Source organism: Stenella coeruleoalba, assembly GCF_951394435.1.
Source record: "Stenella coeruleoalba genome assembly, chromosome: 1".
Classification (NCBI taxonomy): domain Eukaryota; kingdom Metazoa; phylum Chordata; class Mammalia; order Artiodactyla; family Delphinidae; genus Stenella; species Stenella coeruleoalba.
In genome coordinates, this window is record NC_137169.1 from 115,877,065 (window position 1) to 115,990,188 (window position 113,124).

Here is a 113,124-nt window from a genome sequence, read left to right on the forward strand (position 1 = left end):
TTAAACATTAAAAAAAAAACAACAGAGAGGAAACAGTGAAAGTAAGGTCACAATGCACAGTAGTGACTTTAGGGTTTTGCATCAAGTCATTTAGAAAGCCCTGGGTCAGCTCGCTCCTGCCCCCTCCTGGTGCCAGCTGGCAAATTCAGCCAATTTACTAGTCAGTTGGGTTTTTTTATTGTTTTGTTTGTTTGTTTGTTACAAATTTATTTATTTATTTTTGGCTGCATTGGGTCTTCGTTGCTCTGCACAGCCTTTCTCTAGTTGCAGTGATTGGGAGCTACTTTTCATTGCAGTGCACAGGCTTCTCATTATGGTGGCTTCTCTTGTTGTGGAGCACAGGCTATATAGGTGCACGGGCTCAGTAGTTGTGGCACACGGGCTCAGTAGCTATGGCTCACAGGCTCTAGAGCACAGGCTCAGTAGTTGTGCACACGGGCTTAGTTGCTCCGCAGCATGTGGGATCTTCCCAGACCAGGGCTTCCCAGACCCGTGTCCCCCTGCATTGGCAGGTGGATTCTTAACCACTGCACCACCAGGGAAACCCCTTCTCTCTGAAAGTTTTGAGAATATTTTTTCTATTCCTTTTCTTTTTCTATGCACGATCTTGTGGCTGGAAGTGGGTGTTTTTTCATTTATATTTCTGGGAATCAGATGGGCCCTTTGTGAAAGAGAAAACCACAGGCCCCAAATGGTGTCACTTGTGCTAAAGCCCATGACCACAAACCTAGATTTAATATCTGACCTAATTGTAGTTATGACCTTCCCCAGGGACATAATCTTAATTAGCCAGTCTGGAATTTTCTGGTCAGTATCAGTGAGGTATTCTGTCACATGTGTTCTCTCCATCCCCCTGTCAAAGGAAGAAGAGGTAGTCTGCATGATAGACCCTCAACTTCTTCTCAAAAGAAAGTGACCCAGCCTGAAAACATTCTTTCTTTTCTTTTACTGACAAATTCTTTGCCCAACACTCCTATAAAAACCCTCCATTTTGTACAGCTCCTCAGAGCACCCTTCTGTTTACTAGATGGTATGCCGATCTATTCATGAATCATTGAATAAAGACAATTAGATCTTCAAATTTACTCAGTTGGATTTTGGTTTTTTTAACACAATTGAAAAACATATGTTCTTTAGCTCTAAGGGGAAAAAATTGTATTATTTCTTTCTTAAATTTCTTCTATCTGTTTTCTTGACTCTCTCTTTCTGGAACTTGTATTATTCAGATGTTGGGGTTGCTGGGCTGATTCTTTAACTGTCTTATCTTTTCTCTTTTATTTTTATCTCTTTGTCTTTTGCTCTGCTTTCTGAGTTCCTCAACATAATTTTCCAAAAATTCCATTGTTTTTTATTTATTTCTGTTATCATATATTTTTATTTTCTAGAGCGTTTCCTTATTTTCTGATTTTTTCAGTTTTTCTTATTTGGCATTCTATTCCTTTTTTTTTTTTTTAGGTTTTATTTTATTTTTTTCTTCCAGTTTTGAGATATAATTGACATAAGCACTGTATAAGTTTAAGGTATACACCATAATGATTTGACTTACACACATCATGAGATGATTACCACAATAATTTAGGGAACATCCATCATCTCATATAGATATAAAATTCTATTTTATAGAATTTTATTTTATAGAAAAATATAAATTTTTCTATTTCTAAAGAATTAGAAAAAAACTGTTTTCCTAGGGATGAAAACTCTTAGGATTTACTGTCTTAACAACTTTTACATACAACATACAGCAGTGTTAATTATATTTATCATGCTATATATTACATCCCTAGTACTTATTTATCTTATAACTGGAAGTTTTTACTTTTTGACCACCAATTCATCCAATTCTCCCTCCCCCCACCTCACTGTCTCGGGTAACCACAAATATGCTCTCTTTTTCTATAAGTTTGTTTGTTTGTTTTTGAGGTATAATTGACCTACAACACTATGTTAGTTCCTATTACACAACATAGTGATTTGGTAGTTCTTTACATTTCAAAATAATCACCAGGATAGGTCTAGTTACAATATGTCACCATTCAAAGATACATAGTTATTAACTATATTCTCCACACTGTACATAAGTATTTATCTATCTGTGATTGTTTTAAGTTGTTGATCTCTTAAGTTCAAATACATTTTAACAACCCTGAATTTTTATCCCCTCCTCATTTTATCCCCTCCTTTACTGTTTTTGACATCATATTTTACATCTTTTTGTTTTGTGTATCCCTTAACTATTTATTGCAGATAGAGATGATTCTACTACTTTTGTCTTTTACCTTTCCTACTCACTTTATACATGGCTGATCTGCTACCTTTACTGTATATTTGCCTTTACCAATGAGATTTATCCTTTCATAACTTTCATGTTTCTAGTTGTGGCCTTTCTTTTTCACTTAGTGAAGTCCCTTTAACATTTCTTATAAAGCTGGTGTGGTGTGAACTCTTTTAGCTTTTGCTTGTCTGTAACACTTTTGATTTCTCCATTAAAACTGATTGAAAGGGGCTTCCCTGGTGGCGCTGTGGTTGAGCGCTCGCCTGCCGATGCAGTGGACACGGGTTCGTGCCCCGGTCCAGGAGGATCCCACATGCCGCCGAGCGGCTGGGCCCGTGCACCATGCCCGCTGGGCCTGCACGTCTGGAGCCTGTGCTCCACAGTGGGAGAGGCCGCAATGGTGAGAGGCCCGTGTACGGCAAAAAAAACTGATTGAAATTCTTGCTGGGTAGAGTATTCTTGGTTGTAGATTTTTCCCTTTGATGAAAGGGGCACTCCCTTTTGGCCTACAGTGTTTCTGCTGAAAAACCAGGTGATATATGGGAGTTTCCATGAATGTAATTGTTGCTTTTCCTTGCTACTTTTTTTTTTTTTTTACATCTTTATTGGAGTATAACTGCCCTACAATGGTGTGCTAGTTTCTGCTTTATAACAAAGTGAATCAGTTATACATATACATATGTTCCCATATCTCTTTCCTCTTGCGTCTCCCTCCCTCCCACCCTCCCTACCCCACCCCTCCAGGTGGTCACAAAGCACCGAGCCAATCTCCCTGTGCTACGCGGCTGCTTCCCCCTAGCCACCCACTCCACATTTGTCAGTGTGTATATGTCCATGCCACTCTCTCGCTTTGTCACAGCTTACCCTTCCCCCTCCCCATATCCTCAGGTCTATTCTCTAGTAGGTCTCTGTCTTTATTCCTGTCTTACCCCTAGGTTCTTCATGACATTTTTTTTTCTTAAATTCCATATATATGTGTTAGCATAGTGTATTTGTCTTTCTCTTTCTGACTTACTTCACTCTGTATGACAGAATCTAGGTCCATCCACCTTATTACAAATAGCTCAATTTCGAGGCTTCCCTGGTGGCGCAGTGGTTGAGAGTCCGCCTGCTGATGCAGGGGACGCGGGTCCCTGCCCTGGTCCGGGAGGATCCCACATGCCGCAGAGCAGCTGGGCCCATGAGCCATGGCCGCTGAGCCTGCACATCCGGAGCCTGTGCTCCGCAACGGGAGAGGCCGCAACAGTGAGAGGCCCGCGTACCGCCAAAAAATAAAAACAAACAAATAGCTCAATTTCGTTTCCTTTTATGGCTGAGTAATATTCCATTGTATATATGTGCCACATCTTCTTTATCCATTCATCCAATGATGGACACTTAGGTTGTTTCTGTCTCCTGGCTATTGTAAATAGAGCTGCAATGAATATTTTGGTACATGACTCTTTTTGAATTATGGTTTTCTCAGGGTATATGTCCAGTAGTGGGATTGCTGGGTCATATGGTAGCTCTATTTGTAGTTTTGTAAGGAACCTCCATACTGTTCTCCATAGTGGCTGTACCAATTCACATTCCCACCAGCAGTGCAAGAGTGTTCCCTTTTCTCCACACCCTCTCCAGCATTTATTGTTTCTAGAGTTTTTGATGATGGCCATTCTGACTGGTGTGAGATGATATCTCATTGTAGTTTTGATTTGCATTTCTCTAATGATTAATGATGTTGAGCATTCTTTCATGTGTTTGTTGGCAATCTGTATATCTTCTTTGGAGAAATGTCTATTTAGGTCTTCTGCCCATTTTTGGATTGGGTTGTTAGTTTTTTTGTTATTGAGCTGCATGAGCTGCTTGTAAATTTTGGAGATTAATCCTTTGTCAGTTGCTTCATTTACAAATATTTTCTCCCATTCTGAGGGTTGTATTTTGGTCTTGTTTATGGTTTCCTTTGCTGTGCAAAAGATGCTACAAATAGATGGAGAGATATACCATGTTCTCAGATTGGAAGAATCAACGTTGTGAAAATGACTCTACTACCCAAAGCAATCTACAGATTCAATACAATCCCTATCAAACTACCACTGACATTTTTCACAGAACTAGAACAAAAAATTTCACAGTTTGTATGGAAACACAAAAGACCCCGAATATCCAAAGGATCTTGAGAACAAAAAACAGCTGGAGGAATCAGGCTCCCTGACTTCAGACTATACTACAAAGCTACAGTAATCAAGACAGTATGGTACTGGCACAAAAAGAGAAATATAGATCAATGGAACAGGTTAGAAAGCCCAGAGATAAACTCATGCACATATGGTCACCTTATCTTTGATAAAGGAGGCAGGAATGTACAGTGGAGAAAGGACAGCCTCTTCAATAAGTGGTGCTGGGAAAACTGGACAGGTACATGTAAAAGTATAAGATTGGATCACTCCCTAACACCATACACAAAAATAAGCTCAAAATGGATTAAAGACCTAAATGTAAGGCCAGAAACTATCAAACTCTTAGAGGAAAACGTAGGCAGAACACTCTATGACATAAATCACAGCAAGATCCTTTTTGACCCACCTCCCAGAGAAATGGAAATAAAAACAAAAATAAACAAATGGGACCTTGCTGCTTTTAATATTCTCTCTTTATCTTTAATTTTTGACATTTTCATTACAGTGCTTCTTGGTGTATTCCTCTTTGGGTTGATTCTGTTTGGGACTTCCTGGACCTGTGTGTCTGTTTCGTTTCTCATGTTAGGGAGGTTTTCAGCTATTATGACTTCAAAAATGTTCTCTGCCCCTTGCTTTCTCACTTCTCCTTCTGAGACCCCTATAATGTGAATGTTAGTATGCTCGATATTGTCCCAGAGATCTCTTAAACTGCCCTCATTTCTTTTTATTCTTTATTCTTTTTTTTTCTGTCCCTCTATACTGATTTCCCTTACTCTGTCTTCCAGATCTCTGATCTGTTCCTCTGTATCATCTAACCTACTGTTGATTCCATCTAGTGTACTTTTCATTTCAGTTATTGTATTCTCCATCTCTGTTTGGTTCTTCTTCATATTTTCTAACTCTTTGTTAAAACTTCTAACTGCTCACTCTGTTCATCTATTCTTCTCCTGAGTTCTATGATGATATCTTTTTTTTTTTTTAATGTTTATTTGGCTATATCGGGTCTTAGTTGTGGCACATGGGATCTTTCACTGTGGTGCATCAGCTCTCCATTGCAACACGCAGGCTTCTCTCTAGTTGCGGCGCACAGGCTCCAGAGCACACGGGCTCAGTAGTTGCAATGTGTGGATGCTCTAGTTGTGGTGCGTGGGCTCCAGAGAGTGCAGGCTCAGTAGTTGTGGTGCACAGGCTTAGTTGCCCTGTAGCCTGTGGGAACTTATTTCCCCAACCAGGAATAGAACTCATGTCCCCTGCATTGGAAGGTGGATTCTTAACCACTGCACCACTAGGGAAGTCCCTATGATAATATTTTTGATCATTACCTTGAACTCTTTATTGGGTAGATTGCCTATCTCCACTTCACTTAGTTTTTCTGGGCTTTTATCTTGTTCCTTCATTTTGAACACATTTCTCTGTCCCCTCATTTTGCCTAATTTGTTGTTTTTATTTCTATGTATCCAATAGATTGGCTATATTTCTTGACCTTGGAGAAGTGGCCTTCTGTAGGAGACATCATATGTGTCCCAGCAACACACTCCCTTCTGATCACTGGAGCTATATGCTTTAGGGATGTTCCCTATCTGGGCTGTGTGGGTCCTTCTATTGCTGTGGGCTGACTATGGTGGATGATCTGGTAGGCGTGACTGGCCCCCAGTTGATTGCCAGGTCCTGTCTTATGCAGAGGCTGCCAGCCACTGGTGGGTAGGTTTTATCATGAGGCTGCTCGCTGCAGGACCCCAGGAGGCCCAGGGGCTAGTCTTGGCCCACTTAGGTAGAACTGGGTTCTGGAGTGTGTAGTTATAGAACCAGAGGTCCAAGATCTAATGTTGGCCTGCTGGTGAGTGGAGCTGGATGCTGGGGCAGCTGGCTAAGTGGTCCAAGGTCTCTTGGAGCTGGTATCAGCCTACTGGTGGGTGAAACCCGGTCCTGGGCCTAGTGCAGACTCACTGTGGGGAGAGCTGGGTCCCAGGTCTCTGCCAGCAAGGCCCTAGGGATTCCCAGAGTTGGTGTTTCAGGCCACTGGTGGGCAGGACTGGGGCCCAAGGGGTCCTAGAGCTGATGCCTGCCCACTGGTGGGTGAGGCTGGTCCCAGGAAGAATGCCAGCCCACTGGTGTGAGGGGCTGGCTGGGTCTTAGGCCCTCTGGTGGAAGTGGCTATGAGCTCAGGGGGTCTTTAGGACCAGGCCTGCTGGTAGGTGGGGCTGTGTCCCTGCCCAGCTAGCTTCTTGACCTGGGGCATCCCAGTACTGTTGCCAACAGGCTGGTGGGCTGGGCCAGGTCCCTGCACTAATAAGCTAGAGGGAGGATTCCAAAATGGCACTTGCCAGCACCAGTGCCCAGGTAGTAGAACAAGTTCCCCAAAATGGCTGCCACCTGTGTCTACGTCCCCAGGGTGAGTTCCAGTGGCCTCCTGCTTCTCCGGAGGCTCTCCAAGGTCAGCAGGTAGGTCTGATCCACCCTGGGTTCCAGAGTATGTAAGATCCTGTGTGTTCACTTTAAGAGTGGAGTCTCTAAAAGGAACCCTCCTACACCATTGGTGGGAATGTAAATTGGTGGAACCACTATGGAAAACAATATGGAAGTTCCTCAAAACACTAAAATTAGAGTTCCCATATGATCCAGTAATCCCACTCCTGGGCATATATCCAGAAAAGATAAAATTCTAATTTGAAAAGATACATGCACCCCAATGTTCATAGCAGCACTATTTACAGTAGCCAAGACATGGAAACAACCTCATCAATAGTCTCTCTGTAAACAGTTATAATTTTGCTGTGCCTGTGGGAGGAGATGAGCTCAGGGTCTTCCTACTCCTCCATTTTCCATTCTATTCCTTTTATGTGTGTGGGGGTATAGTTGTTTTACAATGTTGTGTTAGTTTCTGCTGTACAGCATGGTGAATCAGCTATATGTATACATATATCACCTTTTTTTGGATTTTCTTCCCATTTAGGTCACCACAGAGCACTGAGTAGAGATCCCTGTGCCATACAGCAGGTTCTCATTAGTTATCTATTTTATACATAGTAGTGTAAATATGTCAGTCCCAATCTCCCAATTCATCCCAACCCCCTTTCCCGCCTTGGTGTCCATACGTTTGTTCTCAACATCTGTGTCTCTATTTCTGCCTTGCAAACAAGTTCATCTGTATGATTTTTCTAGAATCCATATATATGCATGAATATACAAAATTTGTTTTTCGCTTTCTGACTTACTTCGCTCTGTATGACAGTCTCTAGGTCCATCCACGTCCCTACAAATGACCCAGTTTTGTTCCTTTTTATGGCTGAGTAATATTCTATTGCACATATATACCATATCTTCTTTATCCATTGGTCAGTTGATGGGCATTTAGGTTGCTTCCATGATCTGGCTATTGTAAATAGTGCTGCAGTGAACATTGTGGTTCATGTGTCTTTTTGAATTATGGTTTTCTCAGAGTATATGCCCAGTACTGGGATTGCTGAGTCATATGGTAATTCTATTTTTAGTTTATTAAGGAACCTCCATACTGTTCTCCATAGTGGCTGTATGAATTTACATTCCTACCAACAGTGCAAGAGGGTATCCTTTTCTCCACACCCTCTCCAGCATTTGTTGTTTGTAGATTTTTTTGATGATGGCCATTCTGACTGGTATGAGGTGATGATACCTCATTGTGGTTTTGATTTGCATTTCTCTAATAATTAGTGATCTTTTCCAGTGCCTGTGGCCAACTGTATGTTTTCTTTGGAGAAATGTCCTTTTACGTCTTCAGCCCATTTCTTGATTGGGTTGTTTGTTTTTTTGGTATTGAGCTGCATGAGCTGTTTGTATATTTTGGAGATTAATGCCTTGTCAGTTGCTTTGTTTGCAGATATTTTCTCCCATTCTGATGGTTGTCTTTTCTTCTTGTTTATAGTTTCCTTTGCTGTGCAAAAGCTTTTAAGTTTCATTAAGTTCCATTTATTTATTTTTGTTTTTATTCTCATTATTCTAGGAGGTGGGTCAAAAAAGATCTTGCTGTGATTTATGTCAAAGAGTGTTCTGCCTATGTTTTCCTCCAAGAGTTTGATAGTGTCCAGTTTTACATTTAGGTATTTATTGCATTTTGAGTTATTTTTGTGTATGGTGTTAGGGATTGTTCTAATTTCATTCTTTTATCTGTAGCTGTCCAGTTTTCCCAGCACCACTTATTGAAGAGACTGTCTTTTCTCCATTGTATATCCTTGCCTCCTTTGTCATAGATTAGTTGACCATAGGTGTGTGGGTTTACTTCTGGGCTTTCTATCCTCTTCCATTGATCTATATTTCTGTTTTTGTGCCAGTACCATACTGTCTTGATTACTGTAGCTTTGTAGTACAGTCTCAAGTCAAGGAGCCTGATTCCTCCAGCTCCATTTTTCTTTCTGAAGATTGTTTTGTCTATTCGGGTTCTTTTGTGTTTCCATAAAAATTTAAAGATTTTTTTGTTCTAGTTCTGTGAAAAATGCCATTGGTAATTTGATAGGGATTGCATTGAATCTGTAGATTGCTTTGGGTAGTATAGTCATTTTTACAATATTGATCCTTCCAATCTAAGAACATGGTATATCTCTGCATCTGTTTGTGTCATCTAATTTATTTCATCAGTATCTTATTGTTTTCTGAGTACAGGTCTTTTACCTCCTTAGGTAAGTTTATTCCTAGGTATTTTACTCTTTTTGTTGCAATGGTGAATGGGACTGTTTCCTTAATTTCTCTTTCTGATCTTTCATTGTTAGTGTATAGGAATGCAAGAGATTTCTGTTCATTAATTTTGTATCCTGCAACTTTATAAAATTCATTGATTAGTAATTTTCTGGTGGCATCTTTAGGATTTTCTATGTATAGTATCATGTCATCTGCAAAGTATGACAGTTTTACTTCTTTTCCAATTTTGATTCATTTTATTTCTTTTTCTTCTCTGATTGCTATGGCTAGGACTGCCAAAACTATGTTGAATACTAGTGGCCAGAGTGGACATCCTTGTCTTGTTCCTGATATTAGAAGAAATGCTTTCAGTTTTTCACCATTGAGAATGATGTTTGCTGTGGGTTTGTCATATATGGCCTTTATTATGTTGAGGTAGGTTCCCTCTATGCCCAGTTTCTGGAGAGGTTTTATCATAAATTGTTGCTGAATTTTGTTGAAAGGTTTTTCTGCATCTATTGAGATGGTCATATGATTTTTATTCTTCAATTTGTTAATATGGTGTATCACATTGATTGATTTGCATATACTGAAGAATCCTTGCACTCCTGGAATAAATCCCACTTGATCATCGTGTGTGATCCTTTTAATGTGTTGTTGGATTCAGAGGCTAGTATTTTGTTGAGGATATTTGCATCTATGTTCATCAGTGATATTGGCCTGTAATTTTCTTTTTTTGTGACACCTTTGTCTGGTTTTGGTATCAGGGTGATGATGGACTCATAGAATGTGTTTGGGAGTGCTCCCCTCTCTGCAATTTTTTGGAAGAGTTTGAGAAGGAAGGGTGTTATCTCTTCTCTAAATGTTTGATAGAATTCACCTGTGAAGCCATCTTGTCCTGGACTTTTATTTGTTGGAAGATTTTTAATCACAGTTTCAATTTCATTACTCATGATTGGTCTGTTCATATTTTCTATTTCCTCCTGGTTCAGTCTTGGAAGGTTGTACCTTTCTAAGAATTTGTCCATTTCTTCCAGGTTGTCCATTTTACTGGCATATAACTATATGTAGTAGTCTCTTATGATTCTTTGTATCTGTCAGTGGTAACTGACAGTGGTAACTTCAGTGCACTGTCAGTGGTAACTTCTCCTTTTTCATTTCTAATTTTATCAATTTGAGTCCTCTCCCTTTTTTTCTTGATGAATCTGGCTAAAAGTTTATCAATTTTGTTTATCTTCTCAAAGAATCAGCTTTTAGTTTTACTGTCTTTGCTAGCATTTCCTTCATTTCTTTTTCATTTATTTCTGCTCTGATCTTTATGATTTATTTCATTCTGCTAACTTTGGGGTTTGTTTGCTCTTCTTTATCTAATTGCTTTAGGTGTAAGGTTAGGTTGTTTATTTGAGATTTTTCTTGTTTCTTGAGGTAGGATTGTACTGCTATAAACTTCCCTCTTAGAACTGATTTTGCTGCATCTCATATGTTTTGGGTCATTGTGTTTTCATTGTCATTTGTTTCTAGGTATTTTTTGATTTCCTCTGATTTCTTCCGTGATCTCTTGGTTATTTAGTAGCATATTATTTAGCGTCCATGTGTTTGTATTTTTCACATTTTTTCCAGTAATTGATATCTAGTCTCACAGTGTTGTAGTCAGAAAAGATACTTGATACAATTTCAATTTTCATAAATTAACCAAGGCTTGATTTATGACCCAAGATATGATCTATCCTGGTGAATGTTTCATGAGCACTTGAGAAGAAAATGTATTCTGTTGCTTTTGGATGGAATATCCTCTAAATATCAATTAAATCTATCTGGTCTATTGTGTCAATTAAAGCTTGTGTTTCCTTATTTATTTTCTGTCTGGATGATCTGTCCATTGGTGTTAGTGGGGGCGTTAAAGTCCCCCACTATTATTGTGTTACTGTTGATTTCCCCTTTTATGGCTGTTAGCATTTGCCTTATGTTTTGAGGTGCTCCTATGTTGGGTGCATATATATTTATAACTGTTTTATCTTCTTCTTGGATTGATTCCTTGATCATTATGTAGTGTCCTTCCTTGTCTCTTATAACAGTCTTTATTTTAAAGTCTATTTTGTCTGATATAAGTATTGCTTCTTCAGCTTTTTTTTTTTTTTTTGCATGGAATATTATTTTCCATCCCCTCACTTTCAGTCTGTATGTGTCCCTAGGTCTGAAGTGGACCTCTTGTAGACAGCATATATATGGGTCTTGTTTTTTTTGTCCATTCAGCCAGTCTGTGTCTTTTGGTTGGAGCATTTAGTCCATTTACATTTAAGGTAATTATCAATATGTATGTTCCTATTACCATTTTCTAAATTGTTTTGGGTTTGTTTTTGTAGGTCTTTTTCTTCTCTTGTGTTTCCAACTTAGGGAAGTTCCTTTAGCATTTGTTGTAGAGCTGGTTTTGTGGTGCTGAATTCTCTTAGTTTTTGCTTTCTGTAAAGCTTTTGTTTTCTCTGTTAAATCTGAATGAGAGCCTTGTTGGGTAGAGTAATCTTGGTTGTAGGTTTTTCTCTTTCATCAATTTAAATATATCCTGCCACTCCCCTCTGGCCTGCAGAGTTTCTGCTGAAAAATCTGTTGATAACTTTATGGGGATTCCCTTGTATGTTATTTGTTGCTGCTTTTAATATTTTTTCTTTTTATTTAATTTTTGTTAGTGTGATTAATATGTGTCTCAGCCTGTTTTCCTTGAGTTTATCCTGTATGTGACTCTCTGCGCTTCCTGGACTTGATTGATTATTTCCTTTTCCATGCTAGGGAAGTTTTCAACTATAATCTCTTCAAATATTTTCTCAGACCCTCTCTCTCTCTCTTCTTCTTCTGGGACCCCTATAATTCGAATATCGGTGTGTTTAATGCTCTCCCAGAGGTCTCTGAGACTGTCCCCAATTCTTTTCATTCTTTTATCTTTATTCTGCTCCATGGCAATTATTTCTACCATTCTACCTCCCAGCTCACTTATCCATTCTTCTGCCTCAGTTATTCTGTTATTGATTCCTTCTAGAGTATTTTTAATTTCAGTTATTGTGTTGTTCATCACTGTTTGTTTGTTCTTTAGTTCTTCTAGGTCCTTGTTAAACATTTTTTGTATTTTCTCCACTCTATTTCTGATATTTTGGATCATCTTTACTATCATTATTCTGAATGCTTTTTCAGGTAGATTATCTATTTGCTCTTCACTTATTTGATCTTGTGGGGTTTTACCTTGTTCCTTTGTCTGCAACATATTTCTCTGTCTTCTCATTTTGTTTAACTTGTTGTGTTTGGGGTCTCCTTTCTGCAGGCTGCTGGGTCGTAGTTCCTCTTTCTTCTGGTGTCTGCCTCCAGTGGGTGAGGCTGGTCCGGTGGCTTGTGTAGGCTTCCAGGTGGGGGGACTGGTGTCTCTGTTCTGGTGAGTGGAGCTGGATCTTGTCCCTCTGATGGACAGGGCCGCATCAGGTTGTGTGTTTTGGGGTGTCTGTGAGCTTAGTATGGCTTTAGGCATCCTGACTGCTAATGGGTGGGATTGTGTTCCTGTCTTGCTAGTTGTTTGGTGTGAGGCGTCCAGCACTGGAGCTTGCTGCCCCTTGGGTGGAGCCGGGTTTTAGTGCTGAGATGGAGACCTCTGGGAGAGCTCTCACTGATTAATATTCCCTGGGACCAGGGGTTCTCTGGCGGTCCAGCGTCCTGGACTTGGCTCTCCCACCTCAGAGGTTCAGGCCCAAAGCCTGGCCAGAGAACTAAGATTCCACAAGCCACGTGGCTTGGAAGAAAAAAAAGGAAGAAAGAAAGAAAACGAACAGACAAACAAAACCCCAAGTCAAATGGTAAAAGCAAAACCAAACAGACAAAAACACACAAAGAAACACACAGACACACAAAAACAGAAAATAAAGGTAAAGAGAGAGAACTGAAAAGCAGAGAGCAACCAAACAGTAAATGAACCTGAAAACGAAAACAAACAATAAAAATGAAACTAACAAAGACAAAAAACAAATCAAAAGCAGAAAGTAAAGTAAAAAAAAGGCAAAAAAGCATAAAACAAACACACAAAAATGATCAAAAAAATAAAAACAAAATAAAAGAAATAAGAAAATAAAAGGAAAAAACACAAAGTAAAATAAAAATGGAAAATATAGTTTAAAAAAGATAAAATCAAAGCCAAACAAAGAAAAAAACAAGGAAAAAACACAATATAACAAAAAAGTAAAGTAAAAATAGAAAAAAATTTAGAATATATTAAAAATAAAAGCATAAAAAATAAAAGAAAAATATGTAAAAAAATAAAGGAATAAGAAAAAGGGCAATGACAGAAAAAACCCAAAAACAACAAAAATAATTGTAAAAATGATAACATTTTCCTGAGGCTTCAGCTGTCAGTGTCCTTGCCCCCTCAGTGAGCCACAGTGAATCCCTGCCTCCACCTGAAGTCCTCCAAAATCTCTAGGTAGTTCTCTGGACCAGCTGTAGGCACTTTGGGGCCAGCTCAGACTCTGAACTGTCCCAACTCCTGTGTGTCCTTGCCTCCAAAGTCCACAGTTACCTACAAAGTCCACAGCCTTAATTGTGGGAACACTTGTCTATTCAGATATTCTGTAGATGCAAGGTTTACCAAGCAGATTGCAGGGATTTAATCGGCTGCTCCTGAGGCTGCACAGAGAGATTTCCCTTCCTCTTTGGTTGCACTGCCCCTGGGGCTTTGCTTTGGTTTTGGCCCCACCTCTGCTTGTGGGCCACCCTCAGGCATCTGTTCCCCGCCCAGGCAAGATGGGTCGAAAGCAGAGGCTGATTAGGGCTCACTTGCTCACTCAGGCCAGGGAGAGGGAGGGATACGGCAGTCACAACTGGGATGTGTGAGGACTGCCTGGGGCGGCAGAGACCAGCCGGAAGTTGCAACAGCCTGAGGCGTGCTGTAAGCTCTCCTGGGGAATTTGGCCCCAGATCGCAGGGCCCTCGGCAGTGGCGGGCTGCGCAGGCTCCTGGAAAGGTGTGGGCAGTGACCTGCTCTTGCTCACAGGACCTTTGGTGGTAGGGGCAGCAGCAGACCTGCCTCTGGGGTCCAAGATAGCAGCCGCAGCTCACTCCTGCCTCTGGAGCTTGTGTAGGTTGTGCCCTGCCACCTGTGAGTGCACAGAGATAGAAGCTCCTATGGCAGCCCTGCTCCTCTCCTTGCGCACCCCCAAACAGTGGTCTCTTGCCTCTCTGGCAGGCCCAGGTTTCTTCCCAGACTCCCTCAGCTGTGGTGCATTAAGCCCCCTCAGGCTGTCTTCACACAGCCAACCTCAGACCTCCGAAGCCCGAGCCTCAGCATTCAGCCACCACCCACCCCAGCGGGCGAGCAGACAAGCGTCTCAGGCTGGGGAGTGCTGGTCAGCACTGACCCTCTGTGCAGGAGTCTCTCTGCTTTGCCCTCCACATACCTGTTGCTGTGCTCTCTTCTGAGGCTCTGAAGCTCCCCACCAATCCCCACCAGTGAGGGCACTTCCTAGTGAGTGGAGACTCTTCCTCCTTCACAGCTCCCTCCCAAAGGTGCAGGTCATATCCCTATTCCTTTGTCTCTTTTTGTTTTCTTGTTTCCTTTGCCCTACCTGGTTACATGGAGATTTTCTTGCCTTTTTGGAAGTCTGAGGCCTTCTGCCAGCTTTCAATGGAGGTTCTGTGGGAGTCGTTCCACATATAGATGTATTTTTGATATATCTGTGGGGAGAAGGTGATTGCCACGTCTTACTCCTTTGCCATCTTGAGAAGCTCCCCACTCCTTTTTAAAAATGTAATGTTTTCTCATGTGTTTCTAAGAATATTAAATACAGGTTTAGAGGCTTTTATTTCATTTTCTCTTGCTCCCTGCATTATCTCTCTTCCAGGTTCCTTTTTTTTTTTTTTTTTCCTAATTGATTCTGTTTGTTTGGAGGCTGTCTTTCTCAACTGAGGTTTTCCTCAAATATCTTGTGATTCCAGCACCCCATTTACATTTCAGAATAAATCACTAACTACTTGGCTAGAAGATTTGTGTGTAATGGGTGGAGTTTGTCAATCCTCATTGTAAGTGAAATAGGAACCAAGGTAATCAGCTGAGAGTGAAAAAAGAGAAGGAGATGTTCAAGTCCTCTCTCACACCTAAATTATGATTTTGGCTCCATTGTTTATATATGGTTCAAACTCTAGATAAACCTATTTAGCACTTCAGAGCAGCTTCCTGTCAGAACCTCGTAGGAGAGACTTTCTTCTTATTTTAACTTCTTTCTTTTGCTAGCTGTTGAGCACTCAAGGAAATTTTAAGCTAAAGATCCCATTTTCTTCTTCCTTTATCGAAAGCAGAAAGAAAAACACACACACACAATGGTATAGGTCCCAGATTTTTATGAAACTTTCTGATAGTCTTCAAATCTTAAAAAGAATGTTCTCAACTCTAATCCAACTAGTTATTCATGCATTAAAAAAAATATTGAAATATCTACCACAAGCCAAGAACTCTATTACCCTTTGGGTTTACGGTTGTAAACAAAATAGATACAGTTCTTGTCCTCATGGGCTGAATGTCTTGTGGGGGAGAGAGACAATAAACAAGTAAACTAATGTGGTGCTCCAAGGACAATGATGCTTCAAGGATAAAGGACGACATTGCCTGAAAAGGTGTCAGCGTTACACCCCCTACTGGACTCTTAATTGCCCTCCCCACCATGTTGTAATGGTTACAAAATTCCTGAGCCCACCTGGGCAATGCTCACCTGGGAAACAGGACCTGTCCCAACTAAGGAAAGGCATATGTCCTGTCCCACTCCCACTCTATAGAAGGAAGGTATATGTGCCTTGACCAATCAGTAAATGAAATTTTCACCTTGGACCATTCTTTTGTTTTCTGGCTATAAAAACTGAGCAGTAGCACACGTTCTGGCTTGAGTGTCCCAGACTACTAGGAAGTCAACACGCTGTTCTGGCAGCGACCCTGCCCTCCAATAAATTCTATCTTCTTTATATTCTGCCTTGTGTCTAGAAATTATTTTCCAACCCTCGTTCAGACCACGACAACTAACAAATAAATATATATTTACAAATTGTGATAATTTGACAAAACTGAACTGGGTACAATGACTATGAATAAGTAAGACCTGCTTCAATAAGGTGGTCAAAGGCTGCTCCAAGGAGATGAAATTTAAGTTGAATCTGGGTCCTCTGAGCCCATTTACTTAAATTTTAACAAAAAATAATGTATATGCACAAAATTTAATAGTTTTGTTAATTACATATTATCATTATATATTAACTATGCTTCAAACCATTCAATTTTTCTTATGTGAATAAGCCCTCTTTTCTTTCTGAACACTTTAAAACAGTTAAGACATAAACAGATTATTTTAAACTGAAGATATGTAGCAGTTTCTTGCTTGTTTTGAACTCGGTTTGCAAAAGAAATCAGTTTTCCACTTAATCAGAATCGATGTCTCTCTCTCACTCACACCAGGAGATGCTGGTATCAGGTCACACTCCTCTCTCTCTGTGTAGACTTCCTTATCTCTGTGTCTCACAGGGTGACCCTCTTCTCACATTCTTCCTCTTGGCTTCTCCACAGGTCAAGGTGAAATCTATTTAATCTGCAAAGCTCCCAGGGTCAAAAAGAGAAGAAACTCTTTCCTCAAGGAGCAGAGTAGGAAGGAACCTGAATAAACAATGATCACAGGTTGGGAATTGGGTAAAAGGAAGAGAAGAAAAGAAATGGGAAGACAGGGAAACAGGGAAAGGAGTATTCCAGGAAGAAAAGTCAGAGGTGTGAGTGGGCTGGAGATCCCTTGAGGAAGCTGGATCTGGGGATGGAGCTGAAATGTTCTCCAGGCCCCATAGAGAAGGAAGGAGAATGTTAATGTCTGAAGCCAATTATCCTGTTTCCTTGTGTCCCATTACACCCAGCCTAGGCTGCCCCTTAAAATCTTGTCAGATTCACACTTCAGACACCTATTATTACATGCTGTGTATTGGAGATGCAGAGAAGGGTAAGCATGGGCTTTGTCATGGTTCCGTGGAGAACACAGACACATGCACAAAGGCCATTATACAGCACGCTCAGTGCTCTCCTAAAGTCATTTACTAGGGTTAGCCGCAGCTCGTGATGATTGTAACGGTGAGTTCCCCAAGGGGTGGGAATATATCCAGACCTCTTCTTCACTGTACCTTCAATGACTAGAACAACACTGGGTGCCTTAAAAATGCTCTGTAAATGCATGTTGCTTAATGAAGAAAGAGGTGCAAAAATATTTATACCATAGATAGTGGGCAGACATCATAGGGTTTTAAGCGAAAAGAAACATAAGCATGGCTTTCATTTAGAATTAACCCCCTAGCAGCACAGTCAGGAGGATGATTGGGAGGGGAGGGGAGTTAGGAGACCAGGTGAGGAATACGTGAAGTGAGGAAGGTGTGAGCAATGGCTGGTAGCGTGAGGAAGACAAGGGCTCTAAATAACCAGCTTTCTGCCTTTGGCAACAGGAAGAAAACAAGGGATGTGGGGAGAGGCATGGGCATGGGGCAACATCAGTCCTGGGAAGGACTGTGACCCGAGAGAAGAGGTCTAGGAGAGAGCAGCCCATGTGGCTGAGGAGAGCAGGTCGAGGGTAACAGAATTGAGGAGTAGCCCCTGAGCTTACCTATCAGGATGCTACTGGGGCAAACCAGCCACAAGGGGTTGAGGAGTGAATGGCTGGTGAGGAACCAGAGACAGGGAGCAGAGACAACTGTTTCAGAGGTCAGTGGAGAAGAGGAGAGGAACAGGTGTGTTTGGACCGAGGCAGTTTCCTGTCATGGCCTGTGGAACCCAGGAGAGGCCACCCTTGCCCACCGGAGGAGCACAGCCCTGTTACCCTCTCGGAGCAGCTCTAGGCAGGAGTAGGGGCTGAGGCTTCTCTGAGGACACAAGCAAGGAGGTCTGGGACCCCTCCTCGGTGGGCTCTGCAGGACTGAGTGAGGATGGGGGAAGCACCTTCCCTCAGGGAGTGCCGGGAATGAGCCAATACCCAGCTGAGTCTGCTGCAAGTCCAGGCATGGGGGTCTGGGGCCGACAGAAGGTGGGCAGAGTGGGATGGTAGTGCCAGAACCCTCATCTCCTGCCACCCCAGAGATGCTCCCTCCTGCAAACTAATCCTGCCCTATTTTTCTTTAACCACTCCTAGAACCCTGAGGAAGGCAGGCAGGGATGCTGTGAATCTGGACCGAGTCTGCAGTGAAAGGTTCTCAGAAGGAAGCGGTTACCTGAGCAGAGGGGCCTGACAGGGATGGAGCTGGAGCTCTGGCTGATGGGGTTCTTGGCAGTACAGCGATACCTGTCACTGACCCCAGATCTCCAGGACACGCTGAGAGTGGTCCGCCTGTGAGACGCAACTGCCCCCTGGCCTTGGGGGTCCCAGCTCTGCTTAACATCCTCTCCAGCCTGGTCCATCCAGCAAGCCAGGGTGATGAAGCAGGTCCCATCCTTCATGATCTGAGAGCGGGCCGTGATATTGGGCTCTTGCAGACTCTCTGTTCCAAGAAGAGATAGTTCAAGCTGTGAGAAGGCTCTGGCTTGGCCAAGCAGAGGAGAAGAAAGGTCAGAGTTCAAACGTAGGCCCTCTACCCCCCACCCCCACCACAGCCGCGCAGGGTGAAATCCTTGGTGTTGTTGATCGGGGGACTCTGCAGAGTTATCCAGGCTTTAGAGGAGCCAGAGTCCTGCAGCCTCAGGGAGCTGATCTGAAGAGGGTAGTTGTGGCGGAGGACACTCACTCTCCTGCTCTTGGGTCCCTGCATCCCAGCAACAAGGATTGGTTTGCCTGCCCGTCCTGGTTGCAAAATAGCCACAAGCCCTGGAGAGCTCCAGGTGACCTTTTCAACCTCCTGCCCCACCGGGACTTCCAGAGGCAGAGGGGCCGACTTCCCAAGGGTGCTGATCACTATCTCCCCTACTGATTCCCCTCCCAGGATTCCTGGTCCTGCAGATGGAGAGAGAAAACCACAGCTTCAGCGTCAGAGTCTCCCTGGCCACTTGGGGCAGCCATAGGTCCCATCCAGCCCCTCCTGCCCAGACCACTCCAGCCTCCCCATCAGGTCCAGCGGGTCTCCTTCCTCTCCCCTGACCACACAGACCAACCCTGGCCCCCCCGCTCTCTCAAGGGTGTTCACCCCTCTCCTCGGGGCCTGAAGGGGACAAGACTCCTTCCTCCAGCTTCCGTCCACTCTAGAGCTGCCAAGCAGGGTGTGTGCTTGGGTTTCAGGTACCTGTGCGTGAGGGCGGCACCAAGACAGGGAGGGAGCTGTTGTTACCAACTGGGTTCTTGACCACAGAGGTAAGGTTCAGAGCACTGTTCCCAGGTCTCAAGGAGACACTGAGGACAGACCCTCCGTGGGACACAACAGTCCGGGGCCCCAGGGGTGTCCAGCTGTAGGTCACAGTGCCTCCTCTGCTTTCTGCCATGCATGTTAGGATGACGAGGCAGTGTCCATTCCCACTCATCCTAGAGCTCATTGTGACACGGGGCCGGGCCAGCTGCTCTTTGTGTGCAACAAAGAACCAACGGAAGACTGGAAAACTGCTCTGGACCTTCCCTTCACAGGGCAGAAGCAGGAGGCGTGGCTGCCAAGACCCTGCGCCACCCTGAATATACAGAAGGAACAACAGAGGCAGAAGCTGGCCACGTCTATTCTCAAGCTTTGGGCTTTATAAGGCATGTCACTTAATATCTCCTCAGATTCCCAGAACAATCTTATGAAGTAGGTAGGGAAGGTGTTATATCTACTCTATTAAGTTACTTGCCCAGAGTCTCATCGATCCTAAATCCAATGGATCTGACCTCAAAGCTGAATTCCCACCCTGCCCTGAGTAGATGAAGGCTGTCTGTACGGGCAAACAAGGAACCGTGTTGTAATTACATCTTCCTCCAGTAGGGTGCTCTGCAGTATACACTGAGCTTCCAGATGCTGAACCAGGCTCCCAGAGGAGGTGGCCCTATGCCTTTGAGGTTTCTCCTACGTCCTTGCATTCCCTTCCACCTCCACTCCATCCCTTCTCATCCCGGGACCAGGCACCCAGATGCTCTCCTTAATGTATCCAGAGTCTCGTTATTTGCCCACCTGCCTCCCCAGGCCAGAATCAGGACGGTTTGAGGGCAGCAGCAAGAGCAGTTGCAGACAACAGACAATCAGGACAGGCAACAAAGTCACAAGGCTTGGGAGAAGACTGCTCTGCTATTGGGCCTCTGCCCTGGGGTCCACCTGACAGTAGCCCCAGGGGCAACTCAACTGTGCAAAATAGGACAACACAGCCCGGAATGTCCCCCAGGAGAAGGCAAGCTGGACATGTCCACTGCTGGGTAACTTTCTGCTGCCTCACTCCAGTGTGTCTTCCATAGACCAGGCCCTGGGATCCAAACCCTTCCCCTGCGACCCCTCCTGCAGGCCCTTGTCTCTTCAGTGTCCTCTCAAGCTCAGGAAGATAAATACAGGGACATATGAGAAATCCAGGGTGTGGCATTGGGGTACCTGAGTTCTATTCCCAGCTCTCTGCATCTTTCTAGCTCTCTGTCACGGGTATGTCATTTTTTTCTCTCTGAGACTCAGTCTCCTTAGCCTAGAAATCAAAACTCCTTTCCTGCCTGTTAGCAAGGCTGTCACGAACCGCCACTGACTTGGGAAATACCCTGTGAAGGATGAAAGCCTGGCCCCTTATCATCACTCTTGCCCCAGGAGCCCTCTCTGATTGGTTAGCACAGCTTTATATCCTGCCCAGAACGCGCACTGAGCTCATCTTGCCAGAATGACCATCAGCATAGTGCGAGGGCTCTCCCACCACCCCTGGGGTGAACAGTCCTACCCCAGGTCCCAGCAGCCCCTCACCCAGTGTTCCCTCGCCCTGTCTGAGGAATGGGCCACAGCCATTGCAGGCCAGTTTATGGCAGAAATGCTTTCTCCCCAACCATGTGAACCTGACCTTGGCAATTCCATCATCCCCGACTTAAAAAAAAAAAAATGCCTTCACTTAATAGGAATATTTCCTGTCACATAGACCAGGAAGATGTCTGAGAAGGATATCCACTTTCTCTCCATCACTTAGCTTCCTGTGTTCATCCTCACTCCTCATTGGTACCTTTCCTGCGACCCACTGTAGAGGAACAGCTCTGCCGTGGCATCATGGTGACCTTGCCTGGTGAACTTGCCCTCCATGGCCTCCTTGTTCCTCAAGCAAAGACTAGAATCACGGCTAATCCGAGTCTTGCAAAAGGCCTTGTGATCCTCCCAGAACACGACAGGAGGGTGGCCTGTGAAGAATTACCTTGAAGCCATCTCCCACAGGACTCCCACCGGTCCCTCCTGGGAGGCTGTCATGAGCAGTTTGTCATGGGGTTCAGGGCTTCCTGCTCCACCCTCGCAGAACAGAGCTGCTGACTACGAAACCTTTTCTCTGCAGTCTAGAATTTGTTTCTCAGCAACCCCCGTTATGTTCATCCGGTTCCTTTTTTCTCAGTGTCATCATTTCTGGGGCGTGGGATGAGGACCTTTGGCCCCTCTCCCTCTCACTACCTATATAAGTAATAAGCTGTTTGAATCTAAAAGTACTTGACTGTGTCTTCACTGGCCGATCTTGCTGCTGCGTATGCCTGACACCCCCCGCCCCCGACTCCTTGTCCCCTTTGTAGTTTCCCCTGCTAAAACAGTCGTTTAAATTTCCTTAAATGAATATGATAATAGTGTTCTCGTACATCTGTACAGAGCTTTACAAAGTTCTTTCCCATGAATTTCATTCTCACAGAAGGTAGTGTTCCTATTTTAGCAAGGAGAAAGCTCAAGGCCACACAAGTAGGTTGTGGCAGAAGCCAGTTCTCAGGGCCTGAAATACCATTCTCTGCCCAGACCCAGCGGTTCTGCTGCAACTAGTCTGGGACACGTCCTGGGCCCCGAGATTTTTCAGGGTATTCTCCCAGGTAACTCTATTTTCCATGTTTTTCCCCAGTGAGCACGTGTTAGCCTTTTAATTAGAAAGAAAATTATAAATGTAACCAAAGTGGGAAAGGCTATAAAAATGACTGAAAGACAGTCACCACACACACCCACCTGTTGCCGTTCCCCAGACACTCACCATAGACGTGCAGGCTGTACTCCCAGGCGTGGGTGATGCGGGAACTCCACAGATTAACGTGGGCTCGGTAGGACCCTGCACCCTCCCAGCTCAGGTGGCTGATCTGCAGGGAGCAGCCTGGGCCCACCACACTCAAACGACCCCAGTACTGCGTTTCTGCCTGGTAAAAGGTGTCTGGCCCTCCAGCTTCTACCAAGGTTACCGTGGCTATTACCCCGGACACCAAACGACACATCCAGTAGATGCTCTCCACCTGCTGTCCATCCTGCAGCTGCAGGGGCAAAATGACAGACCCCCCTAGGGTCCCAGTTACCACCGTGGGGGCTGAGTCCTCTCTGGAAGCCCCTGGTCCTGCAAACACAGAACAGAGGTTTCAGAGGCAGCCTATTACATTGGAGGCTCACAACAGGCCTGAGAGAGAGTCAGGGCCATGATTATTATTCCTATTTTATAGGTGAGAAAACAGAGATCCACAGAATTTAGATGCCTTGCTCAAGACTACATAGCTAGTTATAGGGATAGAACTAGAACACAACTTGGTCACTCCTCCACACCAAAGTGGTCTCCTTCAGCATTTACATTAATTAACATATAAGGAAATAATCAATGAAGTCTGTCCTAAGGGTTGCAGGTACTAAGTGTCATGGAGAGTAAGCAAAATTCTTGGGAGGGGCCTGTGGGGGCGGTGATCTCTGCTGTTTCTGTGAGTCACTCCCTTGCCCATTCAGGGAATAGGACCAGAACTCACTTAGCCCAGCTGCATCCACAGCAGGAACTGCTTTCCAGCATCCCCCATAATTGCTTATTTGGCCACTTCTGAAACAAAAGCCAGCTCCTCTGAGGCCCAGCCAGGAATCTGGGAACATATCTTTCCAGAGCAGGGGGTATGGCGCTGTGCTGGCCAGGCCAGGTTAAGCACGGTCAGTGGGACAGTCATTTGGATACCAGCCTATACTGCCCTTGAGAGAAGAGTGTAACACCAGGGCACTAGTCAGACTGCCCAAGTTCAAGCCATTGCTCTACCAGGTGCTAGCTGTGTGATCTTTGGCAGGTTACTTAACCTCTCTGAGTCCTGGTTTTCTCACCTGTGAAACAGGGAGTATCATCTTCCAGGATTTTGTGAGTGTTAAATGAGATAATGCAAGGAAATGCCTCACTATGGTATTATTAAAGATACTTAACGTCACTGACATAAGTTGGTGACTGCATCTTGTTTGCATCCTTACCAAAACTAGTCAGTGCTCTTGCAGGGAAATGTAAAAAAAAACACTCCTAAGTAGTGCGACCCACCTCTATTTTTGCAACACCGACACAGTCCCAGGAGGCAGAAAGTCTGAAACTGACTCAGGTCTGCTGCATAGCTGTTTAAAGAGAAAAGGCTGCCTGGCCCGGGGAGGGATGCAGGTCCTGATTCAAACTGGAATCTAGATGCACTGGCCGCATCACTGATTCCTAGGCCTGGTGGTGAGATTTTTCTGCTGAAAGTTGAACTGAGAAGTCCTGTGATAGTAGCTGTGGTGACGAGGAGTAGGGGTGTGGTTGCTGTCTTGTGGGAGTGGGGATTCCACACTGTGGGGACGTACAACATCCTGTGTGCCCACCACAGAATCCACTTGACGGCCTGGCGTTCATTTCTTCCATGGAGCTCTTCTGGCTCCACTTGGAGGATGGTACAAATCGGCTGGAAGCATGCCAAGGCAGTGCTACCACCAGATGGATCTTTCTCATCCCAAGTTGGCCCAGGACCTAAAGTCTGGCCCGGAGGAATTCCACCTTGACCAAGCAGCTATGGTCACCCTTGCACCCCTGAGCGCAGTAACTCGTTAAGCCTAGTTCAAGTGCTACTTCCTTTCTGGAGCCTTAGCTGAGCTCCATACTTCCAGTCTGGCCATGCTTTCCTCCTAGTTTCCTTCAGCCTGTGCTTTTGTTGGCTTGTTTTGTTTAAAGCTTTTACTTCATTCTGCCTCATACAACTAGCTGGGTTGTTTGTGTTTCCCCATAGTTCATGAGCTCCCCAAGGACAGGAGAAGGTAGAAGGGAATTAGTATCTGAGCAATAAAGTAAAGTAAGGCTGATGGTTTAGCCACGTGGTTAGGTGCAGTGGGATGTGTGTAGAGCTTCCCTTTCTGAATCCTGTTTCTGGATTCAATGAGGGAAACAGACACAAAGGGATCAGATCAGTACACGAAACGCCAGTGCCAGACACTGCTGAGGACATTAAGCACATTATTTTATCTAACTTTCCCAGCAAACTAGTAAGGTCCGTATTTTTATTCCCACTTCACAGATGAAGACCATGAGACTCAAAGAGCTTAAGAAAATTACTTGCCCAGAGTCACCAGCTAGGAAGCAATAGAGGTCACATGAAACCCAAGTTCGCCTGACCCCGAAGCTTATGCTCTGTTGACCACACTGCACTGCCAGCAGCAGAATTGCACCACACCTAATTCCTCCCTGTGTGCCACTGACCCCGTTCCCCACCACACACACACAGCACAGGACCAGCACACAAGAGGCCTCAATAAATGTTTCTGGAATTGAACCGAAGAAATATGAACATCTTTTAAGGCAGGACCTGTCTCACCCATTCTTTTGCCACGTGCCCTAGGGATGCCCCTGTGAACAGTGACCTCCAAGGGCCTGGCCTGGACGCCACAGAGGAAGGGAAGCTCACAGATGTGCTTGTTGCTTCATGGAGGGTTATGAAAGTGGAGGCAAGGGGAAGCTTCCAGGAATCCGGCGTCTGAGTTTCAATTCTGTGACTTTGGTTGGGGACACTGTGGCTCTCTGAGTTTCCTTGCTGCTGCTGCATTCCCACAGCTGGGCCGTGCTGACTTCCATTCTCACAGATCACCAGCTGTGTGCCGGAAGATGTCACCTAATCTCTCAGTCCACCGTCTGTAAAATGTGCTTAATACTACCTGCCTTATCTATATCACAAGATTGTTGTGGGGATCAGATTATTTAATTTCTTTCTTTCTTTAATAAATTTATTTATTTAATTTTTTATATTTGGCTGAGTTGGGTCTTCGTTGCTGTGCGCGGGCTTTCTCTAGTTGCGGTGAGCGGGGGCTGCTCTTCGTTGCGGTGCTCGGGCTTCTCACTGTGGTGACTCCTTTTGCTGTGGAGCACGGGCTCTAGGTGCGTGGGCTTCAGTAGTCGTGGCGCATGGGCCTAGTTGCTCCGCGGCATGTGGGATCTTCCGGGACCGGGGCTCGAACCTGTGTCCCCTGCATTGGCAGGTGGATTCTTAACCGCTGCGCCACCAGGGAAGCCGGGGATCAGAATATTTTAAATTTGAGTAAAAGTTCTTTATAAACTGCCAAGTTTTAAACATATTTAAAGGATTCTACAGCAGGCTTAGGGGACACCCTAAAGGCTGGGGTGGTGGCCACCCTGAAAGCATGTGACCCTGATAACCAGTGCCAGCTGGTTTCCTCCTAAATGAGGATGAAAGCAAAAGACGGAAACTCTGGAAGCTAAGAGCAGAACCTGGCCCCTCCCCATGGGTTTCTTAAGAGCTCTGTTCCTCTGGCCTCCAGTTCTCCAGCCTGTTTCCTGCCACCACCCAGGTCCTTGGGGCCATGGGAGTGAGCAGTAAGAACCCAGAGGGACAGGAACAGCCACAAGGTGCCAGGTTTGAGATCCCCTACTGGAGTCATTTATGCGACAGGAAAGCCCAATTCACAATAAAGGTGACTCTCAGAGCTTGGGGGAGAGAGCATAAGAGGATCATGCTTGAAATGGCAAGATGCAGATGAGGTCCTGAAACTGGCTGTGGTGGATCTCCTATCTCATGCCTCCACCATCGGTCTGTCTGGGGACTTCCAGGGTCCTTGTGACTCACTAGCAGAAGAAGTGTGAAAGTGACAGGACACAATCTGGGTTTGCATGGTCTGAGATGATAGCACACACACCCCTCATACGCACACACACCTCACACACACACACACACACACACACACACAGAGTCTGGCTCCCAGTGAGGCAGCATCTTCAGTGAAAATGATCCATTGCTGGAGAAACCCAACATGCAGGCAGATAGAGGTGCCTGGGAGGCAGTGGCAAGGACAGACTTACCAGTGAGAAGACCTAGGAGGAGCAAGGACCACCGCAGAGAAAGGCCCACAATATGCAGCAGACTGGCCTGCCTCACAGCAGCTGACGGACCGTGTGCATGTAAATATCAGCCCACAAACATTTCCCATTTTTAGACTTCACTGCTTTAATCACATGTAGTTTTTGAGTCACATGCTATGAAAATAAGGGGATATGAAAGAAAGAAGTGTGAGAGGTAACAGAGTGAGCTATTTAAAAGCCAAAGCTGACGCTGTCTCAGCCTTGCTTTAAATCCTTCTAAGGTCCCCCATCCCCTACAAGGTAAAGTCCAGGGTCACAGTCCTGACAGATGAAATCCTTCAGGATCTGCTGGCTTCCCTACATGAGCTCGGCCTCATGGTGTCCCTGAGCCTCACGCCTGGACTCCCACCTCACATACCTTATGATTTCTCACTCTTGTAAATTGACTCCTGCAATTTGGCTTACTGGACCGCCCTAGTCCCTGCCACCTGGCTCACCTGCCTCCCTCTAATATCCTCTTGTTCCCCGACTAAAGTCATCACCACCTTGAGAAAGGCTTCGCCTGAAACGCCACACTAGAACAGTTGCCCTCTTCTGGGCCTCTCAGTTTCCCCCTACTAGCCTCTATGGTAACACCCATCCTGCTCTCCCATAAACAACTGCTTACTTGCATACACTTCCTAGTAGTCTCTCAGCCCTTTGAAGGTAAGGTCTACTTTTTTCACCTTTCAGTTCCCAGTGACTAGCTCAGTATCAGCATATAGTAAGGGCTTAGTTCCTACACGCTTGGTAAGTCCATGAGCAGACACGGAGTCAACAGGCAGAGAAGAACGAGCCCAGAATGGCCCAGAGACAAAAATGGGAAAGGCACAGGCTTGACTGTAGCTTCTTAGGCACAGAAACAAGGCTGGAAGAATCCAGGGGACAAGACTTTTGGGACCTCCTCTGCCTCCAACCACGAAGGACGACCAGATATCATTTTACTCTCTTGCCCTGTTAGTGGTACGGTTGAGGGTGTTGTGTGAAAAGTCCTGGTGTTCCCCTCCACACCAAGGAGTCCTGATGGCTTTGCTAGACTATGCAGGCTCCTCTGACATCTCCATGAGAATGTGATTGTGACTAGTGTCACCTGTCACTAGTCACAATCTAGTCAGAAGTAAGGCTCCTTTATTCCTTGGACTTTGATAAGTATCTCCCTGGCCTTCCGTGTGTGGAGGCTAGGTGCCCCGACAAGACTTGAAGAGAATCTATGTTGCTTTTAAGAACATCACCAACGGTCTCCCATCAGTCACATCCTGTAGATTCTTTGGTCCTTATCTTATATGACCTCTTGGTGGAATTTGACATTGGAACACTCCTTACTTGAAACCCTCTCTTGAGGGTGCTGCGGGATGCTCTTCTCACCAGGTTCTCCTCGCTCAATTATTCAACACACACAGGATGAGCTCCTGCTGGGAGCTGCAAAGGCACTGTGTTGAGACTGGGGATTCAAAGATGAAAAGAAGTTTCTGCAAGCATGTTGCCCACAGGCCAGTGGGAAAGTCACATCAATAGAAAAATAAAGTTATGTGAATGATTTAGCGTCAGGAGGGATTGGGTGCAGTGGGGTGTGTGTGAAGCTTTTTGATCTGAATCCTGCCTCTGCTGCTTTCTAGCCCTGTGACCTTAGCAAACTACCTTCCAGTAAATAAGACTCCCCCACTATCATTTATTTCCCTGAAGGTGGTTTTAGTGCTTAAAAAAATCATTCATAGGTTATACTGCTTTTAAGAATTCATATTCAGGGACTTCGCTGGTGGTCCAGCGGTTAAGAGTTCGCTCTCCCAATGCAGGGGGCCTGGGTTCGATTCCTGATCAGGGAACTAGATCCCCCATGCTGCAACTAAAGATCCCACACGTGGCAACGAAGATGCTGTGTGCCACAACTAAGACCTGGCCCAGCCAAATAAACAAATACTTTGAAAAAAAAAAGAATTCATATTCAATTTACTAAAAAAAACCCGAACAGACAAATTAAAAACCTGTCAGCCTTAAGGCCAGTTCAGCTTACGAACATATTGTTCCATTTACAAGTCAGGAAACTTTTAGTAACCCTTTTTAGTGGCTACTGATAATATTTGACTCATTTTACAAATGTATAAATTGATTCCCTTAAGGACTTCAAACCTCACTATTGAATGTCATATATTTAATTTCCTTCTAAAGTATTTTAATCAACAAATAAGCCTCCCCAAATACTTAAAGAGAGCTTATAAATCTAATAATTAAAGTTTTAAATATGGTGATTCTTAAGTGGTTTTAAAATATTCAATACTTCATATATACTTAAGATTTCCAACTAAAATCAAAGTGTAAATCAATTACTCAATTAACACAGTTCAAATCAGAACCACAAAGTTAACTATAACTTTAATAAGCTGAATTTCTTAAACAATACATATGCTTAAACAAAAAGTATTAACTGATATCTTGAACATGTCTATTCTGAATTCCTTATCTTTCCAGGATTGAAAGATTCATAGCTACAAAGGAAACAATCATCTCAATCCCAGCTATTCCCTGGGCCACTTTCTCAACCAAGGACAGTTGGTTAATGATCAGATATCACTGAGACTTTAGCTGATGGTCCCTTTATTTACTTTGTTGATGCCCTCTAAAAGGCTGGTCTCATGCCCTTGTCCCCTAGATTCAATTTGCACACTGTGATATTACCTAATTTTTCCCCTTCCTGCAACTACAGAACTTGATTTTTCCTTTGCATTTCTTTTTGCTCTTAAGATATTTAACTTTCTTTCCATTTAGGTGTAAAGAGCTTTGAACTTGCCAAACTTCTATACTCTTTTCATATTCTTCCAATCTTTAGGAATAGTACATATTAGAACCCCACATAACATTAAAAGTAAAGTCAAAAAAATACAGTTATGTAACATGCAGGGTCATCTTAATTGCAAAGTTATTGAAGGGCTGGTTTGGGGCTCATGGTGAATCTATGCAACTAAATTTGGGACTATGACTGCAGGATCCAAATTGCAGCCCAGGCTGGAGTCTGATACTACCTGAAGGCAATGCCCATTAAATAGGAGCCTATGACTGGCTGGATTTCCAGGACAGTAGCAGGGGTTCCAGACTTTCCAGTCATTTGCACCCTTTGCTGGCCTGGTACAAGGACACTGAGAAACTGGAGATGCTGGGACCAACCTGCCTCCACTCTGCTTCCCAACACTAGGTGTCTTTGCATCCATGGCCCAATGAGAATATTAGCGCTCGCTGTGTGAAGACAGGGGCTGGGTGAGTACAAGACCCCATTTGCCAACTGCATTATATCAAAACTCGCATTATTTTAGATTTTTATTGTACTTAATTACTATCCTTAACTGATACTTCATTTGGATTCTATCACAAGATTGCGTCTACCTATGTTCACAACTTCAAAGATGGTCCTTCCAATGACATTTCCCTCACTAAGCCTCAGTTTCCTCATCTCTAAAATGGGGATAATAGCAGTACCAACCAAATAGTGTTGATTTGAGGATTAAAAGAGAAAATGTATGTAAAACTCCAAGCACAAAGCCTTACCCACAGCAATTACTCAACAGATGTTAGTGATTATTTTTATTATTAACAATATCTTTGAACCCTCTCCCACCTTTGTTCTCTCTTCCCATCCAGGCTGTCCCTACTCTCATGCTCTTACCTGGGCTCCCTAGTGACCTGTCTTCTCATATCTCAGTCTCATTCCTTCCATCCACCTTCCACTCTGCTGCTGGAGTAATCTTTCTTTGAGTCCTTGAGTCAGGCCATGCCTCTGCTTAAAAACACTTGCTGGACCATCACTGCCTGTAGTCTTATGTCTTAGTCCATTTGGGCCACTATAACAAAAATACCATAGGCTGTGTTCCTTATAAACAAGAAATTCAGTTCTGGAGGCTGGGAAGTCGAGGATCAAGGCACCAGCAGGTTTGGCGTCTGGTGAGAGCCTGCTTCCTGGTTCATAGACAGCCATCTTCTCAAGGTGTCTTCACATGGCACAAGGGGTGAGGGAGCTCTCTGGGGTCTCTTGTATAAGGACACTAATCCCATTCTTGAGGGCTCCACCCTCAAGACTTCATCATCTCCCAAATATTCCACTACCTAAAACCATCGCATTTGGGATTAGACTTCAACATGTGAATGTTGGGGAGACACAAACATTTAGTCCATAGCTCCTAGGTTGTAAGACTCTCTATCTGAGCTGCGGCAACCGTTCCTGGCCCCATGTCCTGCAGTTCTCTCTAGGAAGCCACATTCTAACCACAGGGCCAGTACTCGAGTGAGGTGAGAGAGGTGTCTAAAGCACAAATTTAAGGAGGGCTTCCCTCTCAGGATTGTACAGCATCAGCTCATGACCAGCCTCTGAAGAAGCTCTCCATGGGCAGAGGCCTATTATCTTAATTGTCCCCCTCTCTCCCTCCTTCCTCCCAGACTTCTTGGGTTCAAATTCTCAGTAACTACAAAACTCAGAGCAAGCTACTTACTCTCCTTATACCTCAGTTTTCTCATCTATAGAGTGGAGATGATAAAAAAAATACCTATCTCATAAAGCTGTTGTGAGGACTAATGAGTTAATTTGTGTCAAGTTTTAGAAGAGGGCCTAGGACCCGAGAAGCACTCACTGAATGTTAGCTCAAACCACACACTCCACCATCCTGAAGTTTTCTAAGTCCTCTAATGTTATAGTCTAAGTAAACATATAAATCTCAAGATACAACAAGCTACAGCTTAACCAGCTATTACACTATCAATTAAAAGAAGTCAGCTTCCCAAGGCAAATAAAGGGAATTATGCTACCCCCTGCAACTTAATTCTCAACTCAGCCAGTTCTACAGCCGTTACCTGCAACATCCATCCTCAGCACAATTTCCCTGGTGTTTTTTCAGGATTAATTCAAAGTCTTTCAGTTGCATTGACAGGAAGCCAACACAAACTGGCTTAAGCAAAATAGGGAATTTATTAGACCATTGTATTAGTTATCCATTGCTGTGTAACAAACTGCAAAACTTAGCAGCTTAAAACAATAAACATTTATTATCTCACAGGTTCTGTGGATCAAGAATCCAGGCACAGCCTAGCTGGGTGCCTCTGGCTCAGGGTCCCTCGTTAAGCTACAGTCAAGGTGTCAGCCAGGGCTGCAGTCACCTCAAGGCCCTCCTAGGGGAGGATCCACTTCCAGTTTCATTCCTGTGGCTCTTGGCAGGCCTCAGGTTCTCATCAACCATTGGCCAGAGCCGATAGTTCCATGCTGGACGCTGGCTGGAGGCCTTCCTTATCTTGGAGGCCTGCAGTTCACAGCATAATACCTGGCTCCTCGCATGAGCTCAAGGAGGGATGGGGGTGGAGAAAGAGAGCCCAAGATGGAAGCCACATCCCATCCCTTCTGCCACATTCTGCTCACTAGAAGCAAGTCACAAAATCTATCCCACACTCAAGAAGAGGTGATTACACTAGGGCATGAATACCAGGAGGTAGAGATCTTTAAGCGGCATCTTCAGAGCCAAGTTTAGAACCTAAGTCTGCTGAGGCTGAAGCAAGTGATACCCGCTATTGGTTTGCAAATCCCATGAAGGTTATTAATAGACTCGGGACCTGTACCCCAGCCTGAGCATGTGGGAGGAGTCCGTGGTGCTGGGTATAAACAACCCTCCCTGGGACACACACACACACACACACACACACACACACACTCACATGCAATTGCGGAAGCTGTGGTGTTTCCTCCTTCAGCGTGTTATCTGAAAACAGATCATCATGGCGAGCCCAGGGAGACAAACAGATGGCTGGGCTCTACAAACTCTCTCCAATAAGCCACCAGAGAGTCAGCCACACATATTCTCTCCCTTTCTGTGGATCCCTCTCCTCTTCCTGCTCATGGGTAAGTCCACACTATGGCCACCGCCGCTTGCTACTGGTGTTCCTCTGAGGCTGGTCACGTTTCTGCTGGGGATTCTAACTGATAAAAGCAGGAAACTCTTCTCCTTTTGGTAATTATTCTGCAAGTTCCACCTTACTCTGAGCTCTGTATGTGTGTGTGTGAGTATGCATAGTTACACACCATGAATAGGTGACATTCTAGCCCCGGTCACAAATAACTCTGGGCTCAGACTCTATTCCTCTCACCCTCACATCTTCCTGCTAAGAAATACTGGGTGATGAGTTTGTTCCCTATACACTGTGGGTAAAACACACAGAGAGATACAGGGAACTTGTCCTGAGGGTAAGCCACCTGTCAATTTCCTAGGGAGGGATAGAACTGCTCGAGCTTCTTTCTACATCCTGCCTTGTTTATCACATGTATGGAGGCTTCATTAGGGATCTGGAGATGGTCTGGTTGCCCTCGGCTACGTGGCTTCTATGTGAATATCCTTTCTCCCCACCATCCTACCTCCCCCTCAAGGCCCAAGTCCTGCTAGTTTCTGAGAAACATTTCTCAAGAGCACTTTCTATTTCATCTTTGCTCACCCCTCTCCAGTGGGCAGAGCTAACCCAGTACCCCAGGGTGTATCTCAACCACCTGGGACTGTGACAGTTACTATCTGTCTGGAATCCTTCTTCCTCACCAGGGATTCAGGGAGGATAATGCAGGTAGCACTAAGGACCTGACAGCAGTGAGGATAGAGGTGGGGATGGGCAGTGAGGAAAACTCTAGAAAACTCTTAGATGCATGTATGGGGGTAGAGGGAGCCTAGACCTCAAGGCTGAATTTTAGTTTGACCTCCCTTCACTTTTTTTGGCTGTGTTGGGTCTTCGTTGCTGTGTGCGGGCTTCTCATTGCTGTGGCTTCTCTTGCTGCAGAGCATGGGCTCTAGGGCGCATGGGTTTCAGTAGTTGTGGCGCAAGGGCTTAGTGGCTCTGTGGCATGTGGGATCTTCCCAGACCAGGGATTGAACCCGTGTCCCCTGCATTGGCAGGTGGATTCTTAACCACTGCACCACCAGGGAAGCCCCCTCTCTTCACTTTCTTTTTTTTTTTTTTTTTGCGGTACGCCGGCCTCTCACTGCTGTGGCCTCTCCCGTCGCGGAGCACAGGCTCCAGACGCGCAGGCTCAGCGGCCATGGCTCACGGGCCCAGCTGCTCCACGGCATGTGGGATCTTCCCGGACCGGGGCACGAACCCGTGTCCCCTGCATCGGCAGGCGGACTCTCAACCACTGCGCCACCAGGGAAGCCCCTTCACTTTCTATTTCATCTTTTCTCACCATAAAAACACAGGTGGCAGCAGGCTGTTTATATCCACACCCAGCTCTTGAGGTGCTTCTTGGTTATGTTGGATAAACCTGGAATTAGCCACATCCAACGACCTCCAAGCCTCAGGTGGTCAATGCAGGAAATTTCAAACAGTTCAGGGCAAAGAGACCTCTCCCTCTGTCTGGTTCCACCAATTAGGGTTACCTCAAACCTCACTGTTTGGGTCTAGAAGGGAGTTTCCTTGAGGCTTTTGTGTTTCCAAGGAGTTGTTTCCGGAACCTAGGAGGCAGTAGGGTGAAAAGTTTTGGCCCCTCGCCCCCAGCTTCAGTACCAGGAATATTTGAAATTAAGTCCTTTCTCCATCATTTCTTAGGTGTGTGAGCCTCTATTTCTTAAGTGTATAATACAAATAATAAGATGTATTATGCAAGACTGTTTTATCAATAGAGATGGTATGTGTACAGTGCTTGGCACATAGTTGGTGGAAGCTATGTTTGTTATTATGATAATCACTGTTAAGTACATTATTCTCAGACACTATTCAAGGATGGGCAAGTCAAATTCAGTTATCACAATCTTTGAAGCCCCCTTTAATTATTTGTCAAATGATGTAGTTAAAAAATAAGATGGCTGGGCTTCCCTGGTGGCGCAGTGGTTGAGAGTCCGCCTGCCGATGCAGGGGACACGGGTTCGAGCCCCGGTCCGGGAGGATCCCACGTGCAGTGGAGCGACTGGGCCCGTGAGCCATGGCCGCTGAGCCTGCGCGTCCGGAGCCTGTGCTCCGCAACGGGAGAGGCCACAACAGTGAGAGGCCCACGTACCGCAAAAATAAAAAATAAAAAAAATAAGATGGCTGATACCTGGGGCTCCTGTCACTCTGCAGGGAGCTGTGTAACACTCTGTTACAATATGATCAGGACCACATCCTGCTCCTCCCACTGACAGTATGAGAGGCTTTGTTTATCGTTGATGTGAGGAGCGATGATGTCAAAACATGTTCATATGAGCCCAGCCAAGACCCAGCACCTCTGGGCTTCCAGGATGGGGTGGTCAGTGCTCTTGGCCTCTATACCCTGGGGCATCACATACATAGAATCTGGGCTCTGCAACTGACCAAACCTGTGATCTCAGGCAAGTGGCTTAAACTCTCTAAATTTCAGTTCCTTATCAGAAAAACTGGACTACTTATCAGATAATTTTGAGGATTAAGTGAAGTGATTTCTACAAAGTGCCTAATACACACATAGCAATCATAAGCAGTGTCTTCTGGATGAGAAGAGCTCTCTTTTAGGCAACCTCAAACCAACATCACTTCAGCTAAGCTTCTGTCTTCTGAATCTGCCCCCAGAGTCCACCTGAACTGACCCTTTCGTGTCCAGGGTTCCTAGTCCTGTGTCCTCCCTAGCTACCACGCCACAAGGTCCAAGCGCTCTGCTGATGCGGGTCTGGGCAGAGACCCCCTTGGCCTGCACCAATCTCTTCTCTGTGTCTACGGAACCCGTAACCTTTAGGCTTTCAGAACACACTTCAACCTTTTCCCATCCATCCAGGCTGTACTTTGGACACTCCTCTCTCTCTAACATTTTCTACATATTTTTCCACCCGGAATTCCTGGTGGAGTCTGGGTCCTGAACCCATCTGAGTTGGTCTAGGGTTTACAGAGCACTCTCTAGAGCCTCAGAAGTCCTGGAATCTGGGAATCCAGGTTGGGGTCACCCAGAGGATACTCACAGGACCTCTACAAGGAAATAAGCTGCCGTGGCCAAATGTCAGGCCGCTGGAGCCCTTAGTAACAATGGTTATCAGAGATCCGGGTCTTTCCTGAGATGAGGAAATCAGGTGTTGAATCAATGCTACCTACCTATTCCCAACCCCAAACCTTGTTCCCAAGCACAGACCAGATTTCCCTGGCCAAGCCAAAGTCAGGCTGAGATCCATGGGCAAAGAGGGAAAGGTAAGGTGATAATAGAGGCGAGAGATGCTCCTTTAATTCCCAATAGTTTATTATGAAAATTCTCAAACGTATAGAAAACTCGAAAGAATTTTGCAGTGAACACGCAGATACCTCCCAGCTCAGTTCTATCACTGGTGTTTTACTTTACTTCCTTTATCACACACCTATTCATCTATCCACCCTTTAGCCATCCATCAATCCATCTTGTTTTTTTAAAGATGCTCCATATTTTTACTTCATTAGTTCTTTATGATTTACAGCAACCTGATTTTATTTCATCTCTACCACATTCCTGGAGGAAGATGGTACAGGTGTGAACATTTCTGTCTTACAGATGTGTAGACTGATTCTCAGAGAAATTTAGAAATTCGTTGAAAGCCACAATGCTAATTTCCCTGTAGGAATAGAAACCTATAAAGTCTGTTTTACTGATTATTGTAGCTACATTCCTGGGAGAGAATGTTTGGGAAGTGAATGAATGGATGAATGAGGTCCATTTGCTAAGAAATGGACCTAGAGGGAGGACAGCCAAAATATCATTTCATTTCTCAACACCTGGCATTTATTACCAATATGTGTTTATTGAATGAATGAATGCACACATGCATGAATAAATGAACAAACAAATGAACGCTGGCTTGAGGACTCCAGCTCCTCCTCCAAGTCCCTCTTTTTTCTCTGCAGGGCTAGGAGCCTCTGAAAAGGACTCAACACCAACAGTGGTGAAAGGGATTCTAGGGGGTTCGGTGATTCTGTCCCTGAACATTTCAGTAGACGCAGAAATTGAGCACATCACCTGGAGTGGTCCCCAACAAGCTTTGGCTTTAGCAGATGCAAGCGGAAAGATTATCTTAATAGACAAAAGCTACCAGGGGCGAATAAACGTCACCCAGGACAACTCCTTGTCTATCAACAAGCTGACTCTGAAAGATGCAGGATCCTACAATGCCCAGATAAACCAAAAGAATTCTAAAGTCACCACAAGTGAGAAATTCACCTTGTCTATCTATGGTGAGTTCCAGAGAGTGTCTGTGGGTTTTGACCTTTTATTTTTAAAAGCAGGGTTTTTCCCTCTCCAGGAATTAATCTCTCTAGGACAAAGAGAACTATCACATTGGTCCTTTTCCCCCAATTCCATAAATACAGATGTCAAGAGCGAAGAACAGCCAAAATGTGTTTAAGAGCTATTTGAATTCTGTTTTCTGCCATGTGGATTCTCTCTCTGTGTTAATATCCTTTATCCATCCATCTGTATTAGCTTGCTAGAGCTGCCATAACAAAAGATCAGATTGGGTGGTTTAAACAACAAAAATTTATTTTCTCACAATTCTAGAGGGTAGAAGTCCAAGGTCAGGGTGTCAGCAAGTTTGATTTCTTCTGAGACTCATGCCTTGGCTTGCAGATGGCCACCTTCTTGATGTGTCCTCACATGGTCGTCCCTCTATCTGTGTTGTCTGTGTCTTAGTTTCCTCTTTTTACAAGGACACCAGTCATACTGGATTAAGGTCCACATTATAACCCCATTTTAACTTAATTATCTCTTTAAAATCTCTATCTCCAGATACAGTCACATTCTGAGGTAATAGGGATTATGAATTCAACATATGAATTTTGATTCAGCCCATAACACTCTGCCCTCTGGTCCCCCAGAACTCATGTCTTTCTCACAAAATACATTCACCTCATCTCGACAGCTCCCAAAGTCTTAACCCATTCCGACATCAAGTCCAAAGTCTTATCTAGATATCATCTAAATCATGTATAAGTGAGACTTGAGGTATAAGTCATCCTAGGCAAAATTCCTCTCCAGTTGTGAACCTTTGAAACCAGACAAGTTACCTGCTTTCATGATGGGACAGGCACAACATAGACATTTGCATTCCAAAAGGGAGAAATCTGAAAGAAGAAATGGGTCACAGGTCCCAAACAAGTCTAAAACCTATTAGGGCAAATTCTATTTGATTTTTTTTTAATTTTTATTGGGGTAGTTATCTATTTTATATATAGTAGTGTGTATATGTCAATCCAATTTATCCCCCCCTTACCACCTGGTAACCATAAGTTTATTTTCTACATCTGTGACTCTATTTCTATTTTGTAGATAAGTTCATTTGTACCCTTTTTTTAGATTCCACATATGAGTGATGTCATATGATATTCGTCTTTCTCTGTCTGACTTACTTCACTCAGTATGACAATCTCTAGGTCCATCCATGTTGCTATAAATGGCATTATTTCATTCTTTTTTATGGCAGAGTAATATTCCATTGTATATATATGTACCACATCTTTTTTTTTTTGATGATGTATTTTCTTTTTTTTTTTAATAAATTTTATTTATTTATATATTTATTTTTGGCTGCATTGGGTTTTTTGTTGCTGCATCTCAGCTTTCTCTAGTTGCAGCGAGCAGGGGCCACTCTTCATTGTGGCGCGCGGGCTTCTCACTGCGGTGGCTTCTCTTGTTGTGGAGCATGGGCTCTAGGCGCGCGGGCTGAGTAGTTGTGGTGCACGGGCTTAGTTGCTCCGCGGCATGTGGGATCTTCCCGGACCAGGGCTCAAACCCGTATCCCCTGCATTGGCAGGTGGATTCTTAACAATTGCGCCACTAGGGAAGTCTCCACATCTTCTTAGATCTGAGAATAATCCCCTTTGGCTCTATGATTTATCCTCCTGGTCCACTGGGGTGGCAACCACACCTCCTTGGCCCTGGGCCCTGGCCAGCAGCCCTGCCCCCTGGAACCAAGGAGGAAACCACGCCACCAACGGCCCCTGGGCCTATGACCTGTAGGCCTGTGGTGCCAGTGGCAGACCTGTCGACCCCTGAACTGCCCTTGGGGTCATTCTTCCCTTTTCTTGAAGGATAAAGCATGGTCTCAGCTGGACATCTCTATTGGCTTATCCTGTAAAATCCCCGAAATCTGACAGCCTTCCTTCATTTTGTCCCATCTGTGTCCCTTCAGTCCAAGGTGGCAGAATTTCTACTGAAATGGTTGACTGGATCCTTGAATTACACCATTGTCTATCCATACTCTCAGTGTTTTCCCCAGACACAAATTCTCATTTTTTGCTCTATAGATAGGCTGAGAATTTTCCAAATCTTTAAATTCTGCTTTCTTCTTGCTTAACAATTCCTTCCTCGATTTATCTTTCTTCTCTCACATTTTACTACAAGCAAAAGGAGAAAACAGGCAGTGCCCTCAACGCTTTGCTTGGAGATCTCCTTAACTAAATACCCAGTTCATCACTTAAATGTTCTGCTTTCTACAATACACTAGAACATAATTTGTCTAAGTTCTTTGCCACTTTATAAGTATCACCTTTCCTCCAATAACAGGCTCTTCATTTTCAACTATTACCTTACCAGCCACACGTTTAATGTTTATATTTCTATCAATGTTATATTGACAATAATATGTCTATCTCTGAGATAGTAGAAATTTTCTTTACAGATCTCTTCTTTTCTTTCTGAGCTCTTACCAGAATCACATTTAACATCCATATTTCTATGAACTGCCTCTTGAAGACAATCTAGGCTTTTTCTAACATGCACCTTAAAACTCTTCCAGCCTCTATCAGTTAACCAGTTCCAAAGCCACTTCAATATTTTTGGGTATTCATTATAGCAGCACCCCAGTTCTGGTGCCAAAATCTGTGTTGGTTTGCTAGGGTTGCGATAACAAAATAGCACAGACTGAGTAACTTAAACCACAGAGATTTATTTTCTCACAAATCTGGGGCTGGTCATGAGGCCTTCTTCTGAGGCCTCTTTCCCTGGCTTGCATACGGCCACCTTCTTTCCCTATGTCCTCATATGGTTGTCTCTCTGTCTGTGTTGTCTCTGTCCTAATCTCCTCGTCTTATAAGGACACCAGACATGTTGGATTAGGGACCATCCTAATGACCCTATTTTAAAATAATTACCTCCGTTTCCAAATACAGTCTTATATCCAAATACAATCACACTCTGAGGTACTTGGGGTTAGAATTTCAGCATACGAACTTTGTGGGGACAGAATTTAGCCTATAACACCGTGTTTCTATTGGATTGTTTGACCTTTCTGATTGATTTTTTAGGGTGCTCTGGATATATTAAAGAAATGGAATTCTATGCAGTTAACAGAAATAGAATGAATCAACTTAATATGTACTAACATACAACAATTTCCCAGATATATCATTAAAATTTTTAAAAGCTTAAGGACAATATGTACAGCGTGCTATTATATATATGTGTCTACAACTAGAATATCTCTGGAAAGATCAACAAGAATCTCATAACAGTAATTGCCTCCAGGAACAATAATTCCTGGGGAGAGGAACTAGGTGGCTGGGGCAAGAAAGCTTGTTTCTTTGTGTGTGCATATGTACCTTTTTGTATCTTTGCAATTTCAATTTTATGTATGTATTGCCTATTCAAAAAAGAAAATGAACTTACACACACACACACACACACACAGGCTGTGAACAGAGGAGATGGAACAAAAGGAAAGGAGAGGACCAGGAAGAAAGTCTGGAAGCACAGTGGGTCCCAAATCTAGACCAAAAGACAAGGGCAACTCAAATTATAGAGGCAGAGCTTCCAAATCTCCCGTGTTTGAGGCTGGCTCATTCATCCATTTATTTACCAAACATTCATGAGTGTCTTTCATGGACCAGGCAGATGTTAGATGTTCAGACACAGACACTGGCTCTGTCCTCAAGGAATTCACTAACTGGTGGGGGAGAGAGAGAATAATCAGACTATTGTCGTGTTGAGTCTCGGTGATAACAGCTGTAGAGGATACTACAGAAGCACTGAGGAAAGGCAATCAACCTAGCTTGCATGGGATACAAAGAGGAAAAAAAAAGACTTGCCACTGGAACAGATAATGCTGGCCTCTTCCTTTGGCCCCCAGCTCTTCTACCAACACCATATTTTTCCCTTAGCCCTTTCCTGCTGGGGAAGCAGTCTGAATAGTCTTCCTATTGCCCTTGTTCCTGCAGAACAGCTGCAGGAACCCCGAGTCACCATGAAGTCTGTGAACATGTCTGAGAACGCCTCCTGTAACATCACCCTTGTATGCTCCGTGAAGGGGGCAGGGGAAGATGTTCAGTACTACTGGACTTCGAGGGATCCCCATGCTTCTGAATCCTGGGGGGGGCCTAGTCTCACCATCTCTTGGTTGCCCTGTGACCCAAACCTGCCATACATCTGCAGAGCCAAGAACCCCGTCAGCCAGAGCAGCTCCCGCCCTGTCCATGCCTGGCAGTTCTGTACAGGTAACTGGCTCCACTGAGGCCCTCCAGGGGATTCCAGAAACAGTCTAAGCAGCTACAGAGTCTAAATCCCAGGATTCTGGCAGGACACAGATGAGGTAGGGAGGTAAGAGAACAGGCCCGAAAATCCCTTTTTCTCTACCCTCAGGAGCCTGAGAGAGACTGGTAGGGGACTTGGGAACTCCCAGGGCACTCTGAAACTCCAAGGGTCTATAACACAAGAGAGGGAAAGAGAGTATGGATGCAGAAATCCAGATTGCTCTTTGCTTGGGTAGGGGTGTCTCCTAGGGTGTCCTTAGAAGGGCAGAGAGGGCAGGATAGGACTGGGTATGCAATAGGCAGAGCCAGGTGCATACCTGTGCATGACAAGTGGTCATGGGAAAGCAGCAGGGATGCCTCATCAGAGAAAGGGGGAAGGAGGCCTGGGCAGGAGGGTGTATCAGGCTATAGTCCCCTTCAGGCAGGCTGAGGGTCAAGGGATCGAGACCAGTGGCTGAAACTGCAATGTCTCACCTCTGGCTACAGATCTAGGAGCTTCCAGAGGAAGACCAATGGGGGAGACAGTGGCGGGGATCCTGGGGGAATCCATCACCCTGTCCCTGGCGCTCCCGGACAGTCAGCACATAGACAACGTTGTCTGGATGTTTAACACCTCTATTATCAGCAAAGAGCGGGGAGAAGAAGCAACAGCCAATCAACTCATTAAGTTCAAGGACCCAAATCAGAGCACGGTGTGGGTCTCCAGCCAGGACTACTCCCTAAAGATTGGCCAGTTGAAGATGGAGGACGCCGGCCCCTACCACGCCTATGTGTGCTCAAACGCCAGAGTTGCCAGCACAAAACATATCAACCTGAGCATCTACCGTAAGTTTCTGAGTAGAGCGCCCATCATTCGATTCATTCCCTGAAAGCTTTCTCCTCTTTGCTGCCTAGCCCACCTCCCTCCTCCTACAAAATGCCTCAGACCCACAGGACAGCTACTGAGTTCACACCAGTACGTTCACAGGAGGACAATACAATCAGCAGCTGAGCAAATTCCCCTAGCCCAGGCCCCCTTCTTCTAGGCTTCCAGTTAAGCCTCAATCAACCAACTTCTGGTACTTGCCCTGTCCTCCTGCATTGATTATTGGGTGGGACAAGGAACTCTCCAACCTGTATTTTTATAGAACATTATCATTTTGCATAAAGGCAGAGCTGGCTGGGTAAAATCATAGAAGACTGAGGAGAAAGCCTTTATTGTCCTGTGACCTCCAAGAGCTTGGAAGGCTACTTGGCTTCCTTGAGTGTGAGGGAAAGAACTCAGAGTCTTCCTCCTCAGCCCTGTGCTTCACAGAAGCTTAGCTGGACGGTTTGTATAATTTAAATTTGCCAGCTCCTTCACCTCTACCATTCAGACATGGTCAACCTATCCCCTGCCTGGGCATGTTGGTGTCTCAGTACATGAGAAAAGAGTCACTGTCCATGGTCCTGTTAAAATATGTAAGTCAGCTAGTTCACTTCTATTGCCTACTGTGACTCAGGTATCAAAGAACCAGGAAGACGATCCAGCAAAAAGAATAAGAAATTGGGAACAAAGAGTGCCAGTCTTACGCTGCTTTTAAAATTGTTAACATTTATTAAGTGCTTACTCTGTGACAGTGCTGTGCTCACCTCTCCATATTCCTTATCTCACGTAAGGAAACAAATTAGATGATGGGACCTCAAAATGTAAGCCTTGAAGGGCCTCAGTGCACTTGGAAGTGTTGTGCTTATTTGTGTTGATTGGTTTGCTTGTTCTTCACAGTATACTGTATAGAATGATGGGGTATCTTTTTTCACTTTTCATTAACCCCTCTATTTCCAAGGACCAAAGATGAGTAAAGTGATGAGTCTGAGATTTTAGATCTATCCAAGAAAAGTCCAGGTGCACTCCTGGAGGCACCTTCCCAGCCCTAAGGCAGTGTCAACCCACAACTTCATGAATATATTTTGAATGGTAACTGCCCAGGGTGCAGGCCTGACTCCACATCTGGTTTGCCTTTCTCCTCACATAGGGAGGCTGAGGAAGCCAAAAGTCACCAGGAGCCTCGGGCTCACAGAGGACGGCGTCTGCAGGATCAGCCTGACATGCTCAGTGGAGGACAGTGGACACAATGTGACATACAGATGGAGCCCCCTACAGAAAGGAGCTGTTGTGTCCCAAGGGGGAGCTCACCTCAGTGTCTCCTGGAGAAGTGGAGAAAAACACCCCAACTTCACATGCAGAGCCAGCAATCCTGTCAGCAACAGCTCCCAGCAGTTTCTTTCTAGGGACCTCTGTCCAGGTTGCTCTCCTGTTCAGCCAGACCTCAGAGCCTTAAGTCCGTGGACCCAAGAGTTTTCATTCTGAGTGGTTCTTTATAAAGTGCAGTGAGGGAGTGTGAGTGAGTCTTTAGAGCAGCACATTCCAATAGAAATATAATGAAATTATAATAGGTAATTTAAATTTTTAATAGTCATATTAGAAAAAGCAAAAAGAAACAGGTAAAATTAATTTTAATCATATATTTTATTTAACTCAATAAATCCAAACTATCATCAATTCAACATGTAGTCAATACAAAGAATTATTCATGACATAATTTGCATTTCAGTTTGTACTAAGTCATTGAAATCCAGTATGTACTTTACACTTACAGCGCATCTTAATTCAGATGCTAAATTCTCATGGGCAGTAGTTGATCTGTATTCAGATTTCATAAAATTTGCAGTTGAAAAAATATATTTATATCTGAGTTGTCCCAAATATACTTATCAGTTTTTCAATAAGGAATAGAGTAGCTGATTTTTAATTTAAATTTTAATTAATTAAAATTAAATAGACAATTTAATTCCTCAGTCATACTAACCAAGGTCACACAGCAGAAGCGGGATTGAGGCTCTGAGTTCTGTGCTCTGCTCTTCCCTAAAGAGAAGTAGAAAAAAAGGAAGGTCTACCCAGGATGTGAAAATGCTGGGTCAGGCTGTGTCTGGCAAGTGGTTTTAGAGCTCCGATCAATAGTAATCTGGATTCACTTTCTAGAACTGTCCTTATGCCATTTATAGAGAGGGGCAGTGTAGTGTGATGGATAAGGGTGTTTTAGGATCTGACAGCCTGCCTTCAAATCCCAGCTCAGGTACTTAAAACTCTGTGACACTGGGCAAGCAATAAACCTCTCTACCCAGGGACAGTGTCTGCCTTACTGCTATAATTTCTTGCCTGGAATATGACTGCTCAATAAATAGCTGTAGAATGAATGAATGAAAAGGAATATTTCCTGCAATAGTATGGGATTTTAAGAGGCAGGTAGGATGGCCTTTATGTTTTGTCCTTTGCTTGCCCCAACTCCCTTGTTATTTATATTGATATCACTCAGTTCCTCTTCACAGGACCTGAGAGAAGGACAGCACTTTGGTCTGGGATCTCCCTGATGGTTCTTTTCACCCTTCTGTGCTTTGGGATCTCTGGCTGGTGCTTTTGGAAGAAAAAAGGACGATGTGAGTTTCTGAGATCAATGATATCTGCCAGTACGAGGCCATTTCCCTAGGACCTCTGGAGACTTCTTTGTCCTCTCATAATTCCCTCCTACCCCTTCTCTCCCAAGACCTCATTTCTTCTCAGAATGATAGGGGAGGAGTGTCAGCTGGGACTCTTTAGTTGCAAATAATTGAAACCCAACTCAAACTAGCTTAGACAAGAAAGGGTGGGGAGAGGTGCAAGGGGACTGGTTTATTATTTGGAGACTCACATAATCAGTCTATGGGCAAGGAAGAGAAGAGCTGGCCTAGAGACAAATGTCACCAGAGACTCAAAAGCCACCAGAGCTCTCCATCTCTCATCCCTATTTTTCCCTATAAGCCAGCTTAACTCTCTTAATACAGCCAGCTGAAGGGAAGGGGTGGGGGTGGAATGTACCAAAACACAGCAACTGGTAGCTCCAGACTCACACATACTAGTAGTTCTGACACCAGGAAGGGGAAAAAGATGTTTCCCCTCCAACTCGAATTTGAAGAACCTCAGAAATCTCTCTGATTGGCTCAGCTTTAGGTCATGTGACTACTGCTTGGACTAATCACTGTGGGCAATGGAATGAGTGTTTGTGATTGGTAGCTCCTTCTAGAATGTCAGTATTGAAGTGGGAATGGAGTAGTTCCCAGAAAGAACAGATTGGTTAGAATATATAGGGTCCCTGGAAGAATTACTGTGAGCCAGCAAACCAACCTGATGAGTGGCTACCACAGAGGGGTTAGAGCTCTCCCTTCCAGAGAGATGGCAGGAAACTCCAGAGAATTCTCCTCAGCTGAAGATGACCCTAGACTCTGGCCAACATTTCCCATGGGCTTGTGCTCACATCAGGGTTCACTCTCCTCCCTAAAGCCTTTTCCCTAGGTCCTCAGAAATCTCTCTCTCTCTCCTTTGACTCTCACAGAATCAGACTCTCTCCCCTCACAGCCCTAATGATAATCCTTCTCTAACTTGATTTCTCAGGTTCAGCCCCAGCCTTCAGATCCAGTCAAGTTGAGGCTCCAGCTGACACACCAGGTAATATATCACCAGTGACACAGGCTATGGGGTTCCCAGGCCAGATGGAAGCTCCAGAGTGTGGCTACTCAATGTGTGACCAGCAACGTGGGTACACCCAAGGGCTTGTTAGAAACGCAACTCTCGGGCACCACCCCAGAATACTGAACACGAATCTGCATTTTAACAAGATCTGTAGGTGAATCGTATGCCTGTTAAAGTCTGAGAAGCGGCATGCTAAAGGAAGGTGGTTTGGAGAACAAAAGCCACAACCAGACTGAACTCCTGAAAGATGGTAACCAGAGCTAGGAGAACTAGTCCTTCCTCCGGGGTCTCTAGGATTCCTCAGGTATTGACTGCCATCACTGGAATGTGTCCCGTGATGAGGATGAATTTACTGTCTCCACTCCAAGAATGGAGAAACAAAGACCAGATGAAACAGTATATCTGTGACTGAAGCAAAATTAAAAGTTAGTTGAAATTAAAACTCATAAGACTGTTTAGATACCTATTACCCATAAGTATTACTGAGGCAGTGGTTTTCCAATTTTCGAAAAAGCTAAGGAATGCTTTCTTCAAACAAAATATTATGCAACACCCCCAAATCACAATGCACGTAAAAGTGGAGCTGTTCTGATGAGTGTTGGGGTGGAGAGCTGAGATGCCTGTTCCTTATTCTCCCAGTCCCAAATCTCAGTGTCCTAAATTACCACCTTGAACTCTGAAGCTCTGGAGTTCTAAGGAATCTCCAAACTCTGGCCACTCAGTCAAACCCTGCTTTAAAAACCCCTATGTCACCTCTCATGGAGGGGATGCCCCAAGGAGATGGAATAGGAGGAGGGAATGTGTGGGGGAGCCAGGGGCTCAGAAATCCAACATTGCAGCCTTTTCTGATGGGAAAGTGTAACCAAGAAAAAGGGGGCATGAAATGGAAATGAGGTTAGACTTTGGAGTTTCCCACCAGCTTCCTCCTTAGAGCTGGCAGAACAGACCCTGGTCTCCCCTAGCCTGAACCCTCCTTCCTTGGCACCCTGGGCACAGGAGGAGGAATAAAAAAGTTTTGGGGATACCACTGTCATCCCTGTCCCTCCTCCCTCCCCCAGCACCTCTCCTCAGTGCCCAAGGTCTGCTTCTTTTATTTCTCCACTATCTCTCCAGAGTTTCCTCTTTGGAGACTGTGCCACTGCCTGAGTTCATGCTGTCATCAATTTTTTGTTTTATGAAACAGGTTCTTTTTTTAATTGAAAAGTCACATATTCACATGGTATAAATTAAAAATAATCTCCTTCTAAATCCCAGTCTCCAGACCTCTATACAGAAACCCCTGAAGAGACCTCCATTGTTAAGATATGTGTATGTCTAAATCCTTTCAGAGCACTTTAACGCGTTTACAAGCCATATATTCTTCCTTTGATTACACATATGGGAGCCATCTATAACATTTTTCTGAACCTGCTTTTTTAACTTAACAGTAGATCCTAGCAATATTAGCGTACGTAGATTAAGACTGACTCCCATTGATTCCATTCTACAGATGTACCTTAATTTATTTAACAAGTCCTTGTTAACAGACATTCCCATTCCTTGTAACTTCTTCCCTGAAATATTGTTAATAGTTTCCTAACTGGCCATTCCCGCTCCAGAACTCTTCCTTTCTATCCCTTCTGCTCCCCCTTTGAAAAGCTTAATTCTGACTGCTCTAAAACCATCAATGGCTCCTCATGGCTTTGTCTGTTACTCAAAAGGCAAGACAATCTAGTGGTCATGTGTATGAGTCCTGAGGTCAGATAATCCTGTGTTTTTATCCTAGCTCTCCTCCTTTTTAGTGATCTTGGGCAATTCAGTCTCTAAGCCTTAGTTTCCTTACTTTGCAAAATGAAGGCACCAACCTCTCAGTTGCTGTGAGGACTGCGTGGGGCAGCACCCACAGTATGCACTCAATAGGTGATGACTATGATTATTGCTCAGGATTGGGCCAGGACACCTTTTGTCTACTTTTTTCCTACACAAAGGGCATAGGGGGCAGTATTGAGTAGCAGTTAAGAACACCAGGGACCAGATTACCTGCATTCAGATCCTGGCCCTCCCACTTACTTGGGCAAATATTTAACATTTATGTGCTCCAGTTTCCTCATCTGTGAAACATAAATAAGAATAGTTATCGTCTAGGCTTCATGGGGTTTTATGCAGGTTAAATGAATTTATTCATGAAAAACATTTAGAACAGTGACTGACACATAGTGGGCACTTAATAAATGTGAGCCATTATTATTCTACACTTAGATCGAATGGGTTGCTTGATACGTCCCGAAGGCAGTAGACATCCACCCAGGTGTTCGTAGCAGGTACCCATTCTGATTGTCCTATGCCCAAACCATTGTGGTTGTTAAATATTTTAAGTATCATCCTTTCCCAAAAGAGAGGGTGCCTCAGGTTTCATGCCTGCCTTTAATCATGCTGTTCTTTCCACCAAGAACACACTGTCATTCAACAAAGTCCTGCCCCAATGTCAAGGCCTACCTTAATTCTGCCACTTCACAAGTTCTTCTCTGCTTCCTAACCAGAGACCATCTCCTCTCACTTCTGCACTTTCCTCATACTTTTCCTATGACACAGTTGGCCTTACATTAGTTGATTTATGCATAGATCTGACCCCCAGGTAGACAGTGTACTCCTTCAAGACCGGGTCTAACTCACCTTTGTGTTTCCCCAGAGTACCTGTCATGGCAGTTAGGATTGTTTATTCAACGGGGCCAGTCCTGCTCACTGAGAGCTCCTAAGTCCATCACATATCACACTCGATGAATGCTTATCAAATGAATGAATAAGTGAATGCTTGGAAGGAAGAAGGAAGGGGTAATGGAATGGAGTCCTGTGAGGGAAAACAGGAAAACACCTTCTCCTCCAGTTCTCTAGGCCTCATCTGGGGTTAGGAGTCAGAGCAGCTTGGATCCTTGCACAAAGCAAGAGAGAGAAGGGGGCTGGTACATACTTTACCAACCCTGCAGAATGTGTTCCAGAGCCCACTGCTGACCACACAGTATGCTCCATGCTCTCCCAAGGGTATGAGAAGGTGGACACTTTCCCTAAGACCGCCAGGCACGTCTCCGACAGCAGCTCTGACAGCAATGGGACAACTGAGGAGGATGAGGAGAGGACAGAGATGCACCAGCCCGTCAATGGAAGAGACCAGGTGTGTGATTTGGTCACTCAGGAGGACGCTGGACATGACTCGGACTCTGAGGGGCAAACAGAGTATTATCTCGTCACTCCAGATGACACGACACCAGCGCTTGCGATTGAAGGGGAAACTGTGTATACACAGCTGTTCCTTGACTTTCAGGTGAGCTCTTTTGATCAGTACATCTTCCCTCCCCCTCCCCATTCTAGGACCATCAAGTAACCTGAAAGACTAATCTCTCCAAACTGGGGGACAGGACCAGCGGTGCAAGGGCAGAGAATTGTGATTCTATCCATGTTTACCAACCTTGGGGTCCCTTGATATAAAGGAACTTCGCTCCCATTCTTGAGCCATAAATAAGGGAGGTGCTGGGAAACCAGAGGCACTGTTTCCACTGCACTAAGGCAGTTCCCACCCTCTATGTGTAATCAGAACCTGGTGGGGTGCGAGTTGAGGGCGAATCTCTGGAAAGCTCTCTCTCGTCTGTGATTATGGATATCCTGGTGCTGGTCTGTTACAGGGACAGACCCCAGTTCCTCAGAAGAAAGAGAAGTCAGCCACAATCTACTGCTCTATACAGAAACCTCAGAAGGTGAGAACAATTTTCTCTGTATCCTAAGGCCCATAAAGTGAGGAAATATTGCCCAGACCATTTTAACTGAAAGCAGAGGAGCTCAAGTTCCATCACTGTGTCCCCCCCTGACACACTCCATGGTGCACAGAGATGCTGAAACAAATATTCCTGATTTACTTCTGTGTGGCCAAAAGCTGAACATTTCTAATTAATTTAATGATATCTTATATTGATTAATCTTAACACTACCAGAATAACAGTCTGTAAACCCAAACACTGTATGGTCCATGTATGTTTCTAAATCTATCTCTAATTCATCAAAATGGCAACTTCCCAAAACAATTGGAAATTAGCCAACAGTCTAATGCCAAGATTTTTTGGAATATGTGCTATTAACTACAGCACATTGGTTTCATTAGAGTGTTAAAACACCCCTTAAGCTTAGAATTTCCCATTAATAATAAGTTTATATAAAGTTTTACAGTTTACAAAACATTAGCAAACATATTCTCATCTGATCCTTAAAACAACTCTACAAGTGTGCTGTAGCCAGAGAAGCTGAGATTCAGGAAATTAAATTTGCCTCAGTTCACACAGATAGTGGTTGGAATTTCAATATTAAAAACCACAAGGAGTTTTTAAATAACCCTGAAACGTCTTCAACAATTAACCTTGATCTGAATCTGGCTGTCCACTCCACTTTCACTTTCCTGGAAATACTGGGTCCATTCATACTTGCTTTCAAGTCTCCCCCAGAAGACTTGTGCGAACAAGATTTTTTTTTTAACTCTCAAAGTTTTTCAATTATGCTACTTCTCTGTGATTGATGAATCAATCAGTAGATATGTATTGAATACCTTTTGTTTGCCCAGAACTGGGCTGAGGGCTACGGGGATTCAAATATGTTTAAGGCGCCACTTTTGACTTTGAAGACTTGTTATCTATCTTTGATGTAGGAGAGTTGGATTGGTTTAGTCACCTGAAAGATGAGAGAAAATATGATGAGAGAAAACTGCACTGTGTGCAGTTCCCAAGGGTTTTTCGGACATTGGAAATGGTAGACAGCTATGCATGGAGGTAGCCAGGAAAGGCTTCATGAAAAAAATAATTTGGATGAGGTCTTAAAAGATGGATAGAATTTGCTCAGTAAACGCTTGTGCAAATACACAGTTTGGTTCAACCATCTCTGCCTCATTGTCCTGATTTCTAGAGCATGGCCTAATGCCTAGCCAGCTAGGAACTTTATCTTTGTCCTCAAGGCCAAATCTGTACTGTTCACTACGTTCACTGAAGCTGCTTGGGCCTGGCCCTTTGTGTTTGGGTCAATACTGGTCAATCTTAAAGTCATGGACAGCAGTCCCTGCTCTGAGTTTCAGAATGGTCATGTGACACCCCCCCCCACCTTGTCTGGTCAGTCCTGCATGACTCCCACACCACTCCAGGAACTCAAGACCCCTAAAACCACCTTCACCCACAATATAAGTGGAAATCAGTGCATTTCCTCAGCCAAACTCTAGAAAGAATTTATTCCTTGCCCTCAGAATTTTCAGGACCAGGAATTCTGGTTCTGGGTCTCCTAAGGTCATTATTTCCCACTTGATCAGGAAATTCTCAAACCTACTTTAGTTATTTTCTGACACTTGTCTCTGCATGATATCTCAAAGAAGGTTTGTGCTATTTCCAAGCTATTGATGATACTTAACCTCCTTTCTGCATCAGCTCAAGTCTCATCTTCTCTTTAGAGCTTTTCCTGAACACTGTCAGACAAGGGAGCCTCAGAACCCTTGGAATATGAAGGTCTAATGGTTTGGACTATTACTTTGGAACTTAGCCTCTATCACCTGAATTATCTTTATATAAATGTCTGCATTGTTTCTCTCGCTAGGGTAGAGACTGGGATCATTAGACTGTAGCTTCCTGGGAGCAAGGCCTTTCATTGTCATTTTGGAACACCCTCAATTTGCTGCACTAAACTGTCTCATATCTCCCTTCCAAAGAGCCTAGCGCATGGCCCTCACCATTAGGAGATTCTCCGTAAATGCTTGTCATCAGCTTGGATAATTGCTTTATTAACCATATTATTGTGTGTCTTTTGGCTCACAGGTGGTACCAGCACCGCAACAGAATGCTCTTGAGTCTCCTGAAATATCTACCTATGAAAATGTTCCCTGAAATGCAGCTGCCTCCCTGCATGAGGTTGGAGTGCTGGACCTAACAGGGCCTGGGGCTCCCGCAGGCAGAAGCACTTCAGAATTTCCTTCAGGGTTCCAGCGATGTCTGGATTTGTGGCTCCCCCTTCCTCTCACCCCCATGACTTCCCAAACCCATTAGCAGATCAGACAACTTCTGGGCTCCATTTGTCTCCTTGCATGCTCATACTGTTTCTGCCTCTCAGCTCAGATGCACACCTCAGAACTCTGCCAAGGCTTGTCATGTTGTTGAAGGGGACCTGGACCTTCACATGTTCCTCTAAAGAGCTGCTAAGATAAATCCAACAGATATTCTCACTTACAGACACAAAGATGTAGGTGAAATCATGACCACAGTAGTATTTTTTTAAATAAAAGGCTACAGATAACCTAAGTGTCCATCTAGTAGGAATCTGGTTCAGCACGTGAAAGTATACCCACGCGATGGCAAAACCTGCCACTTCTGTAAAGAAAGGAAAGGAAAGACTAACATGTGCTAATATAGAATGAGCTCTAAGCTACATTGTTAATGGAAAGAACAAAGTCTTGGACAGTGTGTATCATATGCTACCGGTTGGATAAAAAATAACTGTATGTTTATATAGGTAAAGAAAAGCTCTGAAAGGAAATACAAAGATCTTATCAGTGGCTGCCTCTGTGGAGGGAACTAGACTGGCTTGGGGATTTTTTAAATGCATACATTTTGTACTGCCAGATATTTTTTAAACCATTTGTGTGTACTGCTCTTTTGATATATTTTTTAAGTGCTTAGAATGCCTCTTCTGAATAAGCCTCCCGTATTTACCCAAGAGAATTTCCCTCCTTATTGTCAGGTCTGGATGCATAACAGGCATAATATCTCTCTTCTCCCCCAAACTGTGGCCTCAGCCCTGTCCCCCTGCCTGTAAGTTACACGGCCCTTGATTTATGTTCATGATACCCTCGTGTCCACTTGCGTTACATGTGCTTTGCAGCCCGTTTATGTTTTTGAATACTGTGCTTCTGCTGTCACGCGCCCCTGCACATGGTCCATGGGGTCAGTATGACTTCTGCGGCCTGAAGTGAGTACTCCCAGGGAGCCAGGCAGTGCTTCCTACACAGCAGGAGCTTAATTACTGCTTTGCTCATTGGCTGGTCATTGCATGGATAATCATCTTTGTAAGGCTTTATCACAGAAGCTCAACAAAGACATGTAAGATGATAATGATATACGTGATTACACTCCAGAATAGAGCATCCCAAAAGGTCTTGGGCCCATAGGATCTATTCTGCTCCTTAAACAAATCTGGCCGGTTCAAGAGCTATGCAACTCAGGACATGTGAAAGGCCAGCAGCAGGCAACAGTCCACATCTCTGGTATTCATCTGACCTGCTGTGACCCCTATCATTTCCCACTCCCTCTTCTCACCAAACTCCTTGACAGAGCAGCTCAGCTCCGAATAGGTGCCTCGGCTCCTCCCCCCGCCCTTCCTTTTGCATATATTTTCCAAGTTTTACCCTTGACACTTTCTCTAGGATGTGGTCTGTCCACACTTGCCTCCAGGAAGAAGCTAGCCTGGCCGACCACACACCTGCAGAGGAGAGGGATCAGGTGGGGCATGAACAAGTAGCTTATCCCCCAAGACTAAGTGGCCCTGGGATCTGGGGACCCTAGAATCTGTGATTCCAGTGTGAACACAGGCGGGGAGACACTGACAGCTTACCAGGAAGCCAGACTCCCCTCCAGCGGGAGTTGAACAGACGTGTTTATTGATGGCCCACGTGTGCCCTTTGGCTGCTATAGAGAAGAAAAGTACAGAATAGGGAGGAGACCCAGACATTTCATTCAGGAAAGAAATTTAGACTGCCTCTAAATAACAACACAGTTCTATATTAAATTCATACCTTATATACAGAGTGGGGCAATTGAAGAACAGGCTCCATGCAGTGTCACCTGTTGGGGGTCCCTGAGTAGGCCCTCTTCCAGTTTACTCTTTCCTGGGCTTGGCCAGAGTCTCAGCCTGCTCTCCACAGCCTTGTGGAAGGGTCTGGCCTGAAGACTCAGGGGGGCCCAGCAAGGTGCCTGGTTCCCAGTTGCTCAGCTGTCTGAGCCCTCCCTCCAGCATGTGCCGTGGGGAACATCAGGACTCAGAACTTAAATACAATATAGTTTGTAACTGTGAAGAGACCGGAATAGATGTCTAATAATGTGTTTTTGTAAGTCAAACCTCGTTCTGTAGACAGAGCTGGTCCCACTGCCAGGTTATCAGGATGGCATGGGCTCTGCGTGATTTTTCCACTCAGAGATGGGCTTGCTTTGCACCATCTACCCTCGCTCCTGCCTACACCCTTTTGTGACCAAAGCCCAGGCATGGCCCCCTTGGAGAACCTGCCAGCTGGCTCACAGCTAGTTATTCCACCCTCACAGAGGGGGCTGTTTCTTTTCCTCTGTATCCCCGTTATCTTTCCTTCCTCTTTGGAAGATGGGCCTGGGCAAGGGAAGGGTCTAAAAACGTGGTCATCCCTGATTAGGGAGGAAGGAAGACAAGTCATAGATTAGAAAACCAGCGGAAGGGAATCTTAATGCTAATAATAACACCACCATACATTTACATCGCACTTGAAAGATTACCAGTACTTGGATTGCTGAGTCTGTTTTTGGAAACTACCCAATATCTCTACTCATTCTTGTCCAGTCTGTGAGTTGAGATAGTATTTAACAGCATTGCTCCTATAATGGCTGTTAGCAATCATTTTTTCAAAACAAAATATAGACCATGCACGAACTCTCATATCCTCTCCAGACTAGGAACTGCTCTGCAGAGAGTCATGTGGTGTCATCCATTGCAACAGAAGCTGGACTGTAAGGAAGATGAGAACAGCTGCGGCAACTAGGAATATACACAGAAGTTCTCCAGCTCCCTGCGGCTCAGTCGAGCCGGGTTCTCAGCTTTGGGTGCTCTCTTTCCCACCTGCAGAAGAAAAGGAGAACTTCAGACCCTCCCACCAAGAGATCCTTATAACAACCCTGTGGGCCATGAATTATTATCCCGCTTCATAATTCGTAAGAAAAGGAAGCTCACATGGGTACGGCAAAAAATTCAGGGTCAACTACTAGTAAGAAGTAAAGGAGGGGCTTGTATCCAGTTCTTCTGGCTCCATTTCTAGTGCTTTTTAACCACACCACCCCTCTTCGTGACCCACCTAGATTGCCTTGGCCCACATGGTGTCCTTTACAGCCCTGGCCTGTCCAGCTGGCTTTACTGTAGGGCCGCAGCTCAAGTGCCAGAAATTCCAGCAGGCCCCCCTCTACCTTCTCCCTTGTGACCAGGGGCAACATCTTTATCAGGCCACAGGTGGAAGCTCAGGTGTTAAATGAGGCTGATGGGTGGGGTGCTCTCCATGCTTTAAATTCTCTGGGTATAAATGGGAAGTATAATTATACTACCTCATAGTATTCTGTGAGGATTAAATAAGATAGTTCACATGAAGACACTGGCAGGCATATATATATATATATATGCAATAAACCTCCAATAAACATTGAGTCCCTACTTTCCATTCCCTAAATGGCCTGATGGGAATCATTTCGGCCACCGGGCTCGTTGGTCTCTTTCGTGCAGTGTCCATCCCAGCAGCAGCTGAAGATCACCTATATCCTGGAATGATTCTCAATTACTTACTAATGGGAAAATCATTTAAATTCATTTATCCTCCCTTCTCTGCTCCCCATTCCCCAACACACACATACCCGTAGAAAGGAGAGATGTCCGGTGTGTGGCACACAGCTGGGAAACTAGCCTGGGGATAGCCCTAATTTAAAACTCTATCTCCCCAACAGGGGTCAAACTCCAAAATATGATATGATCTTGGGTTAGACCATCACTCTCTTTGAGCTTCAGTTTCTTCATCTCTAAAATGAAGATTTGGATTAGAAGATCCCTAAAGTCCCAACAACCCTGAGACTCTGTGGATGACTTTTCACACGTGTATGAGTTCAAGGCTATGCTATGAGCACTAAACCCATTCAGAGGAGCTCCTTACCTCTTCATAGATAGTTTTATTGACGGAAGTGTTGCGGTTCGTCTTCTTGGATCCAGACTGGAAATTCAGAGGGTAAAGAGTGCTTAACTTCAAGTTAAGAAATGTACCACTCCTAACTGATGTGAGAGGTCCCAAAGGAGACTCAGGGCCCAGAAAGTCCCTGAAGTGTCCCCAGCCAGAAGTGAATAGAATTTCCTACCCCGGGAGTAAACAATGGTGTTTATGGTTTCCAAAGAAGGCACAGTACATACTTGCCTATGATATGACATTTCTGAACCGAAAGAGTTTAGTATCCCACACCCACAGACCCCTAAAATCCACACATACACACATTCCCAGCACACACACACACCCCCTTCAGACAAACCTAATACAAATACTGCCTCAAACTGTGTATCGTTTCAACACACAGCATACATACACACCTTCGTGTAAACAATTCTGGCACATACATAAGTACCAATCCTAGCACATACCCTGAACATGGTGAAACACTGGAGACAGTGCAGGAACTCAGAAGCACTTTCAGTAGTCTACAGAGCCTTCACAACCTAATACAAAAGCATGAGATCATGGTGCCCGTGACCATCTATATGTCCATAAACTCTAGTGTATACTTTAAATATAAATACCTCTCATGGTAGAATCCAAGTTGATTTGATGACTTATTAGAAGGAGGGTGAGTGAGAAGTCTAAAAATCTTCCCAAACCTCTCCCCCATTTGACACAAACACAGGATCCTGACACACATGAACTCAACACTTCCACAGTTTGGCAGATCCCAAACTTCCCATACTACCATGGTAAGGTTTTGGCTTCATACTGTGACTCCAGCCTTGGAATTAACATTCTTCCCACCCACCCCCCACCCCCCAAGGTGGAAATATGACCATGGGCACTAGGATGTCCCACTTTGTGGTCCCAGGCACATGTAACAGCTGTGAGCTCAGCTTGGAGAAGGATTCAAGGAGACCGTGATGGGTTGCCTCGTTCTGGAGACCACCACCAGCAGGTGACTGGCCAGAACCTTTGTCTGATTCTCTGAAAGTCAACACTGTTTCTCTCTAGGTCCAGTCTACTCCTCCAGTTCCAGGTTATATGCCCCTGCCTTGGAAATGACTCCATTATCTCCCACCATAGCCTCAGTTTGTCTAATGAGGACTCTGTGGTCCTTCTGCACAAAGCACCTCCTTTCTGTCTTTGACGGTCCTCTGCCTCCCACAGAAACTCCTATAGAATCCACTCTTCTCCTAATCTCAGAGCTGTTCTTTTTCTCCAGACAGAACCAGAAAGGCATTTCTAGTTGACCCATTAACATTTAAACACAGTCATTTAACACAAGCTACTCAGATACACACAGTGGAAGACAACTCACTCAAAAGTACACACACACACACCCTCTGCAAACACATGCCTGCATATGCACAGGCAAAATACGTATCTGCATAAAGAGCACCCTGCGGAGGAGACTTACCTTCCAGGAAGACTGTACTAATGAATACGATGTATGTGCGTATTGTGATGTGGAAGCAGAAGACTACAGAAAAAAAGAAATAAAACCATTTCAGAAGCAGAGATCCAACACAACCCTGGGGAGGCAAGCATCTATCTCTTCCATTCCTCCCCTTCAACCTTGCCCAGACAGCAGGTTTAAGTGTTAGTGAAAAGAATCCTGGACTAGTTGGGAGGTCAGACAACCTGAAAGGTAGTCCTGCTCTGTTATTACAGCTAGCTGTGGGCTTCCCTGGTGGCGCAGTGGTTGAGAGTCTGCCTGCCAATGCAGGGGACACGGGTTCGTTCCCCGGTCCGGGAAGATCCCACATGCCGCGGAGCGGCTGTGCCCGTGAGCCATGGCCGCTGAGCCTGTGTGTCCGGAACCTGTGCTCCGCAACGGGAGAGGCCACAAGAGTGAGAGGCCCGCGTATGGCAAGACAAACAAACAAAAAAAAAAGACAGCTGCTACTTTTTGAGTGCTTATTCTGTATATGCATTCTCCCCTAACCCTTATAACACTCCTACAAAATAGGAATAATCATAATTTGCCCCATTCTACAGATGAGACTCCAAAAGGGTAAATAGCCCGACTCTCCAAGGTTCTTTCCTCAACACCTCAGTGCCTCCCTTTGACATCATGCCTTCCCCCTCTGGACCTGAGCCAGGTGTCCTCCAAGGCAGGTAACCATCCTCTTTTTAAGATGCTCCAGAGGAGAAATCTCATTCTCACCATCATCTCAGTCTAAGAGGATTTCTTCCTTGCATTTATTTAAATTCCTCTTGTTGGAATTCAATGTGACTAAAGCCAGAAAACTGCCAGATATCAATGGCCCTTACATCTCTCTTTGACTTTGGCCCATTATCAGTGAATCACGTTATCTTAAGGGGAGTGGAAGTAGGCAACACCCAGCTTGGGAATTCCAGAGTGGCTCTGAGGGGTCGGGCACCTTCCTTCCTCCTTTCCTCCCTCTCTTCCATTTCTCTCCTCTCTTCCTCTCCCCTCCATTGCCTTCCCTTCTCCTCTTCCCTCTTTTCTTGATCTCCCTCTGAAGCTTATCACCATTCCCCAAGAGTTTTCTTTGCCCTGCAGCCTAGCCACCAAGCTGAAGAGGTTGCTGCTTCAAGTCTTAATTCTTTAAAAAATAAATAGGTAAAATAATGTCATTTGTATCAGAAATTATCATTACTGACCACCAGGGGGCAGTGTTTCCTTTGCGAGAGATGCCTCCGCATCTGGGTTATCAGTACAGTCATTTTAGCAGTCAATATTACAGTACAGGCCCCTTCTCCAGTTTACGGGTGAATTTCCACAATCCCAGAATGTTAGAGATGAAGTAGGTAGAGGTGGAGTGAAGACTCGGAAACACTTTGGCTCAACTTTGCCGCAACACAGCTATGTGGCCTTGAGCACGTTAGTTAACCTCTGAGTTTGTTTCCTCACCCACGAAATGGGGTTTTTTTTAATTTATTTATTTTTGGCTTTGTTGGGTCTTTGTTGCTGCGCACGGCCTTTCTCTAGTTGTGGCGAGCGGGGGCTACTCTTTGTTGCGGTGTGCAGGCTTCTCATTGCAGTGGCTTCTCTTGTTGTGGAGCATGGGTTCTAGGCACACTGGCTTCAGTAGTTGTGGCATGCAGGCTCAGTAGTTGTGGCTCATGGGCTCTAGAGCGCAGGCTCAGTAGTTGTGGCGCACGGGCTTAGTTGCTCCGCGGCATGTGGGATCTTCCTGGACCAGGGCTCGAATCCGTGTCCCCTGCATTGGCAGGCGGACTCGTAACCACTACGCCACCAGGGAAGTCCCCGAAATGGGGTTTTTATTAGACCTACTTCATGAGGTTGTTTTGTGACATTCAATAAGAAAATAGACATGTTAAGTGCTTAATAAATGCTATTGTTAAGTCATAATTAGATAAAAGAGAACAACACAGATGCATTCTCTCCTGAAAACAGGTATAATCAAGGGCAGGAATAACAAGTGCAAGGCCCCCAAGTATTGGAAGCAACAGGGAGGGAAAACAGAAGTTGAGTCCCCTGACAAGTTTCCTCCTCCCACTGACTTTATCTGGACCACACTTGCTACCAGGCATGGAAGAGAAAAGAATGTCTGCATCAGACTTTCCAGCTCTATTCCGCTGTCGAGACATTCCAGAATCACACTCATCTTTACAAACAACTTAATGCAGCTGAGGCCAAGCTGTCTTCCGGACTCCAGGAGCACCAAGGTCTTACTCTGCCATTCAAGGTTGTGAGTGCCTAGGGGGCATTAGGAAACCCCATGGACAGGTACAGAATGGATTCGAGAAACCAGAGTGGTACCTGGGACTGGATCATGGAGTAGATGCTTATCCCTTCTCCAGGGGAATTCTGCTCCTGCACAAGAGATAGTAAAAGGACATATGGTAACGTGAGCAGACAGCTGTGTCCGTCTGAATTTGGATCGAGTGGGGGAGAAACAGCATAAGAAGAGGCGCTCCCGGGAACCTGGGAGGGAGGTGTTCTTTGAGCATCTCAGGATAGGGAGAGACAGTAGGAGCGACTCACCGTGCAGCAGTTAGTGTCAGAAGTGAGGAACCTCCCAAGTGTGAAAGAATTGCATCGAGTGACCCTGCCCAAAGGGTCTCCTGTCACTTGCTTTACTTGAGTAACTTAGAAACTTGCCTTTGCTGACTTTCTGACTAAATTTGCAACATAACTACTGATAATGGGCAGAGCTTTGGGTAGGGCTCTAATCTGAGTCGTACCTATAAGGACACAAATTCAGGCACTCTAAATGTTCTAAAGCCCCCTCTCTAGATCCAGCTTTGGTGGCCAGCTTGCCTTTGGCCTCAAGCCAGCCTCTGAGCAGTGCTGGTGGTGCTGGGTGGAGCCCTGGAGCGAGGCCAAAGGCAGGGAGCACATGACCTTTCGGGTTCCCTCTTCAGTCCTGTCCCACGGGAGACTGGAGTTGGAGGCATTTCATGCTGCTCGACCCCGAACACAGACTGCCAGGCGGGGCTCTAGGGGAGAGCCCATGGAGACCATTAGAGTCCATTAGACAAGGAAGAAGCTGAACTCCCCAGAAGCAGGAAGACGCTAAGAGGAGCAGAGGAACATGAACCGTCCGTGGAGGCTGGAGTCGCTGGCATCTGGCAAGAAACAGGAGTTTGTGCTTTTCTCTTCTGCCCAGACCTGAGTGAAGTGTCTCCAGAAAGGTCAGAGCTGGGGCCCAAAGCGAGAGCACGTGAAGCTTGAGATTTAGGCCTTCAAGCAGAACCTTGGGGACAGTAGGGACAGGCCATAGAGAGATGCGGCCACGGAGGGAGGAAGCCCTGAGCCGGATGCAGAGTAACAGACCTGAATCCCCAAGAGGTCTCTTTAACTCTGAGTAGTTATTTTCCTTTGTCTTCTCCTCCATTTTACTTAATCTGAAGTCACCTTCATTTTGTTGGGGAAGAAAGGTTATTTTTACTGAGCAATTGGGCATCCGTGGCTGTAGAAAGATGCACTTGCTCTCAGGAATTTGTACCAGCATCCAGTAATGATGGGAGAAACAAAGTCTCCTTTTGTTTTTCATGTCCCAAAATATTCCATGGGTGGGGCAAGGAAACAGGCCAGGGAAGCCACACTGATTCCTAATTCCCACTGAGCCCAGACCTTTGGGAAGCTGCTTCTCTGTTCTATGAGGTCTCACAGGGCCTCACACCTGTGACAAGCAAGAGTCCCACTGCTGTGAATTCCTGCCTCGCCCCCGCAGGTGAAGCACCAGGAATAGGGGTGGGAAGAGGGCCCTTCCTCCCCACGCCCATCACCCTTCCCACCTGGCATCTCAGCTGGGCACTGCCTTTCCCCGAGGCCTGTCACACATCCTGCCCTGCTCAGGGGCAGAACAGCAGGAGGGTCCCTGCAGCCCCCCTGCAGTTTCCTCCTCTTCGACACCCCTGGATGACAGGCAGAGCTGGCCACTACCTGCAGAGACTGACTGGCCAGAGAGGTTCGCAGAGGAACTAACCTTTGTGCTAACCTGGTTACTCTCTCTAGCACCTCAGCCAGACCCGGGCCTCTTCCTCCCAAAGCATTGTGAGCACAGACCACTGAGGCATCTGTGAAACCGCTGTGCTTTGGCTGCTCAGGCTGGCCTCCTTCTCAGCCTGGGCAACGATCAAGGGACCCGCAAAAGTAAACTCGGACTTGCAGGGACACGAGAATTTGTGGTCAGACGCAAAATACAAGAAGGTTGGACTCTTCATGGGGCTGAGCCTGGCTGGTAAGACAGGACAGAAATGAGGACACCAGGGGGCCATCCCTTCCCAACAGGTGCGATGCTGCACCTAGATGCCCCTTCTGCCTCCTTCATTTTTTCTGCACCCAGGCCCCCTCGTTTTCCTCTTTTCCTCCACGGCCAGAGCTAGGAGGCTGTCGGAGAAAAGACAGATGGGGAGGACTGAGGACAATTGTCTGGTCCTCTTGGACCCCCTGCTCTGGATGGTCATTCTCCCAAGAGCATCTCCCAGACTAGTTGAGAGAAACCGCAGCCCCTATGGTGCCGTACTTGATTTCTCCTGGTTTGCACGTTGTTGACATCATCGTAGATCGTCAGAAATTCCTCTGGTCTGGTCTCTGTGAGAGGAAAGCAAAGAAGCAAAGAAAAGAGCTGCAGAGACCTCCAGAGGGCGTCCTGTCCAGGCTTCTGCTTCTGGAAATCCTCCCTCCATCCCAGATGACCAAGACCTTGAGAAAAGTTCTAGAAAGGAGGCAGATTAGTGCTCTTCCTAGGATACCGGAAATGCACAGTGGCAGCAACCTGCCCTGACATACCTATTCCGTCAGGCCAGACAGAGTGCAGGTAAATCTGCACATTGGGGATCAGACTGTAAACATCCAGCAGCCACCCCAGAAGGCGTGGCCTGGGAGAGAGGGCCCAGCAGCCACTGCTTCCCCTCCCCCAAGCACACACACACATACCTCAATGCCCCCAAGGAAAAGCAGGTACTGTGCTCCCAGGCACATGCCACTGGGGATGACAAATCAGGCAACACACCTCCTAGGAACCCCCCACTTACGTGACTGCTTCCTCTTCCACCTCCGCACATAGTAGCAGGTGAGGGCACCCAGGAACAATGCCGTTAGGAGAATCATGATGCTCACCAAAGTGGACAGAAAGATGAAATCTGAGGGATATGGAAGGCACCAGGCCTGAGTGCTAAGCCCTCTCTGTTCTCCCTTCCCACCTGTCTGCTGCAGGGACTGCCTCAAAACCCACACTCCTCTCTCAAATGGCTGGTCTCCTCGCACCCTGTGAATTCACCATCAAAGTCATCTCTCTTCTCAATTGGGTGACCTCCCCTGAGTGATGCTAAGAGTCTGGGTATTAGTATCTCAGAGGCCAGGCTCGATTCTAAATCTATAACCTCTGTGCCCTGGGGCAACTTCCTTAATTAAACTCTCTGAGCCTCTGTTTTGTCACTTACAGAAAGGAGATAATGTTATCTACACATGGGGGTTAATTACGCAGTCTAATATATGTAAAACATCTGGCACAGCAAATGTTAATCCATTCACTCTTTTGTTTTGAACTCAACAAACATTTGTTGCACACCTACTATGTGCCAGGCAAGTCTTCCATTTCACCTTCTGCTATTCTTGCTTTCACTGCTCTTCATTCAAACGTTAACATTTGTGTCACACGTGTAGCCTCTTATATAACCCAGCCAACATGGGGAGAAGGGAAATGAATGAAAGTTCCAGATGCCAGCTGACTAGGCTCTTTACAAACATTATCTCATTTAACCTTAACAACAATCCTGTGAGGTACTTATTATTATCATCCCCATTTTACCCAAAAGAAAAATTGAGGCTCAGAGAGGTAATGCATCAGCCTCTGTTCACAGAGCTAGTGAATGATGAAGCCATGGCTGGCATGAACCAAACTCCAGTGTCCTTGTCACTCCACATTACTTCAGCTTGCTTGTTTCTTTTTTGCCCATGAATGCTTAGTGTGTTGCCCCATTTGATTATAAGTTCCTTAAGTATGGGAACTGTGGGTTGTTTTTTCCCATCATGCCCATGCTGATGGCACAGTCATTCTTTGTTTACCTAATCAATAGTGGTGTACACTTAACTCGGGGTAACTCTTAGGATGTGCATAAGCAAAAACAACCCAAGAACTCTTCTAGCTACCCCCAAGATCATCCTGATGACCCTATGACTCAGAGTACTGTATACAGCATAGTTACCTCTTGGGGAGCTATATGGTTTGGGGGAGTTATCACTCAGGAGGAGAAAGTAGATCTCCATCAGTCTCTCAGAGAAAGGAAGTGATGATCAGAATCATGGCAGGGCTGCGACTCACCAAACAAGTAAGCATTCCCTACATGAAGGAGAAATGCACATCTCCCAGAAGGAGATTCTTTATTGGGATAAAATTCTTCCCAGACAAAGACAGCCCTGACTTTATGGAAACTGTGTGCCTAGAGGCCAGGACCTCCCTGGGGAAGGACTGCAAAGCCCTGGGGGAGGCAGCCAAGGGATCTCAGAGCCAAGCCTCCTTTGCACATGAGCCTGGCTGTGGGGTCCCACACCTTCAGCCCCTGTTACAGCGCAAAGAGCTCCACTTACTCGAGTAGGCATTCAGACAGCCCTGTGTGAGTTGGAGGGTGTGGTTTGCCCAGCTGACAGGGTTGCTGACATTGCAGGTGTATGTGTGCAAACCACTGACATCAATCTGCTCCTCCAGTTTGGTGAGGTTCCTGGGTGTCTGAATCAGCTCAGTCCCTTTATACCAAGCATAGCTCACATCACTGCCTCTGGAGACTGAGCAGGACAGAGTCACTTGGCACATCCCCCTGTCCAGGACCTTCCACCTCTCCACCAGCTGGGGCTTCTCAACACGATCTGGAAGCAGAGATGTTGATCAGAAAGGTGCTGGAAATACAAGCCCTGCAGGAGTCAGAGGTGCAGTATGAGCTGTCCTGAGGACTCACCAAATACAGAAACCTGGAACTGATGTCTCCAAACCTTCCCAGTGTCTTCAGTGACCTCCAGGAGGTAGAGGCCACTGTCCTGCTGCTGAGCTGCCATGATGAGAAGAGTTAAGTTTTCTCTTATAAAGCTCAGTCTATTGTTGAAATGACTTGAAGTCCAATTCAAACTCTTCCCTACATCGCTCTGGCTGGAAACATTCTTCCAAGAGTATATGAAATAACAGCTTGAATTTGAGTATGGCTTCATCTTCCATATAACAGAGTATGTCCTTATCTGTATGCTGGGGGACCGTAACCAGACAGACTCTCCCGAGATTCCAACCACATGATCAGCAGAACCTAGGGATTATAGGAAAGAGAACCCAGGCTGGAGGTGGAAAGAAAATTTCAAGCCTGAGCATTGTGGGTTGTTGGATGTGACCTCCCTTAAACCAAGAGGATGGAAATGCATATGAGGAGCCCAAAGTCTAAGAGAACCTGAAAGTGTATCTCCCTTATCTGCCTCCCCTCCCTCCATGCTCTGTGCCTGAAGGGCCCACACACCAGTAATAATAGCTAAAATCTCCTGAGTTCTTATTATGGGACAGATAGATTTTAAACACTTTACATATTTTTACTATTTCACTTTACAATGACCCTAAAAGAGTCTTATCCCCATTTTACAGGTTAGGAAACTGAGTTAGAAAGAACTTAAAAGTAATTGGCCCAAGTTACACGTGAGAAAGATGAGCTTAAAATCCAGTCAATTTGGCTTTAGAGGACGAATTCTTAACCACGATGTTATAAATATCATATATGATGTCACTCCTTCCCCGCAGTGCTGAGGCAACCAACAGTGGCCATCAGTGACTGCTGGAAAGTCTTAATGGCCAGACCTAATAAGACTAACCCTCCAAGCTGAACTAATGGCTCCCTCCTCCATCCTCCGTCCTCATAGAACTAGATTCATAATCCTTTCTTGTAGCACTTTGCACATAAGATTGTGGTCTTTATTCATGAGTGTTTGCCAATTTTTTAGTTACTAGGAAGTATCCACAGGATTGCTCCATAGAAAACAAATAGAGAAAAATAAAACTACATTACCAAGGCATATCCTAGCACATCCCTCTCTAAGGACCATTATGGGGGCTAATGACCGTGAGAATGTGACATAGAGCTGCTTGTCATTGCCTACCCTAGAGTACTCCAGTGCAATCAATGAAAACAAGTGGAAATCCCTGTAGCCATTTTTGGCAAGGAAGCTATGTGGCATGGCCCCGTGGATGCTGGAAATGTAAAGGTCTGTCTGGGCAGGTTGAAAAGGGTCAGGGAGAATTTGGAGGAGAGAATAGAAGAAGGAGATAGTTATACAAACAGATCTGTTAAAATGGAGGACATTGAGAAGAGAGCGATGGAGAGAGATCTTTAGATGTCCATGTGCATTATAAATACACTCACTCCTAACCATACCTTCATGTCAGCATTTTCTCAGGAGACTAAGTAAATAACTAAAGGACTCGTAATTACTATCTGGTTAATATAATATGTTCCTCTGATTTGACACTCCTAAGAGTAAAACACATGAGGTTCTTACTCATAGTCCCATGATTTGGACTGGCTCTGCTTATTACCAAGCCAAAAGCAGAGACTGTGATATACATCTCTGTGACTTTGTCTCTTGAGGTCCTAGCACTGCCTAAAGATGTTGAGAACAAAGGTGAACAGAAAAATAATTACTAAACCTACAAAAAGGACATGAACTGTCATCACCAATTATTGAGTCCTGACTGAGTCCCCACTGTAATGAGGGCCCTGAAAAGGCAGGGCCTCTTCATGTGTAAGATATGGTTCCTGACTCCAGAGAATTTGTGATCTGGAAATAGAACATGCTTTCATGCCACAGCATACATTTAAGGTTGAGATACATAATCATCTAAAGAATTCTAATTCGGATCATGGAAGACCAGATTAAGACATGCTAAGCAATGCTCCCACTGAGAATAACTAGAAAAAATGGGCAAAGTAGAAAAGTATGTTGTTAATGGCATCAGAGAGCTAATAAAGCAGCATAAAGTTATAGGGCCAAGATCTGGAAGAAGGAAACTCAGAGAGGTGAAACCAGAATTTTTGACTGCTGCTCCTTGGAGGCATCTTCTGAGTCCATAAAAAGCATCTGAAATGCTGAGAAGCTAAGCAGAGCTTACAATAAGCTCAAGGAACTAAGAGAACATGGAGTTCAGGAACCTCTTGAGAGGAAGTGGGTATACCTAAAATCCAGCAGATTTGGGGTTTGTACCATAAAGGTCTACACACTAAGAGTAAGGGTGAACAAGAAATAGGCCAAGGACTTCCCTGGTGGCACAGTGGTTAAGAATCTGCCTGCCAATGCAGGGGACACAGGTTCAAGCCTCGTCCTGGAAGATCCCACATGCTGCAGAGCAACTAAGCCTGTGCACCACAGCTACTGAGCCTGCACTCTAGAGCCCACGTGCCACAACTACTGAGTCTATGTGCCACAACTACTAAAGCCTGCTCACCCTAGAGCCCATGCTCCACAACAAGAGAAGCCATCGCAATGAGAAGCCCGCACACCGCAACAAAGAGTAGCCCCTGCTCACCGCAACTAGAGAAAGCCCACGCACAGCAACAAAGACCCAACACAGCCAATAATTAATTAATTAATTAATTTAAAAATAAAAAAAGAATCTGCCTGCCGATGCAGGGGACACCGGTTCGATCCCTGGTCCATGAAGATCCCACATGTCATGGAGCAACTAAGCCTATGTGCCATAACTACTGAGCCTGCACTCTAGAGCCCGCAAGCCACAACTAGTGAGCCTGTGTGCCACAACTACTGAAGCCTGCACACCTAGAGCCCATGCTCTACAACGAGAGAAGCCACCGCAATGAGAAGCCCATGCACCCCAATGAAGAGTAGCCCCCAGCTCTCCTTAATTAGAGAAAGCCCATGTACTACAACAAAGACCCAACGCAGCCAAAAAGTTAATAAAAAAGAAAAGAAAAGAAATAGGCCAGCTCTCACAGAGATTGAAGCCCAGTTTTGAATAATTTCAACCCTGAATTGGATTAACATTATCTAATATCTCTAGTATTTCTAATCTGACTAGAGGCAAATACAAATTATTCCTGGAGGAAAATAACAAAAACCAGCGCGTTAAACTATTTCTAAAATTTTTCATACAACAGTGTCCAAAATGAAATAAAAAAATAAACAGGCATAAGAAGAGGAAACATGTCCAAAAACCAAAAGAAAAAATAGAAATAAATCCAAGGGACATCTAGATAATAGTGTTATCAGCCATAAACTTTAAAGTAATTTTGTTTAACATGTTCAAGGAAATAAAATATGTTTGAGAATTACAGCAGAGAACTAGTGTGATAGAAAGCAAAATGGCTATGCTCCCTGAAATGTGACTTTGCAGCTCCTTCCATCATCAAGAGATAGAGTTCACTTTCCCATCTCTTGTAACTGGGCTGGCTTTCTGAACAGAATGCAGTAAAAATGATGTTGTGCCAGTTCTAAGCCTAGATCTGAAGAGGCCTTGCACATGCCTCTTGGAATGTGCCTCTACATGTTCTCTTGGCATGTTGTCTAGCTGACATATAAACAAGACTCAGATAGCCTCCTGGAGGATGAGAGATCACATGCAGCAAGCTGAGGCCTTCTTAGATCAGCCGTCCCCAGTCAATCTGGCAGCTGACCCTATATGCAAAAATGGTGCAAGCTGAAATGAAAATAATGACCCAGCTAAGCCCTGCCCAAATTGCCAACTAGCAGAATCATTGACTAAATAAGTGGTTGTTGTTTTAAACTACTAAGTTTGGAGGTGCTTCATTATGCAGCAATAGTTACCTGAAAAAATGAATTTTTTGAGAACCAAATGAAAATTGTAGGAATAAAATATAAAATAACTGAAAAATGAACTCAACTGAGACCTTTTCTGACCACAACAATATGAAACTAGAAATCAACCACAGAAAGAAAAACGGGAAAAGAACAAACATATGGAGACTAAACAACATGCTCTTAAAAAACCACTGGATCAAAAGTGAAATCAAAGAAGAAATCAGAAAATACCTGTAGACAAACAAAAATGAAAGCACAACCTTACAAAATCTATGAGATGCAACAGAAGCAGTTCTAAGAGAGAAGTTCATAGCAATACAGGCCTGTATCAAAAAACAAGAAAAATCTTAAACAAACAACCTAAACTACCACCTAAAAGAATTATAGAAGAACAAACAAAACCCGAAGTCAATATAAGGAAGAAAATAATGAAAATCAGAGAGGAAATAAATAAAATCGAGATTAAAAAAAAAACAATAGAAAAGATCAATAAGTCCAAGAGCTAATTTTTTGGAAAGGTAAACAAAATCAACAAACCTCTAGCCAAGGTCACCAAGAAGAAAAGAGAGAGGACCCAAATAAACAAAATAAGAAAAGAAAGAGGGAAATTTTAACCATAGATACCACAAAAATACAAAAAGATTATGAGAATACTAATAGTTATATGCAAACAAACTGGACAACCTGGAAGAAATGAACAAGTTTGTAGAAACATACAGCCTGCCAAAACTGAGTCAAGAAGAAACAGATCATTTAAATAGACTGATCACTAGAAGTGAAATAGAATCTGTAATTTAAAAATGAAACAAAACAAAACTCTCTGCAAACAAAAATCCAGGACTGAACAGCTTCACTGAGGAATTGTACCAAACATACCAAGAAGAACTTATACCTATCCTTCTCAAACTATTCAAAACAAATTTAAGAGGAGGGAATACTCCCAAATTCATGGCTTCTATGAAGCCATCATCATCCTGACACTGAAACCAGACAAAGACACCACAAAAAAAGAAAATTACAGGCGAATATCTTTAATGAACATAGATGCAAAAATCCTTAACAAAATATTAACAAACTGAGTCCAACATTACATAAAAGGGATCATACACCATGGTCAAACTGATTTCATTCCAGGGTCACAAGGATGGTTCAACATACATAGATCAATCAATGTGATACAACACCACCTTCATAAAAGAAAGACAAACCACATGATTATCTCAACAGACACAGGAAAAGCATTTGACAAAATTCAACATCCATTCATGATTTTTAAAAAAGCTCTTACGAAAGTGGGTATAGAGGGAACATATCTCAACATAATTAAAGCCATTTATGACAAACCCACAACAAATATAATACTCAACGGTGAAAAGCTGAAATCCTTCCTGTTAAAATCTGGAACAGGGCAAGGATGCCCACTCTCACCACTTCTATTCAACATAGCATTGGAAATCCTAGACACAGCAATCAGGCAAGAAAAAGAAATAAAAGTTATCCAAATTGGAAGGGACAAGGTAAAATTGTCATTATATGCAGATGACATAATACTATATAGAGAAAGCCCTAAAGACTCCATACAAAAACAACTAGAACTGATAGATGAATTCAGCAAGGTAGCAGGATACAGGATTAATATGCAAAAATCAGTTACATTTCTTTACATTAATAATGAAATATCAGAAAGGGAATGTAACAAAACCATACCTTTTAAAATCACACCAAAAGAAAAATAAAATACTTAGGATTAAACCTGACCAAAGAGGTGAAAGACTTATATGCTGAGAACTATAATACATTAATAAAGGAAATTAAAGATGATTCAAAGAAATGGAAAGATATCCCATACTCTTGGATTGGAGGAATTAATATTGTTAAAATGGCAATACTACTCAAAACAACCTACAGATTTAATGCAATCTGTATCAAAATACCTATGATATTTTTCACAGGACTAGAACAAATAATCCTAAATTTTGTATGGAATCATAAAAGACCCAGAATTGCCAAAGCAATACAAAGGAAAAAGAACAAAGCAGGAAGCATAACCCTCCCACACTTCAGATAATACTACAAAGCTACAATAGTCAAAATAGTGTGATATTGGCACAAAAACAGACATACGGATCAATTGAACAGAACAGAGCCGAGAAATAAACCCACACAACTACAGTCAATTAATCATCAACAAAGGAAGCAAGAATATAAAATGGGAAAAAGACAGTCTCTTCAGCAAGTGGTGCTGGGAAAGTTGGACAACTACATGTAAATCAATGAAGTTAGAGCACACCCTCACACCATGCACATTGAAGTAGTCTCTGCCCAGATGGGGAGTAGTGGGTTGGAGAAGGAAAGTCAGGCTCCGCCCTTTACTTGAGCCTCCTCTGCCACATGGATTGACTCTTCCTTTAACAAATGATTTCTCTGTAACAGGCAATGATGTTTGACAGCATTTTGACCACAGTAGAACTTCTTTCAAAATTGGAGTCAATCCTTTCAAGCCCTGCTGCTGCTTCATCAACTAAGTTTATGTAATATTCTGAATCCTTTGTTGTCATTTTAACAATTGATTAAGTTCACCATCTTATATGGGTGCAGTTTGTGGCACCCCAAAACAATTGCAATAGTGACATCAAAGATCACTGATCACAGATCATCATAACAAATATAATAATAATGAAAAAGTTTGAAATATTGAGAGAATTACCAAAATGTGACAAAGAGACACAAAGTGAGCAAATGCTGTTGGAAAAATGGAGCTAATAGACTTGTGTGACACAGGGTTGCCACAACCCTTCAATTTGTCAAAACTCAGTATCTGCAAAGTGCAATAAAGTGAGGCTCAATAAAACGAGGTATGCCTGTCTATAAAGAATTCCTAAAAATCAGTAAGAAATAAACTGACAACCCAAAAAAAAAAAAAAAAAGACAGAAGACTAGGACAGGCACTTGGCAAATAAATGATACCCAGTTAACCAACAAGCAGCAAAAAGGTCCCCAACATTGCTGGATATCAGAAAACAATGAGACTCAACTATATCCCCACCAAAATGGCTAACATTTAAAAGACTGAAAATTCCAAGTATTGGCAGGGATGAGGCACAACTGAGACTCTGATTCATTGCTAATGGGAGTGTAAGTTGGTACAGCCACTTTGGAAAACTGACAATATCTTTTAAAACTAAAGTTACATATGCCCTATAACCCAGGAGAATTTGTACATACTCAAGAAAATATATACAAGAACGTTCATATTGGCTTTATTCATAATAATTCAAAATGGGAAACAACCCAAATATCAGTCATCATTAGATGAATAAATAAATCATGTTATATTCATATAATGGACTGTTACCTAGCAATGAAAAAGAATAAACTGGGACTTCCCTGATGGCGCAGTGGTTAAGAATCCGCCTGCCAATGCAGGGGACATGGGTTTGATCCGTGGTCTGGGAAGATCCCACATGATGCAGAGTAACTAAGCCCCTGTGCCACAACTATTGAGTCTGCGCTCTAGAGCCCACATGCCACAACTACTGAAGCCCACACACCTAGAGTCGGTGCTCCGCAACAAGAGAAGCCACCACAATGAGAAGCCCATGCACCGCAATGAAGAGCAGCCCCCGCTCGCCCAACTAGAGAAAGCCCGCACGCAGCAACGAAGATCCAACGCAGCCAAAAATAAATTAATTTTTTTAAAAAAAAGAAGAATAGACTACTTCTACAAGCAAAAATGTGGATGGATCTTATCGACTTGGTTATTAATAAAGGAGCCAGACACCAAAAGGTATACAGTGAATGATTCTACTTATACAAAATTCAAAATCCAAAAAAAACAAATCTATGGTAAAAGGTTAGAATATTGGTTAACTCTGAGGAAATTATCAAGTAGGAGGGGACACAAAGAACACTATTGGGGTGCTAGAAATGTTTTACATCTCGAGATGGGTGGTGGTTACATGTACATACATATATAAAAGTTCATCAAGCTATTCACTTAAACTTTTTGTACATTACTGTAAGTTATATCTTGATAAAAATACAAAATGTAAAAAAGGAGTAATTACCACCTCTCAGAGAGCTGTTCTGATCATTAAACTAAGTAAAATGTACTTTGATAAGAGCAAAGTAAGATGTTGCCACTGTGGAAACATTACCACAGCAAGAGTGGAAAAACAGGAGATTTCTGCACTCATCTTTTGGCGAAATATTAGAAAATTCTTCCTGATACTTACTCAAATGACAACCAGAAATCAGTGGGTCAGAAATTCTCACAGGTAAAATAGACTAGAAAATAGGTTGGGCAAATTTACAGATTGACAAAGATGTTCTAAACCCAGGTTCCAGGTACATCTATAAGAATCAGTGAGCCCCTTTGAGGCAATGGGAAGACTATTCACTCCTATATTCAACAATTATTTATTGAATACTCTCTGTGTGTCAGGTATTGCTCTAGGGAGGATATCTTAATCTCAACACTTGACATTTGGAGCCTGTTAATTCCCTGTTGCAGAGGAAGCGGGAGCCGTCCTGTGCATTGTAAAGATGTGTAACATCATCCCTGGCCTCTACCCGCTAGATGCCTGCACCCCTGCCCCATTCATGACAAACAAAAAAGTTTTTAGACATTTCCAAATGTCCCCTGGGGGGCAAAATTGTCCCCACTTGAGAACCACTGCTCAAGGACATTGGACTAGAGGGGTGAGCAAGAGATACAAGGTCCCTGCTCCCATGAAGCTTATACTCCAGCTGGGGTACGCACCATAAATAAGTGAAAAATGAGACAAGATCCTTTCAGAGAAGCATAAGTGCCATGAAGGTAGTTTTAAAAGGTGATTTAACAGAGTGACTGGTAGATTCATGGCCAGAGAAGACCTCTCTGAGGAGGTGACATCTGAGCTAAGAAATGATCGATATGAAGGATCCAGCCAGGCGAAGAGCTACAGAAAAAACATTCTGGGTAGGGGGAACTGCAACTTCACAGCTCCTCTGGGGACAGGGAATCAAGCAGAAGGTGCAGCCCTTAGGCAGAATATTAGAGATAGAAGAACTAAGCAAGATGGTCTTAGTGGTTGGCAGCATTTGCAAAGAAATACATGCATATGGTAAGTCTTAATTTCCTAGAAACAGGACATCACCTTCACAGACTATAGAAATGGGAGATGATAAAACAACCAAATTACATTCAAGAGATTAACCCAGGCAAGTAGAGTTGGGGAGAGTTGCAAATAGAATGGTACACAGAAAGATAGAAATGCCCCCCAAACGTAACAAGCAAGTGCTAAAGGAAGATATGGAACTCCCAAGACTGGGTAACTGGCAATAGCAGTGTCAGTCATATGAAGGGTCAAGGGTAAGGCTCAGTAGAGAGGGAGCCACACCAATGGATACATATTTCATTGACCAGGCACTGGGCTAAGTAATGGGCATCTAAAACTCCACCCCACCTCAGGCAGCAAAAGGGCTGAGACTACAGATGGATCTGGAGTATCCCACAGGAGCCAACTCCAAGAGCGACACGAAATGCCAAGTTTAAGGGCTCCAGGATGGGTGACAGAAATGCTTGTCACAAAACCAAAATCTATAGCGCTGGGCTGGATTTTAAATAAGGAATGAAAGCCAAATCATAAGAAGAGAACAGGACCAAAACAGAAGCATATAAGTGTAATATGGGAGCAGTGAACAGCCCAGGTTACTGGTGCATGCACGGGTGCATCTTACTGGCCCAAAGGCAGGGAAGAAGTTCAGCCAATACACCAAACAAAGCTTTCCAGGTTGCTCAGAGTTGGCATCTGTCATGATTGCTGTTGCTCATATCATATCTGTAAGTAGATATTTGTAATATCACTCCTATTTTGAGAAGGGGACTATTAAGGGCACTGGGCAAAGACGTAAAGGAAAAGTCACAATCTCTGTTTTACTGTGCTTACAGTCTAGAGGAAGATAAACCTAAAACAGCCAACTAAGACTTGATGTGAAATGTGCCATGGGGGTGCGCCCAAGGTGTGACACAAGCATAGGAAAGCATGCTCTACTCTTCCCTGGGGCATTAGGAGTGACTTCCCAGAGGAGGTGAGCTAGGTGCTGCCTGGGGCACCCAGGCCTGCCAGGAGGATTGAGAAAGGAGTATGGAAGAGGGCATCACAGACAGAACAGCAGCATTGTTACAGACACCCATACTTCTGGCTTATGGGTCTGCTAAGGATGGTCATAAAGCTCTCTCCAGCAGGTCTGGAGAGTGGAGTGATAGAAAATGAGTTTAATTTTTAGGGGGTTGTGATGGTTTTATTTTATTTTTAACTTTTATAAAATTGAGAGGTAGCACAAATATTAAAGGGTGCCTAAAATATAAATGCATAGTACAATGAATAATTATAAAGTAAACCCCTGAATAACCACCATCAGATCAAAACACAGAGCCTTCATTCTGGTTCTCCTTCATCATGACAAAACTGAATATAGGACTTCCCTGGTGGCGCAGTGGTTAAGAATCCGCCTGCCAATGCAGAGGACACAGGTTCGAGCCCTGGCCCGGAAGATCCCACATGCCGCAGAGCAACTAAGCCCGTGCGCCACAACTACTGAGCCTGCGTGCCTCAACTGCTGAAGCCCACGCGCCTAGAGCCCATGCTCCGCGACAAGAGAAGCCACCACAATGAGAAGCCCACGCACCGCAATGAAGAGTAGCCACCACTCACCGCAACTAGAGAAAGACGGCGAGCAGCAATGAAGACCCAACACAGCCATTTAATTAATTAATTAATTAATTAATTAAAAACTGAATATAGAGTATACAAGGAATGATTAAGTTATGAACTAAACTATTAAATTATTAAGGAATCAAATGTGTGATCTACACTCCTGATGCTATACTGTCATTGTAGTCATTTTTTAATTATACTATTCTATTATATTTTCATGTAAATTGTATTAGTTTATGCACTTAAGAAGGGTTTGTCTCCAACTAAAAAGGAGCTAGGAAAGAAGCTACCGCAGGAAGAACACCAGCTGTTATTTTGGTTTGCTGGTTTGGTTTTTGTGAGATAATGGAAATATATACATTATTCTCTCCCCCCAGTTCCTGGCACAGAGTTCCTGAAATCCTTATAATTTCTCAGTGATAAAAGCATCTCTTGCTTTAGTATCTAGTCTTTGACCCCATCCCTGACATGGGGCTCCTAAAACCTTTGTAAATTCCTAAGTAACAAGAGCACCAGGAGCATCTTTTATTCTATTAAGATGACTCTGGATGGACTCCTGGGTGGGAGGGGCTCATCACAAAAAAGGCCAAGCATGATTAAAAGCTTGGAATTTTCAGCCCCATTCCCCACCCTTCGGAGGAGGGATAGAGGCTGGAAATGGAGTTAATAGTTAATAACTGATCACACCTACATGAGAAAGCCCCTATAAAATCCCAATAGCACGAGTTTAGGGGAGCTACCAGTTTGGTGAACCCCAACTCCAAGGGAACAGAAGCTCTCTTCCAGACCTTGCCCTATTTATCTCTTCATCTGGCTGTTCATCTGTATCCCTTATCATATCCATTAATAAACTGGTAAATGTAAGTAAGTGTTTCCCACTCTTCTGTGAGCTACTCCAACAAACTAATTGAATCAGAAGAGGGGATCACTGGAACCTCTGATCTACAACCTGGGCTTGAGACTGGTGTCTGAAATGGCAGAGGGAGGTAATCTTGTGGGAACGAGCCCTTAATCTGTGAAATCTAACACTGTCTCCGGGCAGATGGTGTCAGAATTGAGTCAAATTGTAAGACACCCAGCTGGGGCCACAGAGAGTTGCTTGGTGTGGGGAAAGAACTACACACACATTTGGAGACCAGAGGTATCAGAAGCGAAGTGTTCTTATGAGTAGTAAAAGAGACACACGGGAAAGAAAGACATAGTAGGGAAAAACTGGATGGTATTCCAACATAGATTTTTAAATGGGAGGATAATGAACTAAGAGTGGAAAGCCAACAGAAAAGGAGCAGTTGAAGAAAGATCAGAGATATCGTGAACTGGGCAGGTCCTGGATGACCTACCAGATGAAGCCGTGATGTCCAGAGCACACGGGGAAGGACAGACCAAGGAAAGGAGGAGAGCTCCCTAACGCAGAGCAGAGGTGAATGTGGTCATTTACGGGCACAGGTGAGGTCAGTTGATGTTGAGGGATTGTTGGTGAGGTCGGCAGAATCCCTAATTGGGGCCTCCATTTACTTGGAGAAGGAGAGTGTAGGCTGATAAAAGCTATGATGATGGAACGGGATCCTGAAGAGATGGTGAAGGTTTGGAATCAGCCCTTTGGAGAAAGGGGAAAGCTGTGGATCAGAAACAAGGATTCCCAGGACAGTGGGGACCCAGCTGAAATTGAAGGCTCTCAATCTGCAGTTGCTCTTTGTTGTTGAATTTTCTTCTGCAGCCCTCAACAGCCCAGTGTGGGGAAAAGGAAGATATTCAGGGTGAGGCAGGGCTAGACAGGGATGGCGGTGGGGTGAGGCTGGAGTGGGAGGATACAGCAGAAAGATGAGTGGGCAAGGTACTATGTAGTGGGTATTGTGACTGAGGCAGAAAGACCTCTGTCCCTGTCCCAGAGGGGCACATATGCCAAATGGAGAGACAAGAAATGGCAGTATGAAAAGATAACTTCAACACAAATTCTCACATGCTTAGTGAGAGGTGGAGGAGGCCCCGACACGCGGCGGATTGCTCAGAGCGGAGAGGCCACAGCAGATTCCGGTGGTCAGAGCAGGCCCCAGGGCTGCTGCTACCTCTGTTGTTACCACTCAGCAGCTTTGGGGCCTCTCTTCCGGTGGTTAGGAAAGAATGGGGTGAAACAACTCTGCAGAGGGAGGGCAGAGGTCAAGTGATTAACTCCACCACCTCCTCAGGAAGAAGAGGGAAGCCAGCACAGAGGACGGTCAAGGAGACGATCTGACCCAGCAGTGAGTCCCGCTCAGCCCCAGAGCTGGGTGCAGAAGCTGCAGCCTCCAGAGTCCCACAGTGTCCACCGTCAGCTCAGCTTCCTCTGACCTTGACCTGCTGGTCGGAGGAAGGGTGAGATGGGAAGAAGGTTGAGGCCTGAGAGCCTCGGAGAGGGGACAGGGGAGAGAAAAGAAAACCTTCAGAAAAGTGTAACTTCCCCTAGCCAACAAAGGATGTTGAGGTTTTCTCAGCTCAGGGTTATGCCACCAGGCTTGGAGTGAAGGCAACAGAAGGGGTTCCTGATGGGGTCTGGGTGGATAAAGCTCAGTGAGATCCCAAAAGTGCTGGGGCAGGGCCGGCCCTAGTCAAGGCAAAATTATAAAGTAGATAAAATCCCCTCAGGTCCACAACCCAATTCATCACCTCTCTTCTTCTTCACCTAGCCCCACCCTGGGGGCTTCCTCCTGGCTATACTGACTCCATTTCTCAGACAATGCAACCCCTTACCTCTGTCAACTTACCTAGGCTATGTCCCACTCTTTGTATCAGTTAACTGAATCATCCAATGCATTTGTAATACTGTCTTTCTCCAAGATGACAAGTGCATCTGCTTCTCACGTCTCCTCATTCAAACCTGTTTTCCCTACTTCTGTTTAGGCTGTTCCCTCTGCTTAGCTTGTCCTTCTACCTTACCCCTATCTCCTGAACTCTTATTTGTCCTTCAAGGCCACTTCCCCAGTGTCCCTACCTAGAAGGACTCTCCATCTTCTTTGCACCCTTTGTGCTCTAAATATATCTTGCCTGTCGGAGACACTTAGCATTTAGCATTTGCTGTCTTCCCTTAGAGTTGATATTGTACAGGTCTCTTTTCCTCTAACTATCTGAAAGATTCTTAAGGATGGAACCAATGTGTGTTTCACCTTTGTTTCCTCCACAAAATCTTGCATGGTTCTTGGAACATAGTAAGGGTTTAATGAAGTGTTCAGTTGATTAATTAATTAAATTCAGCTCCCAGAAATGACTCTCATGTAGGAATTTCGTGCAGTACACCAGGGAAGCCAGAACAGACATGGTTCTCTTGGCTTTGACTTTCACCTTTCAGGCTCCACACCCCTGCACTTTCATTTCCCATTTGCAGGTCCTCAGAACAAGCTGGTGGCCCTGAAACTTGGAACTCTCACGCACTGCTTGGTTCAACCACTTTGGAAAACAGTTTAGCAGCAACTACTAGAGGTATATCTACATACCCAGTGCTTCTACCCCCAACAGACATGCATGCACTAAAAGGCTCATAGAGGACTTCCCTGGTGGTCCAGTGGTTTAAATTCTGAGCTTCCACTGCAGGGGGCGCGAGCTCCATCCCTGGTTAGGAACCAAGATCCCGCATGCTGAGCAGCTCGGCCTAAAGACTCTTAGCAGCGTGATTATAATAGGGAAAAAAAAAACCTTGAAACAACCCAAAGGTTCATCAGTGGTAGAATAGATTAATAAACTATTATACAGTCATACAATGAAATACAGCCATGAAAACGACCAGCTGCAAGTGATAGCACAGATAAATCTCATCAGATGTTGAGCAAAAGAAGCCAATACAAGAGTATATACTTTATGATTCCATTTATATATAGGCAAAGCTAACCAATGATGTTAGAAGTCAGAAGAGTGGTTGTATTTGTGGAAGAAGGTGGAGGTAAGGAAAGGAGGGAACATGTGGTAAACACACAGGTGTTTTCACTTAACAATAACTCATTGAGTTGTACGTTTATAATTTTGCACACTTTTTTTTTTAATAATTAGCCATGCCTGTACCAAAGCATTTATTTTTTTCAACCAATGTTTTTTTTTTTTTTTTTTGTAGATGTTGGGGGTAGGAGTTTATTAATTAATTAATTTATTTTTGCTGTGTTGCGTCTTTGTTTCTGTGCGAGGGGTTTCTCTAGTTGCGGCAAGGCGGGGGGGGGGGGGCCACTCTCCATCGCGGTGCGCGGGCCTCTCACTGTCACGGCCTCTCTTGTTGCGGAGCACAGGCTCCAGGCGCACAGCCTCAGTAGTTGTGGCTCACGGGCCTAGTTGCTCCGCGGCATGTGGGATCCTCCCAGACCAGGGCTCGAACCCGTGTCCCCTGCATTAGCAGGCAGATTCTCAACCACTGCGCCACCAGGGAAGCCCCATTTTGCACACTTTTCTGCACACGTATCATGAAGACAATGGCCCAGCCATCTCTGGAGGGATTTCTATAGAAATGGTTCCCTGCAGTGGTGCTGCAGCCCTGAGTTCTCTGAGTCCTGATCTCTCTCCTGTGGACAGATACTTCACTATTCACACTTTGTCTGAGGGGGAGTACAATAAGGAAAAAAATGGACAAAAATAAATCCAGCCTTTTTAGAACTTGTCTGGATCCCAGCCAGAGCAGTTGCGATCAGTGACTCCTTCCTGAGAAGTGAAAGTTTCAACACAACCTATGGGAACAGCCTGCGGTCTTCAGAGCTAATCTGTGAGATGCTGCCCCTGCCCCTTTTTTTTGGTCCAGCACGTCTCACCCCAGACCTTGTGGCCCCTGGGCATTTATAGCCTCTGGTGTGTCCTTTGTAGTGTCTTCAGAATGTAAAGCCAAAATCTGAATTTAGGGCCCAAAATGAACTTTAGGGCCCAAGTCCACTCTCATGGGCAGTGATTTGAAGGTCCCTGGTCCCCAAACCATCTGACCCCAAAATTATCCCAATCTTCCTCTAAGATGCCTGAAAACAATTCATTTATTCACTCAACTAACATGTTTTGAGCACTTACTGTGTTGGGCACTTCGTTGGGCACTAATCACAGCTGTAATTATGTACTGATGGATAAAAATGGTGTAGGTTCCATAAACAAAGGGGCCGTGTACTTAATCACTACTGAATCCTAAATATCTTGTCCAGCACCCGGTACAGAGCTACTCAAAACATATCCAGGGAAGGAATGGGAATAGAGAGGGAGATGCTATTGTGAAAACAGACTGCTTTACATTACGATGTAATCATGTGATTAAATGTCTTGAACACATGTTTCTTTAAGTTAAAAATGTTGAAGTCTCCCTAAGATCCTGGTTATGATAATGAGAAACCCTCAGAAAAGGGTCACACATGAAAACTTTATCATCTTATCTGAAGATTCTCTAACTCACTTTCTATTCAATTAATTAAAGTCAACAAAAGATTACTGAATAGTCTCTCCTCTTTACTCTGACTACAAAACTAAGTGAAATATATGCCCTGCCTCCAAAGAGTCGACTAACATGAGCATTCATTTTGGAGGACTTGTTATAACTCAGCATTTCTCTAAACACTTTATACACTATATCTCATCTAATCCTCACACATCCCCCAGGAAGCAGGCACCGCTGTTAACTTCATGTTATGAATGAAAAATTGAGAAACAAGAAGTTAGTTAACTTCCTCAAGGCCACAGAGGTAGTTAGTATTTACATGCTTTAAAATCTAAAACAGTTTTCCCAATGAAGCTTTCTGGTAGGCAGATAAACTCACTTTATTCCATGGATTATTTAAAGTACTCATTCATTCAATAAATACATAGTGAGGGTCTACTTGTGCCAGATACTGTTCTAGATGCTGAAGATACAGCAGTGAACAAAACACACAAAAGCCCTGGCCTCAAGGCTCTTACATTCTAATGAGGTAAAGAAGAGCCTAGGAGATAGAAAATAAGACAAATAAGTAAACATATAGTATGTAAAATGGAGACGAGCATTACAGAGAAAAATAAACGAAGAGGGAGAGAAGAAGTTACAGGATGAAGGGGTTGACATTTTTAGTGGGAAAGATATCACTGCAGAAGTGGTATTTGAGCAGAATGAGGAAGGAAGCCTCATGGCAAATGAGGGAAACGCAGCATTCTAAGTGGAGAAAACAGTGCAAAGCCCCCAAGTGGAACATGCGTGAGGACCAGCAGGCCAGCGTGGCTGAAATGCAGTGAGAAGACCAGAGAAGAAGGGGCAGTGGTCAGGGAGGCCAGATCACGTGGGCCATTGTAAAATGTATGGCTTTTACTCTACGTGAAGTGAGAAGCCTTTGGAAGACTTTTGCAATGCTCAAGAGTGCTATGAGCCTCTTACACATATGTGATGCATATTACATTCTTCAGTAAACCAAGTCTTAGAAAAAATGTTTCACTGTCATTGTACCACCTGATGGGATGCACTGAAAAAGACATGCCATCACTTTCATGGTATTCCTGCCAAAAGTGCATGACCTAAGTCTTTTGACAAAACATTAGACAAACTCAGATTGTGGAACCCTCTAGAAAACAACTGACTTGTATTCGACAAATGTCAAATTCATAAAAGACAAAGAAAGGAATAATTGTAGATTGAAGATGACGAAAAAGATATAACAACTGAATGCAATACGTGATCCTGATTGGATTCTGGTTGGGGAAAAAAGATGTCGTATAGCACATTTGGGGGACAGCTGGTAATATTTAAATATGGACTGTATGTTTGATTGTATCTATGTTAAATTTACTAAATTTGATAACTGTGCTGATATATGATATGATATGGGAACATCCTTGTCCTTAGAAGATGTGTGCTGAAATAGTTAAGAGTAAAGGGGCATGATGTCTGCAACTTACTCTTGAATATTCCACAAAAGTAATTATTATTATACAGCTATACACACATACCTATATTTGGAGAGAAAGAGAAATAAGGCAAATGTGAAAAAATGTTAACAACTGGTGAATCTAGGTGAAAGAAATACAAAAATTCTTTGGGCTATCCCCTGAAACTTAAAAATCATTTTCAATTAAGAAGTTTAAAAATTGAACTAAATAAACAAAGCAGTTTCAGTCAGCTTACATGAGGTCAGACCCACAGACACAGGGCATAGCAAGAAGAGAGAGAAGTTCCCTAAGACCAAAGTCCATCCCTCCCTCTGCTCAAAGAATCACTCTCCAGGCTCCCCACTACCTCCCACCAATGGGTCTTGTCATAGCCACACCCAAAGAGAGCACCACAGCCCTGGGAATGGGGATAGAGGGAGCATCGTCTTCCTGCCACTTGGGCTCATGATCTGAGTCAGCCTCAACGTTCTGTCCCTCCCACCCCCAGAGCCAGGCATCAAAGCATGTGGGTCCTACCTCAGCTTTCAAGGCTACTTAGCCCAGGTTCCAACCTAGCTCTCTTACCTAGGATCCTGCGTCTTTGGGTCCCTCCAGCCCACATGCATGAGCCCCAGTCTCCAGACTGCTCTCTCTGCTCCCTGTTCCTTATTACACCCTGCCCTACTCCGCCTGTACTCATTACAAAAGCCGGAGCCTGGAATGTGTCTTCTTGAAGGATACCAAAGTGCTCAGGGGCTCAGTGATTGAACTGAGTACCCAGGGATGGCTTCTAACAGGCCTTGCACAAATACTTCCTTGTGCCTCTGTTTCTTCCCTTTGCACAAAAGTGTGCCCTCCTCTCACCGCACCCCCCACTCATGATGTCCCTCAAAGAGTCACTGATCTAAAATGCAGGCTCCGAGTCTCAGAGCATCCTAGACTTAGGGTTGGAAAAAGAAGGGGAACCTGCTTCCCACACACACAAACATTAGTTGGCCCAGGGCCCAGCTGACAGTTATCAGTTTGCTATGGAGCTTCCTTATACTGTCTCCTTCTCTTCCCTTCCCCTCACCCTGCCCCCAGACAACATTTCCCTAATAATTCTCAGGCTCCCATGGCCTCTGGGCTGCTGGGAGAGCTGAGGGATGAGGGACCAGGCCATGCTGGTAAGGCCTCTGTTCTGGCCTTGGCCTCATCCTTCCCCTCTCCCCTCTCCCTTGCCAGGGCTCAGCTCTCCTGCCTCAGAGAATAATCTGTCAGTCTCTGAGCTCCAGTACCCCTACTTCCTTGGAGAAACCCAAGCTCATGGCCACTTCTCCTCTCTGCTGGTAATCGCACCAAATTAGAGGATATTTCCTTTGTCCTTCTTACAGCCAGCAGGGAGGATACTTTCTCCCCACTAGACAGAAAGGAAAACTGAAGCCAGTGGAAAAGACTTACCTTGCCTGAGGTGGCCTGGATTGCTTGGCCAGAGGTGCTTCTCAAGGACCTCCCAACCCACTGCCAGCCTTTGCTCTCTGACCCAGCCTGTCCAGAGCTGCAGGGAACTGTTCAGAGTCACAGTTCCAGGTCACCAATGTAAGCAGCACAACCCAGAGGCTCTGGACACTGATCTCCCTGAAGGCCACGGCCCCTAGTCCATGCCAGCCCCACCCCTGCCAGGCTAAGCCTCCTTACCTTGGCCCCGATGCCCCTTGATGAGCAGAAAGAGTGTGAGGGTAATTGCTTGCCCCAACATCCCCACAAGACAGAGGGATCAGGCCGGGTCCTCTCCCACCAGATGCTCTGCCCTGCACAGGCTCAGCAGCCACCCATCAGCAGGAGGCTGACGGAGAGCAGAACGGCCTCGCTCCAGCCACAGTTTCCTCAACTTGAGGCTGTTCTCATTAGCTGAACACTAACAAGGCCGTTGAGGAAGCCCCAGTCCCTGGACCTGGTCTGATAGTTCCCGCAAGCTAAACTTGCAAAGTCTGCCTCAAGTGGGCGGGTGTTCAGAGTTCACAGTGACTCACAAAACCAGCTTCAATATCTTGTCCCAAGCTCTGCCCCAGCCCAGCTTCTTTGTTTAAAGGACAGATGCCCAAGAAATTTTCCAATTCTATGCATCCTACTGGCAATATGGAGGAACCTACATGGGGGCCAAACAGCCATCATCAGAGCCTGTCCCATCCCAACAGACATTGCGAAGGTGGAGGGGAGAGGGTTTGGGAAGGATGTGGACTGAGAAGTGGAACCCTAGATAAGTGGGTGAAATGTTGAAGAAGACAAGTAAGGGGCACTAGAAAAATCTAACAGGCCTGGGGAATCTCTGCAAGTTGATACCAAAGTTTAAGCATATGCAAATTAATTTTTTTTTCTTAAGGATGTGCTTTTGCCCTAGTTTCCTATCTGTACTTCTAAATTCCCTCCCTTCTTCTTTTTCTACTTTCCCGTAATAGTTCTTTATTCCTTCTCTCAGCTTCTCTCACCCAGACAGGATGTAGACCCATGTTTGCTTCCCCCAAGCACGCACTTTGATTCCACCCTCCAGAAAGGCCAGGTAGCATCTGATCCTCTTCACCCCGCCAGGGAGAGGTGGAGGCATCCCATCTTTCTCAGAATGCAATTGCTTTGAGACCACACCCCAGAGTTCTATGCCTTTCTCTTTCTTCTGCTTTCCCCTTAGCAGAAAATACTTTCAGTTCACTTCAGGTCAGTCTTTCTTCTCCTTTTCAATCTTTTGATCCATTTCCAGTCACCCTGTCTGAAGCTGGGCTAAGGGGAGGCAGACTGAAAGCCTTGCCTGCCAAAAAAGGCAGCAGTGATATTCCGGATGGAGCACTGGATTTGGAGTCAAAGATGTAGACTTGAGTTCCATTTCAGCAACACACAGCCTCTGTGATCCTGACCAAATTATTTTCTGAGCCTGTGGGCTCAACAATACTTGGCTCCCATCCCTTACAAGGTAGTTTCAGAATCAAATTAAAAACTGTACCTGAGAGGATGAGTGTAAAAAACTCTGGACAACGGTAAGGTTTTGTTTGTTTTCTTAAACGGAGACCGACACAGATTTTTCCAGCTAATCTAATGGTTATCAGCTCTTCTCTCATTTTTCTCCTCCCAAGGGGCAGTCCTCAGTCCTGGGAAATTTCCTCAGAGTTGATCTGGCCATGCCCTTGACCTTAGGAACTGGTGCTCAAGGCATGATAAAATAAGGAAGAGTAAATTTCCTCCCATTAAAGATGGAGGACAAGGGCCATCTGTTCAAAGCAACTAATGGACAACATTAATTAGGAATCTGGTTCACCACTCCTGACCCCAGCACCAGCTCCATCCTCTTCCCACCAGTCACGTGGATGACCTACCATCCCCTGGAAACTGAACTGGAAGCAGATGTACCACTTTGTGTCTTGTGGCCCTTACCATACTCTACCCCATGATAACTGCTACTTGTTCTACACACTGCCCTGCCTGACCTTGAGCTCTTCTACATGAAGTCTTTTCTCTCCTTAGGTTAGTGTTTCCAGAGCCTGGCCCAGTGCCTGGCTCTTAATAGTTGGTTATAGACTGTTGAGTGCTGAAGGAATGAATGAGTTCCCTAGAGAAAGCATTTCCCTTCCCTCTGAGATACACTAGTAAACTAAGTCACCATGGTCCCTGCCTTCATGGAATTTATATCTTGCCCTGCAGGATCCTTGTACAAAGAGCCATTCTGTGTAATCCAGCCACTTTAGTATGAAGACCTAAGATGCTACAAAGTCCACATAAATTCAGAAACTCCTGTATTCCCATTTCCCATGCATATTCCCCAGGTCTTTGTAAGTCTTGGACATTTAACGGTCAGTGACCATCCAAGAATTAATGTTTCATCAACCCCCACCCACTCATCCTTCTTTTTCTCAAATCACACTTTCACCATGTTTCAAGGAGTCAAGTTCATTCTAGTATATCCCAGTTACAACACTGATGAGTCCCCAAATCCACTCACTTCTTTTTTTTTTTTTGGATGACCACAACAAAAGCAACAATGATTGCATTTACGAAACACACTCATACTATGTCATAATATTGGCATTCAGTCCAGGAATCCTCCACTGTAACAGCTCCTTTACTTTGCAGTGAAAATTGATTTGTATATTTTTTGTCTCTGAGTCCTTGTGGGATTTTCTTTTTTTATTCAAACAGAAAGTCACAAAAATTATAATCATCCTCATCAGTTCACTCAGTCCCATGTAATTAATTTGTTTTTTCATCTTTTGTCAGCACTTTTATGAATTCATCAGTTTTCCATTAGAGTTCTGAAAATGCTTATTCATTCAGTTCAGGAGTATAGTCAGTTACCAGAAACCTGTACTTGTCAGTCTTTTCCATGGATTCCGTGAAGATGAAACCCTTTTATAGGAACATTTTTGCAAAAGCCTCAGAGTACACCCAGAACTGTCTGTAAATGACAAAAGACTTAAAAATGACCATGGTTAAGGATTTGATGAAAGTTCATAATAATGCAATTGACAAGGAAATTTAGTTATTTCTGAGATATACATTTTAAAGTAATAACTAGAATTATGACTTATAACATTATACCAGAACATATAATATTTTTAGAAATTTCATGTAATGTCTGAAACAATCCACCCACTTCTGAGACTAATTTTAAATTTGGGGTCCCTAAGACCACCTTCAACTTTGATAATTTACTAGAAGGCAATTTAATAGTAATCATTAACATGTTAAATACATATGCCCTTTCACCTAGCAATTCCCCTCTTTGAATTTACCCACAGAAATACTCTCACTAATACTTTCACAAATGCCCAAAGATAAGCAAGATTCTTCCTTATAGCATTGTTAAGTAAAAAATCCTAAATAACCTAAAGTTAATCAGTGGGGAACAGTTTAAAAAATATGGTGTATTCGTTCTATACTACAGTATATTAAGAAGACTTTTAAGAGTAAAATAAATGTCTACATACTCACATGAAAAGAAGCTTAAGACATTCACAAAACCATCTGCATAATATAGTTCTCTTTAGGTGGACAAACTAATGTGTGTGTATTTATGTTCTCTGAATGGTTGTAAATGCAAAGAAACATGCCTGGGGAAAAATATTCATGTTGGGGACTTCCCTGGTGGCACAGTGGTTGGGAATCCGCCTGCCAATGCAGGGGACACGGGTTCGAGCCCTGGTCCGGGAAGATCCCACATGCCGCAGAGCAACTAAGCCCATGAGCCACAACTACTGAGCCCGGGTGCCACAACTACTGAAGCCCACACACCTAGAGAGCCCGTACTCCACAACAAGAGAAGGCACCGCAATGAGAAGCCCGCGCACAGCAACAAAGAGTAACCCCCGTTCTCTACAACTAAAGAAAGCCCGCGCGCAGCAACAAAGACCCAGCACAGTCAAAAAAAAAAAAAAAAATATATATATATATATATATTCATGATGGCAACCTTTAGATAAAGAAATAGAATTTTGAGTAGAGGTGAGTGAGTGACTTTTACTTTTTATTCCACATATACTTCCTGTCCAGAACTTTTTACAATAACTATATTACATGTGCGATGATTTAAAATACCAGTTCTCCAAGTTCCCAGGTTTTCAACTACATAACATAAGATCAATGTATTAGTGAGGCTTTCCAGAGAAACAGAACCAATAGGAGATATATAGACATAGATAGAGAGATAGAGATGGAAATGGAGATGGAGATAAAGAGATTTATTATAGAGAACTGGCTCATGAAATTATGGAGGCTGGCAAATCCCAAATCTGCAGAGCCAATGTCTCAGTTTGAAGGTCATCAGGCGGGAGAATTTTCTCTTACTTGAGGGAGAGTAAACCTTTTTTTTTTTTTGGTCACTCAATATGTTCTGCAGTACTACACGACCTGTGGCTGGTTGAATCCACGGACGCAGAACCGCCTGTATGGAGGGCCAACTATAAAGTTATACTCAAATTTTAGACTTTGGTAGGGGCGGGATCAGCACCCCTAACCCCCCCATTGTTCATTTTTCAAGGGTCAGCTGTATAGTATAAATCAGAATCTGATTTAGCATCCAATTTTATACCTAAATTGTTACATTTGAGTGTTTTGCAAAATGGAAAAGAAAACATAATGACTCTAGGTGCCCTGCCACCTAGTTTGTGAGTTGCACCTACTTTGTGAATTATAAATTTAGAAGATCAAAATTGAGGTCTGAATGATAAGGTAATTTGTGCAAGCCAATGTTCCCTTTAATTTTTTGAGTTGTGGTACACTGGCATCTCTGAAAACAAGCACATGTGATCAAAGTTTCATACTGCAGTTAGGAACTTAAAACCAAATTATCTTGTTTTTTTAATGACATGAACATTCGCAATAAACCATAAATGAAATTTTCTTGACATGGCAAACTCTGTTCTGGAGGATTTTCTTTTCTCCACATTGTTGTTTGTCTGTCATGTATAATCCATACCAGTGCTGACAGGTTTTCTGATTCCATGTGCGGTTACATCTACTACACAGGTTACACATGTCCACATATTAGACCACAAAAAATGAAGAGCCTAGATCGGATTTTCCATCCCCCAAGAGTTCCCCTTTTTCTCCCCCCATCCAACCTCCCTATATAACTTTCATGTGAAGTTCTCTCAGTCTTTCTGGCAGACTCTGTTCTAACTGCCTCTGCTGGTGTTCCTTAGCACATCTGTGTGCTTTCTTCTTGTGAGGAAGGAGACTTGGGGATCACATGCCTTGACTTCCCCGTGCTCCACTCTCTTATCTGATACTGCTTTTCTGTCCTCCATCCCAGCCAGGGCAATCCAGCACAAGCACAAGTGTTAGACACACCATTAAATGTCAAAAAGTACATCAGCCTCATTCCAACAGAGGTTTTTAAAGCATCATTTCAGATTTATAAGTCCTCGGCAGAGACTTTTGTTGCCTTGTGTTTTAATTCTAGTAATTCTTCTTAGCCTATATCAAAGGATAACTTTTGGGTCTTGGACCCCAGAAATTTTATTCCTATTCACTTCCTCAAGTCTGAAAAATAACATTTTATGTTTCACAACCAGCCCCTTTATCTTTTCGAAATGCATTGGTTCCTCCTGCCCTGTTCGTTTTGTTCTTTTGTTTTGTTTTGTTTAAAAAAAAAATACCATCCCAGCTTTATTGAGGTATAATTTACATTCCCCCATTTTATGTGCACAATTTAATTACTTTTAGTAAATTTATGGAGTTTTGCAGTTTCATTACCACAAACTGGTTTTAGAACGTTTTCATCATCCCCAAAAGATTTCTCAGGCACATTTGCAGCCCATTGGCTATTCCTTTTTATTCTCTTTTCTAGGCTCTTTGTTATTTTTGTTGTTGTTGTTCTTTTTTTTTAACCTCTTTATTGGAGTGTAATTGCTTTACAATGTTGTGTTAGCTTCTGCTGTACAACAAAGTGATCAGCTATATGTATATATATATATATCCCCATATGCCCTCCCTCTTGAGCCTCCCTCCCACCCTCCCTATCCCACTCCTCTAGGTCGTCACAAAGCATCGAGTTGATCTCCTTGTGCTATGCAGAATCTTTCCACTAGCCATCCATTTTATATTTGGTAGTGTATATACGTCAGTGCTACTCTCTCACTTCATCCCAACCACCCCTTCCCCCTCTGTGCCGTCAAATCCATTCTCTACGTCTGCGTCTTTATTCCTGCCCTGCCACTAGGTTCATCAATACCACTTTTTTAATTCCACTTATATGCGTTAGCATATGCTATTTGTTTTTCTCTTTCTGACTTGCTTCACTCTGTATGACAGATTCTAGATCCATCCACCTGATTACAAATAACTCAGTTTCGTCTCTTTTTATGGCTGAGTAATATTCCATTGTATACATGTGCCACATCTTCTTTATCCATTCATCTGTTGATGGACATTTAGGTTGCTTCCATGTCCTGGCTATTGTAACTAGTGCTGCAATGAACCTTATGGTACATGTATCTTTTTGAATTATGGTTTTCTCAGGGTATATACCCAGTAGTGGGATTGCTGGGTCATATGCTAGTTCTATTTTTAGTTGTTTTTTTTTTTTTTTGCGGTACGCGGGCCTCTCACTGTTGTGGCCTCTCCCGCTGCGGAGCACAGGCTCCGGACGCGCAGGCTCAGCGGCCATGGCTCACGGGCCCAGTCGCTCCACGGCATGTGGGATCTTCCCGGACCGGGGCACGAACCCGTGTTCCCTGCATCGGCAGGCGGACTCTCAACCACTGCGCAACCAGGGAAGCCCTATTTTTAGTTTTTTTAAGGAACCTCCATACTGTTCTCCATAGTGGCTGTATCAATTTACATACCCACCAACAGTGCAGGAGGGTTCCCTCTTCTCCACACCCTCTCCAGCATTTCTTGTTTGTAGACTTTTTGATGATGGCCATTCTGACTGGTGTGAGGTGATACCTCATTGTGGTTTTGATTTGCATTTCTCTAATGATTAGTGATGTTGAGGATCTTTTCATGTATTTGTTGGTCATCTGTTTGTCTTCTTTGGAGAAATGTCTATTTAGGTCCTCTGCCCATTTTTGGATTGGGCTGGGTTTGTGTGTGTGTGTGTGTGATATTCAGCTGCATGAGCTGCTTGTATATTTTGGAGATTAATCCTTTGACAGTTGCTTCATTTGCAAATATTTTCTCCCATTCTGAGGGTTGCCTTTTCATCTTATGGTTTCCTTTGCTGTGCAAAAGCTTTTAAGTTTCATTAGGTCCCATTTGTTTATTTTTGGTTTTATTTCCATTACTCTAGGAGGCGGGTCAAAAAAGATCTTGCTGGGAGCTTCCCTGGTGGCGCAGTGGTTCAGAATCTGCCTGCTAATGCAGGGGACACGGGTTCGAGCTGCGGAGCAACTAGGCCCGTGAGCCACAACTACTGAGCCTATGCATCTGGAGCCTGTGCTCTGCAACAGGAGAGGCTGTGATAGTGAGAGGCCCGCGCACCACGAAGAAGAGTGGCCCCCGCTTGCCACAACTAGAGAAAGCCCTCGCACAGAAACGAAGACCAAACACAGCCAAAAAAGTAAATAAATAAATAAATAAATAAAAGATCTTGCTGTGATTTATGTCATAGAGTGTTCTTCCTATGTTTTCCTCTAAGAGTTTTATAGTGTCCCTTCTTACCTTTAGGTCTTTAATCCATTTTGAGTTTATTTTTGTGTATGGTGTTAGGGAATGTTCTAATTTCATTCTTTTACATGTAGCCATCCAGTTTTCCCAGCACCACTTATTGAAGAGACTGTCTTTTCTCCATTGTATATCCTTGCCTCCTTTGTGATAGATTAGTTGACCATAAGTGTGTGGGTTTATCTCTGGGCTTTCTATACTGTTCCATTGATCTATATTTCTGTTTTTGTGCCAGTACCATATTGTCTTGATTACTGTAGCTTTGTAGTATGGTCTGAAGTCAGGGAGCCTTATTCCTCCAACTCCATTTTTCTTTCTTAAGATTGCTTTGGCTATTCGGTGTCTTTTTTGTTTCCATACAAATTGTAAAATTTCTTGTTCTAGTTCTGTGAAAAATGCCATTGGTAATTTGATACGGAGTGAATTGAATCTGTAGATTGCTTTGGGTAGTATAGTCATTTTCACAATATTGATTCTTCCAATCCAGGAGCATGGTATATATCTCCATCTGTTTATGTTATCTTTGATTTCCTTCATCAGTGTTTTATAGTTTTCTGAGAACAGGGCTTTTGCCTCCTTAGTTAGGTTTATTCCTAGATATTTGTTTGTTTGTTTGTTTGTTTGTTTTTGCGGTACTCGGGCCTCTCACTGTTGTAGCCTCTCCCGTTGCAGAGCACAGGCTCCGGACGCGCAGGCTCAGCAACCATGGCTCACAGGTCCAGCCGCTCTGCGGCATGTGGAATCTTCCCAGACCGGGGCACAAACCCGTGTCCCCTGCATCGGCAGGTGGACTCTCAACCACTGCACCACCAGGGAAGCCCTATTCCTAGATATTTTATTCTTTTTGTTGAGAATGGCAAATGGGATTGTTTCCTTAATTTCTCTTTCTGATCTTTCGTTGTTAGTGTATAGGAATGCAAGAGATTTCTGTGCATTAATTTTGTATCCTGCAACCTTAGCAAATTCACTGACTAGTTCTAGTAGTTTTCTGGTTTCATTTGTTTCTAGAATCCTAGCATCTTTAGGATTTTCTATGTATAGTATTATGTCATCGGCAAACGGTGACAGTTTTACTTCTTCTTTCCCAATTTGTATTCCTTTTTTTCTTTTCATACTCTGATTGCTGTGGCTAGGACTTCCAATACTATGCTGAATAATAGTGGTGAGAGTGGACATCCTTGTCTTGTTGTGATCTTAGAGGAAATGCTTTCAGTTTTTCACCATTGAGAATGATATTTGCTGTGGGTTTGTCATATATGGCTGTTATTATGTTGAGGTCGGTTCCCTCTATGCCCACCTTCTGGCGAGTTTTTATCATAAATGGTTGTTGAATTTTGTCAAAAGCTTTTTCTGTACCTATTGAGATGCTCATAGGGTTTTTATTCTTCAATTTGTTAATATGGTGTATCACATTGATTGATTTGTGTATACTGAAAAATCCTTGCATCCCTGGGATAAATCCCACTTGATCATAGCATATGATCCTTTTAATGCGTTGTTGGATTCTGTTTGCTAGTATTTTGTTGAGGATTTTTGCGTCTATGTTCATCAGGGATATTGGTCTATAATTTTCTTTTTTTGTGATATCTTTGTCTGGTTTTGCTATCAGGGTGATGGTAGCCTCATAGAATGAGTTTGGGAGTGTTCCTCCCTCCACAGTTCTTTGGAAGAGTTTGAGAAGGATAGGTGTTAACTCTTCTCTAAATGTTTGATAGAATTCACCTGTGAAACCATCTGGAACTGGACATTTGTTTGTTGGAAGGTTTTTAATTACAGTTTCAACTTCATTACTTGTTCTTGGTCTGTTTATATTTTCTAATTCTTCCTGGTTCAATCTTGGAAAGTTGTACTTTTCCAAGAATTTGTCCATTTCTTCCAGGTTGTCCAATTTATTGGCATAAAGTTGCTTATAGTAGTCTCTTATGATCTTTTGTATTTCTGCAGGGTCAATTGTAATCTCTCCTTTTTCATTTCTAATTTTATTGAGTTTAGTCCTCTCCCTTTTTTTCCTGATGAGTCTGGCTAAAGGTTTATTGATTTTGTTTATCTTCTCAAAGAACAAACTTTTAGTTTTATTGATCTTTGCTATTGTTTTCTTTGTTTCTATTTCATTTATCTCTGCTCTGATCTTTATGATTTCTTTCCTTCTACTAACTTTGGGTTTTCTTTGTTCTTCATTTTCTAGTTGCTTCAGGTGTAAAGTTAGATTGTTTTTTGGAGATTTTTCTTGTTTCTTGAGGTGAGCTTGAATTGCTATGAACTTCCCTCTTAGAACTGCTTTTGCTGTGTCCCATAGGTTTTGGATCATCGTGTTTTCATTGTCATTTGTTTCTAGGTATTTTTTTATTTCTTCTTTGATTTCTTCAGTGATCTCTTAGTCAGTTAGCAGTGCACTGTTTAGCCTCCATGTATTTGTGTTTTTTACTGTTTTTTTCCTCTAATTGGTTTCTAATTTCATAGCTTTTTGGTCAGAAAAAATGCTTGATATGATTTCAGTTTTCTTAAATTTTCCAAGGCTTGATTTGTGACCCAAGATGTGATCTATTCTGGAGAACATTCCGTGAGCACTTGAGAAGAAAGTGTATTCTTCTGCTTTTGGGTGGAATGTCCTAAAAATACCAATTAAGTCTATCTGGTCTATTGTGTCATTTAAAGCCTGTGTTTCCTTATTTATTTTCTCTCTGGATGGTCTGTCTATTTGTGTAATTGGGGTGTTAAAGTCCCCCACTATTATTGTGTTACTGTTGATTTCTCCTTTTATGGCTGTTAGCACTTGCCTTATGTATTGAGGTGCTCCTATGTTGGGTGCATAAATATTTATAATTGTTATGCTTTCTTCTTGGGTTGATCTCTTGATCATTATGTAGTGTCCTTCCTTATCTCTTGTAACAGTCTTTATTTTAAAGTCTATTTTATCTGATACGAGTATTGCTGCTCCAGCTTTCTTGTGATTTCCATTTGCATGGAATATCTTTTTCTATCCTCTCACTTTCTGTCTGTATGTGTCCCTAAGTCAGAAGTGGGTCTCTTGTAGACAGTATATATAAGAGTCTTGTTTTTTTAACCATTCAGCCAGTCTGTGTCTTTTGGTTGGAGCATTTAATCGTTTTACATTCAAGGTGATAATTGATATGTATGTTCCTATTACCATTTTCTCAATTGTTTTGGGTTTGTTTTTGTGGGTCTTTTTCTTCTCTTGTGTTTCCCACTTAGGGAAGTTCCTTCAGCATTTGTTGTAAACGTGGTTTGTTGGTGCTGAATTCTCGTAGCTTTCACTTGTCTGCAAATCTTTTGACTTCTCCATCAAATCTGAATGAGATATTTTCTGGGTACAGTAATCTTGGTTTTAGGTTTTTACCTTTCATCACTTTAAATATGTCCTGCCCCTCCTTTCTGGCTCACAGAGTTTCTGCTGAAAGATCAGTTGTTAACTTATGGGGATTCCCTTGTATGTTATTTGTTGCTTTCCCTTGCTGCTTTTAATATTTTTTCCTTTGTATTTAATATTTGAAAGTTTGATTAATATGTGTCTCTGTGTGTTTCTCTCTGGGTTTATACTGTATGGGACTCTCTGTGTTTCCTGGACTTGATTGACTATTTCCTTTCCCATGTTAGGGAAGTTTTCAACTCTAATCTCTTCCAATATTTTCTCAGACCCTTTCTCTTTCTGTTCTTCTCCTGGACCCCTATAATACGAATGTTGGTGCACTTAATGTTGTCCCAGAGGTCTTTGAGACCTCAATTCTTTCATTCTTTTTTCTTTATTCCACTCCACAGCAGTTATTTCCATCATTTTATCTTCCAGGTCACTTATCCTTTCTTCTGCCTCAGTTATTCTGCTATTGATTCCTTCTAGAGTATTTTTAATTTCAGTTATTGTGCTGTTCATCACTGTTTGTTTGCTCTTTAGTTCTTCTAGATCCTTGTTAAACGTTTCTTGTATTTTCTCCGTTCTGTTTCTGAGATTTTGGATCATCTTTATTATCATTACTCTGAATTCTTTTTCAGGTTGGCTGCCTATTTCATCTTCACTTATTTGGTCTTGTAGGTTTTTACCTTGCTCCTTCATTGTAACATATTTTTTGTTGTTCCTTTTTTTTTTTTTTAATGGGTGGGGCTGTATTTCTGTCTTACTGGTCGTTTGGCCTACCAGCCCACTGGCAGGCAGAGCCAGATCCTGGAATTTCTGGCTGCAGGGCTCTGGGGGTCCTAGGGTTACTGCCTATGCCCTGGTGTGGGGGGCAGGGTCCTGGACCCTCTGGTGGACAGGCCATGTCATAAGGAAGGTGTCAGTTCAGGGAGCCTTACGGCAGCCTGCCTACTTGTGGGTGAGACTGTGTCCCCACCAATTAGTTGCGTGGCCTGAGGCATCACAGTATTGGTGGGTGGGGCAGGTTCCAGTGCTAATAAGCTAGACAGAGGATTACAAAATGGTGCTTGCCAGCACTAGTGCCCAGGTAGTAGGACAAGTTCCCAAAAATGGCTGCTACCAATGTCTATGTCACCAGGGTGAGCTCCAGTTACCTCCTACCTCTCCATGAGGCTTCCCAAGATAGGCAGGTGGCTATGAGCTATAAGCTCCTTTCAGATTACTGTTTCTGCCCTGGGTCCTGGAGTGTGTGAGATCCTGTGTGCCCCCTTTAAGAGTGGAGTTTCTGTTTCCCATGGCCCTCTGGCTCTCCCAAAAGTAAGCCCTGCCGACCTTCAAAGTCAAACGTTCTGGGAGCTCATCGTCCCAGTGCAGGGCCCCCAGTCTGGAAAGCCTGATGTGGGGCTCAGAGCACTCACTCCTCAGGAAGAGCTTCTGCAATTGTAATTATGTTCCTATTTATGGGTCATCCACCCAAGGGTATGGGTCTTGATATATCAAGACTCCACCCCTCCTACCTAACTCCTTGAGATTCCTTCTCTATATCTTTAGTTGTAGAAGATCTTTTCTGTTAGATTCCAATCTTTCTCATCAATAGTTACTCTGTTTTAATTTTGTTGTGCCTGTGAAAGGAAGTAGAGCTCAGGCCACAATCTTGGCCCAAGTAAGTCTACACAACAGAATGATAAACACAAATTCAGACAATGGTAATGTAGAGGAGCACATGGGTAAGTATAGGTTATTAATAACATTCCAGTTTTGGGGTTGGGTAGTGGTTTATAAGTGTCTAAGTCATTATGAAAAAAAAGGAAAGGGGGAGGGAGGGGTGGAGGAAAGGACGGAGAGAGAGGCAAGGAGATACAGAAAGAAGACCGAACTGTCTCCCATGCATCTCTGCTGTTTCTTACAGCCATAGGTAAATGACCACTAATGTCACTTCATCAGGAAAACTTTCAGGTAATCATTAGTGTTGTTCACTCTGATTCAATTCACTTCTTTTTAGAGGCACATGGAAGACTGCACCTCTTATCTGTGAAGTTAAAAAGGGCCATGGGACTTGTTCTAGCCAAGGAATGTAAGCAGAAAAGGTTATTTTCAGGCTGAAGCCTTTACCAGGCAGGGCACAAGTCAACATTGCCCTTTTCCCAGCCTCAGGAAATAACTCAAATATGTAGCCCTGGCTTGGTGGCATGCTTATAGCTGATGAAGAAACTAATCTTGGAGGTTAAAGGATGGAGTTCTGTGTTCTGCTGTAGGGAAAATGTTACATGTGTTGCCTGTGGTATCTCAGGAGGTATGTGATGTACCTACTGCACTGGAGCTTTAAGGGAAGACCTCTGGGAAACAATGTGAGCACTGCATGTCAGCTGCCTTGGTTCTATATTACAAAGGACAGGACCTCAGGGAGAAAAGGTGGTCTGTTTTGCAAGCAGGAGCAAAAGGAATAACTGATTCTGGGTCTTCAACAGGCAAAGAGTATGGAAAAATTTCCTTGATAAATCATCTTCAATCAGGACACACACAGACACACAGACACATATGCAGGCACTATATATATATATATATATATATATATATATATATATATATATATATATATATATACACACACACACACAAAAATACCACTCCCAAAATCTTTGTCTCCATCCACCTCAGTCAAGAGCATGTATTTGCTATGTGGTATCTCATGTGCAATATAGTAACTAGTGACACAGACCCAACCTAGCAGCTGAGGGAGCTGAGCAATATTGTTTGTACATGATATATAAAACTTCTAAAATTTGCTTAGTAAAATTTGGGGGAGTAAAACAATACATTTTTAATTACGTTTGGATTTAGTAATCTTCCAGATGTTCATTCTTTGATCATCAACATATGGGTTTATTCTCTGCTGAATACTGTTTCTAACAAAGGACTATTGAGAATATGAGGACAAATGTGTATTCAGTGACCTACCAGAAAAGTGTGTAACTGCTGGGTAAGACCTCAAGCAGCCTGAAAACCTGGGCCTGGTGGGGAGTTTGTGATTACAGTACAGGTTTGGCATATGCTGACATTCTGAAATACAGAACTCTTAAGTTCCAAAATCCCAGTATTTGGGGTATAATAAAATATTTTAGTGTTTTTCAAAAATATGAAATCTGAATGTGTATCTTAATATATATCTTGAGGAACACTTTGCATTAAAATTTCAAATTGAATAAAACTACATTCCTCTTAAAAAATGTCACCATATCCATTCCTTGCTTAAAAACCCATCCTGGTTTTACCCCAGTTAGTACACTAACATTTCAATCTTACAGGATATCACAGTGTACAGGAGTACTGAAAGCTTGTTTTGTAGTCACAACATCCTGGTGGCAGACACCGGTTCTAGGCCTGGTTATAGTCTATTCCTGCAATTTTTTGTTGTTGTTTTTTTAAAACTTTGTAACGCTAGACATCTGAGAACTCATTTCTTGCTTTAATTCATCCAACCCTTGGAGTAATTCATTTCCTTGATGTTCTCAAAATAGAAAATATTAGCTTAGCAAACATGGGAAATCACCATCTCTCTTAATAATTGCTAAAAGAGGCAAATAACTATTTGAATGCAATGTTATCAGTTACATAATAAAAGCTTGTCTCAGAATTATGAAAATACATAGGAAGAAGTGGTTGATTCTGTCACTGAGAAAGGGAGGGAAATATATTTTCTCAGAGAACTCATTGATCTGGGGTATGAATGATGTCAAAAGTTTTGATCATGAGAGGAGTTTTTACTAAATCAGAGATTCACAAGTTGCCCTCTAAAGATGGTGGCAGGTCATGACAGCTTCCAGGAGTTGGCACACATCATAAAAAATATAAGAACAAAAATGTGGATCTTCCATGCAATTAGATGTATTCAAGGTAAAGAACTATATTTACTCTGTGATTATGTCCCTTCTATTTTGTTGTTCTTAAAATATCTTTCATGTAAAATGATATTAATAATAGATGTTAATTGAATTTTTAAAACTATATCTTACTTTTCTAGCAATTCATTTATTTTTCTTCAGACTTTCTATGTAGACTTATAGTTTCTGGTTGCCTGTACATACTTTTGAGCATATTGTGGAAATAAGTATGATGGTTTTATAATTTGTTTTGATCCAGTGAATGGGGTGTAAATCTATGTTGAGACTCATCTTCTCATATATATATATGTATTTTTTTTTTCTCTTTCCTTCTCTGTTGAGCAACAAGGCAGCCTTTTCTACAGCTCCCTGACGTTGGGAGAAGGGATAGCGATTAGTTCTGATTGTTCTTACCTCAGATATTTAGTCAATGTGGAGGGAGTCTATTATAACTTTTCCCCACCTTGAAAATCCTGGATTTTTTTTTTTCTTACTGTGAAGTCATTTAGAAAACACACTTTGTCTTGTATCAGTGGCCTCTTGCATCTAGGTAAACCAGATTCTGCCCCTGGCATCAGCTGTTTGAGATGAAGCGGAGACCTTGATATCTTGCAGGAAGGGACATTACGTTTGTTTTTTTTATGCGCTGCCTGAATTGTCATAGAACTCATACTGTATTTGCTTCACTTATTGTTCCTTAGAAACAAGAGCTTTGCAGGCTTAGTGTGGGTTCTGTTGGAGATGCATGTAGGGCTCCAAGTAAATCCTTCAAGTAAAGTGCTGAAGTCCACCCATTTCTGGACCAAAGATTATTTTATATCTTTCTCACAGAAGCTGCTCTTGAGGTTTGGTTTGGTTTTGTTTTTAAATATCTGGGAGACTATTGTCTTCAAAGCTTCCTGAAGTGTCAAAGTCTGAAATTTTTCCTTTTTTATTGATGTTTTTGACTTTTGTTTTTGTTGTTGTTTTTGCGGTACGCAGGCCTCTCACTATTGTGGCCTCTCCCGTTGTGGAGCACAGGCTCCGGACGCACAGGCGCAGCAGCCATGGCACACGGGCCCAGCTGCTCCACGGCATGTGGGATCTTCCCGGACCAGGGCACGAACCCGTGTCCCCTGCATCAGCAGACAGATTCTCAACCACTGCGCCACCAGGGAAGCCCTGGAAATACTTTTTAAACACAACATAAAAGTACTAATCATACATGAGGATACAGATAAATTGCACTTCAATACAGGAAATTATGTCCAGTGGTCAAAAGGTACAAACTTTCAGTTATAAAATTAGTCCTGTGGATATAAAGTACAGACTGGTGACTATAGTTAACAATACTGTATTGTACATTGAAAAGTACTAAGAGAGTAGATATTAAAAGTTCTCATCGGGCTTCCCTGGTGGTGCAGTGGTTGAGAGTCCGCCTGCCGATGCAGGGGACGCGGGTTCGTGCCCCTGTCCGGGAGGATACCACATGCCGCGGAGCGGCTGGGCCCGTGAGCCATGGCCGCTGAGCCTGCGCGTCCAGAGCCTGTGCTCCGCAACGGGAGAGACCACAACAGTGAGCGACTCGCGTACCGTAAAAAAAAAAAAAAAAAAGTTCTCATCACAAGAAAAAAGAATTTGTAACTATGTGTGGTGGTGGGTACTGACGAGACTTATTATGGTGATCATTTTACAATATATAAAAATACAGAATCATTATGTTATACACCTGAAACTTATATAATGTTATATGTCGATTACATCTCAATTAAAAAATGATAGTAACAATTTAAAAATTATGTCTACAAAATACCAGCAAAAAAGTAAAAATGCAAGCCATGGAGAAACACATCAACATACTCCATAGGGTGGGTGTGCACACACACACATACACACACACAAACACACCAGGCCTTATATCGTCTCAAAAATCACATGCTTGGGACTTCCCTGGTGGCGCAGTGGTTGAGAGTCTGCCTGCCGATGCAGGGAACACAGGTTTGAGCCCTGGCCCGGGAAGATCCCACATGCCGCGAAGCAACTAAGCCCGTGCGCCACAACTACTGAGCGTGCGTTCTAGAGCCCGCGAGCCACAGCTGCTGAGCCCACGTGCCACAACTACTGAAGCCCGCGCACCTAGAGCCTGTGCTCCAAAACAAAGAGAAGCCACCGCAATGAGAAGCTCACACACCGCCACAAAGAGTAGCCCCTGCTCGCCGCAACTAGAGAAAGCCCCTGCCTGCAACAATGATGACCCAACACAGCCAATAAATAAATAAATAAACTCAGGTGCTCAGTGTTGCAGCCAGTGACTCTCATCCCAGCACACAGGGCATTGGGCTGCTCTCTCATTATTAAACACCCTGAACTGGACAAATCCTGCAACAAATTCCCCTGGAAAAGAAGAGGCAGAGAAGGGTCACGTATTCAAAGGAAGAACTGGAAACAGCTTCCCTTTCACCAGCACAGGGATTCCCTACACCAACAAATGGATATGTGCGGGAGCCTCTAGGATACATTTCTGACTTCCCAGGGTGTTTCTGGTTTTGGAGCCTGAAATGGACCCTGTACTCACAGACACGGGCTCTCTAGGCTGGTTCCGTCCGCAGATGGCCTGTATTTCCTCTACACTGAGAATGGCGTCATCTACCAGACCTTCTGTGACATGACCTCTGGGGATGGCGGCTGGACCCTAGTGGCCAGTGTGCACGAGAACCACATTCCTGGGAAATGCACGGTAGGTGATCGCTGGTCGAGTCAGCAGGGCAGCACGGCAGACTGCCCAGAGGGGGATGGCAACTGGGCCAACACGTTTGGGTCTGTAGAGGCGTCCACCAGTGATACAAGGTTGGTGGCACTGACCACCCAGCTGGGAAAGGGTGGAGAGCTGAGTGTGGCTGGAGCAGAGTGTGTGGAAGGGAGGGTGGGAGATGGGGATGAGGAGGTAGGGCTGGAGAAGAAGAAGGAAAAAAGTCCATGTCTTGAATCACGACTTTCTCCCACCGGGTCTTTTTGGGCGGTGGGGCCTTATCATCTGCTGGCGATGGCAGGTGTCTGAGCGTTGCTGCCACCTGCCCCCCTGGAGCCCAGAGCTTTCAGCTCAACTGAGAACTGCATGTGTGGGTCTTTGGTTAGTGGGACCTCCTGGGCTGTTCAGGATCAGTGTGTGTGTTGCTCTGCAGAACCCTGGTTACTATGACATCCAGGCCCAGGACCTGGGCATGTGGCATGTGCCCAACAAGCGCCCCCTGCAGCACTGGAGGAACAGCTCCCTGCTGAGGTACCGCACCAACACTAGCTTCTTCCCGAATCTGGGACACAATCTGTTTGGACTCTACCAGGTGTATGGGGCTGCAGGCTGTTCACACTTCTTTTGGTGAACAGAGAGCCAAGTGTCCGGGGTGAAGAGTAAGTCTGCTCTGGGTTCCGTGTCACTAGCAGGTGCTTGTGCTTGGCTGTTTCTTCCACCTGTGGGTCAGGTGAACTCATGTGCTACCCCTCTCAGGAAGCTGAGCTGAGCACAGGATGAGGCCTATGGAGGAGGAGAGAGGGGGTAGAGAGGGAGAAGGACAAGGGGCTTGAAGCTAGTTAGGAACCTAGCTATGGGGTGGGGGGAGTGGGAAGGAGTCACTATTATTTAGACTGATTTCTGCATATTGACACCTGAAGGCTCTAAATCCCCCAATTCCCAATGTGGCAGCTTCTCTACTGTCCTCACACAACCTGTATCTTGGGTCCCTGCAGAAATACCCAGTGAAGTACGGATCAGGGAGCTGTCAGACTGACAATGGCCCAGCTATTCCTCTGGTCTATGACTTTGGTGATGCTGAGAAAACCGCATCTTACTACTCACCAGTTGGTCAGCGTGAGTATCTGCTTCCAAAGCCCAGTCATCAATCCTTCCCTGCACTCTTGGGGAAAGTGTAAATAACAACAATGAACAATTGTTAGCGTTTGTTGAACACGTACAATGTGCCAAACTCTTTTCTAGGAACTTGACATGTGTCATTTAATCATCATTAGAACACTATGAAGTTAAAATTACTATCCTCTCCAATTTATAGGATATAAACCCAGGCTTCTTAACCAATACCCTGTATGGCTCTTAAAAGAGTAAAAACTAGGTTAATGTTCACAGGTGAGAACAACTTGCAAAGTGGCAAGAAATTCTCTATGGGTCATCTATGAACAGGGACACTGACAGCCTTTGTTCCATGCTACATATTCAAAGACTTTGTAGCACTAACATCCTTAGAAGACAGAGATATTAACTCTCAATGGATTGTGCTTCCTCTTGGCCTGGAGAGGCCAGAAATCAGCACCCAACCACATCTCAAGTCTGCATCAGGATGTAGCCTCTGGAACTAAGAGTAAAGGGCAGGCATGGTCTCAGCCCTTTATATAAGATTCAGATTCTCTAAGCGCAGAGTTCCTCCTCATACTCAGCCCCAAAGAGAATAAACTATACTCTCTGAAAAGGTTTGTAGTTGCTTGACGAGCCCAATTTACAAGCTGCTTGGCAAACAGACTAAATCTGCAACTGTTTTCCTGGCCCTCTTCACGTCACCCTGTGGGGATGGGATCCAGGGAAGCAGCACAAGAAAATGCTGGTACTCTGGCTACTGCTATGAATGTGAATAACACATTTCTTTGTCTCACTGTCAGGAGTTTCATATTTTCTGCCAGCATCTATGAAACTGTGGCAGGCTAACTGTTCAGCTTACAAGAAGGGGAAAATCTTAGACTCATCACTGCTCTGGCCACCACCTTAAGAGTCACCAGGAGCACTACATTCTCTCTGTGTTCAGAAGATCATGTCTGCTGTGCCTGGGTGGGACCGAAAAGCCTCAAAGTTCTCACTGGAAATCTCCTTGGCTGTAGCTGGAGTCAGAGCAGATGAGAGTGATGGGCACTCCTCTTGCTGTCCATGACTGGGGTCCATTTAGCTTAAAAGTGACTCAGATGAGAGGACGCTGGGTTGGTTTATAACTCACCACTTGCTTCACCACAACTTTCTCTTTCTCTTTTCTCTTTTCTTTCTTTCAACTTTCCTTGATGCTTCTAGGCAGGAAAGAGGAAAGAAGCGCAGGTTTTGCTCTCCCAAAATGTCTCAGGAGAACGGGTCGCTGCTAGAGGATGTGAAGATAATTCTCATTAATAGTCTGGTACAGCTGACAGCAGCCTTCCTGGTCATCAGATCCCAGCCCCTGCCCACTTCACCAGTTCAGCACTGCGCTATGAGGCCCCAGAGGTCAGGATCCTCTCTGCTATGACTAGCTGACCCACAGTCTAGTACAGGCTTAACACTTGCATTCTTCTGCTCAATTAATTAAAAGTGAAAACTATCATTACACCTGGGATTGTGAGGATGGGGACTAAAGAAGGATATTCCCTGGACACAGCTCTGACCACCCAGCTCCCTCTGGGAATCCCTGGGCCAAGGCCATAACAGTAGGAGTAGCTAGAAGGGAGCACAGTCTTTATCACGGCTCCCTGAGCCTCCTAAGCCACACAGAGGCACAGAGTGCGGCCCCAAGACATGCCTTAGCTTCGGACCAGAGAGGCCAGCAGTCAGCACCCAGGCCGCATCTCAAGTCGGCTGCAAAGTGTGGCTTCTCTGCATCTACATAACTCCCCTCTGGCCCGGGACCTCAGCATCCAGCCCAGCTCTACTCCTTCTGCTCCACTGCACACCTCAGGTGAGCTGAAGAAACTGCGGCTCCTGAGTGACTGACCTGCACTCGGCCCTCTGCTGGCCAAAGAGAGGAACAGCAGGAGATAGAATCTGGCCCCCGGCCCCTAAGGGGAAAGGAGAGGCACAAGGTCATTGGCTTGTCCATCTTTTCCTTCCATCCTTGCTCTTTGAACTTTCTGAGTAAGGAAACCTCAAATGGAAAGTGATGGGCTTATGAACATTCTGGAACCTCCTGGAATAGCCCCCACCTCTATCCAATGCTACAAATCCTTAAGAGGCCATGGGCCCCTTTCTCTGAAACTTCCCATCTCTGAGACCAAGACCAGACCTGAGCTGGCATCATGGCTCCCCACACACTCGGATCTTGTCTCAGACTCAGAAAAACCTTCCTCACAGCACGGAGAGCTCCCTCCTTCCTTCCTCACAGATGCCAGGAGCTGAGAGTTCCCAGCCAAGTGGAGATTCAGAGCTACTGCCTCTGCAGAGAGTCCTGAGGTGGGTGAAGTGCTGAACCTTTATAGGGAGAGCAAACCACGAGGGCCCTGCCAAGCCCTGCTCACTTCAGGCTGCAGGTCCCGCCCTCGGGAGTCCTTCCCTTGAAGGTCCCGGGGCCTTGAACCCTGGCACTGAGAAGGAATGTGTGACTGGCTGGAGGGGCAGGGAGCAGTGCCCTTGGTCACACTGGTGACACTATCGTCTGAGGAGGGGGAACCCTGCTGGGTCAGAGCACATATAGTGTTACATTCTGTAACAGACTTTCAGGATGGATGGGACCTTACAGTTCTTCCCTGCAACCTGTCCTGCTCCCACCTCAGTCAGATGCTCCAGTGCCTCACACACCTCTGTCAAGACGGCATCCTTCAAGTCTCTCCTGAAACTTCTCCGTGAAGCCTTCCCTGACACACCCACCCACAGGCAAAGCTGATGGATTTTTCCCCTGTCCTACTACTGGACTTTGTCCCAACCCAGATTGTGACATGTTTCACACCGTCATGTCATCTTTTATTTACTTTTTGTTTAGAAATAATCGAAAATTTACAGAACATTGCAAAAATAAAAATAACACAAAAACTCATATATAGCTTTTACCTAGATTCACCTATTGTTAGTATTTTACCCCATTTGCTTTATCATGTATGCCCTCTCTTTATGCATACACAAACACACTTTTTTCTGAACAAGTTGAGGTAAGTTACATACATGAAGACCCTTTCCCCTAGATAAGTGTGTATTTGCCTAATAGCAATATCCTCATATATAACCACATGCAATTATCAACTTAATACTGATAACAGATGTTCTATTTTTGCTCCTTAATCTTCAGTTGGCAATTTTTTTTAATTTTGTAACTTTATATTGTTTCCCATGGAAGTAAATGAACTTCATGATAAATTCTAAGTCTATGATTCTGTGCTGAGCCTAGGCTGGCCCTGAGAAAACCGAAGTCCTTGTCTCCACTGAGCAAAATATGTGGGCAGTGGCATCACTGGACTTTCCTCCTAAAGGACTCAACAGCAATCCCCAGGGAGTTTACAAAACAAGTACAAGATCACAACTTAGCAGGGAAGTCCTCATTCCAAGAAGCTCATCGAGGGAGGGAGACAGTAAGGAAAAGTTCCTCCACCCCTTGGAAGGAGAACTCAGGGGCTGTTCTGGTCTGATGATTAAGTCTCTCACCCCTTTCCCTTTGGGGCTGCAAGGCTATTGTAGAACTATCTCTCCTTTCAATCATGTGCATCTTTGCTTTATATATTTTAATGGTCTATTATTAGTTGCATAAATGTTTATAATTGCTATGTCTTCTTGCTGTATTGAAACTTTATTAATATATAATGTCCTTTGTCTCTTGAAACTTTTTTAAATTTAAAGTCTATTTTGTCTGATATTAGCGTACCAACCCTGCCCTCTTTTTGTTAATATTTGCATGGAATATCTTTTTCCCTCCTTTCACTTTTATTTACTTTCAACACATTTGCATCTTCAGATCTAAAGTGAGTTTCCTGGAGACAGTATAAACTTGGATCATGATTTTTTAATCCATTCTGCCAATCTCTATCTTTTGATTGGAGAATTTAATCCATTTACATTTCAAGTAATCACTGATAAGGAGGGACTTACTTCTGTCGTTTTGCTTTGTTTTCCATATGCCTTATAGATTTTCATTTCTCTTCTCCTGCATTACTGTCTTCTTTTGAGTTTAGTTTATAAAATTTTTTGTAGTGAAACGTTTAAATTCTTTTCTCATTTCCTTTTGTGTATATCCTATGGCTATTTTATTTGTGCTTGACATGGAGATTACATGTAACATACTGAAGCTATAACATCATATTTGAATGTATACCAGCTTAACTTCAATATCATATAAAAACTCTCTTCCTTTATAGCTCTCCACCCCTCAGTTGTTGTTGTCACAAAATTACATCTAACATTGTGGTCCAAAAACATAAACTAATAATGTTTTTAATGCATTAGTCTCTTAAACTATGTAAAAACAAGTGTACTCTTAGTGTTTGAATTATTTGCTTACATGGATGTCTCTCCCTGCCGTTCCCCTGACTTTGCCCTCTTTCCCACTGCACTCTACAACTCAATGAACATGTCTTTGTTTTCTTTAAATCTGTTTCAGAGTTTACCACAATGCATGGCACAGTGATTCTTCAGCAGCAGAAAGGCCCAAAAATGTCTTTTTAATGAGTGAGTGAAATTGAATTGAAGTAGACTTTTCAAAACTCTCAAGAATAAAATATAATAATAGCTAGTATGTATCAAGCAGTTAGCATAAGCTGGGCACTCTTATAAGGGGTGTAATGTTATTCCATTTAATTTTTAAAAAACAATATGTGAGGACTTTACGATTATTATCTGTATTTTATTATTATGTGTATGATCTGTATTCAGTTAAAGAAACTGAGACTCAGATATATGGATAACTTTCCAAGGACCAGGTGAGTTTAGGGAGCCAAGATTTAGACTAAATACATCTATAAACATTTTTGAAGTTATCTATATTGTCTGTCTGATAACTTTGTGTCAATTTTTATTTCTACCAGTAGAGATTTAAAGGGTCCATTTCTTTCTTTTTCTTTTATTGAGGTGTAATTGACATACAATATTATATTACTTTTAGGGGTACAACATATTGATTCAGCATTTATGTACATTGCAAAATGGTCACCACAATAAGTCTAATTACCATCTGTTACCTTACAAAGTTAATACAATATTATTGACTATATAACCCATGCGATACATTACAACCCCATGACTTGCTTTTTTTTTTTGCGGTACACGGGCCTCTCAATGTTGTGGCCTCTCCCGTTGCGGAGCACAGGCTCCGGACGCGCAGGCTCAGTGGTCATGGCTCACGGGCACAGCCGCTCTGCAGCATGTGGGATCTTCCCGGACCGGGGCACAAACCCATGTCCCCTGCATCGGCAGGTGGACTCTCAACCACTGCGCCACCAGGGAAGCCCTTGCTTTTTTTATAACTGGAAATTTGTACTCAATCTTCTTCACCTACTTTGCTCCCCCAAGCCCCCTCCCCTCTGGCAACCACTAATCTGTCCTAAAAGAGTCCGTTTCTGGGCTTCCCTGGTGGCGCAGTGGTTGAGAGTCCGCCTGCCAATGCAGGGGACGCAGGTTCGTGTCCCAGTCCAGGAAGATCCCACATGCCGCGGAGCGGCTGGGCCCGTGAGCCATGGCCACTGAGCCTGCGCTCCGCAACGGGAGAGGCCACAGCAGTGAGAGGCCCGCGTAATGCAAAAAAAAAAAAAAAAAAGAGTTCGTTTCTTGAACCCCTAGTCAAGGATTATATTTGGCTACAAATAATAGAAAAACTTATAGCAGCTTAAATAGTTCAGGGGGTTATTTATCACAAAACAAAATTTCCAGGGGTAGACAATGGAGGACTGATATGAGACACAACAGTCTCAAGAGGGTACTTGACTTCTTTGATGTTCCTGCTTCACCATCCTTTGTATATATATATTTTTCAGCCTCATGAACACAGAATGGTTACTGTCTCTCCAATCATCATATCTGTATTCCAGGGAGAAAGAAGAAAAAATAATGCACAAAGAGCAATTAGACTTCTGTTCACTAGCATTTGTTACATGGCAATTTGTAGATAGTAAGGAGGCTGAGAATTTGAATATTTTGCTACTGACATTAAAAAAACAAGGAGAAAAAATGGGATTGGAGTCATGAGCTGAGTCCACCATTAGAAGCTATGATTTATCATGTTTTTATCAATTTTTAATTTTTTTTAAAAGCAAACTTCTCATCTACATTTCTTTGATTATTAATGAAGTTGAACAATGGTAACTTTGGAATTCTGATCTTAGTTGTACAAAACCTAGAAAATAATTTAGAAACAATGGTCATTTTTAAATGCTTATTCTATCATGAAACTTTGTCTCTCCATTTATTTTATTTACAACTCCTTTTCTTTAATGGCTCATTGTCTATAAATCTGATTCTCAAACCATTGTTCTCTCTCAAGGGTGATATTTCAGGCAGTGTCATTGGAGAGATCCCTTTGACGTCTCTATATAGTCATGAAGAGAACTCTCTCAGGTAGCTGAGACCACATCTGTTTTTACTCACTATTCTATCCTCAGTGCCTACCAGGTAGTAGGTGTTCAAAAAATTATTAAATCCATGCTTTAATAAATGAATGTGTGAGAGGGCAGACAGCAGAAGCAAAAAGAACTACAATTCTGCAGCCTGTGGAACAAAACAGAAAGAGAGACAAGATGAAAAGGCAGAGGGTCATGTACCAGATGAAGGAACAAAATAAAACCCCAGAAAAATAACTAAATGAAGTGGAGGTAGGCAACCTTCCAGAAAAAGAATTCAGAATAATGATAGTAAAGATGATCGAGGACCTTGGAAAAAGAATGGAGGCAAAGATCAAGAAGATGCAAGAAATGTTTAACAAAGACCTAGAAGAATTAAAGAACAACAAACAGAGATGAACAGTACAATAACTGAAATGAAAACTACTCTAGAAGGAATCAATAGCAGAATAACTGAGGCAGAAGAACGTATAAGTGACCTGGAAGACAGATGGTGGAATTCACTGCTGCAGAACAGAATAAAGAAAAAAGAATGAAAAGAAATGAAGACAGTCTAAGAGACCTCTGGGACAACATTAAACACAAAAACATTCACATTATAGGGGTCACAGAAGGAGAAGAGAGAGAGAAAGGACCCGAGAAAATATTTGAAGAGATTATAGTCAAAAACTTCCCTAACATGGAAAAGGAAATAGCCACCCAAGTCCAGGAAGCGCAGCGAGTCCCATACAGGATAAACCCAAGGAGAAACACACCAAGACACACAGTAATCAACTGGGCAAAAATTAAAGACAAAGAAAAATTATTAAAAGCAGCAAGGGAAAAATGACAAATAATATACAAGGGAACTCCCAGAAGGTTAAGAGCTGATTTCTCAGCAGAAACTCTACAAGCCAGAAGGGAGTGGCATGATAAACTTAAAGAGATGAAAGGGAAGAACCTCCAACCAAGATTACTCTACCCAGAAAGGATCTCATTCAGATTCGATGGAGAAATCAAAAGCTTTACAGACAAGCAAAAGCTAAGAGAATTCAGCACCACCCAACCAGCTCTACAACAAATGCTAAAGGAACTTCTTTAAGTGGGAAACACAAGAGAAGAAAAGGACCTACAGAAACAAGCCCAAAACAATTAAGAAAATGGTCATAGGAACATACATAACGATAATTACCTTAAACATGAATGGATTAAATGCTCCAACCAAAAGACACAGGCTTGCTGAATGGATACAAAAACAAGACCCATATTTATGCTGTCTACAAGAGACCCACTTCAGAACTAGGGACACATTCAGACTGAAAGTGAGGGGATGGAAAAAGATATTCCATACAAATGGAAATCAAAAGAAAGCTGGAGTATCAATACTCATAGCAGATAAAATAGACTTTAAAATAAAGAATGTTACAAGAGACAAGGAAGGACACTACATAATGATCAAGGGATCAATCCAAGAAGAAGATGTAACAATTATAAATACATATACACCCAACATAGGAGCACCTCAATACATAAGGCAATTGCTAACAGCTATAAAAGAGGAAATCGACAGTAACACAGTAATAGTGGAGGACTTTAACACCTCAATTACACCAATGGACAGACCATCTAAAATGAAAATAAATAAGGAAACAGAAGCTTTAAATGACACAATAGACCATATAGATTTAATTGATATTTATAGGCCATTCCATACAAAAAGAGCAGGTTACAATTTCTTCTCAGGTGCACACAGAACATTCTCCAGGATAGATCACATCTTGGGTCACAAATCAAACCTCAGTAAATTTAAGACAATTGAAATCATATCAAGTATCTTTTCTGACCACAATGCTAAGAGATTAGAAATGAATTACAGGGAAAAAAAAAACGTGAAAAACACAAACACATGGAGACTAAACAATACATTACTAAATAACCAAGAGAACACTGAAGAAATCAAAGAGGAAATCAAAAAATACCTAGAGAAAAATGACAATGAAAACACGATGATCCAAAACCTATGGGATACAGCAAAAGCAGTTCTAAGAGGGAAGTTTATAGATATACAAGCCTACCTCAAGAAAAAAGAAACATCTCAAATAAACAATCTAACCTTACACCTAAAGGAACTAGAGAAAGAAGAACAAACAAAACCCAAAGTTAGCAGAAGGAAAGAAATCATAAAGATCAGAGCACAAATAAATGAAATAGAAACACAGAAAATAATAGCAAAGGTCAATAAACTAAAAGCTGGTTCTTTGAGAAGATAAACAAAATTGATAAACCATTAGCCAGACTCATCAAGATAAAGAGGGAGAGGACTCAAATTAATAAAATTAGAAATGAAAAAGGAGAAGTTACAACAGACACCGCAGAAATACAAAGCATCCTAAGAGACTACTACAAGCAACTATATGCCAATAAAATGGACAACCTGGAAGAAATGGACAAATTCTTAGAAAGGGTATAACCTTCCCAGACAGAACCAGGAAGAAATAGAAAATATGAACAGACCAATCACAAGTAATGAAATTTAAACTGTGATTAAAAGTCTTCCAACAGGGGCTTCCCTGGCGGCGCAGTGGTTGAGAGTCTGCCTGCCGATGCAGGGGACATCGACGGTTTTGAGCCCTGGTCTGGGAGGATCCCACATGCTGCGGAGCAATTGGGTCCGTGAGCCACAACTACTGAGCCTGCGCGTCTGGAGCCTGTGCTCCGCAACGGGAGAGGCCACAACAGTGAGAGGCCTGAGTACCGCAAAAAAAAAATAATGAAAACACAAATGATTGAAGACTACACCAAAGTTTTATTGCCCAACTTATTTCTAACTTAGTTGATTTATTCCAGAAGGCCCTTCCTGACTACTATATAAATCTCTATCCCACAAATGCTCTTTGGTTTTTGTTTTAATTTAATTAATTAATTTATTTTTGCCTGTGTTGGGTCTTTGTTGCTGCACGAGCTTCCTCTAGTTACAGTGAGCGGGGGCTACTCTTCATTGCGGTGCTCGGGCTTCTCATTGCAGTGGCTTCTCTTGTTGCGGAGCACGGGCTTTAGGCGAGCGGGCTTCAGTAGTTGTGGTTCACGGGCCCTAGAGCAACAGGCTCAGTAGTGGTAGTGCACGGGCTTAGTTGCTCCAAAGCATGTGGGATCTTCCCGGACCAGGGCTCGAACCCGTGTCCCCTGCATTGGCAGGCAGATTCTTAACCACTGCGCCACCCAGGAAGTCCCTATATTTATTTTCATACTGTTAGAGGTATATCTTCAGGGTAAATTCCTAGATTGAATTTGAATAGGATTGAAACCAAGTTCCCCTAAAACTGAATTCTCCTGCTCAGTTTATGATTAACCTCTCAATCCAAAACTTTATTCACTTTCTTGTCCCATCCCTGTTCCCCTCAGGATTGAGAAGTATCAAAGAAAAGGAGGAGATTGAAAAATGAGCAGGACCCTGCAGGGAATTCCCAGGTACAAAAAGTCCTCCTTGTCCCCTGTTTCTTGTTTGTAGAAAAAGGATTTTGTCCCTTAGGCTTTCTCTGAGTTCCAAAGAGCAGACTCAAACAGTTACTTATTAGGGAAGTGAGGGGATGCAGAAAAAAGGAAAAGCAGTCAAGCAAGAAAAGTAATGATTGCTTAACAATATTTCAGCCACAGAACAGTGTTCTATTTCCTCCTCAAGGGAGTAGATAACAATCTGATGCATATCTTTGAGTTGTTCTGTAGAAACTAGGACACTCCCCCTCCCCCCCGCGCCCCCAGGTATAGGATGGTGACTACATGCTGACGACAAGCACATAGACCCCAGACTGGTTGGAACCAGAAGGTTGGTGATTAAGATTCCTGAAACATCAGGAATTCCCTGGCAGGCCAGGAGTTAGGACTCTGCGCTTCCACTGCAGGGGACACAGGTTCGATTCCCTGGTCAGGGAACTAGGATCCTGCAAGCCACATAGAGTGGGAAAAAAAAAAAAGATTCCTGAAACATCACTCTGTTACCTCACCACCAACCAGTCAGAAGAAATTCCATGAGCTGCAATCCTCACCCCGAATGTTGCCTTTAAAAACCCTTTCCTGAAAGACATCGGGAGTTCGGGTCTTTTGACCACAGGCTGCCCATTCTCCTTGCTTGGTGCCCTGCAATAAATGCTGTACTTTGCTCCACCACAACCTGATATCAGTAGATTGACTTTGCTGCATGGCAGGTGAGTGGACCTGAGTTTGGTTTGGTAACATGATGGCCAGGTCAAATTTTAAATGTATATGTACTTTTGTTACGATATTGACAAATCGCCCTACCTTTTGGTTTGTGTGGGTGTGTGTCTGTGTGTTTTTAAATATTTATTTATTTATTTGGCTGCGTCAGCTCAGTAGTTGCAGTGCGTGGGTGCCCTGAGGCATGTGGGATCTTAGTTCCCCGATTAGGGATCGAACTGTGTCCCCTGCATTGGAAGGTGGATTCTTAACCACTGGACCACCAGGGAAGTCCCGCCTCCCTTTTGTATTCACACCAACAACATACGAGTGTCTGTTTCCCCCACAGCCTTGATGACCAAGTGTATTATCAAATGAAGGGAAGAAGAAAATGCCACCCCAAAATATGTCTTTTTGGTATTGAGGAGGAAGAAATTTTCCTCTACCCAACTAGGTTTTTCTGGCTGGTCTAAGAAATAAATTGACATGAGACAGATTAACAGGAGCAAATCAAACCAATTTAATTAATAACATGTATACAGGGCAGAGACACAGGAAAACTGAGTAACTCACCAAAATGGCCAAAGCCCTCACCTTAAATACCATCCTCAGCTAAAGTCAAAAGAGAACGTTTAGGATAGGGGCTGTCGCTTATGGGAAGCTACCGGGAACAGCACAGTAAACAAGGGTGATTGTGATGCAGATTTAAGTCATTGCCTTCTCCATTGCTGAGAGTTTCCAGAGATTTGATCCTCTTCCTGTTCCAAGTACAGAGAAGATACACCCTTACAAATGGAGATTTCCCTCACAAATGTAAATGTTTCTTACAAAAGGGCAACTCCTACTTGGTTTTCAGAGCCCTTCCCATGTCTGCTGTTCCTCAGAAAACAACCAGCTCCAAACAATAAATATGCCAATGAGACATATTTTAAAGCGGCAAATTCTGCTCCCCTACATTGACATAAGGATTATCTTGAGTTGCTTACTTTTTAAAAACAGCAGACACAGGAAAACTCTGAAAACCAAGTAGAATTTCTCTTTGTAAGAGAAATTTGCATGTTGAAGGGAAATCTCCATCTGTAAGGGTGTCTCCCTTTCTGTACCAAGAAGAGGAGCATGACCCAGTCTCTAGAAACCTCTTATCAATGGAGACAGCACAGACTTAAATCTGCATAACAAACCTTACTCTTTTTACTGTGTTTTGCCTGAAAACCTCCCATAACTAGCTCTGCGTCCCCAACACCCCCAACATTTTGTATCTTTAGCTAGAGATAGTATTTAAGGTGAGAGCTTCAGCCATTTTGGCGAGTTTTCCTGGAACTCCCC

At 43.7% G+C, this 113,124-nt stretch overlaps 3 protein-coding genes across 6 annotated transcripts; 2 read left to right on the top strand and 1 right to left on the bottom strand.

Moving 5' to 3' along the window:
* The first annotated feature begins 32,063 nt into the window (after window positions 1-32,063).
* Window positions 32,064-51,898, top strand: LY9 (lymphocyte antigen 9). Of its 4 annotated transcripts, XM_079911926.1 has the most exons (10): window positions 32,064-32,171; window positions 36,122-36,448; window positions 40,424-40,699; window positions 41,222-41,560; window positions 42,730-42,999; window positions 44,084-44,191; window positions 45,183-45,236; window positions 48,278-48,558; window positions 48,917-48,988; window positions 51,074-51,898. In XM_079911926.1, the coding sequence occupies exons 1-10, from the start codon at window positions 32,168-32,170 to the stop codon at window positions 51,140-51,142; spliced, it is 1,800 nt and encodes a 599-aa protein (XP_079768052.1). In that variant the 5' UTR covers window positions 32,064-32,167; the 3' UTR covers window positions 51,143-51,898. The 4 variants fall into 4 exon arrangements, with proteins under 4 accessions (XP_079768052.1, XP_079768053.1, XP_079768055.1 ...); XM_079911927.1 differs by lacking the exon at window positions 40,424-40,699; XM_079911928.1 differs by lacking the exon at window positions 36,122-36,448 and having other exon boundaries at window positions 32,117-32,171.
* Window positions 51,899-53,238: 1,340 nt separating this feature from the next.
* On the bottom strand, window positions 53,239-82,769 carry CD244 (CD244 molecule). Its single transcript, XM_079915007.1, has 9 exons — window positions 82,675-82,769; window positions 63,634-63,972; window positions 63,269-63,544; window positions 61,714-61,821; window positions 61,203-61,270; window positions 58,991-59,044; window positions 56,657-56,719; window positions 55,183-55,239; window positions 53,239-54,110 (listed from the first exon to the last, which is right to left on the bottom strand). Exons 1-9 carry the CDS (start codon window positions 82,733-82,735, stop codon window positions 54,030-54,032), a joined length of 1,107 nt encoding a protein of 368 aa, XP_079771133.1. The 5' UTR covers window positions 82,736-82,769; the 3' UTR covers window positions 53,239-54,029.
* Window positions 82,770-95,545: 12,776 nt separating this feature from the next.
* LOC307174785 (intelectin-1-like) lies at window positions 95,546-102,629 on the top strand (the record flags this gene model as incomplete). Its single annotated transcript, XM_079899151.1, has 5 exons — window positions 95,546-95,583; window positions 99,934-100,207; window positions 100,539-100,697; window positions 101,101-101,225; window positions 102,422-102,629. 5 exons carry the CDS (start codon window positions 95,546-95,548, stop codon window positions 102,627-102,629), a joined length of 804 nt encoding a protein of 267 aa, XP_079755277.1.
* Window positions 102,630-113,124: the final 10,495 nt, after the last annotated feature.

Coding starts and splice junctions, on each gene's coding strand:
- CD244 (XM_079915007.1), bottom strand. CDS start 82,735: ATGTTGGGGCAAGCAATTACCCTCACACTCTTTCTGCTCATCAAGGGG. Junction 63,545..63,633: donor GTTCCAGGTTTCTGTATTTG/GTGAGTCCTCAG, acceptor CTCTGCTTCCAG/ATCGTGTTGAGAAGCCCCAG. Junction 61,822..63,268: donor CTGTCTGAATGCCTACTCGA/GTAAGTGGAGCT, acceptor CATATCCCTCAG/ATTTCATCTTTCTGTCCACT.
- LY9 (XM_079911926.1), top strand. Junction 40,700..41,221: donor TGCCTGGCAGTTCTGTACAG/GTAACTGGCTCC, acceptor CTCTGGCTACAG/ATCTAGGAGCTTCCAGAGGA. Junction 44,192..45,182: donor TTGGAAGAAAAAAGGACGAT/GTGAGTTTCTGA, acceptor TTGATTTCTCAG/GTTCAGCCCCAGCCTTCAGA.